At 40.7% G+C, this 144,179-nt stretch overlaps 3 protein-coding genes and 1 pseudogene across 5 annotated transcripts; 2 read left to right on the plus strand and 2 right to left on the minus strand.

Moving 5' to 3' along the window:
* The first annotated feature begins 42,590 nt into the window (after positions 1-42,590).
* PPP3R1 (protein phosphatase 3 regulatory subunit B, alpha) lies at positions 42,591-104,241 on the plus strand. 2 transcript variants are annotated; one of them, XM_020815876.3, is made up of 7 exons: positions 42,782-42,928; positions 68,520-68,591; positions 95,880-95,919; positions 97,462-97,638; positions 99,961-100,020; positions 101,131-101,315; positions 102,132-104,241. In XM_020815876.3, the coding sequence occupies exons 1-7, from the start codon at positions 42,926-42,928 to the stop codon at positions 102,177-102,179; spliced, it is 585 nt and encodes a 194-aa protein (XP_020671535.1). In that variant the 5' UTR covers positions 42,782-42,925; the 3' UTR covers positions 102,180-104,241. The 2 variants fall into 2 exon arrangements, with proteins under 2 accessions (XP_020671537.1, XP_020671535.1); XM_020815878.3 differs by lacking the exon at positions 68,520-68,591 and having other exon boundaries at positions 42,591-42,928.
* LOC140703550 (U1 spliceosomal RNA) lies at positions 49,800-49,954 on the minus strand (annotated as a pseudogene).
* A 2,730-nt stretch (positions 104,242-106,971) lies between the features above and the next one.
* Positions 106,972-115,352, minus strand: PNO1 (partner of NOB1 homolog). The gene is made up of 7 exons (XM_020815874.3): positions 115,021-115,352; positions 112,937-113,086; positions 111,322-111,405; positions 110,413-110,473; positions 108,823-108,940; positions 108,084-108,154; positions 106,972-107,246 (listed from the first exon to the last, which is right to left on the minus strand). The coding sequence occupies exons 1-7, from the start codon at positions 115,228-115,230 to the stop codon at positions 107,179-107,181; spliced, it is 762 nt and encodes a 253-aa protein (XP_020671533.3). The 5' UTR covers positions 115,231-115,352; the 3' UTR covers positions 106,972-107,178.
* A 147-nt stretch (positions 115,353-115,499) lies between these two features.
* DNAAF10 (dynein axonemal assembly factor 10) lies at positions 115,500-131,234 on the plus strand. 2 transcript variants are annotated; one of them, XM_073003575.2, is made up of 8 exons: positions 115,500-115,713; positions 119,659-119,759; positions 121,678-121,808; positions 123,110-123,211; positions 126,512-126,627; positions 128,036-128,170; positions 129,588-129,685; positions 130,522-131,234. In XM_073003575.2, the coding sequence occupies exons 1-8, from the start codon at positions 115,618-115,620 to the stop codon at positions 130,727-130,729; spliced, it is 987 nt and encodes a 328-aa protein (XP_072859676.2). In that variant the 5' UTR covers positions 115,500-115,617; the 3' UTR covers positions 130,730-131,234. The 2 variants fall into 2 exon arrangements, with proteins under 2 accessions (XP_072859676.2, XP_020671532.1); XM_020815873.3 differs by having other exon boundaries at positions 115,649-115,927.
* The last annotated feature ends 12,945 nt before the right edge of the window (positions 131,235-144,179 follow it).

The following is a 144,179-nucleotide window of genomic DNA, read 5'->3' on the forward strand; positions in this document are numbered from 1 at the left end:
TCTAGCACAAATGCTCTACGGGACAGAACTATGGGGAGAGGCAGCCAAGCCCAAATTAGAAATCCTGCAGAACAAATTCATGAGGCTGAGACTGGGGCTTCCCCCAGGAACTCCCTCAGCTCACCTCAGAGCTGAGTTAGGCCTACCCTCAACTGCCGCTAAAATCGATCTGGCTTATCTTAGATATTGGCATAGACTGAACAGTTTGGAGGACTCCTCCCTGACAAAGTGCTGCTGGTTAGAACAACTAAAGTCTGGTGGATGGGCACAACAATGTCACCAAAAATTAAAGGTCCACAACCTTCTAATGGAAAAGTTCCTTAGTTTAAGCTCTCGCGACCTTAGGAATTGGGTCTTTAATCTTGATGCTAGTCAGGATAGGGTGGCTATTCTTGGGTCATCATTTTTCTACCTGGTATCCCCAACTTCAGGTGAATCATGCAAAACCAAAATATTTTGAGTCATTGACTTTTCCCCAGATTCACAGAGCTTTTACAGAACTTAAATTTGGACAGATGGCCTCAGCATACCTCAAAGGGAGATATAAAGGAAACCCAGTTGAGGAACAAAAATGTGTCTTTGGATGCAACCAGATGGAGGATCTAACTCATTATCTACTGTTCTGTCCTCTCTATAAAAATCCTAGAGAAAGATTTTTGTCATCCATCATTCAGATGTATTCTAACTGTACCACCACTGAAACAGTAGTAGGATTGCTTGCTGATACACAGTTGCACATTGCATATGCTGTAGCACAATTTGCACTAGTAGCTAAGAAGCGGAGGCTTCGATTTGTCAGGGATCATAATGCCACATAAATGCTGAATACAGTGGATTGAACTTTTACATTATGACAATATTCTTAGACCGGTTTTATTGGTTTTAATGGTTTTAAGGTAATTACCTGTTTTAATTGGATTTTATATGCTACAGTAGTCAGTACATTGTAAAGGTCTATGGCCAGAAACAATAAAGTTTATATGTATGTAAATATAATTCAGGAGGATAAGTATGACTTGATAGGAGAAGGAGATTGGCTGTCCCATTGAGAGCATCTGGATCAATCTAGTTGGGGCAAAAAACAAAAGGAACATGGTAGTTGGAGTCTACTACTGGCCACTCAAATCAAGGAGAGGAAGTGGACAAAACAATTCAAAACAAATTGCAAAGTTTTGATAGAGACATGATGTAGTAATAATGGGAGATTTCAGTTATCCAGCTTGTGGCTGATAATTTTCTCCTACAAAAAGTGGAGAAAGAAACTAGAGAATGTGTGGCTTCACAAAAAGCTCAAGGAGGACCTAAAAACCAAAAAAGACATGTACAGGAAGTAGAAAGTAGGCCAGGTCATCAAGGAAGAGTATAAACAAGTGGCAAGGAAATGCAAGAATGACATTAGGAGGGCAAAATCTGACAATGAGCTGAAGTTAGCTAGAGACACTAAAAGTAATTAAAAAGCATTCTTCAGGTATGTGAGTAGTAAAAGATAAACAAAAGACATAGTGGCACAGCTCCACAATGGAAATGGAAAAATAATAACAGATGACAAAAAAAAAAGGTTGAGGTGCTCAATTCCTATTTTACTTCAGTTTTTTCCCATAAGACCGACTATGAACTTCCAAACAAATTGGAAGTGCAGGGGGGGCAGGATTGTAGCTTAAGATTGATAAACAAATAGTCAAGGAATACCTTTCCACATTGAACGAGTTCAAATCTCCAGGGCTAGATGAACTGCATCCGAGAGTACTGAAGGGACTGGCTGACGAACTCTCAGAACCACTATCCATTCTTTTCTTGAAATCATGGGAAACGGGTGAGGTGCCAGAGGATTGGAGGGGGGCTAATGTTGTCCCTATCTTCAAAAAGGGCAAAAAAGAGGAACCTCAGAACTACAGGCCAGTCAACCTGACATCAATCCCAGGCAAAATTCTGGAACAGATCAGAAAGCGGTCATTGTGCAAGCACCTAGAAAACAATGCAGTAATAACCAGAAGCCAACATGGATTTGTCAAGAACAAATCCTGCCAAACTAATTTGATCTCATTTTTTTGATCAGGTTACCTTCCTGATAGACAGAGGGAATGCTGTAGATGTAGTATACCTTGACTTCAGCAAAGCTTTTGACAAAGTGCCCCATGATATCCTGATTAGCAAGCTAACTAGGTGTGGGCTGGATAGATTAAGTGTCAGGTGGATACACAATTAGCTACAGAATTGTACTCAGAGGGTGATGATTAATGGGTCCTTCTTTAACTGGGAGGAGGTAACAAGTGGGGTACCTAAGGCTCAGTCCTGGGTCTGGTGCTTTTCAATATTTTTCTTAATGACTTGGAAGAGGGAGTGCAGGAAATGCTTGTCAAATATGTAGAAGATACAAAATTGGACAGAATGGCTAATAACCTAGAAGACAGAAACAACATTCAAAACGACCTTGAAAGGATGGAGCACTGGGCCGAAAACAACAGAATGAAATTCAACAGGGAAAAGTGCAAAGTACTGCACCTTGGAAAAAGAAACCAAGTGTACAGTTACAAGATGGGGGATACTTGGCTCAGCAAAACTACGAGCGAGAAGGATCTTGAAGTTGTCTTACATCACAAAATATAAGCCAACAATGTGATGTATCTACAAAAAAGGCAAATGCTATTTTAGGCTTCATTAATAGAAGTATAGTTTCCAAATCCCGCAAGGTGCTTGCCCCCCTTTATTCAGCACTGTTTAGGCCTCACCTTGAGTTTTGTGTGCAGTTCTGGACAGAACACTTCAAGAAGGATGCTAACAAATTGGAACAAGTTCAGAGGAGGGGAACAAGGATGATCAGGGGGCTGGAAATCAAGCATTATGAGGAAAGACTGAAATAATTGGACATGTTTTGCCTTGAGAAAAGAAGACCGAGGGGTGATAGGAGAGCACTTTTCAAAGATTTGAAAGGCTGTCATACAGAGCAGGGGCAAGATCTGTTCGTCCCAGAGATCAGGACATGCAAGTTAAAGGGCTCAAGTTAAAGGAAGCCAGATTTTGGTTGAATATCAGGAAAAACTTCCTAACTGTTAGAGCAGTATGACAGTGGAACCAATTACCTGAGGAGCTGGCAAGTGCTCCAACACTGGAGGCATTCAAGAAAAACTTAGATCATCATCTGGCATATATACTTTGACTGTATTCCTGCATTGAGCAGGTGGCTGGACGTGATGGCCTTGTAGGCCCCTTCCAACTTCACTTTTCTATGATTCTATAATAAGGAAATCAAACTGCTTCAGTTAACAATTAAGGACCTTTGTAGGCCACTCCTATGTATCTGTCCTATTAACCATGTTATCGCATTGCACAATTAAGACATAGTCCAATGAATAGTTGGCCCTGTGGCCATTAATGAGGCATCAACATGCCAAACTGTATACTGAAGTGTGATCCTCATGGCCGCTTTGGTGACTATGTATGCCCATGCTCAGCCCCGTAGCTGCCACGGCTCCAGCATCAAGTCCAGCTGACATCCTATTTTAAGATGCCTTTTCTGGCCTCACCCCGGATTGCTTGCTGTGTTTCTAGCCACTCACAGCAAACTGCTCTTCAGTTCAGACTGAAACCTTCAGCTTCATTCAATCGCTTGACAGCAGCTGAACAAGACTTGACTGAAAAAGAAAAGGGCCAGTGATGCCATGGCAAGAGTGTCTGGGTGAGGTTAAAAAGGCAAGGAGGAAAGGAGGCCTTCCAGACTACAGTGAGGAGAACGGCTGAAGAGCCAAGTCAGAGGGAGGACAACCAATCATACTGAGCAACAAAGAGGCAAGCCCGATTAGTTTGACCTCCTATAAAGGGTGTCCGTCGCTCACACTGTTCCTTCTCAAAGCCAAAACTGTTTCCACCTTCCTTTAGAAACTAGGACTTTAATCGTCTTAATGTGGGGGTGCAAATGAATGTTGGCTACAATGCCCAGAAAACATAGTTTAAATGGTTAGCAATCTATGTTATTTCTCTGGGCTTATTGGTGTCACGGTCTGAGACCATCAAGGAGTCAAAAGGTTGGGAACCCCCACTCAGTAAAAAGCTAATTACTACCTGTGGCACACCTTGTCGGCAGAGCACTAAGGAGCTTTGCCTCCGGGCATAATAATAAATAATTGTGTGCCATCAAGCCAGTTCTGACTTATGGTAACCCTTTATAGGGCTTGCTGGACAAGGGAGTACTCAGAAGTGGTTTACCATTCCCTTTTACTCAAGGCACCCTGGGGTTGTGCAGCCTGCCCAAGGCCGCACAGCCTGGCTCTGCTGGGAGTTACAAAGCCTCTGGCTTTGCAGTCAGATACCTAACTCACTGCGCTAGGCAGAAACCTCATTAAAAAGTGCTTCAGAGAGCTGCTGGCCTGCCTGATTCTAGCCATTACTGAGGTTCCTATCAATCACATTGTTCTTGTGCTCAGATTAGGTGATTTGCACTGCCTCACCAAAACAACTGCAGCAACAGCAACAACAGCTTTAATTTTGCATGTACTCCAGAAGGCCAGAGAAACACTACAGTCTCCTGGCGCACTAAATAAAATTTTGGGGTATTATAGTCCAGGTGCATTTATAGGGAAAGCTTGGGCCGGCAAATTAGAACCAACTTATAGTAAACCTAATAGTTCTTTCAAGGTAACTAAGATATTTAGGGGGTAGTTTTACCAGGTCAAAACACGCCCAATGAGTTTACATGACTGAGTGGGGATTTGAACCCAGGTTTCCTAAGTCCTAGCCTACCACTCTATCCACTTCACAACATGAGGTACTCCAAGCTTCGTCTATCTAGTAGGAATCTAAATTTTAAAGGGAACGATAAACATTGTGTGGGGAATAAATTGGGTGGACGTATTCCCCTTAATGGTGGGGTATACAGTATACTTAATTTTTTTAATGAATAAAATGTGTTACTCTTACTTCCAAATGTGTTCTTTTAAACATTAGATTTTGGCATTGGTCAAAGAAATAATGTACTTTATGTTAATATGTTTATTTTTACCTGTTGCTTTTCAGCTCTGGAAAATCTAAGACAATAAGATAATATAATGCCCACCTGGGGCATTATAGTGTTTAGATATGGAAGCATCTTGATGATGGTACCCTGCATTTGAAATATTCTTTCCAGGGAGACTGGTCTAGTACTTCACTTTGAGGTCTTCATCTGAAGACTTTATTTTTCCATCACCAATGTTTCTTTCATGAGCAAAGTGGTGGAGAGGATGGTGGCAGATCAGCTTCAGGCACTCCTGGATGAAACAGATGCCCTGGATCCATTCCAGTCGGGCTTCAGGCCGCGTCACGGTACAGAGACGGCATTGGTCGCCCTGTATGATGACCTGCTGAGGGAGGCTGACAGGGGCAAAATGGCTCTGTTGGTCCTTCTTGACATTTCGGCGGCCTTTGATACCATTGACCACGGTATCCTCCTGGGGAGGCTCTCCGAGTTGGGAATCGGTGGCTTGGCATTAGCCTGGCTCCGCTCCTTCTTGGAGGATCGTCCCCAGAGAGTCCAGCTTGGGGAGAGTGTCTCGGCCCCATGGAGCTCCAATTGTGGGGTCCCGCAGGGGTCGATCATCTCTCCAATGCTGTTTAACATCTATATGAGGCTGCTGGGAGGGGTCATCAGGGGGTGTGGAGCAATGTGTCACCAGTATGCTGATGACACCCAGCTCTACATCTCCTTTTTTTCCAACCGCAGGTGATGCCGTCCTGTCCCTTCAGCGCTGCCTGGGGACTGTACTGGAATGGATGCAGGAGAACGGTCTGAGGCTGAACCCGGACAAGACGGAAGTTCTGAGGGTTGGTGGTCCCGTGGTTGGTGGCTTGGGTGGCTCTCTCTCGTTTGGGGGGGGCGGCCCTGGCTCCGTCGAGTGGGGTCTGCAGCTTGGGCATGCACCTGGACCCGGCGCTCACCATGGAAACACAGGTGGCGTTGGTTGTCCACTCCGCCTTTTTCCATCTTTGGCGGATTGCCCGGCTGCGGCCCTACCTCAACACGGGGGCTCTCACTACCCTAGTGGACGCGCTCGTAATCTCAAGATTAGACCACTGCAACGCGCTCTACGTGGGGCTGCCTTTGAGGTTGATACGGCAACTTCAGATGGTGCAGAACACAGCAGCCAGACTCCTTACGGGAGGGAAGAAATACCATCACATTACTCCTACGCTGGCCAGGTTGCATTGGCTGCCCATTCATTTCCGCATCGAATTCAAAGTTTTAATGCTCACTTATAAGGCCCTAAATGGTTTGGGACCTCGATACTTGGCGGAACGCCTTCTCCCACCAAGATCTACCCGGATCACCCGCGTGAGCCAGGAGGTGAGGCTGAGGAGCCTGACGCCGAGGGAGGCCCGGAGGGAAAAGACTCGAAACCGGGCCTTCTCGGCAGTGGCTCCTCGCCTTTGGAACAATCTCCCTCCTGAGATTCACGCGGCCCCTACGCTGGGTACATTCAAAATCCAACTAAAAACATGGCTTTATGTCCAGGCCTTCCCTCCTGCCAGCATTTAATTTAATTTAATCTAATTTATTTTAATTTAATTTTCTCTCTTTCTTATCTATCTATCATTTATTATTTTTGTATGTTTGTCAATAATTGAAGCTTATGGATTTACATTATTTTAATTGTATATGTTCTGTTGTCAGCCGCTCAGAGTGGTATAAATATACCAGATGGGCGGGATATAAATCAAATAAATAAATAAATAAATAAAAATAAATTACTTTCTTGCGCATTTTATTTTACATTTTATTTATTAATGAATGCAGATTTTTATGCAAATAAAATGGAGCTATTTGCTTCATACCCTAAACCTTGTTTTTTGGTCAGCAGTGAAGCAGATTTATGTCTCTAGGCTGAGCAAGGCGAAATGCCCACCATATAGTTATGATATGATAAATATAGTTATGATATGATAAACATTACTCCAGTGTTTGTGGAGCTTCAAGAATGGCTTGTACTGTGAACCTTTCCAGACCATTTAAACCTTGTAGTAATTGTGTATACCCAGAACTACTTGTCTTAAGACAGATGACTGAGACGGTGAAAGAACATTTATACTTCCCTTCTTTGATCCACTGCCATGCTAGTTAATTGCAGTCTGTACTACGTCAGGCATGTAAGTCGAAAGTATTTAGCTGCCATTTCTGCTTTTAAATCTGCCAATAGAAAAGTAAAGGCAATGCTTTATGCAGATTGTTTCAAAATAAAAAAAATTATTCTGCTTTAATTCAGGTGGGACGTGGTGGCATTGCAGATTTAACCGCAGAGCCTCTGGGCTGCAAGATCGAAAGACCGCAGTTCAAATCCACGCAACGGAGTGAGCTCCTGTTGCTTGTCCCAGCTCCTGCCAACCTAGCAGTTGAAAACCATGTAAATGCGAGTGGATAAATAGGTACCACCACAGTGGGAAGGTAACGGTGATCCGTGTCTAGTCACGCTGGCCACGTGACACAGAAGGTCGTCTACAGACAAAACGCTGGCTCTATGGCTTGGAAACGGGGATGAGCACTGCCCACTAGAGTCAGAAATGACTGGACAATTGTCAAGGGGAACCTTTACCTTTACCTTATGCAGGTGGAAGTCATAAAGGGAAAGAAGATTTTCCCTTGAGTCAGAATGCCTTTTTTTAGGCAGATGTGCATTTAAAACACAATAGTGGGACAAGGTCTACAAAAGCATAGTGTCTGATTGCAAGATGGTGTAAGATTTCAACCTAAACTGACTCTCTAAGGACACAAAGGTAATAAAATAAGAATTGATATGGGGAGTTTGAGGAACCTGGAATTGGTTCTAATAACAATCATGAAACAGAGGTTAGGAAGCTGCTAGACAGCAAGGTTGATACCATATGCTTAGGAAAAGGGGCTGGAACATTACTGGGAAAAGACTGGATGACCTCCCATCAAGGACAGTACATGGAAGCAATGGTGGCTGTCCCTTTGATACTTGTGAGCCACTCAGAGTAGTCCTTATGATTAATGGCATTCTCTAAATGCAAAAATTCTTGAACCATCTCATAACTGACCTTCATGACTAAAATTCATGCCCTTCCTTATCTTTTGGAAATTTTTTATCTCTACCAATTTACATCCCTCAAAACAGGTGACCAGGAAAAGAACTTAACTTCCCCTTTGTGTCTTAAGTCTGCAATGCCTCTTCTCCCTTATATGCCTCTGTGACTAATGAGCCCAAGCACCATTGTGTCAGACTCCACTCCTTAGCCTCTTTGCTATCCTTACTGCTGATAAAGGTTTGAGGCTCAGGGGACAGTTGGAAGACTTCATACTTACATGTCCCCAGCCAAAGGCCCAACTGAGTCAGATTTGTTTGGAAGAGTCACCTCAATGCCTTTTTCTTAAAAACATTTAAGTGGGTCTTGCACTTGAATGTCTGGTACTTTCAATGTTATTTCCATCTTGGATGTCTCCTACTTTGCCAGAGTACTTCCAAGACAACATTACTTCTGATATTTTCATAAAGTTAAAACTGGAAGGCTTACAAGCTGTTCAGACATGATGTGCAATAGAAAATTCAACCAAGCAGCTTCTGTCAGCATTTCATCAGCAGGAGCATACTATACCAGCATTCTAGCATATTCACTTCATATAGGACTACCAGATTCATATATTCTGCTTTGATGAATTGCTTAGGTACTACAAAACATTGTGATCATTTCCTTCTTTCATCATCTGGCAACTTCCATTGGTAACTTCTTCTGTTTCATTTTGTATTTCGTTTAGCTATCCAATTACAAAATTTCAAGCAGGACAATTATATGGAAAGGACACCGAGAAGTGGGAAAGGGACATGAATGAGAGGTTTGTCTGCAAAACCTTCCAAGACCTTTCTTCCAGTCAAAACTTCATATAGCCCCTCAATACATATTTCCATCTTCTCTCATGAAGTTTCATCTTGGCAACAGTAACCTTAGCCTGCTTGTTAATTGTCTCCTTGTCTGCCAGAAATTCAGATTATGACATTTGATGTCAGAGGAATGCTGGTTTATATACATCCAATTGTAGTCAAGTGAATGAAAAGGTATCTAACAAGTGCATTAACAATGGGAAGAAGGTAGGGAGAAAATTAGCTTTGTTAATGTGAAAATCTGTAATCATGTTTGGTAGGAAGGGCAATTAACAACTAATCCCAGGGCAATTGACAATTAAAAACAATGGCCTCACAAGTCCAACTTTCCATCTTCTTGGTTTCCAGATGCAGAAGTAGATTTTCTTTTGCCCTTGCATTGTGTTGCTTCAAGTATCATAGAATTCAGGAGAGGATAATGAAAAAAAAGAAGCTTACCCTTTTACTTCTGAAACCTATATACACACTTTTGATGGGTCTCAGTGGTATCATGGAATGTTTGTACCACAGCTGTTCAACTAAAGGAAATAATGGAAGCTATGCAGGCCTGGATGCTGCCTGCAGAATTCTACTAAATACTGAGTCCATAATCAGAAGTGTTTTTTTTTTAAAAAAAGAAACTTTCAGCTGAAATACCTTTGCCATTCTTAAAATCAAGTCTGAGCAGGATTTGGTATCTTCTATTGGCAAGAGTGGAGTAGAGTCTCGCTTCTGCAGGTCTGGGGAATAAGACTTGTGGCATCCGCCCAGGTCTTGAATATTCCAATAGGAGTGCTGGAGGGGTGAAGTCATAAGAGACTCAGCAGGAGAGGGGAGTTTAGACAGAGAGATAGGGAGTTTTGAGAGAGGGTTAAAGAGTTTGGTGTGGGTTTTGGGAATTTGGGCAGGAAAATGGTGGTTGAGAGGGGGTGAATGAGGATGTTTGTTAGGAGTTAACAACATTGCTTGAAGTATCTACATCTGTAATAATAAACAATTTCTATTTGGTTCTGTTTAAATGACATATGGCCTGGACCTCAATTATTAATAATAGTTAATGTTGATGTAATCAACCCGTGGCAGCTGAGGGACATGTAGCATGAGCTCCTAGTTCGGTGAAACAAGCAGGGGCCACGTGGGGATTGTGTTAAAGTGGTGGCACAGCGGTGGGGATATGAAGCAATCCAGTGAAAAGTTGAATGGGCTTGAGTTTAAAGGTATTCCTAGGTATAAGGGGTTAGGATCTGTGGTAAGAAGTGGTTAAGATTTACTTTGGGGCTACCGAACCCAGATCTGGGGAATCCTAAGATAAGGAAGATACCTACTCAACAGAAACCATTTTTACCTTACCTTAGGATTTACAAGACCTAGTGTCTAGCTCTAAATCCAGAGCTCTGAGGTTAAAGAATAGTAGCGGATAGAGTGGAAGCCTAGGTCAGGATAGATCTGAGGGCATAATAAAAACTAAGCAGAAGTTGTTCATATGTCTGGGGACAAGAATCACCCAGACAGAGAAATATTGTGGCAAGGGTTGTGAGCTTGGGAGTAGCTGAGGCCAGTTAGAAAAAGTGCAACCTAGTTATAAGGACAGCCACTGAAAGAGAGAAAAAGGCTTGTACTTTTGGCTTTTGTGAGGGAAAAGAACCAGTCCAGGTTAAGAAGAAATTGTATTATTTATGCCGCCCAAAAGAATTAAAAAGTTACGTTATGGTGGCACAAATTGAGCCCCAGAGTGCTCAGGAAAATGGGAACCCTCAAATTCAAAGGGATGAAGACACTGAGAGACCTGTATTGATTGCCTCAGAGGAAGAAAATATTCAAAGCTCCGAAGATTTTGAAAAATGGAAGTTGAAACAAGAATACAAACTCGGGGAACTAGAAAGTAAAGGAAAAGAAAGGGAAAGGGAATTTTAGCAAGAAAACAGATGAAGGGAATTTAAGCAAAGAAAAAGAAAAATGCAATTCCAAATTGAAATGAGGAAATTGGAATTAGCTGTTCAAAATAATAATAATAATAATTCCAGTGATGGAACTCTCTCAAAAATTGACCTAAAGGAATTTCCCCAATATCGGAAGGGGGATTGTCCTGAATCTTTCCTGATTTCATTTGAGAGAGCTTGTTGGGACTTTGAGGTTAAAGATGATGAGAGGATGATAATTTTAATATCACAAATAAGTGGAGTTTTATCTGAGCTTTATTTGCAGATGCCTCTGGAGCAAGCTAGAGATTTTGAGGCTTATAGAAAGATGTTGTATTCCTGATTTGGGATTAATTCAGAGCACCTCAGAAGGAAATTTAGATCAATTTCAAAGAAACCTGAGGAGTCTTTTGCCCAACCTGGGGTACGTTTGACAGTGTCTCAATAAGTGACTGGAACAAGAACATGTCACCTCCTTACACCAAATGAAAAATGTGTTTGGACTAGAACAATTTTAATTAATTTTGCCAGGGGAATTGCGCTATCTGGCCAAGGACAAGGATCCTAAAAATGTACTACAGGCGTCTGAATATGCTGATTCTATTAGTGAGATCAGAGATCCTTGGTTTTCTGAGGTAAAAATTGACAGAAAAGGATGGGACAACAGCAGAAGAACATCCCAATTCAGTGGAAATTATTTTTGTGATCTAATAAAGCTACCACCCACTCTTGCCTTCAAGTTGTGTAGAAGGACCACATGCCTCATATTTTTGTTGGACTATGGAAAATACCTGAATAGTTGACCAGAGCACCATTCACAAGTAGGACATTCAAGACTGCCTGCAAAATGAAGATAGCAACTTCCTTCAATCATGAGGTAAATTGATTTGGTTGCAGCTCGCTCACCTAGCAGGTAGACTAAATTTTATACCAACTTCTGTTAAATAGGGTTTGCCTCATTTACTGTGCCTAGCAAAAATTGACCTTTGGGGGAAAGCTAATTAATTGACAAAGAGCAGCTTATGTTTCTGATTTTTTCCCCAGTGTCTAATAAAGGTATTGATAACCCTTGCCTTCAGACTGAAAATTAAAGAGAAATGATGTTGCTGGTTTTAACAAAAGGCTTACAAACAGGCTGGTTTTGTTTTGTTGCCCATTAAATTTTCCCATTTTTCTGAAATCCAATGCAAAGAGACCAAAAGTCAGCACCACATATCTTGATGATACATTTTAGTAGCTTTCATAGTAAAATTAATTTGGTACCTTTAGGTACAGTATTGCAGTACACTAGTTTAATTTTCTTGTTCTTCACAATTTCCCCAGAAGATATTCATTTGAAGTTAATTGCTTAATCATTTGTCAGCATTGCTTATTTCTGTTTCAGTAAATTAAATGGCCATGTACTGACATAGGCTGGTTAATGAGTTTTCCCAAGTTCTTATTAAATATTTATACCTAAAATATGATCAGTGCAATTCTGCTACAAGCCTCCGTGGACTAAGTTAGTGATTAGGCAATTCACATGCACTGGCAAACTGGTAGGGATCATTTTCTGTGTTGACCACAAATTATAACTCCCCTTTGCATGAATACATGAATTAAGGTGGGGGTTTTGTGGGTAACTAAATTTGTCCCTTTAAAATAGAACTGCTGGATAGCTCATTGGTTTAGGCATCTGGTTGAGAGTTCAATTCCCCATTGTGGATCTTTGACAGGGGCTGGACTTGATGAACCATAGGATCCCTTCCAGCTCTGTATTTCTAAGATGATGACGATGATGAAGAAATGTTATTTAAGTAGTTTACAGGACCGGTCTGTTTAAGAAAACTGACACATCTAAAACATGTCCTGGCTTTTGAACTACTTGCTGAAAATGTGGAGGAACAAATCATTTTACAGAGTTGTGTGAAAGCAAGCATTCACGTTTTCTCTGGCAAAAAAAGTGTTTAAACTTCCTGTCTATGCCATGTTCCTAGCATTTGAACATACAGTACAGAAGAGGCAGACAGCTGTGATCCATGCTTGCCACTGTTAATATGTTCCTGGAGCTTGCAAGTTAGATGGTGGTTCTCAATCAAATATCTAACCTGTGGCTTTAGTTTCTGTCATGTAGATCAGTGGTTCTTAACCTTTGTTACTCGGATGTTTTTGAACTACAACTCCCAGAAACCCCAGCCAGCACAGTTGGTGGTGAAGGCTTCTGGGAGTTGCAGTCCAAAACTCCTGAGTAACCCAAGGTTAAGAACCAGTGATGTAGATAACTGTGCAGGAAGCACAAGCAAATATGGTTTGGGTATCTCTCTCTCTCTCTCTCTCTCTCTCTCTCTCTCTCTCTCTCTCTCTGTGTGTGTGTGTGTGTGTGTGTGTGTGTGTGTGTGTGTGTGTGTGTGAGAGAGAGAGAGAGAGAGAGAGAGAGAGAGAGACCCAAATCAGCAATCATAGCACCTTGCAAGGCTGGTTCCCACAAAGCTGTGTTGACCTTCTCCATCCCAAGAGACGATGAGCTATTCTGCTGAGCAAAGCAGCTGATGTGGTTCTTGACCTCATTAGGTCAAGACCCTCACTCTTGTCATTCTATTGTCAGACAAAGACCTTCCTCTCCAGCCAGGCCTTTAAGCAGTGAGTCATCTCCGGAAGGCTGGTTTTATTGCTTTAATCTTAATGTATTGTTTTCAAAATGTGATATTTATATTGTTTTTTAAATTTTCTTATTTTATCCCTTGTGAGCTACCTTGAGTCTCCTTTGGGGGGAAAGGTGGCATGGAAATAATTTAAATAAACTAAATGTGGCTTCCATCCATGACAGCAACACTCTCGTCTCTTCTATATGTTATGCTTTAATTTGGAACTGTGTTGCTTGATATTTTCTAACTCAATACTTCGTCAATGAGTTTTGTTTTACTCTCTTATCTTTGTTCATATTCTAAAAATCAGCTCCTAATCTTAAAGCCATGAATCGTGAAGGGGGGTGCGTGATTACTGAAAACAATGTCTGCTTACCTTGAACAACAATCACAACAACTAAAACAACTCTCTGCTAACAACATTACTATTAGTTACAAATTCAGATATTAGCACATCTGACTAGTGTATGAGTCTAGTAGACAGAGACAAAAATCAGGTGTTCTGGAGGACCAAGCAGCTGCCCATGAGACTAAAGCAGTGTACTGCTTTCAGCAACGACTGGTAAAAGTGGCATTGGCTGTCCCCCTGTTCTTCGGCAAGCCTCCTCTTTATCTTGTGCTAGTGCTTGTGCTGCCAGCACCTCACCTGACTGGGGGTGGGCACTGCTGACCTGTCAGCTGTCTCAAGTGCCACAGAGGTGGTGGGGTCTACATCTCTCCTGAGGAGGGGCACATCTCTTCTGCGGCCTATGCCCTTACTTGCTGAGAAGCAGGCAGGGGATCCTGCCATGGGTCATCATCCTTCTCCCAGGCTGACACTTCAAATGCACAGAAGATGGGTTCCATTAAGAAGGAATGTAAAAGCTGATGGGGAGCCAGTCTGCCTGCTTCTAGCAACTTTTTGTCTTTTTTCTTTTCTTCTTCTTCCAATAACTTTGTTTTGTTCCTTTTTTGGACTTGTGGTCAGTTGAAACATAAAATAACACTTCTGGATAACTTACAGATTGTGTTTCTCTTTTTTCTTCTAATCAAACAGTTTAGCAGGAGTGTTGTTTTAACAATATTGCTCAACATCCATCCCTCCTTTTCTCTTGGGTGTACTGTTTTTATTTTATTTGTTTTATTCTAATTTCTTTATTTACAGCTAAGGAAACTGTTGATTGGATATCATACCCCAATTCTTAAAACAAAGGAAGGCCAAACAGGAAGATCTAGGTATAATGCCTGCTCTTCTTTGTTTGAAGAACTGGGGTGTGCTCCTTAGCTGTAACTTTAAAGCCACAACTCCAATGCAACCTGATCTTTCCTGGGTTATCTAGAAGATAAACAATTGGCAAAATCCATTTGCCATGTACTTTTGGGGCTCTACGTTTTTTGCACTAGCAACAAGACACCGGTGCAAGTCTGAGGAAGTGGGCATCTGATCTACGAAAGCTAGCAATTGCATGACTTCTTTGGTCGTCGTTTGTTTGTTTGTTTGTTTGTTTGTTTGTTTGTTTGTTTGTTTGTTTTCATCCTGCCTTTCTCCTTAAAAAGGATCCAAGGCAGCTTACATCATTAAAAGATAGTATTTAAACCTAATAGCAGTGAGTATACAAACAGTAAAAAGGATCAAACAAATACTAAACTAAAAAAAAACATAAGCAACACAAAAAAACATATTCAAACCAGCAAGGTACAACAATCCATTGAAAAATCCCACTCAATCACTCAGGGAAAGTCTGCCCAAAGAGAAAGGTCTTTGCCTGCCTGCAGAAGGGCAGCAAAAATGGAGCCAGCCTAGCCTCCAGATGGAGGGAGTTCCAAAGATCAGCCCTCTCTAGGAATGGGCACAGCTGGCACACTAGTTTTAATTGTGCAAAGGCACTCTTGGTCACCACTGCAACCTGGGCATCCAGGCTCCGAGATGAATCTAGGAGCAGCCCCAAGCTGCACACCTGGGTTTTAAGAGGGAGTGCAACCCTACCCAGCACAGGCTGCATCACTGTTCCCAGATCTGCTTTTTGACTGACCAGGAGCACCTCTGTCTTATCTGAATTAAGATTCAGTTTATTCACCCTCATCCAGTTCATTACTGACACTAGACACTGATCCAGAGCTGAAACAACTTCCTTCGATTTAGATGGCAAAGAGAGATAGAATTGGTGTTACCCACATACTGGTGACACCTAACCAAAAAACCCCAGACAATCTTTCCCAGCAGTTCCATGAAGATATTAAATAACATAGGAGACAAACAGAACCCTGAGGGACCCCACAGGCCAGGGTGAAAAACAGGATTCTCCCATCACCACCTTCTGAGTTCTCTCCAAGTCCCATCCCAGAGAGATGGGCCAGAAGAATACCATGGGTGATAATATCGAAAGCTGCTGAGATGTCCAGCAGAACCAACAGGGAGATACTTCCCTTGTCCAGTTCCTGGTTCGGTCATCCACCAAGGTGACCAGAGAAGCCTAAAGATTAGAGCAACATAAGGGTATAACCAACTCCTGCATTTGTAATAAAGACATCATAACACAGCAAATATTTTTATACGGCGTATGCTCTACATGATCTTTCTAAATAGGTATTTTTCTAGATTTTTTTAATGATTTAATTTTTCATAAGCATACAATTTCATTTACATGGGGGGAAATCACAACACTCAGGGCCAGACTGAAACGTGCTGAGGCCCTAAGCTATGCCCTCCTGAATGAAACCCCACAGCATTCATCCCAAAATACATTTGATTTTAATGAAACTTCAGGTCTTTTAATATTATGAGTTAGAGGCTGTTCAGAATTCGACACTCTTATGTTGTATTTTGCTTAGCTTCTGCATAAAACTCAACACTGCATATGGTGTGCTCCTACAACCTGCTGTTTTTGCATGCCAAGCTTTTCTTCCTGTGCTTGCATGTATCATTTTAAAATGGAAACACAGCAATGCACATGAATCCCAGAGACAAAAGCACACAAATCAAAAAAGCAATTCGTGCAACAGTTTTAGGAGTAAGCTTTCCTTATTCAGTCTGGAATGTTAACTGTCCTCGTCTATGTTAGGCATGAATGTTGAAGATGATGATTTTGCTAGCACTGTCAAACTGGTACTCGTATTCTATTGCATAAAGTAAAGACAGCTCCTTATTTATTTTTAGGAATATTTATATCCCACACTATATCTAAGGCTCTCAGTGAAGGATACAAGCAATAACACATCACTGGATAATTTAAAACAGTATAAACAATATAAAGCAGCAATTTAGCACAGCTTAAAACAGAAATCCCTAACACAATCAAGCTATGATCACCAGGCCACAAAAGGCTTGGCAAAGAGTCAAGTTTTGACTTGGTGCCAAAATGTGGCTAACATTGATGCTAATCCAACATCCAGGAACTTTTCCATCTCATTTTGGACAAGGAAGGGTGGTTGGAAGTGACAACCCAGAGAAAAAAAAGGTGGGAGAAACCAGGGTGGATTACAGGATGAATATGGACAAATGATACTTCAGGCACTTATCTTTCAGTTTGGTGTTTAGAATAATACCTTGCTCCATGGAAAAGGTTACATTAAACTCTGCAGTCTAGCATAAGCTCTACAAACCCAGGATTGTGACATCATGTCTGATGTCACAATTAGGTTAAGTTCCAATTCTTGGCAGACTGTAACACAGTTAACAGGCTAAGGATCTTCATGACAGATGGGAAGATTTATTGTGAGAGGGCTTTATTAACATTTACTATACGAAGAGCCTCGTGGCGCAGTGGTTAAAATGCTGTACTGCAGCTAAAACTGTGCTCACGACCTCGGGTTCAAATCCCAAGTAGCCGGCTCAAGGTTGACTCAGCCTTCCATCCTTCTGAGGTTGGTAAAATGAGTACCCAGCTTGCTGGGGGAGGCAATGTGTAGCCTGTATAATTAAAAATTGTAAACTGCCCGGAGAGTGCTTGTAGCACTATGGGGTGGTATATAAGTCCAATAAATAAATAAAATAAATATACAGGGGGGATTGTAGAGGAGCTTCTCCTTACTATATTCTGCCTCCTCAAGGCAGAAGGTAGACGTCATCTGTGAAGTCATAAGAATATAGTACAGATGAGACTTATGGACTTTTTGGTGAGAACTCGCCATATTTGGGTGAGAACTTCCCAGCCTGAACCTTGGGAATGAAAGCTCTCAAACTGACAAGAGGTAGAGCTGCACTTTCACCTCACTTTCACCCCATGTTCACGCACTATTACTCCAGAGAGCAGGAAGAAGAATGCACCCTGCATGGTGGCATTTGCGAGAATTCCTTGTTACTTGGAAAAGTGGATGGGAGAGCAAGTTCCAATGGAGGCTGCCTCGAAACAATCCATATGGAGACAGCCTCTGTCAGACCTCACCATCCCATCCACCTTTGTGTGTTGCAGGGAGTCCTCATGACTCCCACACTAGAGTAACAAGGAATTCCCTGCAATTGCAGGAGTGAAAGTCCTTAAGTGCCATTCCTGGAATACAATATAGTCCTCCTGGGAAAGAAAGACAGTTGGAAGTGCTTGATATCATGAAAGCACCGGGATCCTCTGGACCAATAAGAAACTAGTCATCAAGGTGACTTTTAGTATGTTATTTACTTCTATCATTTTCTGACTTATGGTGATCCAATCTAACATTTTCTCTAACCTCATAAATCCCAGCTAATTTAGGGGATTCATGAAAGGGCAACAGATTAATTTATTACTTTTGAATGTTGACTCACCAAGAGACACATTTCTAAGGTTTTCTATCTTAGGTGGCATATAACTTGGCTATTATATCATACTTCATAATGTGACTTTAGCAACATTAGAGCTGAGGCTTCCATACCTCATCTGGCAATTTAATTGGCAGTCCTCACCTACATCAGGAAAGGAAAAGGCTATGGAGGCTGAAGTTGTTGAATTATACAGTACTATCAATGCTCATGCTGTTTGTTTTATCAAATCATGTAAGGTAACACATGGTAATATAGACATGATGCCATTGTCCCCAGAAGCTTTGATTTAAATTTGGACAAAGAAGATAGAGGGGACAATACACAGAAGAAAGAGCAGGAGAACCAAAATAAAGAATAAATGTAGGTGTGGCGAACACCCTAAGATATGCATTGTAAGTTATGAATTATTCATGGTATATGTTAATGTGGTTAAGAGGCGGGGCCAAGAGAGATGTTAAAAGGCAGAACCTGAGAGGAGGAGTTAGTCAGTTAAGTTAAGCTGAGTCTGTGTTAGGAATCAGAGAGAGGAGGAGGGGTCTGAGGCTTGATTAGACTGACTGTGAACTGTGGTAATTAATATAGAAGATTAAAATTGATGCTTGATGAAACTTAAGGAATGTGCTTATGAATTGTTCCAGAAACCAACTGTAATCAATAAACCTGTTCTATTAAAAAGTCAGTACTGAATGGACCTTCATCTTTTCTGAGTAAAGTAAGTTGATCAGGAGATCAACTGGTGGCAGCATGTCCAGAGGGGTTTAGGTTGGCCTTTGTGAGCTCAGAGTTTGGGGAGACAAACAGGGGCCATGAGGGTGAACATCACAATTGATGTTCAGTGGTGGGCTATGAAACAATCCAGTAACACCAGAGTTTAAAAGTGAATTTTTTCAGTTGTGGGTACCTTTTAGTTAGAGGTCTCTGATGAAGAAGTACGTGACCTGCTAGAGTTTTTGTAGAAAAGCTTAGTGGCAGGGCTTCTGATCCCAGATCTGGGGAGAACTAAAGATAGGGAATGACTCTGAAGGAAAAAACATCCTTTTATTTACCTCAGAATTTGAGAGACCGGTGGCTAGCATAAGATTCAAGGCTCTGAGAGTTAAGGGAGCACTTGTGGATAAAAGTGGAAGCCAGAGGTCAGAGTAGATGTGAGGGGATAGAAAAATCAAAGCAGGGGCTTGAGATATAGAATTATTCCAGTGACTGGAATTAAAAGCAGAAAGACAGGTCATTTTTAAAATCAGTACAAACAGTCAAGACTAAGTAACTCAGACATAAATATGCCACCCAAATGTAGCCAGAAGGGGAGTCGTGAGGCAGAAAGTTTACCTCAAGAAATGGAGGGAAATGGAGACCCTTTAACTCCAGTGGAACAGGAGGAAATTGATGAGGGTAGCATAAGATCCAAGAGAGACAAAGGGATCTAAGCTCCCAGGATTTTGAGAAATGGAAATTACAACAAGAATTTAAATTGAAAGAACTGGAAATTAGGGGGAAAAAGCCAGGGCTGAGGAAAAAGCTAAGGAGCTAGATATTAAAGCCAGAGCTGAGGAGAAAGCTAAAGAGCTACAGCTCAAGGAATTAGAGATGAGAGAAAAAGCTGAGCAAGAAAAAAGACAAATGGAATTTCAAATAGAAATGAAAAGATTGGAAATCGCTGCTCAAAACAATAATAGTAATACGAATAACAACTCTAGTGAGGGAAATCTCTCAAAAATCAACTTAAAGAAATTTCCCCAATATAGGAAAGGTGATTGCCCTGAGTCTTTCCTCATTTCCTTTGAGAGAGCATGTTGGGACTTTGATATCAAGGATGATGAAAGGATGATAATTCTGAGATCACAAATAAGTGGAGATTTAGCTGAACTTTATTCACAGATGCCTCTAGAGCAAACTAGAGATTTTGAAGCCTATAGAAAAATGGTATATTCAAGATATGGCATAAATGCAGAACACCTGAGGAGAAAATTTTGTTCCCTTACCAAAAAGCCTGAAGAATCTTATTCTCTGTTAGGAGCTAACTTGGTTCAATGTTTAGACAAATAGATGGAACGTGAAAATGTCACTTTTTTAGAACCGATGAAAAATGTGATTGGGTTGGAACAATTTTATTCCATTTTGGCTGGGGAATTGCGTTATGTGGGAATGTATGCTATAGCTAAACATATAAACGTATTTCTTGTCATGTTAATGTCCATGTTGTATGAACCATGTTGATCTCCTCATGTGATGTAATATGGTGTGTTACTGAGCAGAGCGTCCTATTGGCTCATGTAAACCTGACAGTTGATGTTATGTAACCTGTAAGAGAATAAAAGGAGGTGCCAGGCATCATTGAGGGAGCTGTTATCACAGAGAGCTGAGCTGTTCACAGAGAGCTGTTATCACAGAACCATTTGAACAGCAACTTCAGCCGATGATCCTGAGCACGCTTTGAACCAGACAATTCGACTGCAGTCTCCTTATTTCAGAGGTCTCTCCCTCCAGAACCTTTCAGAGATCTCTCCCATCACTACAGATTGTTGGAGCTGGATTCCAACAGTGTTACTTAGTTAAAGACAAAAATCCTAGAAATTTAATAGAAGCAGGTGAAAATGCGGATTCCATAAGTGAAATATGAAACCCCAGGTTCTCTGAGGTAAAATTTAACAGGCAAAACTGGGACAACAATAAGAGACCCTTCAATAAAAATTACCTCAGAAACACATCAAGGAAAGAAGGCCCGAGTAGCACCTCACCTGAGTTGCCAGGGCCTAGTCCACCGAAGCGAATGAACTTTGAGGAAAAGTTTAACAGATCACCTCAGTGTGATCGAAGGACTTATAGACAGTGCTATAACTGCAATGAGTTTGGGTATATTCAATCAAATTGTACGAAAAACAAAAAATGGAAAAGATGATAATCAGACCAAGAAAGTGTACTGTTTAAAACCTGTGGAGGCCACTGAAGGAAGTTGTAACAATGGTGGTTCTGTCTCCATGGCAACTAGCATGACAGAGAATTCTGATCTGCCACTAGCCAGGCTGGTTCAGTGTTTCTTGTAAAGACAGAAAATATTTTAGTACAGAACCCTGGTGAGGAAATTCTTATTAATGAGAAGTCTTTTGTGGGAGTTGTTGATACCTGTTCCGACATAACCCTGTGTCATTCTGATGTGGTTCCTAAAGAACAAATACTTCCAAACCAAACGTTTACAATCAAGGGAATAAATTCTACTCCAGTGATTTTACCTATGGCTAAAGTAAAGATAAACTATAGAGATTGGGTTGGAATTTGGGATGTGGCAATTTCTGATCAAATTCCAGCACCTTGTTTAATTGGGCTAGATCTAACTAAGCATGTGCAGAGTGCTTTTGAGGTAACAGGTGCCCTGGGAGATCAGTTAACAATCCCTGGGGAAAAATTGAATCCCTAATCTCTGAATCAAGCCAGGGATGCCCCAGTTTAGAGGAAAACCCTGAGGTAGCAGAAATGGCTGAGGAGGTCATATTAAAAAATCCTAGTGATACTTCCTGTATTGATGAACAGAAGGAAGAGAGTACTTTAAATGATGGTATTAGAAAACCTAAAGAAAATCCCATTCCACTGACCCCTGAACACCCAGAGAGGTCTATAACTGATAAAGACCTGACATACAAAGCGGGTTTAAAGGGACCTCATAGAGGAGGACCCCACCAACAGCTAATTGTCCCTGGGAAACAGGGAGGAAATACCGGCTGCTTTTCTAATTGGTTGGGACTTGATAGAGCATGTTAAGAGTGCTTTTGTACTAACATGTTCACAAGGGGACCAGAAATCACCCACTTCAGTAGAAATGGATACTGTAGCAGAGGGAAGCCCAGAGGAAGAAAGTTCCTTGGATAGTCAGCTTAATAGCTGTTCAGAAGCTGATCTCATGCTTTTGAAAAACCCAAATAAAAATAGTTTTGCCCAGGAACAGAAGGAGAACACTAGCTTGGTGGGTTGTGTTGAAGTGGCCAGTTCACCTACTTTATTGTCTCCTGAATGCCCTGAGAGATCTTGCCTGGATAAGGATCTTTTATATAGGGAAAAGTCCTTAGACATGGCAGGGCCAAGCTTGGGAAGTACTCCTGGAAAGGAGAAAGGCTTGTATGAGACCCAGGAAAGAGCATCCTGCCCTGAGGACCAAGTAGCGGGACTGAGATCTATAGAGGGGAGTAAATTGCTTTTGGCAGGGTCAGAACCTATAGATGTGTTGCACCAGCACGGGAGGGCTAGCGAGCCTATTAGCTCTGCAGCTGAAAAAGACCATAAAACCTTGCTAAGCAAACCCTACCTAGCACATCAGTGAAGAAAGAAACAGAATCAGTTAACAAGCTCAGTGCATCTAAAACAAACCAATCATTTGAGATTGCACTTAAAAGAAACTCTCCTGAGAATCTTAAAGTGACCCGTGATAGTGGTCCCCCACATAGAGAAAACTTTGCAATGAAAATACCTGTGGGTGAATTTGTGAGTGAGGAGGAAGGCATAAGCCTTGACATCTTAAAGAAGGATGCATCCAGAGATGTTCAGGAGGAGGAGATGGAACTGTCTACTCTTTCCCCAGCTGAGAATGTGGAGCCCCGAGCCAGAAAAAAAGCAGGCTTCACAAAGAAACGGTAAGCTGAGGATGTCCAGTGGACATCAGAGCCCGATGACTGCTAGTCGACTGAAGAGAATGCGGAAGAAGGAGCCAGAGAGCATCAGATGTACCCCTGAGTGCCAGCAGTCGTGTGACCAGCTGAAGGAGGTGATAACAAGTGGACCAGTCTATAGCGCACCTGACTACAACCGGGAATTCATCTTCACTGATACATCAAGCATTGGACTTGGAGAGGTGCTGTGCCAAGGAGATGACAGCGGGAGCGTGCAGGACTTGGACTTTGTATTCCACTGCATCATAGGGACTCAGAGCGTGGATGCTGGTACCTTGCCTCGAAGGTCAAATGACTAATGGGGGAATAGATCTGAATGGACTATGGAGTAACCGTTCAATTATCTATGTCAAATTTTCATGATTATGTTATATTTCTGTAGGATTGTAATATTAAATGTCATAAGTACAGTATGAATCAAAAGGTAAAGTCTGTGATTGAACTGTATTGGAATGTTTAGAGTGATAAGATATGGTGATTATTATAATATTGTTATTGCGTGCAGAATGTTGCCAGAGGGTAAGTAGAGTTTTTATGCAATGATGCATATTTGTTTGGGATGGAAAACGTGTTTCCACTCCTAAACAAACATATTTAAGGGAGGAGGTATGTGGCAAACACCCTAAGATATGCATTGTAAGATATGAATTACTCATGGTATATGTTAATATGGTTAAGAGGCGGGGCCGAGAGAGATGTGAAAAGGTGGAACCTGAGAGGAGGAGTTAGTTAAGTTGAGTCTGTGTTAGGAATCAGAGAAAGAAGGAGGGGTCTGAAGAGTGATTAGTCTTAGTGAGAACTGTGGTAATTAATATAGAAGATTAAAATTGATGCTTGATGAAACTTATGGAATGTGCTTATGAATTGTTCCAGAAACCAACTGTAAGCAATAATCCTGTTCTATTAAAAAGTCAGTGCTGAATGGACCTTCATCTTTTCTGAGTAAAGTAAGTTGATCAGGAGATCAACTGGTGGCAGCGTGTCCAGAGGGGTTTAGGTTGGCCTTTGTGAGCTCAGAGTTTAGGGAGACAAACAGGGGCCACAAGGGGGAACGTCACAGTAGGTATATGAAATTATGCAGCCTATAACTGTGTTTCAGTTGGGCATTTGGACTAACGCTGTTTGTAGAAATCACTAAATTGAATGAATTGCCCAAAATTAGGATGGCTGTTCCTTTGTTTAGGGAGAAGATGTCTGTGCCTTTCCTAACGATCAATCAGCTCTTCTCTGCTTGCTATGTATCAGTGCCTTTTGTTGTTCACAGGAAAATATACCCATTTTGCAGAAATTACAGAGACCTTGATGGATGTAGGTGGTTTTGTTCTCTGATTAGAGGTATAGAATCTCACAAAAATTCCTTATCGAAGTGGCCTATTACATTTAGGCAACCTGTAGTCAATCCTTTTAAAAAATCTGGTTTATAAATATGAGATGCTGCTTCTGTGCCCATGATTCAAAATGCCAGCAAGTGGTCTGATATTTCCTTGCAAATACTGTATTGTGCTTGTGTTGCCAGCAGGAAAATGGATACCAGGCTTTAGAAGCTAAAATCAGACAACCTGAGTATCACAGTCAAAATGGTCTATAGTATCCTCTCTTATGCAGATTCCAAGCAAAGGAAAATCCCAGAACCTGACTCCTTTCTTCATCAGTAAATCATGTATCACCCAAAAGAAAAAAACAACTGTAATGGCTAGGTTTTTTGACAAATTCTCTAGATAGTTATTGCTTGGGGCACAAAGCAATCCAAATCCCTAGGAGAAATGTGGCAATCAAGTATCTGCTTTTTGAGCTTGTAAGTACTTAATTTCTTTCATCCTTAAAGAACAAAATGAATATCAGGTGTTTCCACCCCGTGTAATACTCATGGTATTACATGCTTGGTACTCCAAGGCAGTATCTGGAGAAAAGTTGCACTTAGGGTTCATTCCTATAATAGTGGTGTTGTTATGTGTCATCAGATCACTTCTGTCTCAAGGCAACCTCAATAAGGTAGTTTTCAAACACACACACACACACACACACACACACACACACACACACACACACACACACACACACACACACACACACACACACACACACACACACACACACACACACACGTTTTCAAACCAAATGTTCTTTTGGACACAGCAGTGGAGCACATCTAGATTTAGAGGAAAAGATTAAAGTAAAAATATGGATATTTGTCACAAAACTTCCTGCATTGAAATCACTCTCAGTTATGTACTGTACAGTGTGGATCTGTCTTTACCAATAGATACCTACCTGGACTTTACTTGAACCGTTGTGGCAGTGGGGAGTCAAATAACATGAATCAGGGTGTCTAATTTTACTGATTTCTCTGGTCTCCTCCCCACTCTCTAAAGACACAAAGTCCAGAAACTGAAGTCTGGATTCAGAACCATTCCACTCCATATACATCCGAATCACAATACTGATCACCTAGCTGAATCAGCCATTGTGATTTAGTGACTACAATGTGAAGTTTGATCACACGGACTGGAGATAAGTCAAATGTCCATACCTGAACAGACAACTTCTTCTAGGCAGGCAATAAATACCTAGAAAAATAGCTAAGCTTTGCATTTGGGTGAGAAGCTGGCAACACAGGACAATATGGCAAACAATGTTGGACCATTTCCTGGTACAGTATTTTGAATCATGGACACAGAAGCAGCATGCCATGCTCATAAACCACACGTTCCTGAAGAATGAAATTTCTTGACTTTTTAAGACAGAAGTTTAAAACACCCAATACGCCCAGTTTTACAGTGGAAGAAATCATTGGGGGATATAGTTTATAGTCCCATAAACAACTGGAAATAAGTCTCACTGAATTCAGTAGGGCTGCCTTCCGAGCACACTCACACAAGATTGCAGTGTGAGTGTTTTTGGCAACTATGTAATGTTAACCCAAAAAGAGATTGCGTCTGCATGCTGTCTCTGCAAGTGATCTTGCCTGCCAGTGTACTCACAAGGAAATCCAACTGAGTTCAACAGTCCAACTGTTCTTGTGGTAAGGCTGCAGTCCTAATATGTTTTCATGCTCAGAAGTAAGCCCCATTTGCCTCAAGGAAACATATTGCTGAGTTTGAAGGTACAGAACTGCTGGCTTAGTTGCCACTTGGGAACAAGCCTGGTTAAATTGAGTATGGCCCTCTTAACACTGGCTTGTCTTGTCTAAATATCTGAGACCACAATAAAGAAATTGAGGTAGGCAAAACCATTGTTTCATATTCCCATAGCCACAAAACAAAGTAAATTCTCTCTCTCTCCTGTATTGCTTTTGTTTAGAGCACAAACCTGAAAAATTGTGGTTCATGATGGCTTGTGGCTAGCCATGAACAACGACAAACCCACCAGAAAACCAAACTGGTTTGTGACTGGGTTTTCCGTTTGTGCCCGGTGTGTGTGTGTGTGGGGGGGTGGTACTTCCCTCTGTCGTGCTGCCACCACCTCTGCCCTCCCGGCCACCATCATCGTGTTGCCATTGCCACTGCACAGCCGCCGCCGCTGCCCTGATCATTTGGGAGGCAGGAGCATGCAGAGAAGGCAACAACCAGCTGTCCTGCAAGGAACCCGGATGCTGACTCTACGCATGTGCCTGACCCCCAGCTGATCACCCTGATCATCTGGGGACTGGATGCATGTCCAGAGGCAGCAGGCCCAGCTCCTGGAAGGGAAGTCAGCCCACTGTCTCTGATGATGATGGCAGCAACGGTGGCAGCAGTGGCAGAACCAGGTAGGGAGGCAATGGGGGCAGTGGGAAGGGGATGGGTGGGCATCCATTTTGCTGCAGCAAAATGAAGCACCGAGGGGGGAAAAGTTCAGTGCATTGTTTTGCTTCGGCAAAACATGAAAACTGAACCATAAACTAACCTGATTCATTGGTTTTTCTGGTTGGTAGTTCAGTTCGTGTTCATCTCCACTTCTGTTTTCTTTTCTGTGTGGTCCCTGTCTCTCCTCCCTCTCCCTGACTCCTCCCTTCCTTCTCTCCTCTTTATCTAGCTCCTCCTTCTCTCTCTCCTTCCTCCCCCTCTCTTTTGAACAATAAAACAGAAATAATCTCTTTTTCATAAAGCAGTAGCAGGTATTTGAAAAAGAACATCCAAATTTTCTTTCTATATTATTTTGACCTTTATCTTTGTTAATTTATAATGCTTTTAGAATTTATTGTTGTTGATTTGTAAGCCGCCTAGAGTGGTCGAATAAGACCAGATAGGCGGGATAGAAATAAAATAAATAAATAAATAAATATAAATAAATTTGCTATGAGTGACGACGACAACAACAAAATGTTGCAAAGTGAGGTGGGCAGGAAGGCTTTGAAAATACTTAAAAGTTTGAAAATACTTTTCCAAGCTCCTCCAAACTTGGCATAGAACATACTGTCATCCATTCCTGCTGCCCACAATCACTCTGCCAAATACAGTCCTGACTGAAGAATCCATTTTTGTCCAATCTGCCCTTCTTATCAGTAAAGGCTTATAGAATGCTGATTTGACTGGTCACACCATAGAGGTACCTCTAATGTAGAAAATAACTCTCATAAAATAGTCAATGCATTGTTATATAACATCAACTAAGAACTAATTAATAGTGACACTAACAAGCTAACAAGGTGAGTAAGACACTTAAGAAATGGTTTTACCAGTTCCACCCCCCCCCCCATGACTTTCCATGGCCAAGTGGGGATTTGAACCCAGGTTTCATGAGTCCTAATCCATTACTCTATCCACCACACCAAACTAAGTATCAAAGTGTGAGTGACTCCCGCAACCCCCTCCACTGAGACACCAGAAGTATGAGCAGAAACTGGCTCTTGTACTGCAATAACTAACAGAAACATGGCCAACGTGGCTTAATAAAGAACTCAAATGTCTTAATGGGTGTCAGGGAGTTTAATGCTCTCCCCAACAGTCTTGTTCTCAGGGAAAGGTCCTTCTGAGTTTCGATTGCTGGGAGGAGCGGAGCCCTGCCTCCTCAACCAGCTCAAGCTCACCTCTCAGGGACGCCAAGCACAAGGTGACACAGCAAGGGTGCTGGATCCACGCCCGCAGTTGCCATTGGGGCACCTTCCCTAACTATGGAGTGGTCACTGCTCGCAGCCACAGGACCACACGTGTGGTACTGCTCTCATCCAAAGTCCAGATGGTCCCAGGAGAACTCACTAGGTTGGTGAGGGGTAGGAGGAGGCTGTACAAGGACCAGCCGGGGGCTAGAAGAACTTCCTTCAAAGTAGCCAGGGGGGCCTTCATCCTTGCAGCTTCCTCTACTGGCAATGCACCCTGTGCTGGTTCTCCAAGTGTTGCACCTCGTGCCTTCTTGCCTTGTTCCGACACACTGAGGCAGCTTCCTAAGGTGGGAAAAGGACTCTTCCCAGTGCCCGGTATCAGGATCTTGACAGCGGATCATTTTCCAGTTGGCAGTGGAGTGCTCTGGTGGGGCTGGCACCTGCTGAGCCTCAAGTGTCTCCAAATCCATCAAATCTGCTCACACAAAGGCAGTAAATTAAATAACTTTAAAGAAGGGATTTACAGTTGGGAACAACCAACAGAGGAGTGAGAGATATTCCCTTACATGTATGCCTACATGTACACATATCTGCCATGTATCTATAGATACAGTTTTGGAAAGGAGATATAGATTGCCTGAATGTTTCCATGATGACCTCGAGATATATGAATATCTACAAGAGATCATCTGCGTTTGTTTCAACCAACAAAGATGTAACAACAAACATCGACAGAAACCCAGCTTTTCTCATCAATGAACAACACAATCAATAACCATGTACCTATACTTACATATGATAACTTTTCAAATCAAATTACAGACTTACACATAACATTATACATAAGCCTCATCCACACTTTACTTTTGTCCCCAGTCATTCTGGAGTTGCTCAGCATAATTCTGGTAGTGTCTTGTTGCGGATTTGAACAGATCATCTCAACACTGGCGTCCACGAGGAGGATATTTGTTGTTGGAGGCCCTTGGAGGCATATAGCCATCTACTTAATTCTCTCCTCCTTTCTCTCCTTGTTTTACTCACCCCCTGTACTCAAACCTCCACATTTCAGCCACACAGCTTTCCAATTTTAATTCATTTTCCATTTCTTTTTACTGTTGTTAATTTTTGTGCAAATGTGGGAACATTTAAAAATAAAAGCAGAATGCAGTAACAGTCAGTGTAGTTTCCACCCTACCACCCCAGGAAAACTAAAGAGGAATAGCACTAAGGCATGGAGGGGTAAAGACTGACCAACTTAAACACACCCATTAGGAAACACAACCAAATGGCAAACACATACAAAATTCACGGATTTGTGTGTGTGTGTGTGTGTGTGTGTGTGTGTGTGTGTGTGTGTTTGCCTTGCTCATATTCCGTTAGCACTAGTTTCAGTCTCATGTTGTGTCGGCACTGGTATGTAGTACCAGTGTCATGCACATAGGGAAAGTTGCACAAATGCTCAGTGTGGACAGGTCCATAGGCTGGTGACTGTTTTGAGTGTATAATGTAGATCTCATCCTGGGTATCTTAACTCAATGACATAGATTGGATTACAGGGCCATTTTTGTTTCATGTAGTCATTTCTCTCAGTTACAGTTCTCTTAAAAGTGACCGGGTTCCTAACAAAGACATGGGACAATGTAGCATTGGGATTCAAAGGGTTGTCAGCCAGGATTGTTGACTGAAGATTTGATAGAAGCTCTAACAAGCTGATGGGCTGGAAACTAATAAGCTACCAGAAGAGGCTTGCTGATGGTCTTACAAGACAGGAAGAATTTGTTAATGAAGATTAGCTTTCCCTTCTTCTCCTGTTGCCATTGGAAAATGCAAAGTGGAAATCTGCCACAAACTGAACGTGTTCTTCAGTGTTGTTCATTGTTGTTTGTTGTTAGAAATATACTTACACACTTCTGAAAAAAAATTGTTTCCGGTAATTTCCAGAAGCTTGGCTATTGCACAAATGCTTAAAATGGGGGAAAATTTCATTAATAGCTATCTGTCTGACCTAACAGGATTGAAACTGAACGCTTTCATTTTATTTACTTGCAGTAAAATATGTAAACCATTTCCACTGAAAACATAAAGGTGAAAATAATATAAATGCTCAAAGATACCAGTTAATGTGAGGTGCTTGCTGATGCTGTCTTCAAGTAGCAGAAATCCACACATTCTCCTCTAAATAAAGAGGAAAGGGAAAAAGGAAAGTGCCAAAGAACACAATGGTGTTTGCCATCCTTCTAAAATGGGCTTGTTCCACATGTTACTAAAATATATTCATCCAAGGTTAGTCCCCACTACAGAAGTTGCACTTAAATAAACAGGACATGGCAGAAAAATCCCATTTATTTCAGTGAATCTGTTGTAGTTGGAACTCATACTGGATTTACTCTACTGTCAAATTCCTGAAATACACCTGACTCAATTTCATTTTTTGTTGTTGTTAAGTCGTGCCCGACTCTTTGTGACCCCATGGACCAGAGCATGCCAGGCCCTCCTGTCTTTAACTGCCTCCCAGAGTTTGGTCCGATTCATGTTGGTAGCTTCGATGACATTGTCCAACCATCTCGTCCTCTCTCGTCCCCTTCTCCTCTTGCCTTCACACTTTCCCAACATCAGGGGCTTTTCCAGGAAGTCTTCTCTTCTTATGAGATGGCCAAAGTATTGGAGCCTCAGCTTCAGGATCTGTCCTTCCAGTGAGCACTCAGGGTTGATTTCTTTCATCTTTATCCTAATGCAAATCAATTTATTAAAATGGACTGGTTTACTGAAGTTATGATTCAAACAGTTTATTCCCATGGTTTGTCTGTAAGAAATCAGTCAAAACAGTTTGTTGTAAGAAACAGTCTCCTCAACTGTGCTAAAATTCTCTACAAATTCCTCAATTCAAAGGCTCCCCCTGCCTTTTTTTTCTGTGCTACCTATAATACTTCCATATGCAACTAACCTTCAGATGCTAAGCCCACACATAGCTTCAGGGAGGTGGGGGAGCAAAAAAATTTTTTACAATTGCTCCCTAGTTAATTGCAATAGCTTTGAAGTCACATTAAATCAAATTTAAACCCCAACTAGTAATCGGATGAGGAGAGCAAAGAAAACAGTTTTTTTCTACTGTATGCAAACCACCTTCGCCTCCACAATTTAAGTATTCAGTAACCTGGGCTCCTGCATGCATACTATTCCTGCCTGAAGCAGGAATGAATTTAGCCTGGCTGTCAAGCATCATGCAGAAAAACAGTGCTGGCAGGCATCCCATCACCAGCAAGGGACTAAACCATTCTGGAAAGCCTCTTTCCCCACAGTTCCTCACTGACAACGGAGGCCTGGCAGTGCCCCGTTCTTCTGCATACCCACCTTGTGTGCAACTGACCCACTTACTTTCTGCACCCCAGTGAAAAGTAATACTACTCAGAGAGCATTTTATTCCTTTTCTGCTGTGTTCTACATATACCTTTTTCTTACCTAGAAACATCCAATTTTATTTAAAGAAACTGAGGATATTCCAAAACAGCCTGGACAATACCAGTCTTTATGTAATAGAAAGAGCAGGCAAATAAAACCAGTATTCAGAAAACAATTAAGATTTTTTTCAGCTTCCCCCCCCCCACTTGGCAAGCTGTAATTGTTTGCTAATAATGGAAACAGGCTCATTTGTCTGTTTCCTGAATTCCTAAATGTTTAAAAATATGCTTAGGCATAGTTAACAAAGGAGCTCACATGTCCAAAAGCACTTTTATATCAGGCGGGATTTATTTTGTCTTATTAAGTGCTCCTCTTCCCCTTAAGCTTAGGAAGATGCTGACTTGCCTTTTAAGTAGCAGGCACTATGCAGTAGTAACAAGACAATTTCTCAAAACATTTAAAAGAGACATAGCAACCCTTGCTAAAAATAAATGTGAGTTTATAGAATAGCCATGCAGAATTTTACGTGTGCTGTTTTAAAAAGACGAGACATTTTAGAAAGTAACTGTTGTGACTTCTCAAAGGTTCACCTGCTTTTCTGGGAAAAGCTGCTTATGGCCTTTTAAGGGTCAGAGGAGAAGATTAGTTAATTAGATGGAGTCCTGGGCCTTGAGTTAACTTAGGAATGAATAATATTGTTGAGAGGCAGCTTGTGAGAACTGGGAAGGACATGTGAAGAAATTGTAAAAGAAAAGAAACTAAGAGACAGTACAGAAGAACACCATGGTATGTCAGTCCAATATATTCCGCTTTTGTTTTGCAGGTTGTTCCTGTAGTTAAAATAAAAGGTTCTTTATACATAGAAAGTATGTAAAGAACATTACTTGCAGTTACTGTGTTTGTTTAAACAAAAGGTTACAATTAAAGCAAAACAGCTAAACTGAAGCTATTGTACTTTGGGTACATAATGCTGGGAAAAGCTGAAAGTAGCAGGAAAAAATTATTGACCAAATCAAAGATTTTTAGTTATTATTTATTTATAAAGCTTATAGTTTACCAGACTTAGTGAAGTCAACTAGTTGCGGTAGTTTATGTCAAATAGACATGCCATATAACTAGCAAAAAGAAAAAAGAAAACCCTCACATCCTAATAAATCAAATTAACAGAAAAGTGACTATTAGCTGACACCAACAACAGCAAACAATTTGCAATACATAAAAAAGTAAATAAATATAATCCAATACAACAAATACAGAATGATAATAACTTCAAATGCAAAAATGAAATATCACACAGGATACAAAATATAATAAAGCCTTCCTGAACAGTTCAGCCTTCAATAATTTTCTAAAAGACTGTACGGAGAGGACGTGTCTAAGGAGAGTAAAGAAGGTACCACAGCTGAAAACGGCTGATTTCTAGTGATGACCTTCTTTATTTCCCTCAGGATGGGCATCCTCAATAGTGAGGCCTGAGAGGCTTGGATTGGATGGGTAGTTAGTCTCAGGGAGAGGCATTCCAACAGGTGAATTAACTCAATAGAGGAAACCATGTCTATGAGTCTCCCATAACTGATCAGGACTGCTGATAACAGGACCTTTTGAAGGTCACTAATTCATTGGGTCACTGTAAGTCAGAAGATACTTGATGGCAAATAACAATGACACAACATTCCACAACTTGCATCTCACTATGGCCACATTCAGTATTTCAAAGTATGCTTGCATAAACACAAACTACAATAGACAGTTTAAATAAATTTCTCTCAGAGGGAAGTTTTCTTCCTCAATCCCATTTGTAGTAGTTTGGACCAACACTCTTGAACCATCCAACAACGTCTTCCTCACAGTTTTTTTAAACCTAATCCGTCTAAGGCCACAGTCACATCAGGGAAATATTTCTCGCTTCTACCAATGTTTTCTAATACATTGTGGTTATGTGGTATATATACCTGGATGAGCATCCCAACATGTTTTAACGTTACTGAATAATCATTTTCTTCAATTTGAATTGCTATGGACAGTTACACCATGGTACCAATTTATTTTCTCTCTTGTTTTATGGGGTACTGCAGCCCCTTAATTTTTTTGAACACTACATTTGATACAACAGGTACTGTTTCCTGATGGGTAGATTTTCCTCTGTTGCACCGGCTGCTCTGGAACAATGCATTGCACTCAAGGGACCCAGCACCAGCACCCAGGGCTCTTCCGCTTGTCAGACAGTAGGTGGAGTTGTGTGACACCTACCAATGCATTTAAAGCTGTTGACATATGTTTGCCAACATATTGTCACTTCCGCTGCAGAAATTACCGTGGTGCCTCGCTTAGCGAGTGCACCGTATAGCGATGTTTCCGTATAGCGATCCCTTTTTTGGGATCGCTATATGGAAACATACCCGATCTTCGCAATGGGGAAAACCCGCATTGCGAAGATTGGGTATTGCGGCGGCCATTTTGGAGCCGCCGAACAGCTGTTCGGCGGCTCCAAAATGGCTGCCGAAAGCCCGGAAATGGCTGCCGGCAGCCATTTTCACGCCCTGCCCTCGCTTAGCGAGTGCGCGAAAATGGCTGCCGGCAAGGGGAATCCTCGCTGAACGGGTAAGTAAGCAAGGTATTGGAACGCATTAAACTAAGTTTAATGCGTTTCAATACATTTTCCCTACCCGTTTAGCGACGATTCCGCATAGCGAGGGTTAATCCGGAACGGATTAACCTCGCTATGCGGGGCACCACTGTAGATAGATAGATAGACAGATAGATAGACAGATAGAGAGAGAGAGAGAGAGAGAGAGAGAGAGAGAGAGAGAGAGAGAGAAGGGTAGCCACACGGCAGTATTGGCGGCCATCTTCCCCAGTTAATTTGCTTCGAAAAAGTATTGATAGGATTGTACACACATGCCATACCGCTAAAAGATATATTGAAAAACCAACAGAAGAAAAAAACACACAGAGAAGCCGCCCAACAAGGGGGAATGGAACTGCAGTTCCATTTTACTACCGTTGGCCAGTAAAATGAATTGCAATGGCCGTGCATTGTGTGACCTTAAATTTATGCTACAATATAATTTGGGCATAAGTAGGGAACAATTCCATTGTGTAATCATGGCCTAACGGTTGATAATGCCCTCTTTATTCAAACATATTCTGCAAGTGCATTCAAATGTTGGAAGTAAAGAATGCTGGTCCACTGCATCTAGAGATGGGCATGAACTGCTGGCTTGGCGGTTCGTGCTGGTTTGGATTATGTCCAAGCAGGTGTTCCATAATTCGGTGCCCTGCCCCCTGCAGCGGGTGTACACTCAGAGGCAGCGCCGAGATGAGGTGGGGCAGGGAAGCTGGGCGCTGTTTCTGAGTGGGCAGGGGTTAGGGAGCCAAACTACAGAACACTTGTTCGGCTGTTGTCTGAAACCAGCACGAACTGCTGAACCGGCAGTTTGTGCCCATCTCTAATTGCATTTCATATTAGAATTTAACAAGACATTCTTAATATTTACTAGTACATAGTGTTAGAGCATGATATCCAATTAGTTATCCATGGACACCTTGAAATCTATTTAGGATAGGGACGTGCTACGGTTTAATCATTTGGGGTGGCTGAAGGAGTAGGAGATAGATGTCTCTGTTCTAGACTTACAGTCTAGAACAGACAAGACACAGAAAGACAAACTGATTACAGAAATCCCGTGGCCTTTCTTTATGCCTTTCCTTTGTTCACAAGATAATATCTGTATACTTGCACAGTTCTGCAAACTTGTGCAAGCCACAGATCATAGTCTTTTTCAGGACAGAATCTGAGTTATTCGAGCACAGATATTTTTGCTCACTGATATTTACAGTACTTGTAACAACTTATATATTGTTTTAAAAAATCAAGTTAACTTACTCTCTATTGCAGATGAATTTAACTTCTTCTGAAGGGTTTTCTTTAACTGAAAACTAATTGGTCAAGAGGAAAACATTGTATTCTTGTAAAATGTCAATATAGTGACATTCTACAAACTTCATCAGGATTTTCATCTTTACTGACTATAGATCATAATACTGCCTTATGATGTCCAAGTATTTTAGCAGCTGAACTTAAAAGAATATTCACTTGCTTTACATTCTGTTATGTGTCACACATTGTTATTGGGTGAAATTCTGTTTTTTAGCATAGTAGGTTGCCCTACAGTAGGTCCACTGCACCAGCGGAGACTTGATGAGTCAATTTCTTCATAAATTCCACTGATTAAACTTGTCCTACACTAGCTGCAACTTACTGTTGGAGTTTTTGCAACCTTGCATGCTGTCTTTAGTAGGTTTGGTGGGGAGGTGACTGTCAATCTATCCAGCACTAACCAATTGTTCCTTCCTTGCCTCTCTGCTTGGTGAGGTTGGTAGCTGCCTTTCCTACTCAGAGCTCCCCATTGGAGTGGGGTGTCACTAAGGAGGAGGTGGGAGATACCCTAGAAGCTACAAGTGTAGTCATGATGGGGCTCCTACTTAAGTGAAGGACTGATGGGCCAGCACTGTGGACTGGGAGACATGTAAGACCCAGGAAGTGCGGCCAGCAATACCCCCCAGTCAAGAGATGGCTGGGTGGTGATCTGTTGCTGTGACCTGGCCACAGGTGACTGGGTATACTTTCTAGTACTACCTGAGGAAGCCATCTGGGTGCACCATGACGAGGCTCACCACGGAGAAGCTTGCAGGCTAGAGAACCAGTGCTGCTCCTGCCGCCACCAGAAGAAGCACCAGGGGCAGCTGGCCCCGTCACAGTCTGCCTGTGCTAGTTTCCAGTCTGGCCCCAGAGAAGTCCCTTGCACTGCACCATCCCTTCCTCTAACCCGCCATCCCAAGGAAGCCAGTCAAGTCCATTTGGGCTTCAGAAGAGCCTCTACCAATAACTACTATATCTTCAGGTCAGCTGAAGCTTTCAGAGGGCAAAGAGGTTTCACCGGGGAAGGTGCCATCACTGCTCATTTGCAAGGTTAGATAATGGCCTGTATCCAGCGCCCCTGCTGCGGCACCCCTTGCCTGGCCCAGCTGTGGGGAGTTCTGGACTTGGTGGAGGAGAAGGGGCTCTGTTCTTCCCCATAGAGTATAGCCTCCAGACTGTTCAAAGGGACTGAGCGTAGTTAATGGTGTCTGTTGGTAATTGTTATCTTTCGGCCCTGTTGACCCTTTAAAGTTGTGTTGGCCTCAAATAAAGGGCCTATACAGTGTCAATATGGAGGAGGACTCGGAGGCTGCTCACAGTAGTACAGATTATAAATCCACTAGCGGTTTCCTGTTCATGTTTGGTGATAGTCCCAATTCATGGGCTTGTCACAAACAAGATGTTTTGGCTTTGTCTTCCTCAGAGTCTGAATTCACTGCTGCAGCTGAAGCACGCAGAGAATTGCTATGGCTGGAGAAGCTGCTGAATGTCTTTGAAATCAAGGGATGCTGATGCAGGTGATGGAAGACAACCAGAGCTGCATCAAGCAGTCACAAAATGAAAAGATGAATGAATGTACCAAACACATTGGTATAAGATACCGCTTGGTGCGTGACCTGAGAACAGCATCATCGAGATGACCTGCTGTCTCACCACAAACATGACAGCAGACACCCTGGCCAAACCTCTTCTAAGAGACCGCTTCCATAACTTTTGTAGCAAGCTAGGTAGGTCTTCAAGAGAGGGGCTGTATGTGAGCTCGAGAAGGGGTATTGGGATTTTTGCAGACATGTTTGTTGGTTTGCTGTTGGTCTGTTAAACTGTAAGTAGTGAAACCCTTTCATTCTTTTTTATTCATGTCTCTGAGTGAGTTACTGAGACTTTAAGTGGCAGTTAATGAAAAATAGGTGATCTACTCTGGGGAATTTGAAGCTCTTCTGCTCTGTGGATCTGTATACCTCTGCTGCACAGCTAGTGGAATTTAAATTAAAATTCAAAACTCTGCACATTTACTACACTAAAGTAAATCACAACCAGAGCGGGCCATTTAACTCAATGGAATGTACGGAGAAATTGCCTAACCAAATCACCACTGATTCAGTGAGCCTATGCTAGTGCAACTCACTATGCTAAATAATAGGGCTTCAGACACTGCTGTTTTTAACTCATTCTTTATTTAGTAGTCTAATCTCTTGAAATATGCACTATGTAGCAGCCAAAGACAAAGTCAGTCTGCACTTGTGAAAAATCAAAATTCATATAATTGTGGAAGCTTATAATAGTATTTCATAGCAAAAGGATGTAAGGAGGCATGTGAGAAACTCTTCTGAATGGTAAGAAAAGTTGGACACTAGCATTAGTTTATATCCAATGTGATGTAGGGCAGTGGTCCCCAATCTTTTTGACACTGCGGACCAGTTGGGAGGAATGGGATCTGTGCGTGGGGGGTGAGGCACCCCCATGCTCACATGCATGCACAAAGGGGTGGTGCTCGCTCGTGTGGGCACGCAGGTACTTGCGCACATGCATGAAGTGGTAGGGGCACTTGTATGGCGCATGCACACACACACACACATATGCACAAAGGGGCAGTGTGGGTGGGCATGCGGGCGAGTGCGTGGGGGGGGCAGGAGATCTGTCTCCGCGGCCCAGTTTGGCCAAGCCACAGACCAGTACCAGGCCGTGGACTGAGGGTTGGGGACCCCTGATGTAGGGGAGAGAATGATGGATTAGAACTCAGGAGGCCTAGGTTCAAATCCCTGTTCAGTCATAGAAGCTCGCAGGAGGAGCAGAACTCGCAAAACTACTCTTTACTTTGAAAACCTTATTGGGATTGCTATAAGTTGTTTCCAGCTTGACAACATGTAAAATAACAGTACTATTTTCCTTTGGCCAAGTAAGGTTTAAGACCAAACCATGTACTAATATTTTTGTACATCAATCTCTAAATACTTCTTAATTAGGATAATGCAAAATGAAATATTTTTTAATTGAAAGGATGTGCCAGGAATTAATCAGTTCCATGCTACGTGGATCAACAAGCTATAGTGGACTACAGGTAGATTATAGCTCTTTCCTAAGAATGCTTACTTGGATGTCAGCTCCACTGAACCCATTACTGCTCTCTTATGATTGTTAGGCATCCTTCAGCCTCGAGAGACTATGGTAACGTGCTCTGTACGGAGAACTTAGAATAGCATCTGGTGTGGCTGAGGAGGCCAATTCAAGAGTGGCAATCTCTTCCACACTGAAGACAAATACAACCTGTCCCCTCTCCAGTACCCTGATTTTGCTTTTTTTTTTGTGACTTCCTCTTTGCCTCGGACAAGGGTATCTTCAAATTGGGAGAGGCCATGATGCACCGCATGCTTCCAGGCTGAACGCTCAGATGTCAGGGTTTCCCATCTGTTGAGGTCCATTCCTAAGGCCTTCAGATCCCGCTTGCAGATATCCTTGTATCACAGCTGTGGTCTCCCTCTGGGGCAATTTCCCTGCACTAATACTCCATACAGGAGATATTTTGGAATCCGACTATCAGCCATTCTCACAACATGCCCAAGCCAACGTAGACGTCGCTGTTTCAGTAATGTATACATACTAAAAATTCCAGCACGTTCTAGGACTACTCTATTTGGAACTTTGTCCTGCCAGGTGATACCAAAAATGTGTCGGAGACAACGCATATGGAACGTGTTCAGCTTCCTCTCCTGCCGTGTACAGGGGTCCAGGACTCACTGCACTACAGGAGCATGCTCAGGACACAGGCTCTATAAACCTGGATCTTGGCATATGTCATCAGCTTCTTATTAAGCCATACTCTCTTTGTGAGTCTTGAGAACATGGTAGCTGCTTTGCCAATGCGTTTATCCAGCTCGACATCTAGAGAGAGGGTGTCAGAGATTGTTGAGCCAAGGTAAACAGTCATGAACATCCTCCAATTCTTGTGTGGAGAGGGTAATAGATGGAGGTGAGTCCACGCCCTGGCCCATGACTTGTGTTTTCTTCAGGCTGATTGTTAGTCCAAAGTCTTGGCAAGCCTTACTAAGACGATTCGTGAGTTGTTGGAGGTCTTCAGCAGAGTGGGCAACAACAGCTGCATCATCGGCGAAGAGGAAGTCTCGCATGCATTTCAGTTGGACTTTGGTCTTTGCTCTCAATCTAGAGACATTAAAGAGCTTTCCATCTGATCTAGTCCGGAAATAGACACCTTCTGTTGCAGTTCCAAAGGCATGCTTCAACATGACAGCAAAAAAGATCCCAAACAGGGTTGGCGTGAGGACACAGCTGTGTTTCACTCCGCTTCGGATGTCAAAGGGATCTGATGCTGAGCTATCAAAAACTACGGTGCCCTTGATTCCCTCATGAAAGGACCTGATGATGTTAAAGAGTTGAGGTGGACATCCAATCTTGGGAAGTATTTAAAAAGGCCATCCCTGCTAACCAAATCAAAGGCCTTTGTGAGATCTATGAAGGCCACAAAGAGTGGCTGTTTTTGTTCCCTACATTTCTCCTGCAACTGTCTGAGGGAGAATACCATATCAGTGGTGGATCTATTAGCTCAAAATCCACACTGTGATTCTGGATAGACTCTGTCTGCAAGCACCTGGAGTCTCTTCAGTACAACACGGGCAAGCAGCTTCTGTACAACGCTGGGAAGAGAGATGCCACCGTAGTTATTGCAGTTGCCCCTATCTCCTTTGTTCTTATACAATATGAAGATGTTTGCGTCCTTCATGTCCTGTGGTATTTCACCTTCCCTCCAGCAAAGATGAAAGACTTCATACAGTTCGGTGGTGATGATCTCTTTACAGCACTTCAACACTTCAACAGGGATGTTATCCTTTTCAAGTGCCTTGCCGGAAGCGAGGGAATCCAAGGCCGCTTTTAAATCTGCTAAAGTTGGTTCGCTGTCCAACTCTTCCAAGACAGGCAGGCACTCAATGTTATTTAATGCTTCTTAGGTTACTATATTCTCTCTGGAATATAGCTCAGAGTGGTGCTGCACTACTCTGATTGTATGATTGTAACCAAATGTTATTTTTAAAGTTAATTGTCACAAAAATGAGTTTGGGTTTTATAATACGCTTGCTCAGTGCAGGATTGCAAATTTCCTTAGAGTTTGGTGCAGATAATAATTTGCATAAAAATGAAGCTCATTTTTTTCACTGGTTAAAGCAAAGCAAAGCGTGCTGCTTATATACCGCCCCATAGCGCTTTAAGCACTCTCTGGGCGGTTTACAATTTAATTATGTAGGCTACACATTGCCCCCCCAGTGAGCTGGGTACTCATTTTACCAACCTCGGAAGGATAGAAGGCTGAGTCAACCTTGATTTGAACCCCAGGTCGTGAGCACAGTTTTAGCTGCAGTACAGCGGTTTAACCACTGCGCCACGAGGTTAAGCACTTAAAATCTTGCTAAACCTGCATTCACTAAAAGGCTTGTATCAGGGAAAATTATCACACACTTCTCAGAGATGAATTTCTCTAAAGATAGGGTGATGGTAGCTTTCCTTTCTCCTATTCCTAGCATTCACTTTTCATTTTCAGCTGAAAACATTGACAGTGGAGTTTACATAAGAACAGTTGCTGTCCAGAAGCTTAAAATCTCCCTATACACACAAACATACTGTGTATCTTTGTATTTAGAGGCTCCTTATAACTGGAGGCCCTAGTATCTATAGTTCACGAATCATAAGGAAATTGAGCACTGGTTAAGGGTTGGGAAGGGGCAACTGAAACCAGCTTTACCAATTGCTTTCTGACACGACGATTGTACACTGGGAAAGAGTTATATCTGCCACTCTTTTTTTCCAGTGGTCCTTATCATCTGCCCTTAGCAATTACTCCTGGTGGTGGTAGGGAGATCAAAAAGGGGGGAGGGCATTATTCCAAACTATAAAGTAAAAAGGAATGCTGTCTGAAAATGTGAAAAAACAAGACTTAAATGTTGTTAAATGGTAGAAGGTACACTGATGTTTTTCTATGGAGGATCCATATTGGTACTATATTGTATTTATATATGGTGATTAGCTTTTTTAATGTCAGGCAAAAATGAAATGAAAATAATAATGTTGTGGTACCTTACATTTATGCTCTATTTTAATGTGAGCAGTTAAAATAGAGCAGTTAGTCTTGAAGGTGCCACTATGTTTTTGCATTCTTTTTCATTCGTGTTTTGTTTTTGTCCGACATGCTAGCACAGATTAATGCAGCTACCTCTTCTAAAACTAGCTTTTTAAAAAAAGGCCTTACAACTGTTTGATCTGTTTTTTAGTACTGCAGTTTATTCTAAATAAATCTGGCAACCTGCTGGACAGAAAAAAATTAACAGAGGTTTTGAATAGTATTTTTGTGTATACATTGGCTGAAATAAGAGCAGGAGTTTATACTGGAGTAGGTCCATTGAATCAATGGACTTTACAGAGGAGTTGACTTACCAAATCCCCACTGATTCAATGGGCCTACTCTAATTGTGATGATAAAATTTCAGCCAGTTTTTTAGCTTTTCCAGTTGGCTCTTCACTACTTTTGCAACACCCAGAAATTCAGTAGTGAATCTTTCCCTATCGATTAGTTTACCTAGCATGACAAACTGTACAGTACTTATTTTTTGGGTTACTTTCTCTCGCACGTTACTTGCAGAGGCACAAACTGCAGTAAATACATCTCCCGCGAGCCCTGCTTGTACAAAAACCACATGTGTATGGCTTGCACTCCTAAAATACCATCTTGCCATATTCCTAAACAGCCACCAGGTACTAACTGCCAAATAGTTTGATTTACAGGGCTTGTTTTCCGTCAGGCTGCTGCGAGAAGCATCCTTACTCTTCAGGAGTATTTAATTGCACAGCACCAAATGCCCAGATGTTTACACCTGCATGCTTACTCTAGGGATAGCTCATTTACCTGAGTGGTGGTTTAAGGACTCTTCTGTTCAAAATAAAGGCTTAACCTTTGTCAAAAGGGACATTATTGTATCAAAAAATAGCTAATGCTCAGAGATTTTTGTTGTAGTTTTCAATGAAAGGCTACAGTCTCGTACTTCCGAGATATTAAGGTTTTCATATTTCCTGCGCTTAAAGCACTCTCAAAGGAAATAAGAAAAGCATTTGAAAAAAAAAATCAACACAGCGGATTAGCACGCAATATTTATTCGATCCCTTCCTTCTCCTTTTTTGCTCCATGCACAATTCCCTTTTTAGATAAGCTCAACAACAAACGACAACCTCCTCCATTTTAAAGGAACGCCACCTTTTCTCTCCCCCCTCCCCGCCCTTTTCCTTCCCCCTCCGCCAGGCCGGGGGTGACGTCAGACGCACGATCTCCCTCGGCGTATGCAAATACGATCAGAGCGGCGGCCGACGGAGTTGCCCGGATGTGATAAGCCCCTCCCTTTTGCTGTCGAGCCGTCGGTTGGGCTCCCTCCGCGTCTTTTCTCCTCCTCCCCGCCCCCTCCCCTTTCGCGAGGTTGCGGGTCAGCGCGAGCCACTGCAGTGAAACCGTCAGCAACCGCCTCCAACCGTTCCGAGCCCCCGTAGTAAATAACAGGCGAGCGGGAGCCCCGGGCGCCGCTAGGCTGAGGAGAGGAAGGGGGCAAAAAAACAACAACCCACAAGCTACGAGGAAGCTGACGAGGGAGCCAGGAAGGACGACGAGGGACCGAGTAAGCAGGCAGGCAGGCGGCAGCGCTGCGGCGGCGGCGGCGGCGGCAGGAGAAGGGGGGGAGGAGGAGACGGTGGAGGCGGCGGCAACAGCAGCAGCAGCAGCGGCCGGTACTCGGCGGTAGATTCGGCTGCGAGCAGGCTCTCGACACCCACCCGCCACCATGGTAAGGGACTGCCGTGTTTCCTTCTCCTCCTTCACAACCTGCAGGCCTTGGCGGAAGGTTCCAGACCCCGTTGAAGGGAGAGGAAGGCAAGCGAACCCCAGGTTCACTTCCCCGGAGGAGCCCGGGAGAGAAGGAAACGACGTGTCCGCTCCCTCGCTTCGTGCCAGGCCTTCGTAGAGCGCCGAGACCCTCCGCATAAGGCTTTTCTCCCCTCCGCTCCCCCCGCCCTTCCCATAGTTCCCCACAGGCTTAGTGACGTCCTTTTCACATCCTCCTCTTCGGTCTCTTCTGAGAGCCGACCGCACTCGCGTTTTCCCCACAACACCCCTCTCCGCCCCGCAGAGGGACCGCATGCCGCGTCTCCTCCTTGGACGAACGGCGGCTTCCCCGCTTTTCCGGTCCTTGCCTTCACCCCCCGGTGACCTCTTCCCCGCAGTGCCCCACCCCTGGTATATAATCGTCTTTTCAGTATTCCCCTCCATGCGTGTGAGTTCTTCTAGTGCCACCTACATTTTTGCCCGCACCCTAATTTCTTTTCTGTACTCCTCCTCAGCTCTATGTGAAAAAAAAATCCTGCAAATTCTCCTCATCCCACGCAGCTTCTCTAGCGTATTCATATTGCTTCCTACAGCACCCCCAACCTTTTCTACCTTGTACAGTTCCTTGTCTCCTACTATGAGCTTTCTTTTCTCTTCTCCGCCCCCCCTTCTCACATGTTAATATATAATGCTGTACGCTGCACAGCGAGATCATGCCTTTGTGGGCTGAGACTTAACTGATGAGGAATAACTGGTGGTCCATGACAGCTTATTGTGAATTGTCATAACAGATAATAGACCTCTGTATTTAGCCTTTAAATAAATTTTCTGGTAGGATATTGGGGAGGGAGACTGTTTTGTAACCACTCCAAGTGATAGGAGAGAGGTTGTTCAATGAATAAGTAATACTAGAGGGGTAGCCTTGATAGTCTGTTGCAGCAAAAATAGGCCTTGTTGCACAGTTATTATGGCATAAGTTTTCACGGACCAGAATCCACTTCATCAGACATTTTCCAAAAGATTAGCTTTGTTGTTGTAGCAATAACAACAATATTTTAAAGACTTACCGGTAACAAACTTGTTATAACTTAAACCTGCCTTGACTACATAAAGCTATAGATAACAAAAAGTTACAATTGTTGAATGTGTTCTCAAAGGCTTTCATGACTGGGATCTGATGGTACTTGTGGTTTTTTGGGCTCTTTGGCTGTGTTCAGAAGGGTTGTTCTTCCTAACATTTTGCCAGTCTGTGTGGCCGGCATCTTCAGAGGACAGGAGTCAGAACTCTGTGCTCTTATAATTGTTGGTTTCCGTATCTCAAAATCCTCTTTGGATTTTTTGTTGGACAGGTAGCAAGCTGCATTTCTGCCCATACATCTGTGCTTTTTTACTGCTGTTAAATGCTCTGAGGGTTATTTCAAAATAAACACATGTGGAATTGCCATATGCAGTCATAAGTCTGTGTTGATGAATTCTTTTTATATTCCTGGCAACCTAACCCTAGCATATTTATTTGGTTGCATTGCATTTGGTGGAACTTACTCCCAGTTAAATGTATATAGAATCTTCAATGGGATCCTGTCTTTCTTGGTTGTTGCCTTAACTATTCTACCTATATACACTTCAAGGTGATCCAGTATCCACCAATTTTCTGTTGAACTCCATATGGTAAAACGTCCATATTGGATGTGTGTTTTAATACTGCTATATCAATAATCATTTCTACCCAAAGTGTCTGCTTCTTTTCTTTTTCTTGGTATTTCCTGTTAGATTTCCCCATGTCCTTCCCTGCTTACATACCTGCTACTTTTTCCTGTTGTTTGATCCTTGTTCCATGAGCTAATATCGACAAAGCCATCCTATTCTAATCTAAACCTTGAACCCGGTAAAAAACAAAACAAAATTACTGTATATTCAAAAATAAGAGTCTTGTGGTCCTTTAAGTCTAATACTGTACATTTAATGTGGCATAAGTTTTTATAGACCATAGCTTATTTGCATTTGATGAAGTAAGCTGTAGTTTGTGAAACTTAAGCCAAAAAAATACCCACGTGCCAAAAGATTCTTTGATTATGTTGCAATGGATTAACAGTTATAATCTCATTGACATTGTCATTTCAATATAACAGAAATATCATATTAATCTTTATTCTTTGCTCTTTATTAATTTTGGCTACTGTTTCCCCACAATCGTATCAGAATTCTTCCAACATTGTAACATCCATAATCAACAACACAAATACTTCATGTCACTCTATTGTCAGCAAATCTGAAACATGCAAACATGTGTCTTATTGCCTAAGCATAAATTTTTAGTGGGTGCCAATGATCAGCCATGCTTTCCTTCTTTCATACATGACCCATCTTTTTCTCATCACAGGAATGTACTTAGCTGCACACACTTCTTCCAAAAGCAGTGCCTTAAGTGAGAGATATTTGCTGTTCAGTGTTCCACCTATACCCTGTGCCAAGTCTGCATATGTGTGTGCACACATGCACTTGTTACGTGCTGGTTCTGCAGTCTTAAATGCTTCTTTGCTGATGCATTACACGTTTGTATTTAAAACAAAGTGTTCATAGTTATTAGCAGAAGATATGCCTGTTAGTTTTTGTTTTAGTCTTGTTAACTACAAGGTTTAGAATGTGCAAAATATATTGTAATACTTAAAAAGAGAAAGAAGTAAAGTGTGTTAAGGGAGTTAGCACAGTAAAAAATCATGGCCAGGAAAATTATCCATTTGTTACAAAATTTAATCTGCTAATAAGAATGCTGCAGTATTTCCTGTCAACACTAGGGGTGTCTCATGCTTGCAGCAACTACCAAGAATCAACGCCCTTCCCAGAATCATTTTTGTTTGCCTAATTTATCTGTTGCTTTTTCCTTTTGTAGTAGAACTTTCTTTTTTTGAACTAAGAAACTTTGTATTACCTTATTTTGTATTACTGTTATTTGAAAATCTATGTCTAGGCACTCAAAGCACATCTTCTTTTTAATTTTTGAAATGGCAAATTTAGTTTACAAAACAACATTGCATGGTGGGATTAAATATTAATGCTAATGTGATAATTGTGTGTATTGTATGTTAGAAACTTGTATCAGAGAACATAGTCAAGAATAAAGGCTGATGTCTACCTATTTGATATTTATCATGAAACAGGACATAAAATGACAGGCAGGGACTGAGTAGGCTCAAAACAGTAATAATTGTCAGCATTGTTTACTCCGTTATTATTTAAAATGGGAAGCTGGGTCATCATATTTGGCATTAACTCCACTGCGATCAATTAAATTCATTTCTGAGTAAGATAGGGTTATTTGATTAAACAACAGTCTTGTAAGTGGGGCTTCAAAAAGTGTTTAGATCTCTATTTTGTAGCTGGGGAACTAAGGATAATGTATTGCTATCTTGTGAGTAGAAACATAGTTCTGTGATCAGAAATATTTGTGTTGGAACATAGTTCTTATGAGCAATTGAAAATAAAGTTTTCTGTGGATTTAATTTTCCATGGTCCTAATTCTGTTCAAACACTAGTGGCTCTTATTAAGAAACCCAGGCATAAACTATAGTTGGATCTGTTGGTGTCTACTAGTCTTCCTGAAAAGATATGCTTCTAAATTAGGGTTCATCTATTAGAATGTTTAGATAAGTAGGCCTTAATTCAAGGATTGTCTATGCTATCTGAAATTATTTTGTGTTTTAAAGAAGTAGAGGTGTTTGGCTTTTGATAATCTTCCTTTAGTTCCTGAAATTGCTTTCTGTGTAGTGGGCACAGTTGTTACACAAGCAAACACTGAATAGCCTAGTGCAATCTGATGGTGCTATGGTAGTGTTGGAATTCTCTTACTCACCAGTATATATGAATGAATAGAAGTCTAAAGTAAGCTTTAAAGGGGTTCATTTTATGGGCATGCCCTGGTTTTTGAGAACAGCTGCATTAAATATAAAAAATTCAAAATAAATTGATGTTGTTTTGGCAAATATAATATGTATCTTATTAATTTAGTGGTTTTCTGTATTTGTTCATTTCATGTTTTGTACCACCTCCATTTGGGTGTTGTTTGTATGAAGAATATATGCATGTTCATTGCACAGCCTGCCTTCTTAAAGTTGTTTATGTTAGCATACCATATAACTCAGAGTACTCTTTTTTCATGGTCATGCATTTTTCTTTTATTGTTTGATAGTAGAATATGTTACCTTGAAGTACTCCAGACTCTTCTTTGCTGGAGATTTTTAAACAGAAGGATGGCTATCTGCCAGAATTGCTTTAACTATGGATTTTCCTGTACAGTATTAGCAGATGGTTTGACTAGATATCCTTTGAGTTTCTTTGATTCCATGATACCATGCTTCTAGCTATGATTATTATCTTGCTGACTGGCTGGAATATTGGGTTTGAGATTTAAGTATTAATATTTGTTTATTTATAGTATTTATATATTGACCCTACTTAGTGGAAACTACTACTCTGGGCAGTCATTAGGTAAAGGTAAAGGTTCCCCTTGGCAATTTTTGTCCAGTCGTGTTCGACTCTAGGGGGCGGTGCTCATCCCCGTTTCCAAGCCAGCGTTTGTCCGAAGACAATCTTCCGTGGTCACATGGCCAGTGCGACTTAGACACGGAACACTGTTACCTTCCCACCGAGGTGGTCCCTATTGATCTACTTGCATTTGCATGCTTTCAAACTGCTAGGTTGGCGGAAGCTAGGACAAGCGACAGGTGCTCACTCCATCGCATGGATTCGATCATACGACTGCTGGTCTTCTGACCCTGCAGCACAGGCTTCTGCGGTTTAGCCCGCAGCGCCACCACGTCCTTTGGGCAGTCATTACAGTTAACAAAAAACCCTACCCCCACTCCTCCTAAAAACCAAAAAAAAATGAAGTCAGTCCACAAACCAAAAAAACAATAAGATATAACTGGATAAAGATACAAATGGAAAACCTTAGGTGACACGTGGGTTATAGAGTAAAGATGGTGGATAAACCTTTACTTTCCTGTTTCCTCTGTTTTCCTGCTTAGGAAATCTTTAATTTAAATAGAATTACTTAGAGCTTGTGCTCTTGAAACTTCATCCAGGCATACGATTGTACCAGCAATCCCATCCCAAAATTTAAAAGTTTTGTTCAGTCATTTCTTTGCTTCACCCCTTTACATATAGTCAATTTAAAGATGGGACACAGTAGGATTTTTCACAGCAGGATTCAGTTACTTCCACCAACTTAAAGTCTGTTCTTTCCTTCTTCTCTCATATATGCCTTACAATTGGGCACTGTATATTTGCCATTTAAACAGACCTAAACATAAATACTATTGAATGTACAATGTACAGTTTACAAATATTTTATAAATACCAGAATCAGATACCTGGACACTTACATTAATTATCTAAAAAGTTATCTAAAAATCAAATCAGAGTCCACAAAAGGCCATTATTTACATAATTATGTTACACCAAACAAATAATGGACTATACACAATGATATTTTCCCCTGTGATTTAAAATAGTGCTGACTTTAAATGAAGTTATATTTTGGCAGGATTGCAGTGCTCGCAAGTATATAGAATGAACTAAGGTAAAGTTACTGCAGTATGAGAGTCGTTCTGAGGTTTTATAATCTGAATTATATATAAAAAATGAGGGTGTTAATATATGAATTGTATATTAGGCAACTATGTGTGAATTTGAATCCTTGATGCAATGCATACAAATTTATGGATTAACTTTCATTTAAGAAACTATGTAATTATCTTAAAATGTGGCCTTTATGGGGGAAAGCTTCAATGTTTGAGAAACATATTCCAGTCACATTAGTTAATCTGATTAGTAACAAGGATTCATTGGTCTGAAGCTAGTTCAATGAGAGAGAAAGAATTTCTGATTAGTTTTGTAATAAGTACTTGCTTTATTCATAAATTATATTAACCGAAGTATTTTGTGAGGTATGCAAAACAATGTTATCTAAAAAGTTTAGAGAAAAAAGAATTAGTCCATTAGTTTTGTGTATTCTCTCCTTGTGGCTCTCAATTCTTTATTACAGTTGCATTCTATCTTCCCTTTGCCATTATATTATGAGGGTTTAAAAATGTACATAGTGCTTGATGAAATACAGATTTCCTCTGTAAAGATTTATTTTGCAAGATTGTAATTAGAGAATTCTAAATAACTTATCTACAGAAAGCATTGTGAAGCTATAAACATGGAACAGTGACTGTTTAAAAGAACAGAACTGTTGCTTGTGATGTTAATGGCCTAAATTCAGTTGCTAGTCCCAGCTAGAATAGATTTAAAGAGTAAAAGTGATAAATAGTAAGCCTACACTTACATAAATCCTATTGATTCAGATCTAACACACTTGCAGTTAGAATTGTGCCAATATGTGTATTGGACATATAACATCTTAGTGAACTTAAAAGATAAAGGACATGTATGGATGTTTTCAAACAAAATACCTTTTATTGTTTTGCTCAAAAATGTCCATGCCTGTGGGTACAAGAAATCTATAGAATCTTGTTACCGTATTTTTCGCTCCATAAGACGCACGTTTTCTGTCCAAAAAGGTGGGAGGGAAAGTACATGTGTCTTAGGAAGTGAATGCAATAACCCAGGGTTCAGCCACCACCACCCAAAAGCCTCCCACTGCCATGCCAGGAGGCCTCTGAACCGGCAGCAGAGACTACTTGCTGTTCAGACCTCAGCATTCTGCACTGCTGGCTTTCCACGATCTGCTCCCTGCAGCTCAACTGGAAAACCAGCAAAGCAAACAGGCCTGTGGCAACAAGCAATGCAAACAGCCAAGGACCAAAGGGGAAGGAGTGATTCTAAAAAACCAGGGGAAATCAGAAACACAGTCCCCCATTTAGGCAGTTGATTTTCCCACATTTGGGGAAATCACAGGGGTCAACTCATCTGAAGTGCAATAGATGAGCCTTACCCTGGGAAAACCACTCTTACAAGAATGGTATCTTCCCTGCCAGATCTGAGTTTGAATGGCCCCTAAGCCTCCTGGCCCTTTGTGTGCCCTGCCCTCAAAAGGCATGGTGACCGCCTGGCTGCACCTCCTGATCAGAACAGGGTTGCACAGCCCCAGTGCTGAAAGAGGCCAGGAGAGCTCCTCAGTGTTTTGGGGTGCCCCACAGGACCCCCATCAGGGGCTAGATGTTCCTCCCACAATCCTCCAGTGCACATATATTAGCATACCTAATATGTGGGGAAGGCGGGGAAAGCAGGGGAAATTGAAACTTTCAGTTAGTGAAGAGGCTGCTTGTCTGCTTCCTTGCTAGTCTAAGCAGTTAGAGAGCTGCTTGTTTTTCTTTAAAAGCTTCTTGTTTTGAGTTAAACCCTGTTTGGATTAAAAGGTGCTCCGTTTGAGTTGAAACCTGCTTGCCTGGGAAGCGGCTGATCAGCTGTTAGGTGGGGAAAGGGCAGGAAGGGAGAAGAGCACAAAATGGCTGCTGCCTGCTGGCATTTAGCTGTTTGGGGCTCTTTTTTGGCTGTTCTGGGGTCTACCAAGGCACTGTGAAGAGCCAGGCTCAGTCTACAGTACTTGGTAAGTGAATTTCTTTTAGGTTTTTTAAAGTTTCTGACCTTTTTCAGTGTATTTCTATGGGAAATTTGGATTCAACTGGCAAAGGTTTCAACTAGTTCTGGGCATCTAATAGAGAATGTATTTCCAAAGGGTGTTGCAGCAAGGAAACTAACTGTGCCTCGTGACTTCTAACTGGATTACAGTACCTGCTTCCTGATTTCAGTTACTATAGTTTGTATTCAGTTTTTTTGGCTGGTCAAGAACATTGTTCCTGGCTTTGTGTGTTGTGCCTTGCATGCTATAAACGTTCAATTATGTCAGAAAATGGAGATTTGGTCTTATGCTGAGCATGTGCTACTGCTGGTGAATGGGATCAGGTTAAGCTTTGTGTTGCTGTTCTTTTGCATAACCTAAAGTAAATAAGGAAAACCAGCTGTTAAATAGTTTAAATTCCACTATTTATCCTCCACACAACTAAAAGGGACCTCTCAATGCAGTGCCCAATCAGACAAACCATTTCTAATTTAATATAGGATTGAGCTGTAGATGGGCAGAGCTGCACAACAATCTCATCTGTCATTTCTATAAGCATGGGGAGGAGGTGGATGAAAGGAAATGTAAAATATAGGTAGCGTGGTATAGGTCTTATCACTGGCTGATAATGGTCTATATGTACTTGAATTAAATTTATGGTACATGAGTACACAAAGCTTTAAGTCTCTCCATTTGTTAATGACAGTGGTAATGGTTGTTAATGCCACTGTTGACTGCTGTTCACATTACATGGTTCAAATGTTATTCTGTTATAGTCTTTTTAAATATTTTATTACACTATTTGGTTCAGAATATATTTTCCCTGTTTAACCCCTCTAAAAATTATGTGCGTCTTAAGATCCAGAGCGTCTTATGGAGCAAAAAATACGGTAAATGAAAATGACATAAACTGAGAGGAAATGGTATTTAGTCATAGTGCAAATTTGTATACTTCTCCTTCAAGCTCTGTTGTGATTTGTCTACCACTTATGCTAGTGCTTATTGATAAACATCAAGCTTGGTAGGTGAGCATCTTCACACACTTTGAGAGCCACAAGGAGTGCAGTTGATATTTTATTTTTTTAAAGTTAAAATGCTTATGTATGGGTACATTATGATGGTGAACCTCAGTTGAACTCCTGCATATTTTGTATTTTTCAGAATTGTTTGTTTTTGTACCTTTCTTTGATAAGACTGTAGCATCAGTCTTATCAAACAAGCACACACTTGTTTTAATGTATGCACTGATTTTTAAAGACACATTGGTGCAAGCAGAGCACCAAATCAAATCTTAGTTCCAAGTAGAATAGGTACATGGAACCCATTGTAATAATGATTTTAATCCCTATACATGGTATCTTCTATGTCTGTGAAATATTCTATTGAGTGATACCAAATGCTGGCCAAATAATTTTCAGGAAATAGGAAATATTGCAGTAAATGTGTTCTTAAAACTCTTATTTAAAAATAAGTTTAAATATTTAAATAGTTCAGACTAGCATAGACAGATGGTGATGACAGGGTCTCTATATAGGGCCATGATTGTGTGATCTAGTCAATTAGTGCCCATACAACAATTACTGTATGTTTCCACAGTTACTCAGATACACACACAGTCTGTTAGTATTTCACTCAGGATGGATTTGATTCATGATTTAAAATTTAAAACTTGGATTTTAAATTTGATTTAAATCCACCTGATTTCAGTTAAGCTTTATAAACGAGAGAGCAGTTAGAAAGAAAACTAGAGAATGCAAAAATAAAACTTTCTAATCAGCAACACAAGCCTTTCCTTTTTATCTTAGAAGACTGAGGATAGGATTTCTCGTTTAGTGCCAGCAGCTGAGTCTACTATTTTGATTCCAGTTTCCTCTTTCATGAATTTAAATTGCTGGACAGCTTTTAAACCCCACAAATGCCAAATGGTTTTGCTCTGCCCAAGGAGTGAACAGCATCTTTTTCCCCCTCTGCCTTATATTTGCTCTACTGTCATTCAGTTTGTCTTTATAGGTTAGTCTGAAGACAGTGAAAACCCTTAGTTTGAACACAGATTATTGAGAGATGAAATACACTTGGGATGTTTTGTGATCATTTGTTTAAATAATTGTGTTAACTTTATGGAAGTGTTTTTTAGTTTGAGGATAATGGCAATAAATTATAAATTGTTGGATTTTGTGCTACTTTTTGAACCAGAAACCTAAGTGATTTTGTTTGGATTGGATAATTGAGGCAATGGGATCTCTTTGTATATACTTGTCATTCTGCAAGCTAAGGATATTTTCCTATTAAATGTAGTAAACAGTTTGTCAAATGTAGCAGATTACCACTTGTATGCCTGTGTCTAATACTGGAAATGTTAGTTTTCTGTTGAACATGCTTATCAGCTTCACAGATAACTCTTTAAAGTATAATGGGGCAACATCTGCAGTTGGGAAAATGGACAATTATTTCCTTTTATTTAATTAAACATCTAGTGAAAGATTTGTGATATGGCTTTTTGTTACCTTAAAATTGCCAGACTCTTAAATTAGGCTGTAGCTTATGAAGTAGGATTGACCTCAGTTATGTTACACAAGGTAATTACTAATTACTAACAGGGCAGATTTTATTTAAATTGGAATGATTTTAATGTTATAATTGATTTTTTTGATTATTTAAATAAAATGATTTTTTAAAAAATGATTTAAATCAAATTGATTTTTCAAAACATTAATTTTTATCTACTGTGATTACTAGAGATACAGAGTAACAATAAGCATAGGTATTGGGAGAAGTTCTGTGGACTATCATGGTGATATATTTCCTAATTCTTGTCTTGTGGAATATTTAGAAGAGTAGCTTCATAATGCCTGTGAACATGTTCTGTAATCTCAGGTGAATGGAAAATGTGTTTATCCTCCTCCCAGATGCTGACTGATCTTTTGCTACTGATTCCTCATTTCCCATATACAGTGGTGCCTCGCATAACGTTTTTAATTGGTTCCAAAAAAAACGTTATGTGAAACATTGTTATGTGAAACACCATTTCCCATAGGAATGCATTGGAAACCGGTTAATCCGTTCCAATAGGCACGGATTGCCGTCCTTAAGTGAAAAAACCCATAGGAAACATCGTTAAACGATACAATGTTTCCTCCATTGGAATGTATTGAAGCTGACTCAATGTATTTCAATGGCTTTGCGAAGTCAATTTTTGCAAATTTAAGTGTGTCATAAAAGGGTCAAAAATGGTTTTAAATGCTTGGATTAGCTTCTGCACCCTCTAAAACGGATGCAGAAGTTAATTTGGCTTTGATCTGACTTTTCGTTAATTTATGGTGAATTTTTTTCCCCAACTTTTGACAGCTGTCAAAATCTGACAGCTCCATTGGTTCCTATGGGGGAAGAAAAAATTCACAAAAAATTAACGAAGGCTCAGCAACTGTTCTAAATGTTTGGATTCGTTAGAGGACCCCCTAAGTCGTGTGCAAACCTGATTTGGCTTTGATCTGAACTTTCGTTAATTTTTTGTAAATTGTTTTCTCCCCCATAGGAAAGCATGGAGCTGTCAGATTTTGACAGGTCCATTGGTTCCTATGGGCCAAAAAACAAAAATTCACAAAAAATTAACGAAATGTCAGATCAAAGCCAAATCAGGTTTGCACATGACTTAAGGGGTCCTCTAACGAATCCAAGCATTTAGAACCATTTTGGACCCTTCTAAGACACTTTTTAAATTGAAAACAAAAAAAAGTTAAGCGAAGCAGGGGACCTAAAACTAAAAACGTTAAGCGAAGCATGGTCCCAAAAACGCTATGCGAAAATTGCCCATAGGGAAAAACGTTATACGAAGCACAATCTGCCTCTGAAAAAATAAACGTTAAGCGAAAAAAACGTTAAACGAAGCAAACGTTAAGCGAGGCACCACCGTATATGTAATCAGTATTCTGTGCCGTACTGAGTTACTGTACGTAGGGTACTTACTGCATGTCAAACTTTGTTGATTCTTATGGATTTAAAGTTGCAGATGGGCTGAATGTATGAATCCCTCCCAGGGGTGGGGCCAGCTGAGGTCACACAAAATGTATGGCTGATAGTTTATTGGCCATGTTACCTCTCCTGAGTAAGATGTAAAGTTGTAGAGTGCTAAAAGAAAGAGGGGCTGGTAAATACTTCTAAATATTTTATATCTAGATGAACTTCCAGGTTTACTGGAAGTCAGAATTGACTTGATGGCACATAATTACAGTATTATTATTAGTGGTATTTGGCAGTGTACAAAAACAGTTCAAAATGTCAGCAGTGTAAAGCAAGCTATATAATACCATGATCAAGTGAGTATGCAACAAAAGAAGCAATAAAACCTTATCTCTATTGGTGATTATTAAAAGCAAGTTTTAAAAATATATGTAGGTCGGTGCGTGTGTTTACATATATATTGACAGGTAAACTTGTATCTTGATACATAAGTAGCATCTAGCTTGCCATGTGTCATCTTTCCATCATTTCCTTTCGAACGGGTCTGTGGGTTAATTATTGCATATTCATTGTGTGGGCTGAGTTCAGCCCATCATTATGGATTGGATAATCCAGCCGTAAAATGTCATATTTACTCACTTTACCCAGAAATAGCTAAACTACTGTAGTACTGCTTCCATGAATAGATGCCCTATCCAGTGTTTCAAAATGTTGAGTAAAAAAGGCTGTGAGGGTCCACAACCTGCCTCAGGCAGATCCCTGACACTCATTCTTTGGGTCAAGCACTAAAGACACATTCTTAAGATCTAAACAGTCAACATTTATTTCCAGATAAATCCAAGAAACTAAACTTCCAATGGCATAAACGGTCTCTCTTCTTCATACAACAGCATGAGGGAAGGGTTGTTTTCTTGTTCGATAAATGGGTTAGTCTCACAAAACGCCAATTGTCCAGTCTCTTTCTCAAGAGTAATGTCCATCAATGGCAGGTCTGATGGATTTGACATCATGGACATCCATACCCCTCCATGTGTCTCTGTCCCAGGTACAAGTGATGCCTCGCATAGCGACGTTAATCGGTGCAGCAAAAATCACTGCAAAGCGATTTTGTTGCTACAGTGGACCCTTGACTTACAGACGGCTTGACTTACAGACTTTTTGAGTTACAGACTTCTCTGACAGCAAAATTTAGGTTTGACTTGCAGCCTGACAATTGACTTACAGACCAGAAAAAAACCAAAATGGAACAAAAACGGCCTGTTACAGAATTAATCGGTTTTCAATGCACTGTAGGTCAATGGAGACTTGACCTACAGACTTTTTGACTTGAGAACCGCCTTCCAATACGGATTAAGTTCTCAAGTCAAGACCCCACTGTATGCGATTTTTAAAAGCCCATAGGAATGCATTGAAACCCCTTCAATGCGTTCCTATGGGCTTAAAACTCACCTTTAAGTGAAAATCCTCCATACGGCCGCCATTTTCACTGCCTGGTAAAGGAGGAATCCATGCGAAAACACAGTGGGCAGCCATTTTTTTACCCAGTAGCCATTTTGGAACCACCGATCAGCTGTTAGAAAATTATCGCTTAGCGCTAATCGGTAAGCGAAACAGGGTACCCGATCATCGCAAAATGATTTTTCCCCATTTAAAACATTGCAATGCGTTTGCAAAAAGTTCGTCGGTATGCAATTTCGTCGTTAAATGGGGCGCCCGTTAAGCGAGGCACCACTGTATCTCAGTTCTCGGGTCTGTAAATTTCCATGTTTGGGGTCCTCAGAAGATTTCTGCCATCTCACTCTTTAGTATTTATCTCTATCTTTTCCCATTCTTCCCTAATTCTCCTTCCCCACTCTTGCCTCCTTTTTACCCCAGTTAATAAGAAGGTTTGACAGGCACCATAGCATGCCTTCTCTCCACTTCTTCTCTCCACACCATGAATCTTTCCCATTTGTTCGTCCACAAATTTTCCAATCAAACCTACTCCCAGCCAAGGCGAATGGTCATGGTCATGTTTCTTAGAGTCAGCCTCTACACTGTCTTTCAACCTGCCTTCCCTATGTATCTCCTTCCTCTCCTCTTCCTTCACTTCAGCCTTCTCTAACAGTTCTGTCAATTCCTCAACTGGAAAATTCCTTTCCAGGCTTAAGGTTCCCATGAGAAGGGCTGGTGCTCAAGCAGGGATATTGTAGGGCCTGCCTCTGTCCTCTCAAAGGCATACGTGAACTTTCACTCTTCTTTTAGGCTTTCACCCAGTTCATATTCATCATTAAAAGAAAAGGGAAGGGAATGTTTTTGGTGGGTATGCGCCGTTCTTGCAGCATGCTATGTGTGCGTACTGTGTGTACAAGATCCTTGCTATAATGTTTATAAAATGGTTTCTAGTTGCAGAAGAAAAGGCATATAATGTAATAGAAGGATACACATTGGTTTATAAGCAATATGCTAGGTTTTTTTGGGGGGTGGTGGTCCGAAACACAGGATTCTACACTATACTCATAGAAATATGATACCTTAGAAATGGAACTGAATCTTTCCCTAGTTTTGCCTATCACACTCCTTGAGGAAACTGAAAGGAAATGATCCCAACTAGGGATGGGATCAATGGGGGGGGGGGGGGGCTTGAAAGAGGCTCTCACTCTCATTTTCTTTTGTTAATTTGTGATAAGGCAGTTCTTAAACCCAAATGCTTTGTTTTAATGGAAGAGGAGGATATAGAACTTTGGATTCTTTCATGTTTCCCTCTTTTTTGTTTGTCTTGTCCTTCCAGTTGTCTGTCAGTTTCTCCAAGGAAATCTTTTGTTAGTTGAGGGGCAGTGTCAGCAATCAGTTACATTGTTTGGCAGGGTGCAGAAATTTTGAAGATTGGTTGTTGGAACTAGTGAAAATAATTTAAAGCTTAGATTTCTTCTTGACTCTGTTGCACTTCCACCTCTCTTGGCTAAAATTCTTATAGTATGAAGAATTGAAAACATCATTTGTGTAAATAAATAACCTAAAGGGCTCACGGATCCTAGAGATACCAGAGGAGTGGGGTGAGATTGAGACAGAGGTGATGAAGAAAAATCAAGAGGAAAGAAGGAATGGCCAGTGAAGAGTAGTGACTGTGAGTAGTTCCAGAGCCAGGATGTGAAAGTTGCAAGTAGACATTGTAAGAACTTTTCCAACATCCTTTCCTTATTTCCATTTTCCTCCAAGAAAGCCTTTTTTAGAAAGTGTGCTGTAAACAACCCTGCCTTAAGCCATAGTGCAGCAAAAATTGCTGAGCTACAGGAGGGGGGAATGTGAGGTAATCATGACTCATGACTTAAAAGTTCGCTCTGTGTTTTACTTCTTTGCTGTGTGTGATTTCTATCAGTTGCTTAGGCTACTAATGACATGGGGGTGGAGTGTGTGTGTTTGTGTTTGTGTGTGTTATATGAACTGTTCTGCAGTGCCTCAGGCTTTGAGGCCAGAAGTGTAAACTGACTACTTGCAGGTTGTTGGCCATGTGTTTTGCTCTTTGCACTGTGGGTATTGTAGTAGATCTGTTACCTTGATTCTTTTTTCTTTTATTTTTATGGGACAGTTTTTATGGGTTCTAAAGGCTTTTTTTTGTTGGTGCTGCCATTAAAAAAATGAAACACCATTTGAAGTTTAATGAAAGATGGAAGGATTAATGCATGAAAGACCCCAAAACAAAAAAGGCAACACCCACTGCCAAAAGAACCTAAAAGGAAACAAAATTTAAAGAAAGCTTTCACCATGCATGTCCCTAGTGATAACTATTACCTGAGGTCATTTGAATTTTGGTTTCTTGAGAAGAAGGCAAGAAACAGTTCATCTGTGGAATTACGTTGAGGGAAAAAAGTAGCCTCAGAACTGATATGGAAAGGAAATACATATCCCTGACACGTCTTTTCTCTCTCTGTGTGAGTGAGAATTGTAGAGGATGACTTAAGCAGTTGGTAGGTAAAGAATTTACTGTGCAGATGTTGGATTTAAGAAATTTAACTATCCAAAGCAGAAGTTCCGCTATCCAAGGAAACTGCATTAGTATACAGATGAAAACTGTATTATTTTGGAATTTTCACTGAAAAAACAAGAAGCTTCTTGTTTTTTTAAAAACCTCAACTCAGAATTTGTTTTGGTCAGTCTATGCAGTTGCTTTTGATAGAAATCAGATCTGCAACAAACCTGGGATGCTGTATAATTATTCTAAAAGTTAATGGAGAGTTTCAGTTGCTAAAGCTGGAATACTAGAGAAAATGAGCTTTACTGTATAACAAAACTTTTGTTTGTAATTTGGAGATAACTTACTGGCTTGATAGTTTGTAACCTGACAGTCTCCAGTCACCCTAGAACTTTTTCTTAACCTGGAAGGTGTTAGGAGGGGAGAGGGCAGGCTTGTGCTGTAACTGACAAATCTTCAGTAGAATAACTACAGTGGTGTGTCGCTTAACGAGTGCACCATATAACGATGAATTCGCATAGCGATCCCTTTTTGGGATCGCTAATGCGAAGGCATCCCAACCGCCGCAGTGGGCAAAACTCGCATTGCGAAGATCGGTAAGTGTTTCGCTTACCGATCTTCGCATTGCGAAGCCCGCGGATCAGCTGTTTGGCGGTTCCAAAATGGCCGCTGGAAGCCTGAAATGGCCACGCGCAGCATTTTCGCGCCCTCCCCTTGCTTACCGAGGGTGCAAAAATGGCTGCCGCTATGGAGGAAACTTCGCTGAACAGTTTAATGCGTTCCAATGGGCTTTTACGTTCCGTTTAGCGATGTTTTCACATAGCAAGGGTTAATCCGGAACGAATTAACCTCGCTATGCGGGGCACCACTGTACTGACATTGCCACTAGGATGCAGCTCTTACTAATGGATTCTACTACTTTCATGTCTTATCCTTCTGCCAGTGGAATAGTAATAGAGTGGGAGGCTGTAATGGAAGTTGTAGCTTCTATGCCATTACCATGCCTGTAACCGCAAGTGTACATTTCCTAAAACAATAGGTTTCCCAGGAGCACTTGTAACTCTTCTACTCATTCTGATATTTTTAGGATATTTTCTTAAGGCATAGTTCTGCATCTTCTGACACTACAAGTTTTGTTCTTACTCACATCAGTGAAGTGATTCACCCTTGAAGGTTCCAAGCACAAAATTCTCTGGATTGGTTTTATTTGATAGGCTTCATATCTTCAGAAGAGGCTAGTGTCTCCGAAAATGTCATGTTTCATTTCTGTTACAAGTAAAAGCTATATGCAACATAGTAATTTCCCCCCTGTTATATTAGTGAAAAAATGAGTGACACTTTGTGAAATGAAGCACCCCTACAAATAAAAGAAAGTAACATCCCTGTGAAGCAGCTTTCAGATCAATCAGTAAATACCAAGAGCTTAGAAATTTCCCCTATAAGAAAAAAAATGAAGTTTTAGGGAAATATAAGGATTAGCTGTACACCTTCATGCTACATCTAAACTTAATTTACTGTTTTATTTACTTATTTAGTTATCTATTCATTCATTTTGTGTACTTAATTTTTTTTGAACAGTTTACAGCATGATAAAATAAACAACATGGAACAATAAAATTAAAAATAAGCAATAGGAGAAATTAACAGATGTCACCAAGAGGCATATTAACTCTGTGACAGACAGGACATGAGGCATAAAGTCAGACAGGGTTATTATGGAAGGCCTTTCTTAAAAGGAACATTTTGAGATGCCTTTTAAATGTTAGTGGAGGGCAGGCGCAGCTCCACAAGAAGCTGGTTCCAAAGAGTTGGTAAATGATTTATGGGCCTCCTTTGGAGTGACTACCTTGATCTGATGGAGCGTGCAGATGGCCTTGGGGAAAGACTCTCCAACAAGCAGCATGGTCCTGAACCATAGAGGGCTTTATATGTAAGCATCAAAACCTTGAACCTGATCCAGGACATAACAGGTAACAAGTGGAGGCAAGCCAGAACTGGAGTGATATGATCAAATCAGTCTGGCTGCTGCGTGCTGGACCCACTGTAGTCCCTCGCTGAGCCTTAAGGGAAGCCACATGTAGAGAGCATTTCAGTAGTTGATCCGCGAGATTTCCTGTGAATGGCCAGATTACAGATGTGAATAGTAACATGAATTCTTACTTTGAAAGTTGAGTAAAAAATCTTTTTGAAATAGTGTATTTATTAAATTTTAAAGTTCAAGAGGTACAAAAGCAACATTGTGACTAGTTTTTATTAAAAAGAGCACTGCAAATTGCTGCGTCCTGTGCTATATAAGCAGATGTAGCTACATTTTTTGCCATCTAAGAGGTAGGAAGAAGATGAAAAAGGAAGATACGCATTTTATAATAAACTATCAAACGGGAGTGAAAGCCATCAGAAGAGCAGAAGCAGTAATCCATAAGTGGTGAAAGCTGCGTGTATGGTCCTTTCATGAAGATAGCAGCATTGACTAGGTGCAGAAATGTATCTTGAATAATTAACGATCATCTAAAATTATCCATAGGAATCAGTTTTTTCTAATTCTGTAGGTTATTTTACATATCAATTCTTGTACTGTGCCATTTCTGACATTGTGATTGTGTAAGTGTTGTTTTAGAAATGTTAATTTCACAAATTACAAAAGAGAATATACTTCATTTGAGTTGTGTTTATTTTCGATGTTTTCCAGACTATCGAGTATTTCCAGTGGACTCTACTTGAAGTTAGCTTTCCCAGAGCACTGCTGTATTAGTTGTTCCTCCCTTCTTTAGTATGCTAGCTTGTCAAGTATTCTAGACTATGATGAGGTATCCACTGAGCTAGGAATACCCATACAGATGTTTTCTGCTAGCTTTGTATGAAATTTGACACCCTAGTCCTACCGCTTCTGACATCTTTTCATCACTTCCAAGTGTGCTTTGAGGTGAGAAGTCAGTTCCCCAAATAAAGTGACCCCATATCTTGAAACAGCTTCTTTCTCATTGATAATTCTTGATCTGATCAATATCTTGTGCTTTATATATACTGTACCTTCTTAAAGAGATTGATTGACAGTGGTGATAATTGTCATTTGTAGTATGCTGATGTTGAAAAAAAAACCTGACAAATAATTTTGAAAGCAACAATCTATTGGTATGCACATTTTGGAGGACAGCGCTGAATTCTCCAATTTGGCATAAGTAGGTGAAAGGTTTACTTGCTGTGGCTTAAAGGAAATGGGTTCTCATTAATAAAGGTATAAATGTGCATCATAGAAGTTGTAAGAGACAGTATTTGCTGACAGAGTTTCTGATTTTGTATTAGAGGTGTACTACTTGATGGTGATCTTGTACCAGTGTTATAAGTTTCTATGCTTGCTCCTGCAGTTTCTAGAGGCATGTTTACATCATTAGGTTCATTTTTCACTGACATGTTGTTACCCCAAAGCAGTTATGTATGTAAGTGCATGCCTAGTTGCTGAAAAGAAAATACCACAACAGCTGTTGCTACTTCTCGTGTTTTGACTATGCAAATGCTATACCATGCTGAATTTATATGGAATCCATCAACTTTCTTGCACTTTCAGTTTTCCCAAGAGAAATTACATACCATGTTTCCCAAAAAATAAGACAGAGTCTTATATTAATTTTTTGCTCCAAAAACGCTTTAGGGCTTATTTTCAGGGGCTGTTTTATTTTACAGTCATGTCATCTTCTTCTGGTTGCTGCACAATGGTGGAGGGCAGAGTTTAACTGAACTGGGGCTTATTTTTGGGGTAGGGCTTGTATTACAAGCATCCTGAAAAATCATACTAGGGCTTATTTTCAGATTAGGTCTTATTTTCAGGGAAACAGGGTAACCTATATGTTAATGCTGTATAGTTTTAAAGAAAAATAAATAAATACTATTAAATAAAATAAATAATACTATTCCAAATTGTTTTGTTATGTGGCATAGCAGTAATCAGCAACAAGGTGACCTGAAAAAGGAATAAATTATCTGAGAGTCTTTTGGGAAGTTTCAGAATCTGAACCCCTAGATAAAAGGAATAGATTTGCTTCTGACAATTATGTTCATTTCTGAATTCCAAGCTAAGAATATGCAGGGATTTGTATTGTTTGTTTAGAAAAAGTTTGGACAGACTTAAGATTTGAGGCCTATTTTGGATTTAAGTAAATGAATAGTTGTGTTAGTTTGTTACAGGAGAAAGCATGAAGAGTTCTAGATAGAGATGGGGGTATATTTGTATACAAATATCCCCCCACAAGTGCAGATAATGAGGGCTGCCTCCCCCCCCCGGCCAGACTGACCACAAGGTACAAGAAAGTTCCAGAATTAATTGGAGCAAAACACAGAGATAGTCTAAAAGCACTGGTTCTCAACCTTGGCTTACTCAGAAGTTGTGGACTGCAACTCCCAGAAGCCTTCACCACCAACTGTGCTGGCTGGGGTTTCTGGGAGTTGCAGTTCAAAAACATCCGAGTAACAAAGGTTGGGAACCTAGAGTCTAAAGTATTTATAGAGTTCACACTGGAAAATAACAAAGGCTAAACGTATGTACCTAATACACCTTAGCACAGGGTTAGTGTAGTTCTTTGACACACAGAGAATGTATCCTTTCTGGCATCACAGACAGCAGCTGGACAAAGTCTCTCCTCCTGAGACTGAGCTGTAAGCAAAGTCTCTTCTCCTTAGAGACAGGCCCGGCTAATGTGACTAACCAGTGTTCCGAATCCATTTTACACATTAAATGACTTATTTCAGAACTGCCTTAATCAACATCTTATTCCCCTTTCATGTTTATTAAAACAAAAACACCTTCTTCCCCTCTTCCTTTCACACAGCTGACATCCTTCCTCAATTTGAATGACTTCAGGGAAGGAAGTGGGCTGGCTTTTGATGACAAGATATAAGATAGAAATGTTAGATCCCATTTGGCACATCTCACTGCTTTGATGGCCCTTTTGGCAGGAAATTGAGGGTGTAGAGTGTAAAACAACAGCAACAACAGTTGTAATAGCAACTGAAATGATTAAAAGGCAAGTAAGTGCTGTGAAAAACTAGTGCACCTGGTCCAGATGAGCTGCACAGATATTGGCTAAAGCATTTAACAAGTCTCCATCAACATATAGCAGTGCTATTTAGTCACTTCATTCAAAATTCTACAACTGAAGATTGGATGACAATAGGCTGCACATTTGTAATAATAAAAGTTCATCAAAAGGGCAATGAACCCAGTAATTATTGACCAATTACATTCCTTCCAACAATGTTCAAGCTTCTCACAGGAGTATTGCAAGATCCGTATATAAATATTTAATTGAATACTCACTATACCCAAGTGAACAGAAAGAGAATTTTAAAAAGTCAGGAGGCATGAAAAATCAGCTGCTTATTGATAAAATGATAGTAAGGAATGCAAAGTAGACAAAATAAAAAACAAATATAACATGGTCTGTATAAAGCATTTGACTCATTGCCACACAGCTGGATTAACACCTGCCTAAAAATGTTTGGAATTCGTAAAAATATTCAGAGGTTCTTCAAGAAAAACTGGAAAACTGTCTTATTATGGCCTGTGGTGAAGACATTGGGGAAGTTAGCATCACAAGAGGAATATTTCTTTGTCACCACTGCTTGTTATCTCACTAATGCCAATGTCAATAATTTAAAATAAAACTGGATTGGCCTACCATATTTCAAAACAAACAGGAAAATTCAATCATCTGTTATGTATAAATAACTGAAAATTATATGCAAAAGTTCCAAGGAGATATCTAAACCACAGAGCTATCCATAATGACAGCAAAAGAGCAGAGGTGGAAGGGAGGTGCTCAGTCGACATGGTGCTTTTGGAAGTACAGTGGTATCTTGACTTACGAACCTAATCCATAATGGAATGGTGTCCGTAAGTCAAAACGTTCATAAGTCAATGCAGCATTTCCCATAGGAATGCATTGAAACCCAATTAATCTGTTCCGACTGTTTTTTGTTCTTATGTCAAGGTACAGTTTGTAAGTCAAAGCATTCGTTCCCATAGGAATGAATGCAAAACCGGTTAATCCATCCTCTACAACTAGGGGGAGAATATTTTTTTAACCTAAGATGACTTAGGTTAAAAAAAGAACAGGAAAGGAGGGACACACACACACACACACACACACACACACACACACACACACACACACACACACACACACACACACACACACACACACACACACACACACACACACACAGAGAGAGAGAGAGAGAGAGAGAGAGAGAGAGAGAGAGAGAGAGAGAGAGAGAGAGAGAGAGAGAGAGAGAGAGAGAGAGAGAGAGAGAGAGAAGACAATGGGGAAGGGAAAGAGTTTGGAGTCTAAAATACATGCTAAACCAACACATTTTAAACCAAACCAGCACGGACCCTTGCAAAAACCTTTCTGATTTGCAAGGGAAGCATGCAGGAACCATTGCAAAAGCACAGAAAACAAATGGAGCAGATTAGAAATGCAAAGAGAACGAAGCAAAAAAGCAAGGGAAGCATGCATGAACCATTTCAAAAACAAACGGAGCAGATTAGAAATGCAAGGAGAACAAAGCAAAAAGCATGCAGGACACATCAAAAATGGGGGAAACCCCCCAAAAGCAACAAACTCCCCAAGACCCATTGGAAATGGGAAAAAAACTCCAAAAAGGAACCAAAACCCCCCCATCGGAAATGAAGGGGGGGACAAAAAAACCAAACACCCCCCCAAGACCCATCACAGCATGGAAACATACCCCCCAGCTGAAAATCACGCTGCAAAAATACTCAGAACAGTTTTTAAAAGTATAAAGCAGGACCTTAGCAGGCAGCCTCCTCGGATCGCACACTCTCTAACTGCCGGGGTGAAAGAGCAACAAAGAAGCAGCCTAGTTAGCTATCTGAATTTCCCACCCTTTTCCCATGCTTTTTTTCTGTTCATAAGTCAAAGCTCCATTCGCAAGTCAAAGCAAGATTTTGTGAACTGAGCTGTTTGTAACTCAAAATGTTTGTAGGTCAAGGCGTTCGTACGTCAAGGCACCACTGTAAGTCTTGAGAAGCAAATTTTAGAAGAGTATAAAGCTTTAGGTAGAAGAGATATCTGTGCCTAAAATCTTTACAAATTTGTTCCTTATTTTAAATCCCAATTGATCCAACTGCTTTAGTTTTAAAAGATTGTATTACTTTTGAGTCTTTATACGTTCTTCCTTGGAGCACTGGAATTCTCTCTTTTACTAAAGGAATATTATTTGGGTTCTAAAGTGTCTTTCCAAGCACAAAATTCCTTAAATTGGAGAGATTTTGATCCAGTAGAAGTTTGCACTAAGAGGAGTGGGCATTGGGGATTGATGATTTTCACTAGGGTTCTCTTCTCTGATAATCCCCAAGATGAGGTGCAGTGCTGTTTTAGTTCCCAAATCCCAAAGCATCTTTTGAGGGTAAATACAGCTATGAGGGAAGGAGTGAAAAAGTCTGGACCTCATTCTGGCACCAGATGTACACTTTCCATGAACTGGGATCTTACTATCTAACTAAGCATCACCATCAGTGAAAATATATTTTTGTGTTTAGAAAGCTTGATCAGTTCAAACTACTGTATGTTGTTGATATATTTTGTCTTTGTACTGTTTGAAAAATAATTCAAAGAAGGATGTTCCTTCTAATAGATTATATTGTTAATGAAGACTTGAGCAGTTGTCTTTACTTAATATATGCTTATATTAATAGAATATTCTTGAAGGAGGATGCATTCTTTTCCTTGCTTTTAAATTATGCTTCAAGTGTGTTGGAGCAAGTACCATTAGACACATCATCTCCTGAGAGTTAAAAAAACTTTTTATGATAGTGTCTGCCACTTATATTTTTTAAAAGATCTGCTATTTAAGCAAGGTACCTATAATATATTAAAACTTATAGTATATTGAGTTAATTGCCCAATGTTGTAGCCCTGTGAAGAAGCATCTAAGATTGGTGGTTGTGGATGTGTGTGTGTGCACGCATTAGGTTACTCTCAATAGGGTCTAAGGCAATTTTTCAGTTGCCATTTCGTACTGTGTGCACTTATTTGCATTTTAGGACATGAGGAGGAAATTGTGAATGTGGTATGTGTACTTGAGCATCCCTGGCTGTTCTGTCCTTCTCTATTACTACATGTCTTGTCTTTTGAACATTTCAGAGTAGTAGCGAGCCCCATAGGAAAGGCTAGCAAGTAGAGATGGGGGTATTCGTATATGAATACAAATACCCCGCACAGGTAGACATAACGAGGGTCCAGCCTCCTGGGGCCAGACCATCCACTCATCTTCTGCTATTGCCACGCACTCTGCACTCCCTTCCTGTCCCTCTAGAGCTCATGGTCTGCGAGCCACTCTTTGACCTGGCAATGAGGCTTGTCGTCCCACCTTTTGCCAGTAGTGGCTCGCAGACTGCAAGCTTCAGAGCGATAGGAAGGGAGCAAGGAGCCCACGGCAACAGCAGAAGGTGAGTGAATGGTCTGGTCCCAGGAGGCTGGACCCTAGTTTTGTTCACCTATGTGTAGGTATTCGTATACAGTGGTACCTCGACTTACAAACATCTCCACTTGCGAACTATTCGAGTTACAAACAGCTCTGTTCGCAAAAAATGCTTTGACTTGCGAACGGAACCTCAACTTGAACGAAAAAGGGAAAAAAACCCTTTCCTTCCCTTTTTTTGACCTAAGTTCATCTTAGGTCAAAAGAAGGGAAAAAAATTAAAACATTCACCCCCTAGTGGTAGAGTACAGATTAACTGGCTTTGCATTAGTTCCTATGGGAACTAATGCCTCTACCTACGAACAGCGCCTTGACGTACAAACAAAAACAGTCTGAATGGATTAAATGGTTTTCAGTGCATTCCTATGGAAAAGTTTGCCTCAGCTTACAAACTTTTTGACATACAAACACCGTTCCAATATGGATTAAGTTCGTAAGTCGAGGTACCACTGTACGTATACGAATACCCCCATCTCTGCTAGCAAGCCTATAGATAAGTCTGTCTGCAGCCGCAAGACAGGTTTCCATCTTCATAAGTGTGAAGCACTCTAGAAAGCCCCCACACTAGCCTGTAGTAACAGCCAGCTACAGTTGGCTAATGGGCATGCATGGTTTGTAAAAGAGTTCCTGTTCACATTAATATTGATGAATACCATTTCACTTTAGAAATGAATTTTGATTCAGTATTAACTTTTTTAAAAAATATATGTTGTCCTCTTCAACGTGCTCAGTCAAACTAATCATGGTTCCATTTCTTTTGTGAATAATGAAGACAGCATAGTACAAAACAATTGCATAAGCTAATTAAGGGCAGCTACATAAGTCTGTTTTTTTTTTATCCAATGATGCAGCATTTTGGAGGATCTAGTAAATGGCCATTTTAGTATTTTATTTGAATATATAGCCAAATACATGACATTCTTCACTCCTTATTGGAAAATGTCACTGAAAAATTTGATGAAGTGTTCTTGAAGAAAGCTCATGCCATAGTAAAATATTGGTGAATATATGGCTGAAATCCTGTTGTGCAAGTTACGCCTTGTAAGATTGATGTTATCATCAGGTTTTATTTATTTATTTATTTATTTATTTATTTATTTATTTATTTATTTATTTATTTATTTATTTACATTTCTGCTTTCTCCCCTGAAGGTCCTGAGGCTCCCATGGAAGCCTTTACTTGCCTAAAATTGCCATTGATGGTCAAGTCATCCTGGTGGTGTCAATTTTCAGAAATTAAAGATTTTGCCTCTGCCTTGCAGCCCCCAGTGACTTCCCTACAATGAAAGGGATTCCATGGGAACTTCAGATATTTTGGTAGGGGGGACTGGGATTTTTTCTTCTGAAAAACAGCTGTTGCTGATGGTGTCATCCACCTTATGTGTTATAAGTTGCAACAGTAGATATTACTCATTGTGATGCAAGATGGAGGGATATTTTTAAGACTAATTTTGTAGGGGGAAAAATAAGAATTGAGTTCACAAAAGTTTGGGGAAGAGATTTCTGTATGAAAACATGTGACCTAGCTCATATTTATAAAAAAAGAAAAAGTGTAACATCTTTATTATGTTACATCTGCAGCAGGAACGCCAGGCAGGTCCAACACCAGTACCAGGCAGGTCCGGCAGCAGCAAGCAGCAGCATCATTCTTCAGTGAGTTAAGTGAAATTAGAAGCAGTGTGTTCCTTTCATTTTAGTACATATGTTTGTCTTTCTAATCTGGTGAAGACATAATCTATTTTACAAATGAAGAACTGAGGCTGAGATTTATAAAAGTGAGACTTGGTCCTACACATCCCTCATTAAAGGTCAGATTCCAGTAGTGATATTATGTTCACAAAACTCCCAGTTATGTGAGCAGATTCAGCTTCTTGAAGCTTATAGTCATAATTGTACTCCCTCAAAACTTATGAGAATTTCCTGATTGGCTGGGGAGTGGACAGAAGTTCTTGGCTGGCTTCGTAGATACCAGAAAATCCTACCCGTGTTCTAGGTGCCACTGGAGCCTCCATCTTTCTCCAAGAGCTGGCATAAGTATGTATGCTCAGCCACCATAATAACAGGATCTTGGCCCAGGTCTCTTCACTCCCTCTGGAATTACACTAACATGAATGAAATTGAAATAAAGAATTAACATACTACTTTGAAATTAAAACAATTATACAGTAAGAAGGAGTCATTGTTAGAGAAATAAAAATTTGATATGAATTAAATGTGGCAATTCCAGATATTAAAAATAAACAGCTCCAAGTAGGTACTGCCTTGTTATATAAAATAACCTATATTACTTAATTTTTTGTTGTTGCTTTTGTTCCCTATAAAGGTTCGTTTACTGTTCTCAGTTTGTTTAGCTATGTAAAACTACTCATAAGGAATCATATCAAAATAGGATGAAATTCTTACTGGCAAGGGCAGAACTGAGCTTTGAAGGGAAGCAGGTTCAAAAACTTTGAGACAGCGTGTTTAGTTCAATTCTTCATATGTTTACAATGACTGAGAACTCATAAGTCTAGTGACAGTATTAATATTGTCAGGACTAAAAAGAGGCTAACAACTCACCAGACAAACATGTTTGTGATTCCAGTGTGAGATAAAAATACTACTGATCCTTCTGGGTTAATACAAAAGCATTTAAGAGCTTATAGCCTTATTGTTCCTTTTATAGAACATTATTACATGAGATTCACTCCAGCAGACATTTGAAGTATTTTTTCCTCTTTTTTATTTTTTATTTGTTTTGGCTTTAGGTGCTGAAGGCACTCTCTACTCTGAAGCTAATTTGTGGCCATATTTTAGTATTGCTTTTACCAGCTGTAGTATTGGTGTAATTAAAATTTGTTTTCATAATTTAAATTTCTTCAACTGCATGCATGAGGTGGGGTTATTGAGCTATTCATTGCTCTAAATGCAAGTCAATAAGTGTTACTTAGCTCAAACAATACTGTATGTTGTGTTTATACAGTATTGTACATAGTGGTGCCTCGTATAGCAATTGTTCCGCATAGCGAAGAAATCGCTTTGCGATGCTGTTTTTGCGATTGCAAAAGCGATCCGTTTGCGATGGCCCCTATGGGGAAAACTTGCTTTGCGATGATCGCAGGGAAGCGATCATCCCAAAGCCCCACTTATCAGCTGTGCGGAAATGGGGGCTTTGGGATGATCGCTTCCCTGTGATCATCGCAAAGCCCCCATTTTCGGCCAGCTTATTGGCAGTTTCAGAATGGCCGCCCGCTGTGTTGCTTCGCTTTAGAGGCACGAAAATGGCCACCGCAATGGAGGATTCTCGCTTAAGGGTGGGTTTTGGAGCCCATAGGAACGCATTGAAGGAGTTTCAATGCATTTCTATGGGTTTTTTTAATTGCTTAGCGACGAAATCGCTTAGCAGCGATTTTTGCTGCACGGATTAATGTCGCTAAGCAAGGCACCACTGTACTTGAATTTGTGCAGGTTAGAAACTCACATTAGTTGAAACGTCACACAACCTGATGCTGTCTCTTTGCTCCAGCTCTCCAACTCTTTTTCATTTCACTCTGGACTTTCTCCTTTTTCCCACTCAGGTACTCTTTCAGATTGTATAATTTTTGCCTCTCTTTTACTCTTTTATTTCTTCTTCCACTGTTTTTCCCCCTTCTTTCTTGTCTCTTACAGGCTGCCCCAATTTCACATAGGTTGCAAACACCCTAGCTTTCCACCTCTTGGTACGTTTTTCTCTCTTTTGCTCTGTCTATTCTCCCCTCTTGTATATATATATATGTACAATATATATTGTATATCATGTGGATTATTTGGTTATTCTATGAATAATATGGTGGGTCATGAGTGTGTTTGACCAGCTACCCTGTTTCCCTGAAAATGAGACCTAACCTGAAAATAAGCGCTAGTGTGATTTTTCAGGATGCTCATAATATAAGGCCTACCCCAAAAATAAGGCCCAATTAAGTGAAACCCCACCCTCTATCATTGTGCAACAACCAGACGATGACATGACTGTATTTGAATAAATGTAGATTGTTGTATATGAAAAAAAAAACATCCCCTTAAAATAAGCCCTAATGTGTGTTTTTGGAGCAAAAATTAATATAAGACCCTGTCTTATTTTTGGGGAAAATAGTGTTTCTGCTGTAGTGATTCTGCTTATAGGGAATCCTTTCAAAGTTGCATTAGAAATAGGGAAACCTTAGGATTAATTTTCTCAGATATTTTGCATGTAGGATATATAGCCTGCAGCTCATCATGCACCTACCATTACACCTTTTCTTGTCACAATGCTCTCATGCTACTGAGAACTTTAGGCAGTGGAGATATGCAACAGATAATTTTTGTAGAATTCCACATAGTTTAGCGTACTGTTGGAGACATCAGAATCAATGTGTGGGAAATTTCTAAGGATGTCAGCCAGAAAGAGAAAAAGTGTTACAAACAGACATTTGAAGGGACATACAAAGTATATAAACAAATGAATAATAATTTTCAGAATACAGTGGTGCCTCGCATAACGATTTTAATTGGTTCCAAAAAAAACGTTATGTGAAACATTGTTATGTGAAACACCATTTCCCATAGGAATGCATTGGAAACCGGTTAATCCGTTCCAATAGGCACGGATTGCCGTCCTTAAGTGAAAAAACCCATAGGAAACATCGTTAAACGATACAATGTTTCCTCCATTGGAATGTATTGAAGCTGACTCAATGTATTTCAATGGCTTTGCGAAGTCAATTTTTGCAAATTTAAGTGTGTCATAAAAGGGTCAAAAATGGTTTTAAATGCTTGGATTAGCTTCTGCACCCTCTAAAACGGATGCAGAAGTTAATTTGGCTTTGATCTGACTTTTCGTTAATTTATGGTGAATTTTTTTCCCCAACTTTTGACAGCTGTCAAAATCTGACAGCTCCATTGGTTCCTATGGGGGAAGAAAAAATTCACAAAAAATTAACGAAGGCTCAGCAACTGTTCTAAATGCTTGGATTCGTTAGAGGACCCCCTAAGTCGTGTGCAAACCTGATTTGGCTTTGATCTGAACTTTCGTTAATTTATGGTGAATTGTTTTCTCCCCCATAGGAAAGCATGGAGCTGTCACATTTTGACAGGTCCATTGGTTCCTATGGGCCAAAAAAAAAAAATCACCATAAATTAACAAAAGGTCAGATCAAAGCCAAATCAGGTTTGCACACGACTTAGGGGGTCCTCTAACGAATCCAAGCATTTAGAACCATTTTTGACCCTTCTAAGACAGTTTTTAAATTGAAAAAAGAAACATCGTTAAGTGAAGCAGGGGACCTAAAATCTCATTCGTTATGCGAAGCATGGTCCCAAACTTCGCTAAGCGAAAATCGCCCATAGGAAACATCGTTATACGGTGCATATTATTTTCTTAAAAACACATCGTTATGCGAATTCATCGCTAAACGAGGCACTCGTTAAGCGAGGCACCACTGTAATTAGAAGAGTCAATTGCAGAGTTGAAAAAGCTTTTCGTACCCGAGCAAGTGCCATCACCAGCAACTACGAATATCCCTTTCATAGCAGGAAAAATTATTAGATCCAGGGAGCTGTTTCCCTCTCCACCGAGCAAGCACGTAGATCGTCAAAAAAGAATTACAACTGCATGCCTTATGGCCATTAAATGCGATGTCTAAACTTATCAATTCTGAATATCCCCCTGCTTATGTCTCGTGTCCAAAATGAGAATAATCATACTGACCTGACACAGTGATGGGTTAGAATTGTAATAAAGATTACTGGGGTAATGTAGGAAAGTGTTTTCTGTGGTCAAATATTTTAAAGGCATAGCCAGGGGTGTCGGTTGAGGGGCCTACTGCCGAGAGAGGCCCGGAAAGAAAGAACAAGAAACCGGGCCTTCTCGGCATTGGCCCCTCAACTGTGGAATAGCCTTCCATCAGAGATCCGCCTGGCTCCCTCGCTGGGTGTGTTTAAGAGCCATTTAAAAACTTGGATCTTCAGGCAGGCCTTCCCTCCTGTCAGTTCTTGAATTCTGTCTTTGTTCTTTCATTCCCCATCTTGATCATACTATATTATTGTTTAAATGGTTTTATGACTATGAATGTTGTTTATCTCGATTGTGGTGTTTTATTGTAATTTAATGATATTTTATGATTTTGTAAGCTGCCCTGAGTAGATGCTGTCTAGGGGGGCGGGGTATAAATCGAATGAATAAATAAAGTGCTAATCATTATTATTAGTAATGAACCTATATCTGTCACATGTACTTTGATTTGGGTTCCTACATTCCTTCCCAACCCCATTATTCTATGATTCTGTGACTCTGCAGAATACTTGTTCCTTAAGAACATATCAGGCTTATGTTTTCAGAATTGGACCTGGGCTTCACCTGTCTCTGAACATATGCAGAAGGCTGGCCACCTTTGTCATAACCTTATTTGTTTGCATGTTTATATGTGTGTGTACATATTTGTTTTGCAAGGGCTGAACTTGAGTCACAGCTATGACTTTACTGCCTGGCTAAATATACCAAAAGGCAGTAAGAGGTTAGCAAAAAACTCCTCCACAAACTGTCAGAGTAACAGCATATTTTTCCTGCTATCCTTGCTTATACAAAATCTACAGACTTACTCATTTTATATGAAAGTTGTGAATCCAAGCCGGTTTATTGCTGTGGTACAGCTAGAACTGAAGTAAAACCTAGCCAAGTAGATAATACTGTATATGGAAATGGCACCATCAGCTGACTCCTTATTCTGAATGTTCCTCCACTTCCCTGGCAACAGAGATTCATATTCTTATTCATTTATATTTTCTTTGCAGCACTAAGATAGCTAGCGAGCTGTGCTGGGAGTTAGGAGCCGGCAGCACTCACCAGAAATCTGCCAGCATTTTGACTGATGGGTTTGCAGTTTTTTGAGACAGCTACACTCTTGAGGAGCTCTCTTACTTCAGGGGAAGCTAGTATGTGCCATTTAGTGACTAAAGTAATATTTCAAGCCACAGGCAGGTTTTCATTACAGTTAATTTATTCTTTATTTGTTATTTTTTAATGATGTATACTGCTAAGGCCCCCCTTAAGATCCATACCAGGTTTGTACATCTAGGTTTCAAGCTGCAGCTATGCCAGAGGCACAGAAACATGTGTATAGCTCACTATTGTTGCAAATAGTTTATTCTTGAAAAACTTGCTTCTGAAGGACACTGCTTACTCTTTTGCAAAAATAAGACAAAATGTGCTGGAACTGTTTTGAAACTCCCAAGAGTTTGGAAGCTGTTTAGGTACATCAGCATAATTTTTCAGTACTTCTGTTAACTTTAAATAAATCACTGTGAAACATTTCCATGCAGGGTTTGATGAAAATTTTAAGAAAATCTAGGCACAATAATTAATGAAAGGAACAATGGTTGAGATAGCATTGAAACATTTTCCATGTATGCTTTGAAAATCTGGAAGAGTGTACTACAGTAAAAGGGGCCCCATCTAGAGACCATATGAACTTCCCTCAGAGTAGCATTTTATAAACATGACGCCACAACAGTAGCCTTCTCTACTGTTTTATTTTTCCTTTAAAATTTTTGCCTTAAAATTAACCAGAGTGTTGTTGCCTGGAGAGTAACTTCTGAGGACTATGTAAGTGTTTGATCTGGGGATATGTTGAAGCTGGTGATCCTTCAGGAGTTCATGTCTCTGCATTAACTTTGAAATGCCATCAGAAGGCTAGATGCCAGTTTTCCCTCCATTAACAGGTTTCATTCAGTAGCCTAGCAGCTTGATAGCTCTCAACCTCTTGAAATTTACTGTCTTCAAAATTAGCCCCTTGTAGAGTTCATTGTGGTAGTTTAATCTAATGGTCCCAGTATATCCTTATCTGTGGACAAGCTATTAATTATTTCAGAGGAAACACAGCTGGCTCAGAATTTTTCTCTAGAGTATGACACTTCACTCTTGAGGGCACTTGGAAGCATTTGAAATGATTTAAAAATTTTGAGACCACAAAAGATGGTGGAAACCACCTCCTAAATGTATATATTCCATATTTTATTTAGGAAAAGTTAAATAATCACAGATAATTTATCTGCAAAAAGCTGTAATTCTTGATTATGGAAGGGAAAATGGGTTTCATTTGACATTCTGTGACAAGATTTCTTTTCAAGCAGTGGAACTTCCTCTTCTGTGTCTCCCTAGATCTGCTCTGAAGAATCTTACAAACTTTTGGAGCAGATTGGGTCAATTGCATGTGGGCGACAGCAATATGCTCCAACAGTGATTTCTTATCTTCCCACATACAGACAGTTGGATACAACCCAAGAGCCTTAAACAGTATAAACCAATAATATAGGCTAATAGTATCTTCTCTGATTAGAATAACTTTGCTATTGTTTGCTCCCCCCTCATTTGTTTTTGTGGTTCTGGCCTTATCTGAAATTGCTCAGGCTTGAGATCGTAGCCTCTGTGAATGCACACAAATGGGTTTAGACTGCACCTGCGCAGGACTCCTCAGAATATTCTAGAGATTAAAAATGTGATTAGTAGGACGTTCCCCGTGGCTCACATGCTCTGCCTGCCCGTAATACCTCAATTCCTTTTAGCCGTCGCTGACTTTGGACTCCTTTAGCAACTATTAGAGCTATTCCTATCCTAATCATTCAGCTTTTTTATCACGGACTGTTGTTTTTTCTCGTTTACAATTTTGGATCACGGACTTCATTCCTAAATTACGGCATACGATCTTGGACTGTTTAACGTTTACTGCTTTGGATATTGGACATTTTCCCTGTCAGTTCTTTTATTCACTCCTCCCCATTTCAACTCCCCCCCCCCTTTTTTAAATTGCCTCTTCGGGTCCATTCAAGAGGTGCACGTCATGTGCCAATAAGATATCTTTCACCGACGGTCACGATCACTGTTTATTTTGTCTAGGAGAGAGATATCAGACTCACTCTTGTATGGAGAGTAAAAACATTAACCAGCTTTTAAGCTTCGTTTACAAAGACTTCGGTACCTCAGACCCTGTAATGGAGCCTACCAGTACTCCCGTTCCTCGGTCTGAGCCTTCTGTTCCATCGGCTCCGACAACTCCCTCCCCGAAGATCTTGTCAAAAGCACCAAGACAAAAACTTCCTTCAGCATCGACCTGGGTGTCGAAGGTGCCTTCATTCCCAAAGGACCGCTCGCCTAAGAAGAAGAAATATGGGAGTAAGCAAAAGAAGACTAAATGGGCATCCAAGTCTGCTCAGCCCCGTGAACCTCCAGCTGTTCACATCTCCCTTCCTTCCCCGATCCTGGAAGAGTCATCGAGGGACATCGCAGATCTGGATTCCCTTTCAGAGACTGAAGAATCGGGACCGCCTCCACAGGCTCAAGCTTTGGTGTCAGTACTGAGCTTGTCCCCATCTCAAGGCCATTCTGAGGCTGATGTAGTCTCTAGCCTGGCCTCGGCCCATTCTAGCCCTGTTTTGATTGGGCTGGTAACTGTAATCCAACTGTCCAGTTCAGAGGTATCGGCCCATCAGTCACCTCCAAGGAAGCGATCGGTGAGGTGTTGTCATATCTCTCCAGCTCGACAATATTCCCAGTGTAGAGAGGTGATACTTGTTCCTCATCTATCTCAGTGCCATGCTTCGGCTTACAACCATTTCGAGTTATTTTTGACAGTGGGTGCAAACTCTTCATAGAGCAATTCCAGAAACAACTGTCTTGTCATCAAAACTCTTGCGTTGGCCCTCCACATGACAGGCAGTATGGCCTTGTTAACTTTCTCTGGATGGAATGGGCGAGGAGTCTGGGAGTGGTACATCAGCAGAGGCTTGATCTTCAGATCGCCGGTGGCATTGGCACACAGCAAAAGGGTTAATTAGAGTGGCCTTTTAGGCCAGATGGGCGGGGTATAAATAAATAAATAAATAAATAAATAAATAAATAAATAAATAAATAAATAAATAAATAAATAAATAAATAAATAAATAAATAAATAAATAAATAAATCTGTCCTTCATGGTTTTGTGGCCCAGCATTTTCTGTTCCTCCTGAGTGATGACAGTTCTCCTGGGCATCTTCTTCCAGAACAGCCCTGTCTCATCACAGTTGAAGACTTGCTGGAGGAGGTGGTCTTCTTCCTTGATCCTCCTGAGTGGTAAAGGTTCTCCTGGGCATCTTCTTCCAGAACCGCCCTGTCTCATCACAGCTGAAGACTTGCTGGGGGAAGTAGTCTTCTTCCTTGATGAATCTGGCAAAGTCCAACTTGAAGGCTTCTGCAGCAGCGTTGTCAGAACCTGCAACCTCCCCATGTCTTATCACACTGTGGATGCCACTTCTCTTTTGGAACGTTTGAAACCACCCTCTGCTGGTTTGAATTCTTCTTGGGGTGCACTTCCAGAGGAGTTTTATTTCCATTAAATCACTGTGCAGCTTCTTAGCTTTTTCACAAATCATGGCTTCACTGATGCTTTCCAGTTTCAGCTGTTTCTCATTCATCTACACCAGTCAGAGTTTTTCAGCTCTTCAATCGGGGTGACCTGTTCTTTATTATGATTGTGACCCCTATTGCCACATTAATTTCTTTAAAGAAATCTTCCTTCTTTAATATGGTGGAGATGGTTGACTTTGGCATCTTGTATTCAGAGGCCAGTTCAGTCACATGCATGCCATGTTCATGCTTTTTGATAATGGCCTTCTTGTATTTTTTAATTGTGTGCATTTTAATGCTGTGAACTGCCTTGGGTCCTTTGTTGGAAGAAATGTGGCATACAAATAAAACTAGATAGATAGATAAAACTTTATTGAGGTCAAAGAACAGCCACAAATAAAACATTGAAATACTGTATATAAATATACAGATGTATACAAAAATATTGGAATCAAATGCAAATACTCAGTTCTGTGGTGAACAAACAACAGCATCAAAACATCTCCCCTAAAGCAATTCCAGAATTTCTAGCAAACCATGCTCTAACTACAGAGGCTCATCCACTTTTAGGGTCCTTCTTCTAATGCCCATTGCAGCAGTAAGAAATTTGGCAACCCTATGTGTAAGAATGGGATTGGAGTCAGACAGCAGCACATGCATACATTGTTGCTCTGTACAACTGGGAAATCAGCCAATCAGAAGGGAGACCAGTTCTTAACGTACATCCTTGTAAAATGTGCACCGCAATAGGACGTGCTCAATTGTTTCTGTCTGCTCCATTCTACATGGGCAAAGGCGCTCTGCCCAGGGTATCTTTTTATACCGTCCCTCCTGCACTGCTGAAGGTCGTGCCTTAAGCCAGGCCAGAGTAAACGCCCTTCTATGCCTGGGCTGCTCCAACTGGGCATAGTTGGTGCTGCTGTGACCTTGTATAAATTGTCCTCCCTAAGGTAGAATTCTGGGGCACTGCTTAAATCATTTTGTTTCTCAATGTCCTCAGTATGCTGCTTGATTTTTTTTGCCTGTTCCATTCCCACTGTTAACAGAGTCAACCTAAAGAAACCCAAAGAGGCTATTTTTTTGTTCGATTAATTGAACCCATTTTGACTTTAAGGTGTCTTGCAGGATCAATGGTGCAAGACCAATAGGGAGATAAGACAGTCTGAGCCAGTACATGAGGATTGCAATCCGTATCCTGGCTTTGATTTTAATATGACCAGTTTCCAATCTTAGTTTTATGTTGGCGGCATCTCTGGGGACTCCTAACATTGCCCTCAGGAATTTTGATTGCACATGTTCTAAGGTTACAATATTTGAGAAGGGGCCCAATTGGGAACCATACAGTAGTTGGGCTACTGCTTTTGCATGGAACAATTTAATGGTTGAGGGAATGTAATGCCCCTCTTTGTTCTCATAAATTGTAATGTTGCAGCAGAACTTCACTGGGAATTTTATTTATTTATTTATTTTATTTTATTTATATCCCGCCTATCTAGCCTCATTGAGTCTACTCTAGGCGGCTTACAGCAAGCACAATACAATATATTAAAACAATTTTAAATAGGGGAAAAACTTTAGACAAGATGGGACGAACACTAAGAAAGGGGAAAAAGAGGGAAGATTAGGAGTTGGCTGAGGGGAAGGCCCGCCGAATTTAATGCCACATAATCACCGTGTGCTTTCTTAGAGACGTTAGATTGGAAAACAACACCTAAATATTTAAACTGGTGGATCGGATCAATTCTATGCTGATCTATCATCCATGTTCACATTATTGGCCTTTTGGCAAAATACATGATTTTTGTTTTTTGAAAATTATCAGGTCTTCCTGCTCACAATATATAGACAACCTTCGCAAAGCTCTTCTAAGCCCAATTGGGGTCCTAGAGATGATAGCTGCATCATCGGCATACAGTAATGTTATATGCCTCCCTGTGATTTTAGGGGAATGAAAGTTGGTATTTTTTAACTGGTCCACCATAGAATCATTGTAAAAGTTAAACAGAAGTGGAGCCAGAAGGCAGCCTTGTTTGACTCCTTTTTGGGTTTGAATGGCATTAGTAAGATGGCCGTGTGTGCTACATCTTGCCTTAAGTGAGGTATTTCTATAGAGAGCCTGAATAAGTTGAAGCAGATGCCTGTTAACTGAAAAAAATCCTGATTTGTTAAATGAAATTAATTCAATAATCTACAGGATTTGATTTGTATGTATTATTCTCAGCAAAGGTAGTTTCTTTAATAAGGTAGCAAGGAGAAGCAGAAACACCAGAGAACTACATGTCTTTTTTTCTCTGATGCCTAAAGAGTCCCTAATCTCTCCTCGACTTTTTGCCTGCAGAGAAGAACTGTGCTTGAGGGTACTCCTACGTACAAAGTATGCTTTATCCTGCATAGTTCTAGTATGCTATTGCTCTGTAGTATTTTGTTCTACTCTTCACCTGCCAAGTTTCCTGATGCTAACAAGAGTCTTTAAGTTTAGCTTGCATTTAACTGTCATAAAAAACAGCTGTCAAAAGGTGATACGGAGGCACAGGAAAGAGGTGCTGGGTCCTAAACCTTGTAGCTGTATAGGAAAACATATATTAAAGCTCCAATAACCAAATATCTAAAGTGCTATCAAAACCCCTAGTTATGTTTGGTTTATGTGACTTAATATATTATGGTAATAGTTTAATATCAAAAGTAGGCATATAATATTTTCTAAAAAGTGCTATTATCAGCACAGTTGGTTTGTAGTATGGTTGTAAAATACCACAGTGTCTGAATGCTCTAACAGCTTTAACCTGACCTGATCTTGGCTATAATCCTAAATCCTGCAATCCCCTTTGCCGTGGTTCATTATCTCTGATGTCTACATTTTTAAATGCTCAAGAGGTATTAATCTTCATTTGAATTCCTCTAGTACTGAAGGTCACCTAGAGTGTTATGGTGAAAATGAATACTGCTATGAAAATGTTTAATATTTATACCTTTGCCTAAAAGCTACTAGTTTTCCAGAAACAAATAGACTCAGTTTAGATATTCTTCCAAATCACTGCTACCATGTTCTCCTCTTCACGCAACTCTTCTGTGTCTTCTTTAGTTTTAATTTCCTGCATGTGGCAACTTAGGGATTCATGTATGATCTCCAGCCAGTAGAGACTCTGAAACTAGGTGTGTTTTCATTCTGGTTTGGAGAGCATTGCTTGTTAGTGAATTTTATGTCCCAACAAACTAATATATATTAAACAGGAAACTAAAAAGCCATGGGTTAAAGGACCATGGCACACTTCCCTATAAAGAAAACCAAGCCAAATTTCCATAGTTTGGAGACTTTATGAATAAAATATTTCTATACTTGGAATTTGAAGGAAAGTGAGGAGGGTAATGGAGGGACGTGGCGGCACTGTGGGTTAAACCACAGAAGCCTCTGTGCTACAAGGTCAGAAGACCAGCAGTGGTAAGATCGAATCCTCACAACTGAGTGAGCTCCCGTCACTTGTCCCAGCTCCTACCAGCCTAGCCGTTCAAAAGCATGTAAAAATGCGGGTAAATAAATAGCTACCACCATGGTGGGAAGATAACGGCATTCCGTATCTAGTTGCACTGACCACGTGACCACGGAAATTGTCTACAGAAAAACGCTGGCTCTACGGCTTGGAAACGGGGATGAGCACCGCGCCCTAGAGTCAGACACGACTGGACTAAATATCAAGGGGATCTTTAAGGAGGATAAATTTTAGATTGAATTTGTTGCAAAAAGAATATAGATGTGGTTTAGCTGCAATAGGAGAGGCTGAAAGTAAGCTTGACAGAGGTACCTCTCTCCGAAGACCTGTAGTGGTTTCAAATAAGGAGCATCATGAATTTCACACTTGGCTTAGGGAAACATGACTGTTAGCTTGCTATATCGATTGCCTTAAATAGGTTTACATTTGGATTTGAGCACGGCTTGTTGAGTCCAGTGCTTGGTGAATTTTGGGATTGAGGATTTATTACAACTCAGTGATAAATAATGAAGAGAAATTGAAGGGTGTCTGTACTAAGCTAGTTGTACAGAACATGGCAGAAAATGATTTCTATTTCAGAAGGATAACAGGAACAAATTTTCATTAGCTCATATTTATATTTCCTTGCCTAAAATGTGACTAAAATATGTAGGCTGAAATGATTTATATATTTTGAGTTTTAAGTCTGACATTTTGACTCTGATCAGACCCTCCAAGTGAGTTACAGTAAACTTGGTAAAAATACAGTTAATCAAAGTATGGTGAAACAAAATAATATTAATGTAACATGGGGAAAAATACCATAGCATTCAGATAATAGAAGAATTCCTCTGAGCCAAATGCATTAATGTCAAGAGGTATCTGCATCATAGTCAGAAGTTGAATTGGTGGCATTTTAGAGCCCAAAAGAATTTTGAATATCACTGTAAAATTAAATAGTAATGTAGAGTATAAGTTTAAAGTGCTGTTCTTTGTAATCCTAAATCAGTGCATAGGTAGAAGATGGCCAGGTTTATCATCATATTTGAATAGTAATATACAAATAGGAGGTGGATCAAAGAACAATCAAGATAAACTTTCAGTGACCATTGATACAGGGAAATTTTCAAAGAATTGCTTTATGTTGTTCATTTATCAACAGCACAGAGCACCCTCCATGTTAAATGTTCTAATCTCTTCAGTGGTATATAATTCAGACAGAATGGCAGCTTTCTGCTGCCTTTGTCTGGCAGAACTCCTAGAAAATAGGCAGAAACTGGACAATGGAACCATTTCTTAGTATGGAGTTACAATGGCAAAAAACAGGTCTTGTTGAAGCGCTTCTCGCCATGATGGCATTGTTGCTGAGGGGTTAAATTGGAACTAGATTCAAAGAAACAAATCTAGAAATTACCAGTAGAATAAATCTATACCTTTTTCATTTGGTTCAGTGGCAAGGTGGATTTGATTTAAATTGTGATTTAAATTGATTTGATTTTTAAAAATCATTGTTTTTATTCATCCAGTCTGTTAGTATGTAAAATAGAATCATGTTTTTCTGAAATCAGTACTTGCATAACTTGAACATATTGGGAGAGGCTAAATATTTTCGTTAGTTTGGTCATGATAGAATTGGCTTTTTTCTTGACTTTCTGTACAGCACATTGATAGTTAGATATACAAAGTGGTGCCTCGCAAGATGAAAATAATTCATTCCGTGAGTCATGTCGTCTTGGAAATTTTCCTCTTGTGAGGTATGTTTTCCCATAGGAATGCATTGAAATTTAATTAATGTGTTCCTATGGGCAGAAAAAACTCTGAAAAAGTCACTTACCAGATAGGGAGCTGGGGAAGCACCACTGGAGGACTGGCGGGGGTCCCCCGTAACCACGCTCACTGCTTTCAGAGGTCCCCCTGCAGTGCTATGTTGTTTTTCCTTACATTTTAGTCAGTCTGTTCTTTTCTTTTTATACTTCATATATGAAAGCTAGGAAAATGTTGCCTTGCATCTTTCTGGTTTTGGCTTTTTTGTGCCTTTTTTCTTTGCCAAGTAGTAATTCTTCCAGGAAAGAAAGGAAAGTCCTGCTCAATATGTACAGCTGTAGATTAATGTGTTCCATGGAAATAATCTTTAAATAATTGTCTGAATGTCACAAAGTTATTTCTCAAGTATATGTAAGTCATTACTTTTGTGGCTTTTGCATTTCAGTTTGTAATCAAATTAGGGAATTTACTATCATAAAATAATTATCTATTTCAATAGCTTTAAAACGAGATCAGACAAATTCTTGTAGGATAAAGCTATCAATGGCTACTAATCTTTATGGCTGTATGTTACCGCTGTATTACTGGAAGTATGTCATCTGTTAGGAAACACAAATGGGATTGTGCTGTTGCACTTATAGAATAATGGAGTTGGAAGGGGCCTATAAGGCCATTGAGTCCCAACTCCAGCTCAATGCAGGAATCCAAATTAAATTACACCTGACAGATGACTGTCTAACTTTCTTGAGATTCAATTGAAATTGGCTTCCTTTAACTTGAGACCATTTTTAAGTGCCCTGCACTCTGGAATGACAAGAGAACAGGTCTTGCTTCTCTTCTAAATCAGTGGTTCTTAACATTTTTGAAAGAAATGTCCCCTTGAGCCATTGAGGAAGTTATCAGCAGCGGTGGCAGCGCAGCACCGCCATGGGGAGGGGGGTGATGATAACTTCCTCAATGGTGGTGGCGGTCCGTTAGCTCCATTGCCACCATATTACCCCCTTCTGTTCCTTTGCCCCCGTATCTCCCCTTTTTGTTCCATCACCTCCCTGAAAAACTAAATCGCCCCCTAGGGGGGCAGTATCACCCAGGTTAAGAACCTCTGTTCTAAATGACAGTCTTACAAATATTTGAAGAGTACCATCATATCTCTTCTCAGTCATATTTTCTGAAGGCTAAACATGTTTGGATCTCTCTGTCTTTCCTCATAGGCTTGGTTTCCAGTCCCCTGATCATCCTTTTTGCCCTCTTCTGAACTTGCTCTGGTTGGTCTGCATCTTTTTAAAGTGTTGTGTCCAGAACTGGACTTAGTAATCTAGGTGAAGCATAACCAGTGCCAAATAGAGAGGAACTAGTACTTCACATGATTTGGAGACTATATAGTCGTGCCTCGCTTAATGATTGCCTCGTTTAATGAGGAAATCACTACAGTGGTGCCTCGCACAGTGAGGTTAATCCGTTCCGGATTAACCCTCGCTGTGTGAAAGCATCGTTGAATGGGGCAAGAAAACCAATTGGAACGCATTAAACAGTGTTTAATGCGTTCCAGTTGGGCTGAATACTCACCGTTCAACGATGCTTCCGGGCGGCTGGCAGCCATTTTCGCACCCTCCCCTCGCTGAACGAGGGCGTGAAAATGGCTGTGATCAGCTGTCCGGCGGGTCCAAAATGGCCGCCGGAACAGCCGAAATGGCCGGCCGCAGCATTTTTGCGCCCTTGGTAAGCGAGGGGAGGGCGTGAAAACACTGCGCGTGGCCATTTTGGTGTTGCGCGGCGGCCATTTTGGACCTGCTGATCGGCGGGTCGCAAAGCGAAGGTCTGTAAGTGAACCACTTACCGACCTTCGCTCTGTGAATTGTACCCTGTGTAGGTGCCGTTTTATCGCAAAACCGGCACCATTGCGCGGATTTGTCGCTCTACGGAGCGACCGTTCTGCGAGGCACCACTGTATATGATTAGGTTTTTTGCGATCACTTTTGCAATTGCAAAACTGTGTTTTAAATGGGGTTTTTTTCCATTTAACGATTATCAGTTCCCTGCTTCGGGAACCGATCTTCGCTTTATGATGATCAGCAAACAGCTGATCGTTGGGTTTTAAAATGGCCACCGGCTGAAGAAAATGCCCCCCCCCGCTGTTTTCTAGGACGGATTCCTCGCTTTACATGCACCGAAAATTGCTGCCGTCTGGAGCATCTTCGCTGGACGAGCAGGTATTCAGCCCATTGGAATGCATTGAATGGTTTTCAATGCGTTTCAGTGGTTTTTTTCCGTTACGTTTGACAATGTTTTCACTCTATAGCGATTTCGCTGGAACGAATTAACATCGTCAAGCGAGGCACCACCGTAATTCTGTTTATGCAGAATAGCATAAACCTTTTTTGCAGCTACATCACACTGTTCTCATATTCAGCTTGTGGTCTACAGCAATTCCAAGATGCTTCTCGCATGCAGTATTGCTGAGCCAAGTATCCCCCACTACATTTGGTTTCTGTTTTCTAGGTGTAGAACTTCGTACATATCCCAGTTAAATTTCATTCTGTTGTTTTTAACCCATGCTGGAGCCTATCAAGATTTTTTTGAATGTTGTTTCTGTCTTCCAGAATATTAGCTAATCCACCCAATTTCATGTCATCTGGAAGTCCCATAAGCATTCCCTGCACCCATTCATCCAAATCTCAATAAAATGTTGAAGAACACTGAGCCCAGGAGTGAGCCTTACGGTACCCCACTCATTACCTCCTTCCAGATTGAGAAGAAGCCATTGATAATCAGTGATCACTCTCATGATTGCATAACCAACTGTGTATCCACCTGATATTTGTTTGAGCCAGTTCCTGCCTAGTTAGCTTGCACTTTGTCAGCTTTGCTGAAGTCAAGATATATCTATACAGTATCTCGACTTACGAACTTAATCCGTATAGGAAGGCAGTTAAGTCGAAAAGTTCTTAGGTTGAATCTGCATTTCCCATAGAAATGCATTGAAAACCATTAATCTGTATCTGCTCTTTTCCGTCCATAGAAACTAATGGGAAGCTGCTATTATGCCTTCTGCCACTAGAGGGGGATATTTTTTTCTTTTTTTCCCTTAGGTTCAGGAAACAGAGGAAGGCAGGAAACAGTTTGCAAAGCACTTTATAAATCTTTTTTTCAATGAAGCCAATTTTAAATCATGTTTTAAAGCATGTTGTGCTGATTTTTTCAGCACAAAGACACACAGGCAGGCTTTTTAGGTGCTGAGCAAGCCTCCAAAAGCCTCTTCAGAGCCAGCCGATCAGCTGATAGGTGGGGAGAGCACAAAATGGCTGCCAGGCTCCCTTCTGGTTGTCGGCTTTTAGCTGTTTCCTGCTCTTTTTCCTGCTGTTTGGGGGCTACCAAGGCCGGGTAAGTGGCTTTTAAAATTTATTTTTAAGTTTCTGACCCTTTCCCCCCCTCCAGAAGCCTCTAAGGGGAGGGAGGGGGACTTTTTTTCTGTTCGTAACTCAAGGGAAGTTCGTATGTCAAGTCCTTATTTCCCCTTTCGGGTGGTGTGAAGGAGTAGGACCAAGTGTGCCGTCCTCAGAAGAAGAGAGCCCGAAAGAAGAGAGTGGCTGTGCAGAAGGGATTTTGGTAGAGATAGAATGTGAGGAGGAGCCACAAAGGAGACCTACTGAAGTGTGCCTGGTTGATGAGGGAGGAGCCGAAATGGACCTGATCATGTGGGAGGAGGTGAAAGGGGAAGGATCAAATGAGCGGGAATTCAGTTGGCTGGGGGAAGGCGAGCTGGGCAGAGGCACTAATAGAGGGGTGCAGACTGACTGGCTAACAGACGCGAGGAGCCAGGCGGACTTGGCTCAAGGCTTTCCAAGTCTAAAGAAAGAAGGAGGACTGTTGCCGGAGCCTTCTTTACCTAGCGGACGCGGTAGGGCATATGAGCCCTTAGAATGGAGGGTCTCGGTTTTCCCGGTGGGCTATCATGGTGGGGGCCGGAGAGTTATCCGCCCGGGCCCCGAATTCCAACAGAAGCCTCCAGAGGGGGATTGGGCCCGCCATCCCTGTTGTGGGACCATATGTGCCGTGCGGAGTGCGCCCCTAAGACCGTTGACGGACCGCGAACGATTCGGCCCGGCCCCTTGGTAGGGGAAGAGATAAACCCACCAGTTGTTAGACCAAAAAGATATACCTTGTTAACAGATGAAGTGTTGAAGGATCCGTTTGATCCGGTGGAATTGAGTGTGCACGCAAATAAAGTTGTTGTTTCACAAGAATCGGATTTGCCTCCGCGCCTTTTTCCCGCCTTTACTACGCAACACCCCCCCCGGCCAAAGACGAACCTTGTCACAGGTGGGTTCGTAAGTTGAATTGTTCGTAAGTAGGGTCGTTCGTAAGTCGAGACCCCACTGTAGCATGCTCACTGTCTGCCGATCAGATTCTCAGATTTGATTCTCACCGATCAAAAAAAAAAAAAAAAAAAAAGATTGATTAGCCCGGCAGGATATGTTCTTGACAAATCCATGTTGGCCTCTAGTTATTACTGCATTGTTTTCAAGTTGCATGCCGAGTACTGCACAATCTGCTCTAGAATTTTCCTTGGGATTGATGTTAGGCTGTCAGGTCTGTAGTTCTGCCCTTTTTGAAGAGAGACATTAGCATTCCTCCGGGCTTTGCGCAAGTGTCTGCTTGGTCACTGGGAGCAGAATGCTGAACTAAGTAGACCTTTGGTTTGATGCGATAGACCTATTCTTACAAATGTGCAGGGCTTGAAAATTTTTAGAATGTCTCACCAGTCAGTCAAAAATTTCACCAGTCAGTATGACCAAACTATAGCCTTGCAATTTATTGGGATTGTGAATCACTGATTTATACCCTCAGACTTGGGTTGCTTTATTACCTGTGTGCCTGTGGGGTCATGAAGCTTGTATTTTGAATGCCTTTCTTTTGAATGTTTTCAGCAAAAATAAAACTGAAAGCAAAAGCATCCGGCTTCTTAAGGAGGCACGGTTCTCTCCCATCCCAGGATGTGTCCTCATTCAGTTGAAATAGGGAGCAAGGAATCTTCATATTCTCCAGCATGGGACTACTCTAGATTCCCCTGCAGAGCTATATCTCTGTGTACCGCTCAAACTCTCTTCTCATGAGAAGAGGGCAGTTTTCCTTTTGCAATAGGAGGGGGAGGGGAGGACTGCAGGATTAGAGAGAGAGATTGAGAGAGAGAGAGAGAGAGAGAGACAGGTGGAGGGGAAGGAGGCAGGGAGGGAGGGTGCTTTGCCTTGTCGAGCAGCATTTTTCACTCGTCGTGGACGAGTGCATTTTTCAAGCCCTGCAAATGTGGGTGGTACTAGATTCCCCCCAATGCTTAATTTGCAGTTTCTGTTAACAAATAAATGTTTTTTTCAGAATGTTTGAATTAAAACTAAAATTGTTTTGAAGATGGAACACATAGAAGTAATAGCTACAAGCTATACTTTGTTGTGTGGATACTTGTAAGTTAGGCAGAGCTTTCTTTTGCAATCTTCCTGTGTTTCGTTTGACCAACATGCCTTCCTTATGTTCTGCCACATTTGCATCCAGAAGACAAAAATACGTTTTTACTACAGTACTTTTTTTGGTGGCATCCATCCGGTTTAAGCAATCAAGCAATCCATCTAATACACAGTCAGTTGCTTCTGTTCTCCAAGCTGTAACTTGAGCAGTTAGACTATCTCTTCTTAATTTTGATGAAATAGTAAAAATTAAAATTCTATATATAATACAATCACTTTTTCAAAACTGCTTGTCTCCATTCATGAAGCTTCCCACCTGTGCCTCATTCTTCTCTTTAGTTCGTTGGTTTTCATCATAATAGCATAATGTTGATCTCTGGTAAGTATTTATCATCTTCTTTTCTATTGTGTCTTCCATATATTTCCTTCATTTCATTCTTATCTATAATTTTGTCAGCTAAGTAAACAAATCTAGATTATAAAAAACATTGATGTTACAGACGTGGGAGAAATCCTGTCAAAATATTGAGATAGTTTCTGGATGTTCTTTGCAAACTAGTTAGGTTAATTTATGCCTATTGCAAATGATTGCTGCATTACACTGAGGTGAATAAGGGTTAGTATTCTCTTTGACAGGATGAAAGCCAGCAGTATTAGAGAAGAATTGTAATATACATCTGTAGTATTAGGAGAACTGAAGCCTAAATGTGGAGCACAATGCTTACAGCTTACTAATTGGACTCTTTCCATGCTCAAGGTTGTGCCTGCTTTCCAGCAGATAATTTACTACATGCAGAATTCATCATTTGGTTGAGAGTATGAATGCAACCCCTTTGCTGTTGAATCCCAGATTAAGAATAGTATCAAATGCATAGAAAACCATCAGTAGGATAGTTGATGGATGGTTGAGAGATAATTCCTTTCCTTTTGAAGATTGAAGAGTATAACTGTTTCATAGAGGGCTACTTGATCATAGAGCTTCATGCCACTATCTAGCTTGTTGATGGCTGCACATATCAACTATATATCACAGATTGATTGGTCTCATTAGCTTGTGAGCAGTTAGTGGTTAATTGAAAAGTAGGTTTAGTGTTTATTCAGACCTTACTTGTTGCTGAGCAGAAAATTGATTTTGACAGCACCTGTCTAGCATGAATATCCATTTCCTGTTACACTAGGACCCACCTATCCATGGGAACAGTATCAATGAATTCACTTATCCACTGCCAGAAAATATTAAATAATTTTTAAAAAGCAGAAATACATATATATCTTTCCATTGTGTTTTTACCAGTACCAGCCACTAGAGGGAGCCAGAGACCATGCTAATATAGTATTTGTTATTTCTTAGTTTTTCAGCATCTGCAATGGGGGCTTGGAGCATCCATGGATACCTTGATCCTACTGTATTTCTAGATTTGGCATGGGAACCTAGCAGGACTGCTGCATTGTTTTCAAACTCTTTTAAGATGTTAAGGTTATTAATTTCTCCTCCTTTGATTGCTCCATAAAATGACACTAGATCTTCAATGTTTTAAATGTGCAAAGGCTATAAAGTAGCAGTTGGATTTATTGAACAAGCACATGTCTGCACAAATGATACAGCTCTGGGTATTGGGTAGTCCACTAACCTCAGGATTCCCACATGTGGCCTAGTGATTTGTAAGTATTAGGTTGTGTGAAGTGTGGCAAAATAGTCCAGAAAACATGTAAAGTCTTTGTCTTTGCTGAAAAGAAATATGTAACTATAGCGTGCATCTTTTTAAACCGTACATATGATTTAAACCGTTGTCTCCATTCCTGAGGCCTACTGCTGGGTTAGATAGCAGCCACATCTTAAGTTGATTCCTCTGTGGCTATAAATAGTTGGTGAGTCATAGACAACTGCTCCCCAGGTTAAGTGTCTGTCAGCTGTAGACCTTTCTTTCTGTCATCTAGTTTTCAGTAATCTTAATACCAAGCTTTCAATATCATGGTAAAAAAAAAAAAAAACTACACACATCACTATCTTTAAAACCCAATTAAAAACATGGTTGTTCGTCCAGGCCTTCCCTCCAGCCAATTCTTGATTTTTTTTCTTCTTACTTTTCCCTATTCTTTATTTTATTATTATGTATTATTATGTATTTGTCTGTGTTTTTATTGTCTGATTTTATATTGGAAGCCGCCTAGAATGGTCCGGTGGTCCAGATAGGCGGGGTGTGAATCAAATAAATAAATAGATAAATAAAATAAATATCTGAGTGCTCTTTTTGTTATTGTTCATCTTACCGCCAAAGTCTAAGATCCTCTGTCATTACTACAGATGTATATCTGGCACATACTATTCGTTTTCTTTGCTTTGTAACCCAAACTGATAAAATGTCATCTCTCTCTCTCTCTCTCTCTCTCTCTCTCATCTCATCTCATCTCATCTCATCTCATAAAGATCAGGCTTTTCCAAAAATGACAGCTTATAGATATTAATAAAACCACTCAGCTAGAAACCTAGCAGTGTTTTTAAGATATTCAGCTTTAAAAACCTTAATCTCTTAAAGTAAGCAATTACAACCAGAGGTGGTATTAATTATATGATTTGACATTTAATATATTGAAAACAATTTTGAGAAATTGAAACTACGAAAATGTACTATAAATTCTCCAAAGTTTTCACACGTTGTTTGAATAATAAAAAAATCTTCTCTTAGAATTGAATATTAACACGGTCTGATAAAGAATGATAAATTGAGCCTTTATTTGAAATCTGGATTTTCTTATTTGTCTCTCAAAATGCAGAACTTATTTTAATCCATTCTCTTGAGCAAGCAAGTGACTTAGGATGAGGATCAGTAATAAAGAAATATGAATTAAAGGGTACAAGCCAAGATATTAAAAGCCAATCCGCAAATATAAAGTTAATGTGTTTCATGATTTGGTAGACACCAACAAAAGCTGATTTGTAGGAAGGTCTACAATTATGTAAAACACTTTTATTTTGGGATTTTTCCAAATGTATTATGGACTATTCAAATAGGAATTTTGTGAGTTTTAGTGTCTTTTATAATTATGGGCAATTGCAAAGCAAATGAGAAAGGAAACCATACAAACTGTATGGGATGTGCATAAGGATGTACAGTGGTGCCCCACATAGCGACGTTAATCCTTTCCAGGATTAACATCGCTATCCGGAATGTAAACCCCCATAGGAACGCATTAAACTCCATTTAATGCTTTCCTATGGGGGGAAAACTCACCGGTAAGCGAAGATTCCCCATCCGGCCCCCATTTTCGCCGCCTTGGTAAGCGAGGGCAGGGCGCGAAAATGCTGCGGGCGGACATTTTCTTGATGTGGCGGACATTTTGGAACTGCCGATCAGCTGTTTCCAAAACATCGCAATGTGATTGTAAAAACGATCGAAAAATCCGCATCGCTATGCGGATTCATCGTTAAACAGTGTGCTCGTTAAGCGAGGCACCACTGTAATTGTTTAGGTGATAAGGAGATAACTCAGAGATAACACTAGATTTTAGTGAGAATATACAAGGGGGTGCTGATGTATTGAGCCTTTCCCAGAAAAAAATGAGCTAGGAAGCTATAAATTGCAGGGCGTATTGGCTAATTTGTTTGTATTCAGTGGTGCAAAAATCGACTACCTATGATTTTAACTTTGATGTTCAGGTCCAAAGTGATGAAATGTACAAACTATGGGTGACAATGGCTGTTCATATGGAACAGTTAAACGTTGGGTTGTCAATTTTAAAACTGGTCATTTCGGTGTTGAATGTGAGAAACCCAGTGGAAGGCCTGTTTCTGTTTCTGTGCCTGCAAATGTGAAAGCCATCCATGACATGATCATGGAGGACTGCCGAATATCAGCCAAAAGTATTGCTATATATCTGAGAATATCACATGAGAGAGTTGGAAATGAGAAAGCTGGCAGCAAAGTAGATCCCCAAACTGAACAAAAGAGAAAATATGTGGAGTCATTGGTGGCTGACTTGGAACATTTTGCAAGAAATCAGTCAGATTTCTTGGGCAAACTGGTAACTGGTGATGAGACATGGATCTACTGTTAAGATCCTGAGACAAAGGAACAGTCTAAGGAATGGAGGCACTGTGGTTCCCCCAGGCCAAAGAAGTTCAGAGTGCAGAGGTCGGCGCAGAAGCAAATGGCAACAGTTTTTTGGGATAAGAAGGGAGTTCTGCTGGTGGACTGCCTCCAACAGGGTTCAACCATCAATGCAAAATATTACTGTGCTTTATCGATGAAGCTGAGGCAAAACATCAAGGAAAGCTATCCAAAGGTGTCATCCTGTTGCATGACAACGCCTGATTACACACTGCAGGTGAAACAGTGGCAAAACTGACGTCCTTAGGCTTTCAAGTGATGTGCTATCCACCCTATTCTCCCAACCTGGCTCCTTCTGACTATTATGTGCTCCCCAAACTCAAAAAACACCTAAAGGGACAATGATTTGGGAGTGTCCTGGAGGCAACTAATGCTGCAAATGAGTGGTTACACCAGCAGTTGGAAGAATTTTATTCTCGTATCTTTTGTGTGACATAGAATAGTAACTAGGAATTTTATTTTGTTTTACTTAGCATCTCTTAGTTCAGTGTTTCCCATCCTGGGAGTTGTGATCCTCAAGGAAGCTCTTGAAGTGTTTTCTGAGGGGTTGTGTTGCAGCCAGTGTTCCCTCTGATTGTCATCCCTGCTGCGTGGTGCATAGGGGGCAGGGTTTCATCTGAAACCTGGAAGTAAACATTGACCCTCCTGACTGCTGCTGCATGGCACCAGTGGAGGTCTGCACGGCCGCATGCATTTTAGAGGAAACATTGGTTGTAGCCCTTGTTAAATAATTTCTTCCTTGACCTTTTGAAGCAGAGTGGTAAACTTAGTGTGTATGTAAGAGAAACAGACCATTGAGGAGGGAAAGAAGGCTCAGGTTTCTCAGAATTGATGACTTTACCCCATTAAAAATACCTTTTCATGCAAATATGGTAGGGAAGTCTCAGGTTTCCTGGCTATTTTAAAAGGAGGTAACACCTGGAAAAAAGTTAGGAACCACTACTTTAGTTTGAGTAGAGTTTTTATGCATGATGTTTGTGTGTAATAGCTCTGATTTTTTACTTCCAATTTTATTATTGGTATATGTTTAAATAAGAAAAGACACAGCTGAAGCTGCAACACTGACATTTCAGTTTTTAGTAGCTGTGAAGCAGAACTCCAGGGAATATGGCACCAGTGCCTCTGTCTTGAAGACCGGTTTGCTTGGGAAAAGGTAATGAGGATAGAAAAGGAAAAGGTGCAAAGGAAGCCACATTTATTTGTTTTACAGTTAGTTTAAGGTTGTAGGAATTACCGATAAGGTGGATCTCAGTTTCTTGTTAATAAGCAGAGTTTCGTAGTTAAAGCCAGCCTTATTAGAAACAGTGTGTTTAAGTTGCCACTTCATGGATCTGTGATTTTAAAAATGAATAAAACATTTGCTGCTTTCTCTGAGTTTGTGGATATTTAATGATATAGTTAAGCACAGCTCAGTGTCTTTCTGGAAAGTAAGGTACGTAAAGATAAAGATTCCCCTTGACAATTTGTCCAGTCGTATCCGACTCTAGGGGGCGGTACTCATCTCCGTTTCCAACCCATAGAGCTAACGTTTGTCCGAAGAAAATCTTCTGTGGTCATGTGGCCAGCACAACTAGACACGGAACGCTGTTACCTTCCCACCGGGGTGGTACCTATTTATCTACTCGTATATTTTTGCATTTTCCATGCTTTCGAAACGCTAGGTTGGCAGGAGCTGGGACAAGCGATGCGGGCTCACTCCGTTGCATGGATTTGATCTTATGACTGCAGGTCTTCTGACCTTGCAGCACAGAGGCTTCTGCGGTTTAACCCACAGCCCCACCACGTCCTTTTTTGTGAAAATTAGGACGTGGTAAACATTATCAATAGTAAGCAAAAATGCACATTTACCATTTATAAAATTACTTTTCGCTCCATAAGACGCACCTTTCCATAAGACGCACCAATTTTTTAGGAGAAGAAAACAGGAAAATATAATCTGTTTTCTTCGCTCCGTAAGACGCACAGACTTCCCACCCCCCTGTTTTGTGGGAAAAAAGTGTGTCTTATGGTGTGAAAAATACGGTAACATAGGTGTCAGATGTTAAAATCACAGAAAAAATGGAGTTGGAAAGGGCTTATAAGGCCTTCAAGTCCAACCCCAACCTGTATCAGGTTGGGGAAACTGGCCTTGCAGATGTTGGACTAAAGTGCTTGTCAGCCCATGGGCAGTGGTAAAGGCTAGTGAAAGCTGGAGTCCATGAACATTTGGAAGACCATTATTCCTGAACCTTATAGTATGCATCCTAGATACCTTTGCAGAATTTTCATTGTTTTTTAAAATTATGGTAATGCTTTGCCTAGGTGAAATGTCAAGTGATTAGACAAATCTCAAGAGTTTGTTTGTTTGTTTGTTTATTATTTATTTATTTGATTTATACCCCACCCATCTAGCCTAAAAGGCCACTGTAGGCGGTTTATAAAAACAGTTGATCATTTTTAGACATAGATTGCTATTCAAAATATAATTTTCTTTTCTAATATTAAATATGAAGTCATTAATTAATACTGTGTAATGAATAGAAGGTTTGCATTGTGACAAAGGGTCCTTGGATTATGACTATGGGGAGGAGATGTAAAGGTAGTGAACAAATGAAGGTGGACTTCATTTAAAGGTATATTGCATTTGGAAAGAAGGAATCATGCTAGCAGAAGCCCATGTTGCTCCTAAGAAAAGGAGTTGTATCTGCCTTAACAGAATAGAGACCAGAAGAAGCCACAGTCAGTAGACTAAACTAACCTCTTCACAAATACAGGAGATTCAGTTCCTCAAAATGTAAAAGTTCTGACTAAGAGCCTTTCTTCTCAAGATAAATGAAGCTAGTCTGGCAGGTTTCTTCTTTGACTATAAAAGTTTAGATTAATTACATCTCCTAGTGTTGATCCCAGCTACTCAGCAGTTCTTAAGTAATCTGAACCTTTGCAAGCCATCAACACCGTTGCCTTTGAAAAATAGCTCATGTTTGGAAGGCATCTGACAATCGGAGTACAGTACATGGAATAATTCTGTATGTGTGTATGGTTTTTTTTAACCAGCTAAGGTATTTGTCTCTTCTCTGTGATAACTTTTACCATTTGAATCTATGTATACTGCTCCAATTCCACTGGAAACAATGTGCTGTCCAAATAGAATAAATTTTATATAGACCAAAAATATGGGTTATTGTGATAAATATGGGAATTTTACTAAACTTTCATGAATATTAAAAATAATATTAAGTATACTGTGTTTCTGTCTGTTGTCCATATATCTATGAGAAATTTTCATATATAGTTACACTTGCACTTTGACTTGCCTTTCATTTACAGGTTTTGGCTAGATCCAGTGGGGCACATTCACTGATGCAATTGGTTCTGTCTATAGAATCCGGGGGGGGGGCGGGGAGTAGTCCCTTCCCACTGCAGCTGCCTGAGTACCCAAAACATGCTCTGAAAGCTGGGAAAGTGCTCTAGAGGTGTTTTTCCAGTGCCATCAATGGCTGTTGTGGAAAGGAGAGGAGAAATAACATTACCAGAGAAATGGTACATCTAGGTTTTTGTATTTAATGTCATTTCTTATCATGAATTAAATTCTTAGTTGCAAGTAATTTCCTGGGGAAATTCGCTGTATGACTAATGCCTGTTAATAGTTTACTAATAACTAAAGATCTTTGTGAACATAGAGTGCTTAAAACCTGGGAAAATATAGTCGAAAGAATACCTCTGAATTGTTAGAGGCTCTCTGAATCATCTGTAAGGATGCACTTTTTAAATTTTTACTTTCTTTCCCCAGGGAAATGAGGCAAGCTATCCACTGGAAATGTGCTCGCACTGTAAGTTCACAGTTCAGTTATATTAATATATGTTTGAATGCATTATAAAGATCAGTGAAACATCTTTAAAAGGCTGTATTTATTATTTCATATTTGCAAAGGATATAATCATACATGTATGTATTCCTACACAAAAACATGCTTAAATTGTCACATGTCTCTTAAGTAAATACACAGAATATTTACAGCAAAGACTATCTAATTCATTAAAAGTATCTGCACTGCTTTTTTCTGCTGAAAGCTACATCTCCTTAATACGCCATGTGTCATACTGGCCATTTAGAATTTAAAATGAACATGAATAGGCTGGGTAAGACATTTCTATACTTATTTGCTAACAAATGAGCAGGAATTGAGATTAAGCAACACCAAATGAAATCCAGTAATGTTAAATTATTGCTGATTCAGCACACAAGTATGGAACAGACCCTAAGCTCCAGCTGTCAGTACTGTTTTGGAAAAAAGTACTGTATTTCTTTTGGAAAAAAGTTGAAGAAAACATGTACAGTTTCTTTAAAGCCCCTGAAAGCTTAAAATCATTCTGGATCGGACTAAAAGATTCTGTTCCTAAAAAGATTCTGCTCCGAAAAGATTCTGTTCCAGCATTCTTTTCCTATATTGTCCAGATCCACACTACTACCTACAGTTGCTGAAGTGATTAGAAGCACCCCTCTGAGTTTCATGAAGATGGCAGGATACAAATGTGGCTCAATAAGAGAATACCTTGCTTCCCCCAACCCCACTCCCAGTCTTTGTTAACAGGGCCCCAACCCCTTTAATTATCCTCCACCAGGATTAATTTTCACAATATTCTGCTTGAAAATGTATAAACAATTATGTATTTTCAGTTTGTCAGTTTTTACCAAATGGCTGAAATAATGTTGGTTTAATGTGTAAGCCTTGCAACACTGATGACATTGACTGAGTCTTGTTTTGTTTTTTTAATTAAAGCATTGCCACTGCCCCCCACCCCACACAAGGTGTGGAGGCTCACATGAAAGCTGTTGGGGGCCTTGGGATAAGATTGTGGGGAAGAGTGTTTCTGAAAATTGCTGCTGGTGGAATGATTTTATTGGTGTCAGCAATGCTTTTTAATTTTCTTTTTAAAATGGTATTAAACAAATCATACAAACAAAAACATCTAATGAAACACAACAACAAAAATTAGACAATTCCTGCTCCTCTCCACTGGGACAATTGTATTAGCATAGAATGGTTATAGTGACCTATAATAATGTAAGCCATCTTATGCCCTTTTTAAGGAGAAAGGCAGGGTAAAATATTTTAAATAAATAAAGCGAGAGATTCTATGCTTGTTATCTCTTGTATCATGTCCTGTGGAAAAAGTAAGTAATTTGATTAGTTGTGTTTAAAGCTTTTTGCATGTAAAATACTATATACTCTTAAGCAGCATGTAATTTGTATCTGTCAGACAAACTATAGTGATATACGTATCTCTTGCAAAATAAAATTGTTGTATACAAAATGTTTCTGAGAATGTTTTTTAATTATCTCTCTTCTCTATCTGTTCCTTTTCTTTAGTTGATGCGGATGAGATTAAGCGATTGGGAAAGAGGTTTAAAAAGCTTGATTTAGATAACTCTGGTTCGTTGAGTGTGGAAGAATTTATGTCTCTGCCTGAGTTACAACAGAATCCATTGGTACAACGAGTAATAGATATATTTGATACAGATGGAAATGGAGAGGTAGACTTCAAAGGTAAGGAATTTTCTCTGGAGGACATCTCTTAGTATGTGTAAGCAGTGTATTCTTACCTGGCTTTCTTAACTAGTACAATAGAAATTAGCTTTTTCTTCTTTAGCTATAATCTTAAGCAGTGACTATAATGAATAGATATATATATATTCATTTTCCATTTGGGGGTCTTGACTTAAGAACGGCTTGAGTTAAGAACATTTTGACTTAAGAACCACTCTCATAGGAAAATATTGACTTGACTTACATACTTAGATTTGAGTTAAGAACTAAAAAAAACCCACGTGGGAGGCAGGGAAAGTGCAAAATTTGAACTTTCAGTTAACTGTTGGCCAGTGAAAAGGGTGCCTGTCTGCTTCCTCACTCCTCCCAGTGTTTAGAGAGTGGATTGGGAGTCTTCAGACTGCCTGGTACTGCCTGGACTGTATTTTCCCTGCCTTCCCTGAACCTTTCTTGACCTAAGAAAAAAAGAAACAAAATATCCCCCTCTAGTGGTCGAAGGCGGAATAGCAGCTTCCCATTAGTTTCTATGGACGGAAAAGAGCAGATACAGATCAAATGGTTTTCAATGCATTCCTATGGGAAATGCAGATTTGACCTGAGAACTTTTTGACTTGAGAACCGCCTTCCAATATGGATTAAGTTCTCAAGTCAAGACCCCACTGTATGATTTACACAGAGCTAAAAAGGAGGTAGAATGCTTAGTAAATCAGTTTACTATATTACTAAAATCTTTTTTTAATGAAATATATAAGAATGATGGGCTAATTTCACTTTTGTAGATACACCTTATCAGATATTTGAACATCAGTCAACTATAATCCCCCAAGGTCTTCCTGAAAGACATCATTTTTCAGCTGTACACACTGGTTATAGTAGATGATTTGTCATCTGATAGTATAGGGAATTAAGTAAAGTAATTGTTATGTGAGATTATTTCATTGGAGATCTAGCATGCCACTACAGCTGCAGTCCTGTAAATTATCCAAGAAATGAATCCTATTGACTTTATTTTTTACTAGATGTACAGTGGTGCCTCGCTTAATGAGTGCATCGTTTAAGGATGAATTCGCATAGCGATCCGTTTTTTTGGGAGCGCTAATGTGATCGCATTGCAATGTTTAGAATAGGAAAACATCGCATTGCGACTATCGGTAAGCGAAACGCTTACGATTTTCGCATTGCGATTTTCGCATTGCGATGTTTATTCCAACAGCTGATCGGCTGTTCCAAAATGGTCGCACACAGCGTTTTCGCACCCTGCCCTCGCTTATCGATGGCGTGAAAATGGTGGCGCTATGGAGGAACTTTGCCGAACGGTGAGTTTTGGCCCCATTGGAAGGCATTAAACAAAATTTAATGCGTTCCAATGGGTTTTTCCATTCCATTTAGCGATGTTTCCTCATAGCGACGGTTAATCCAGAACGGGGCATCACTGTACATAGAATTTGTTTGTCAAAAAGTGGACTTGGAGTGAGGTTGTTTAACTGTAATCAAGGCATTTGAAAAATAAATTTTGGCTTGCAATACTTCAGGCTTATTAAAAAAGAGTATGATTGATTTTTTTTCTTCAGTTATTTTCCAGTCCTAATGGTCACTTTTCCTTTAAATGGATATCACTTATAGATACCATATCTTAATTTATTAAATTAAAGATGTTTTCGCTGAAGATGGAGAAAAGTCTGTCTTGGTAGGCAAAATTGGTAATTTGGATCCACATCCTTAAGGAACTGACATGTGGCTATATAGTAATCTCTGCTGGGCACTGTTCGTCACTGCAGGATTGGGAGCATAAAGTTCAAAATATAATTATTGAATTAAGGCACTAAATTTTTATATTAAATTTAATGTAGTATGAATACCTGACTTTAACTAATTTAGCTTCAGAAATATAAATTAGCAGGCAGGGATGTTCTCTTCAGTGGGACAGATTTCACATCTACCCAATTTCTGAAAAACTTCCCTGTTCTATTTGCCCACCTAACACAGCAGAGTTCCCAGACTATTTGGACGCATTTTGTGGGGCTTTGAGGATTGGCAAGGATGGGAATCAGCTGCCTTACACTGACATATACTAGAATCCAACTCATTTTCTTTTTTCTTATATGAAAGCTTTTATTTTCCAGAGTCTTGTGAAGCTCTGAGGACCTTGCTAGAATGTTTCACAGGACGGGAGACACAGTGGTACATTGTGTAATCAAGATGGACCAGGATCCACATTAAGATTTCCTTCTGTAGAACACTAGCTCTACTTGATTGAAGAGCAAAGTGAGAAATGTTGGGAAATGTTCAGTAATACATGATTTTCTTACCTCTGTTTTGTAGAATTTATAGAAGGAGTCTCCCAATTCAGTGTCAAAGGCGACAAGGAACAGAAGTTGAGGTGTAAGTACTTAGTATTCTCATACCTTATAAATGTTTACAAATAGAAAGTTTTCTTTTTGTTTTCTATGAAACCATTAGCAATTTGTTTTGTATAATTATTATCTGAAAGTCTGTTCTAGAGTTACATTGGAAGAGCAATGACATAATTGACAACAGCAGATAACTGCTAATTAGCTACTCACTCCTTGGACTCCTTCTCATATGTCAGTTCCAGCCAATTGGTGTCTGATCAGGTAGCAGCTTATTAATTACTGGCAATTTACACTATTGCCCTTCAACAAGTGTAACCATGTAATACGGTTTTGGCCAATATTTTGACATGTCTTAAACCCAGACATTATACTTAATTATGTGAGGACTTCAAAATGTATATGCGCAGTTTAATGGAGTCTGCAGTGAAGTCTGTATTGGTTGTTGTGGCTCAGCGTGCTACTCCTCTCCTCTGAAGATGCTGGCCACAGAGACTGGTGAAATGTTAGGAAGAACAACCTTCACAACACGGCCAAAGAACCCGAAAAACCCACAACAACCATTAGATCCCGGCCATGAAAGCCTTTGCGGATACATTGAAGTCTGTATTCTTTGCCATACTTGCTCTCCTAGATTGAAAATAGTTTAGGGATATTTTCAGTTTGAAAGCACATCAGTAAGGAGTAGTTTTCCTCTCCTGGCCTGCTTTTATGTGATGAAATACTGTTCCCTTGGGTTAAGGGAAGGTGTGAATCACTCAAGCACACAAATGTTTCTCTCCATAATACTTTTAGGGTGGTTTTAATATTGACTGGACTTGTGGAAAATATTTTTTCTTTATTAACAATGCATTCTGGTTGTGCAAATCATAACATGCTTCATTAGAAATATAGCCTAAGTTCTTCTCATTCCTTTATCTTTCCTTTCCAAGGAAAATATAACAAAATAAAATCAGTCCTCAGAATTTTACTAAATGAGTGTAAGTCATTCCTTCAAATAATGGAAAAAGTTTCCCTATGTGTTGGCTCAATTCCTGCCTGGCAAAATATGGAATGGGCCTGGAAACATTACACAGAAAACTCATATTTGAAGAAATTGTTCTGGCTACTGAATTCTTCCTTACATTTTTTTTTCTTGCAGTTGCTTTCCGTATCTATGACATGGACAAAGACGGCTATATCTCCAACGGGGAGCTTTTCCAGGTTCTGAAGATGATGGTTGGGAACAATCTCAAAGATACTCAGCTGCAGCAAATTGTAGACAAAACCATAATAAATGCAGATAAAGATGGTGATGGAAGAATATCCTTTGAGGAGTTCTGTGCTGTAAGTATTTGTTTCAGGTGAAGTCTTGTCTTTTCTTTTGTTCATTCATTCATATTCACCTATTAAATGTTTTACCCCTGCAGTCAGGGTTGTTACTTCCCTTAAATTATCCTACTTAGCTCATTTTACTACAGTATTTATTTTTCCCCTCTTCAACATTTTTGGGTAGTTACCCAAACTCTTTACAGCTGTGTAGGAACCTGTGAAGCTCTGGATATTGTTGAACTTCAGTTCCTTTGAGCCTGAACCAACAAGGGCAGCGGTAGAAGCAAAGTGTTGGCTGTCCAGTAACTTCTGAAGGGAACCACCGATCCCCAGCTCATTTTACAGATTAACATTGCTTTTTTCCTGTTCCTTTTCTAAACTACTTTCTCCACTGCTCTCTGCCAATACTCCTCACCAACATATGAGCATTCTATGTATTTGTTTGTAACATAGCTTAGAAAGTATTCTGCTGTGACTGTTTCACAGAGATCTTGGGATTAAAACTGTTACCAAAAAAAAGCTATAAGTATAGTTGAACACCCAGTTTGAAGTAAAGTAAATTGCTCAAAGGAACAGGAGAAATAGCAAAGCTGTAATTGTATTTTCCATATTGTATTAACTGGATTGTAGGCTAATTTTGGCTACTTCTTTCAATTTGTTACCTGTCTTGTATGGAGTTTGCTCCCCATGGAAGAGACAATGTACAGTATCACATAGTTCTTCTGACAGAAAAACAATATATCAGTTTATCTAGCTGATAATAAGTTATGAACCAATGTTTTACTGTCATCCTAATACTCACAAAATAATATTCTTGCCTCAAAATTTCAGGTTGTAGGAGGCCTAGATATCCACAAAAAGATGGTGGTAGATGTGTGACTCTTTAGGACATCACCCAACACTTTTGCTTTCTTCTCCATCTCTGAAGATCTGCTCAAGACGTCCAGCAACGCTCTCTGTGTATTTAAATGGAAGTATTTTTCTCTGTGAAGCCACATTTTCCAACATGAGCCTCATGAAGCCAACTAAGTGTTATTGAACTTTTATTCTCTCAATAACTTAGGTGTAGCACTTTAAAGTCTGAAGGACAGCAAGATGGAAAGAGCATATCAGTGTGGTGGAGAAAGGGAAGGGAGTTGGCTTTTTAATTTATTTTTCTCATCTTTTATAACAAGAAAATATCTATCTATATATATGTGTGTATTTATATATAGATATATATGTAGCTTTCTATATGTAGTAGTTAGATGGGCTTTAATTTAATATACTTGATTCAGAAACAAACTAGAGTACAAAGTGCCAAGCAGAACATTAACAGTTTGATATATGGATATACATCTTTACTTTTATGTCACACAGTTTTATATATATATAGTAGAAGAATGTAAAGTTTTAAATGGTTGTTAGGTCAACTCTTTCCTTTTTCCTGTGACTTATTTCAGATATTTATATATTGACTGGCTGAGAGCATTGCTTCCTGTTAATGTACCTTAATTACATTTTTGTAAGGCAGGAAACTGAGTTTGTTTATATACCTGTTGATATATTACCAGAGACTGCATCTTTGCTTGATAGCTTTGAATACAATTCTACTTAATAGTATGACAAAATGTAATTTAATGTTAATGCCAATACCAGTCCTTGTGTGCGAATAGGTTTTGCTTATAGCCATTTAATGATTACACTTACTAAATGGATGCATTTGCACATAATATACTCTTACTAAACATCAGTTGTGTTCCATTAAGTAGAAATAAAACAGTTGAAAGCTTTTGTGTTTCTCAGCACTTCACTTAATTGACATTTTAGGGTTAACAAGATGACTGTGTAGGATTCCTATTGCACAGTGAGATAAAACCTCTCTTGCCATTAAGTTATGTTCCAACCATATAGATTCATATACGCATTTAATGTAGTAGTACAAGTTGCATAGAAAAACTGGTAATATTTTATATATGTGTATATAGGATTATTATGGGAAAAACATTAGCCTATGCCATATGGAAGGAGGAAAGCTTCATTATATTATCTAAATTTATACCTCTTATTCTTCTCCAGTGCTTCACTTGGAGATTTTTTTTTTCTAGATTTGTCCATATCATGACTTACAATGGATAGTAACTTGATGTGTGTGATATAAAAGTAGCGAGCCATGTTATACAACTTGATATCATCCCTTTCCTTTTCTGCAATGGTACTATTGGCTAGAAGAAAAAAAATAGATTTTTAGGATAGAATACCCTTTCCTGTATAACAGTTTTTCTATTTAAAATGCTTTTATAATTGGCAATGGAAAAGGCAGGTTGTATGAACTTAAATCAGTTGCCTGCCTGGCTGCCATAGCTGTTCCTTCAACTGAGTGCTGCACATCATGGGCTCTGTCTGTGAGAGAGAAATCCAGGTGCTTGGTGTCCTTGCATGACATGAAGTTTTGCATGTAGATCGATTTGAAATGTTCCTCTTGTTTACATGATTTGCATAATTTTAAAAAGATAATGTTGCCAAACTTTGGTAAATGTTAAAAACAGAGAAATCTCCACTACATGTAACTTTCTTCCTCTGGATCAGTACGTGGCTTATAATCCCAGCCAGTGGTTGTATCTGTTCCAGTGTCAACTGCCATGTGCTCTGCTTCAAGGGGGAACTAGTCTTTTGTGAATTTTTTGTACATAAGTATTTGTTATAAACATTTTAGCAAATGCTTTCTGTTTCTTAATTGCCTGTGCATATCCTGGCTGGCGTTATAGAAAATAGTGCTAACATTTACTTTCTTATGGGGGGGTGAGCTTTTTTTTAGGTTTTTTTTTTTTTTTTTAGTTTTTGTGTGGAAAATGGGTTATGTTGAATGTCTAGATCTTCCCCTGCATGCTACATCATACAATGTTGGAACTATAGGAACCTTCATAATGTATGAATAAAAAAATAAAATATTTGAACTTTACAGTAGTACTGTGATTAATTGCCTATTCACTGGAAATTTTATGTTGTAACTAGAACATTGCATATGAAAATGTACATATTTTAAAAAGTATTAGATGGTTAAAATGTTGGGTAGTGTACTTATAACTGACTACATGTGAAACTAAAACAATCCAGACGCAACCATTCTGATTGAAATAATATTTTTATCTCTACATAAAAGGTAAAGGTTCCCCTTGACAATTTTTGTCCAGTCATGTTAGACTCTAGGGGGTGGTGCTCATCCTCGTTTCCAAGCCACAGAGCCAGCATTTTGTCCGAAGACAATCTTCCGTGGTCACATGGCCAGTGCAAATTAGACATGGAACGCTGTTACCTTCCCACTGAGGTGGTCCCTATTAATCTACTCGCATTTGAATGCTTTCGAACCGCTAGGTTGATGGGAGCTGGGACAAGTGACGGGCGCTCACTCCGTCATGTGGATTCGATCTTACAACTGCTTGGTCTTCTGACCCTGCAGCAAAGGCTTCTGCGGTTTAGCCCACAGCGCCACCGTGTCCCATCTCTACATAATACTGCCTTAAATTTAAAGAACCTATAAACTGAAAGCATTTCTACCAGGATGTCAAATGGGGGGGGGGAGGAATTTATTTACTGTTTTGAATTACTAGCTTCAGATTTCCCACTCTTGACAACATCTTGGGGAATATATTAAGAGCTGGTGTTTGCATAGCAGTAATATGTGAAGATGGTATTAGAAGCCTGACCTCTTCCCTTATCCTATTAGTAATTCTTACATATGGTTTGCTTAAACAAGATACTTAGGAATTAATACAATATTAGCTTAACTATTACATCAAAGTGTGCTATTACTATTGATATTTACTACACTGTTGTATAGAATCCAGTGTCATGGAGGCAAATGTAAGTCTGTTTACAGGGCCTTCAGAAATATTTTTTTAAAGGGTGGGAGGTTTTATTCTTCCTGTTGGACAGTACACTATATGAAAACAGAAGTGTCAAATAAAAAGTGTATATATAAAAGGTATACATGTACAGTATATTCCATGCACCTAAATGTAAAAGAGCTGTTTATTATGTTGAAACATTCTTGTAAGATTTTTGTAGTAGGAAGAAGTCAGTCAGTCTAAACATCACTTCAAAGAATCCATTTATGCTGTCTTACAGCAGTTTACATTTTCTCTACACTTACCAGTAGAAAGGTAGATATAATGGCCAAAATCCATGCAGTTATTCTATCTCAAAATTATGACAGCTTCTTTTAATGGGAGCTATGTACAAAAGCATGTAAAAATGTGAGTAGATAGGTACCACCATGGTGGGAAGGTAACGATGTTCCACGTCTAGTTGTGCTGGCCACGTGACCACAGAAACTGTGTACAGACAAACACTGGATCTATAGCTTGGAAACGGGTATGAGCACCGTGCCCTAGAGTCAGACATGACTGGACTAAATGTCAAGGGGAATCTTTACCTATGTACCTTCTGTTTAAATATACACTTCTAATTTGAAAGCAGCTTTCCCCCCTCCTCCCCTGGCTTTGATCAGTGTTAGTGTGTTCAAGTGTTGAGAGAATTTTAAAAGTTAACTGTTAAGTGCTGTCTAGTCGGAAATGACTTACAGTGACCCTAAAAGGTTTTTTAAGGTGAAATATTTAAGGAGTGGTTTTACCAGTACATTCCCTCAATCAGTTTCCATGGCCAAGCGGGACTTCAAACTAGTCTGTAACTCTTATCTACTATACCACAGTGGGAACCAGAAGTTAACTATTCTGTGCCATTTTCATTGATCTTACTGAAGATTTTTCCCCTCTAATGGATAAACAAGCTAGCTGGATAGCTGAGTGAGTTAGGTATCTAGCAGCAGAGCCAGAGGTTGGGAGTTCAGTTCCCTTCACAGCCAGGCTGTGTGGCCTTGGGCAAGGTGCAGTTCCAGAATGCCAGGGTACGCTAAACCACTTGAGTACTCTGTACCCAGTGTGAAGGAGAAATAGAAAAGAGATGTGTGTGTGCCGTCCCCCCAAATAAGTTGCAAGAAGAGGGATTGAGAAAGGAGACAGAAGGATTGATTGTAAAGAGGAATGAGTAGAAAGAAGTAAAGGAAAAAGAATCGAAAGTGGAAGTTTGTTTGATAGGAAAGGGAAAGGAAGGTGAAGAGTTAACATTACTGGTATGGGAGGAGGATAAAAAGGAGGAGGAAGGGAGTATTCTTTGTACCGTGGAAAGGGATGAAAGAGGAAGGGGAATCTACTTATGGAAAGGTTTGTGAGTTATTGAAAGATTTCCCCAACCTGAAAGTAGGGGGATTACTACCTGATCCTGACCTGAAAAAGAAAGCAAAGATAACAGAAACGCAGGAATGGACAGCGATGGTTTTCCACAGAGGGCAAGGTCACTGGAGGAGGGTGATCAGACCCAATGCATCATTCAATCAACCCCCATGCAAGGGGGATTGGCCTTGACATCCCTGCTGCAGCACAATATGTGCCATGAGGAGCGCTCCGTTGAGGAAGCCAATGGACAAAGAATGATTCGGGCCAGCCCCACGATACTCTCCGAAGTTACCTTTTGAGTGAAACGGATGACAACTTTTTACCCACATCTGCTACCAAGAACGCACGTGGAGAAGTTAGCCCAGAAATCACACACTGCACAGCTTTAGAAACCCTGCTGTACAAGGTAATCACAATTTGTCTTCAATTTGACAAATGGAATCATTAGGCAAGTAAGCTAAAGCAAACTAGTGCCATTTTTATTGTACATATCAGTTTATATTCGGAGAGTATGCTTGGGTGAGGATAATTCTGCAGATGGTTTTCTTTAGATAACAGTCATACTAGCATGGAGGATTGCCATCAGTTTATTATTATGACTTCTGCATACCAGTCCTTTTTCTTGTGCAAAAAAACAATACAGCATCAAATCTGAATCCTTGGTCTTAGAACCTTTCTGCTGCTCTGCTGGCCACTGCTCTAATATTCCCATAAACCTTTGATGGAGGACTTCCTGTAGAAGAAAGCAAGAGCTTAGTACTATTAATAGCAAAATTCACTTCTAAATGACTCTCTGATCATTACTGTTCTCTTTTTAAATTTACAGTACAAAGTCTTCTAAGGTAAGAGGTGCTTTGCACCAGTAGCTATAGGAGTAACAAGTTTAGCCTTTTCTGGTCTATAGCAAAGTAACACATCCCGAATTCTTTGAATATACAGCATCAACAGCACAGCACATTTGTAGTCAACTGAAGCTATTCAATATGGTTGCCATGCCATAGCATCTCCTAAAAACTTATCTCAGGCGTTTGCTTATGTAGCAGATACAAATTATTGAAGAAATACTTAACCTCATATGGAACAAAGCTTTTATAGCAAGAATAGTGTTTTAAGATAATTGCACCACAATTTATGATGTGTTACATAATCTGAATATAAGAGTAGTGCTGGTCCGGTGCAGTATGCCATTTCTAAACTGGCCAACCAGATTTTTACAGAGTTCACAAACGCAACCTAAGCACAAAAACACTCCTCTGCTTGTGTTTCCTTTCAGCTGATCTTCAGAAGCATACTGACTCATGTGCTGGAATTTAATACATAACCATCATGGCCAGTAGCCAACGATGGCCTTCTCTTCCTCTAGAGGTATAGAAGTGTGACATCTCAGATACTGAGTTCAACTACGGTTTACACTCAAATAAACTAGAAAGCATTCACAGATGCATCTTTTTATAGCATAGTGTTCCAGCCATGAGCTTATTGCCCTTATTGTACAAGTAATAATATAAACACAGAGAAAGACACAGAAGTATTCTGGTTTGTTTTGGATGGTTTGAAAAAAAAATCTTACCTAGAATGAGATTGCAAATTGCTGTTCTTGCCATTTTGATATTCTGGAAAGACCCTAAAATATGAACTTTTCTGTAATAAAAAAATCACATAGGAAGATTATGATATTTAGGTATTTAACAACATATGAAAGCATTCTCCTATTAGGGACCCAGCAACCCTCTTTAGTACTTTTCATTATGGTTGAACCAGCACCTGATCGTTATCTTCATAAAGAGATATTTCATTAACTAATTATATGCTTGCACCCACTCTACAAATTCTAAACATTAAAAGTAGCCATGACATCCTATAATTCCCATCTACTTCATTTCAGATCCACTTTGCTCATCTGTATGGTAATCTTTCCACCATCTGTTACAGCACATTCAAGAATCCATCTTAATTGGGGCTAATCCATTCTTCACTTACCTCTTCATGTACTACTGTACAACACAACAATATTCCACAACTAACTTACACAGCATTTCCCTTTATCAATGTCCCCATTGTAAACAATAGTGAGTCATTCCCACACAACATGTTTGTAATCATCAAGTTCCAACAAATTTAGGCCCTATTCAGATCACTCAAAGTACACTGCAGGCCCTACATGATTTTGTGTGGATTTCCAGCAATCACTTTTAAAGGGTCCACTTCAAACCGAGATGCTGCGGTGAAAGCAGGTATTCTACTAAATTAATACCAAATTATGTTGAAAATTCACATAAAATGAAATATGTGAATTGTAATATACTTACGAATCTGCAAGAACTATTCGCGTTCTTGTTACATTTTCAATGGTGAATTTTGTTTTTCCACCTTTTCCAGCAATTCTTCCTATTGCTCTAGAAAGATGATCTCCTTTTAGAGGTTTCACTAAAGAGATAAAAATAATTTAACTATGTCACTACTTTTATCCTAGCCATATTTATTCTAGATCTTAATCTAGGGTACCTGACATTGTCTAGTTGCTAACAACGAATAGGTTTGAATCTCTCAGATGAGAGATAAACAGCAGCCAAGTAAGAATATGGCAATATTTAAAAATATTTCTCACAAATCAAATCTTGTTAAACAAGACTTACTGGAAATTGAGAATACTTAAGGACTGGTATCTCAGAACAGATTTCAGTGTTCATGTAAAAAGCACATGGTACAGTTTTTTGGAGACCTACTCCTATGCAGAAAACTATGACACTATCTAGGCTCTCCCCTCAGCTTTTCACAGCAAGAGATGATGCAGGAGTAGATTTCAAACACCAATTCCTCCTATATGCATTATGAAGTGGTCCAACCCTATGTGGACTACACTGTGCAACATATTTTTTCTGAACATGTTAGTTGGTTCAGTCAAACCGAAGGAACAGAGCTGCACTGTATGAAATTATGAATGCATGCTGGTTGTAGGAAGTGCATTTTCAGAAAATAATTATTAGCAGTAACAACAACCATGTGCCCTCAAGTCAATTCTGACTTATGGTGAGTCTTTTTCAGGGCTTTCCATGTAAAGAGTTCTCAGAAGTGGTTGACCATTCTCTTCTGGGGGTGCCCAAGAACTGGGCAGCTTGCCCAAGGCCAAACAAGGCTGGCATTCCTCACAGAAGGCACAGTGGAGAATCAAACTGCCAGCTCCACAGGCAGATACCCAAAACACTGAGCTATCTAGCCAGCAATTTGTCAAAAATAACATTATGAAAAAAAACCTGCTATAAATAAAATTTTGGTAAAGGATTTATATGAAAGACAATACTAATATTAATCCACTTACAAAGTTTTTTAAAAATTGTAATGAAAAGGGACCATCCAAGATCACTAAATCATAATCACTCTTTACAATATTTTTAAAAACATTTTACAACTTGGCAGCATATAAAAAGGTTCAACCCTTCTGGGCTTGCTTTAAAGACTGTCAGAGTAGTGCAATAAAAAAGTAAAACTTGCCAGTGCTGGAATGCAGTACGATTTTACAACTACAGCGCATACAGTTAGATGGAAATGATCATTCTAGGAAATTTAATTTTAATCAGTTAAATGATTTTAGTGAACAACGTTATGAAACTCAAGGAAATATATAAATATTTAAAATCAGTTTGGCAGCTTTAAACGACAAGACAATAAAATAAGGTTTTAGCTGACAAATAAAGTGGAATCAATTTTAATTTAAACCAGCAAAAGTCTGAAAGTTAAAGAGGCACAGTTGAACTAATTTTGTGCAAAAAAAGAGGAAAAATATTATACACATTTCTCCCTTTTAATAAGCAGATTTTATTTATTAATCATAAGTTCTTTTATGTCCCTTGGTATTAGAAAACATTGACAATACAATACCGTAAAGATGAGACACTCACCATCCGTTACTTCAAAGGATTCTAGAAAAAGGTCATCTAATCTTATTAGAGCAAGAGCATCCTAGGAAAAAAAGTAATTGAACTTACAACTTTGTACAGATACTACATGTTAATTAATGTAAATCTTTCCTATTTGTCAAACATTACTTCTAGAGGTTGTTGTAGGTTTTTCGGGCTCTTTGGCCGTGTTCTGAAGGTTGTTTGTTCTTCCTAATGTTTCGCCAGTCTCTGTGGCCAGCATCTTCAGAGGACAGCACTCTGAACTCTGCAGCTTCCCTTGTCCCACCCTCCTCCAGCTGGTGCCCACTCAAAGGTAGGGCACAGATTCCCAGCCCTGCTTCCTCCAGGTGCTGCCTCTGAGTGAGCGCCCACTGGAGGAGGTGGAGCAAGTGAAGCTGGGACATTCAAAAAACAGCTGTGCAGCCAAACCACTGAACCGCACCAAACCAAGGTCCATGACCATTTCGAGTGTTTATCTCTGCTATGCAACTATGCTAAGCAACAGCTAAGCAACTGCTATGCTAAGCAACAAGATTTTGATCATTAGAAAATAAATGCATATTCCCTCGCTTATTGCCATACAGTTCAAAGAAATAGCAGGAAATTTACTACTATTAACATGATTATCCACTGTCTGTTTGACAAATCAAAAATATTTTAAAACAAAGGCTGTTTTTTTACAAACTTCAACATAGAAATTCTATATGAGAATTAACCATGAAGATCTCTGTGCATGCATGGCTATAACACATAGTACGGCAGCAGTTATTCTTTTCAATTGAATGGCCAACTATTAAAGTACACAATGAATTACTGAAAAAACAAGCAAAGTGGACTTCTTAGCACAGCTAAGACATAATACCATTCCACATAATAAAGTGATCTGTTCAAAGCCAAATGAAAACTCACCTCTACTTGAAATCCAAGTATAAAAGCTTTCACAAAATCAGCTGCTTTTGTCAAAGCGCTTATGTCTTTAGTTTCTTTACATGTCTAGAAAACAAAATGGTGTTTCAAGATTTATCTCGTGAAGCATCAGATTTACCCCAAAATACTAACCGCTTACGCTACTAGTACACATCCTTCCTCTGCTGTATTCAAAACACTAATCTCTCTATTTGTATTAACTCCGCTTGTAATGCTGCTGTCTTTTCTCTCTTTGCAAAAACATATTCAATTACCGTACTACCAAAGATGAAATCAATCCTATTCCTTCTTTCCAAATTTGAACCTAAGTTTTATCTGTTTTTGAATCTGCAAGATGCTTACCTTTCTGCATACACATTGTCCAGAATTAACTGGCAAGGTATTCAATCCTTTTATTCAGTTTTGTAAGTTTACCTTTCAAAAGGACACAACGGACCTAAACTGCTCCCACAACAGTCTTATCTGGCCATTGTTAAAGGTGCTTCTCTCTACATTCTGCCTGCTGACATCTTCCACACTATATCACTTCTCCAAACTTTCATAAATATTCACAAACATAAGGCTGGGGCTACACAGCACAGTTACTTAAAGAGGCAAGCATTTTCAATAATGTCCCAGACTTCTATGTTACTAATAAGTTAGTCAAAGTTTAAAATAAGCTTACTGAGACCAACAAGTTTCCAGAACATAGAGGGAAGGGGAACCTGGTCCTCCAAATGTAGGCTAATATCCTGTTCTCAGCATAAGCCAAAGCATACTTGGAATCTGCTCCTTCATAGTAAACAAACTGCCACTGTCATGGTTCCTGGAGGCATACACGCACCAAGCCAGTTTGTGTATGTGCGCGCAAGCTGAGAACCACAGCAGTGATTCGTTTACCAGGAGCAAACAGATAGAAAGTTACACTTTGTCTTATACCGCAAACAGGATTTCAGCCATACATTGACTGCTTCAACCTTAGCCAGTACAGCCAACACTGAAATTCTCTACTGAATTCAGAATGGCTACTCTGCCATACTCTTGCCATTTCAAACTCTGAAACAGCTTCCTGACTTTCTTTCTACTGTGAAAGATTTAACTGGAAATTTGGATGACAACTTGAAAGTAGAATTAAATTCATTCCAGCTCCAGATTTAGACCCCAAATGGGATGATGATTCTGGGGAAAGGTATATATGTGATTTGGAGAAATGTGGGGAATAGTTTTGTATTTAATATTTGCAATATAGTCGATTGTCTTTTCATTCTTTAGAAATAAATAAATTTAAAAATCAAATAAATAAATAGTCTAACTGCTCACTGGGAGGCTTTCCCAAGAACTGAGTTGCCCCCATATATCTCCTTCCTGCAACTGATTTCAAAAGCAATAAAATACTTTAAACCTGAAAAAAAATGGGATGATGATTCATCATTTAACAGCAGCAAGAACTGGACAGAGTGCCTTCAGCAGTGCTAGCCCAAGATCACTGTTCAGTTATATCATCTAGTGACAATCTCTGTATACTGACATAATTAAATCTGTAAACGATTCTCATCCACTTCAAATAAAGAAACCAGCTTTACAGATCTTCCACATAAAACAATGATACATAACTCACCTTTATCTCCACATTTCTGCTTTTTAAATTAAACCTAATCTGAAGTTGCAAATGTTCTACAATAGGTGTAAATATTTTCATCCAGTTCTCCTTCAAAGGTGTATATCTGTTCGCTGGTACAGGAATTTTTCTCATTTCACTTTTCCCATTCTAAATAAAACATAATTCCTTTAAATTAACTTTGGACTGTTTGATGGATAAAGTTGCTCTATATTCCATAAAATGATACATCTGACACATTTACACACAACAAAATCAGGAAATTCAGACAGCAGTAAATTCATGTTTCTCTCATAGGATAGAACAAGGAAAACCTTACTAGTTAAGACTGTGGCATGCCTGTACAGAACTTGTACCCAGGTTTCAGCAGTGGCTGGGAGTGCATTTGCACAATTAAAACTAGTGCTCCAGGTGTGCCCATTCCCAGAGAGGTCTGATCTAGCCATGGTGATACATTCCTTAGTTACAATCTTAACTGAATTATTGTGATGTGTGCTATATGGGGCTGCTTCTGGAAAGTGTCAAGAAAATTAAGCGGGTCCAAAACTCTGCAGCCAGATTGCTGACTGGGGATGGTCACAAGGATCACATAAACCCAGTGGCTGCTGATCCAATTCTGGGCAGAGTTCAAAGTGCTGGTTCTAACCTATAAAGTCCTAAATGGCTTGGGTCCAAGCTATCTCAAAGACAGTGTCTCCTCCCCTTATGAGACTGCCTGGGTGTTCAGATAATCAGGAGGCACCTTTCTCTCAGTCCACCACCTTCACATGTGCACTTGGTGGGGACACAGGAAAGGACTTTCTCTGTTGTTGCCCCTAGACTCTGGAACTCGATCCCACAGGAGACCAGGCTGGGCCCATCTTTGCTCTCCTTCTGCAAGGAGGCAAATACCTTTCTCTTCCATGACTTGCAGTCTGAGTAGAGTTTTTCAATGGATATTGTGTCTACTGCTCTGCATGTGTGTGTGTTTTGTGCTGCTTTTGTTTACTGTTTTTTAGTATATTTATTTGGTCCCTTTTAGCATGTACACACTGTTTTTAGCTTTAAGTATTGTCTTTTAACGATGTAAGTCGCTTTACTAATAAAAGCTGCCTTGGGTCCTTTTGGGGAGAAAGGTGGCACAGAAATATTTTAAATAAATGAATAAATGTGGTCGCTTTTAAGGAGAAAGATGGGCTAAAATGTTTTAAATAAATACTCATAGAGACTTAACGTCTGCAGCCTTTGCACATACTGATATATAGTTCACTCCAGAACCACTAGCCCACTTAAATCTGAATTACAGTGGGGTCTTGACTTGAGAACTTAATCCGTATTGGAAGGCAGTTCTCAAGTCAAAAAGTTCTCAAGTCAAATCTGCATTTCCCATAGGAATGCATTGAAAACCATTTGATCTGTATCTGCTCTTTTCCGTCCATAGAAACTAATGGGAAGCTGCTATTCCACCTTCGACCACTAGAGGGGGATATTTTGTTTCTTTTTTTCTCAGGTCAAGAAAGGTTCAGGGAAGGCAGGGAAAATACAGCCCAGGCAGTACCAGGCAGTCTGAAGACTGTCTCCCAATCCACTCTCTAAATGCTGGGAGGAGTGAGGAAGCAGACAGGCACCCTTTTCACTGGCCAACAGTTAACTGAAAGTTCACATTTTGCACTTTCCCTGCCTCCCACGTGGTTTTTTTTCAGTTCTTAACTCAAATCTAAGTATGTAAGTCAAATCGATATTTTCCTATGAGAGCGGTTCTTAAGTCAAAATGTTCTTAACTCAAGCCGTTCTTAAGTCAAGACCCCACTGTACTCGAAAAGGCACTTGCAACCAGGAACCATACCTGCTCCTGGAGATAAGGGAGAAAGCAAAACGAAGGGAACTTGCCCTTAACGCTGAAAGTTGTCCTTGGAAGCCACGGAGCAAGCTAGACAGGCTCCATACAGCCAAAAAAAAAAAAAAAAAAAAAACCGACACAGGAGTATAGAATTGAAACCCTTCGGAAGCCCCCCCCTACCTTACCAGTATCCCAGTATGCTACAACACACCCCACACTATCCCCACCACCGCCACCCCTGACAGGAACCACCGGGAGGGCTTACTCCAAGGGCGTCCCCACGAAGAGGGGGGAAATCCGGCCGCTTCCTGGGCAACGGGCACCCGCTCGTTTCCATGGCCCCCTCCCGGCGCCTCTTCCGCTTGCAGACGCTGGTGAAGTCTCCCTCGCCGGGAGCCCCCGCACCCTCGCCGGGCGCCTGCGTGTCCATCGCAACGGGAGCCGTCGGCAGCCTCGCCTCGCCCGCGCCTTCCATCGCCAGCCCCCCTCCGCACGAGCACTCTCTGCTCCAGGCACGCGCTGACAGGAAGAGGCGGGACCCGGCGGCTCCTCGCCTCAAGACGTCACTTCAGACCCGGACGTCTCTCCCAGGGACGCACGTCTCTATGGTCCTCTCTCTCTCTCTCCGTCCCGCCTTCTAGAGGCCGAAGCCGCTCCCTCCCCCTCCTCCTCCCGGCAAAGTAATGGCGGTGCTGCGGAATGCGCGGCCTTTCCAGGTTCCCAATCCCCATCGCTTTTTGGCCCTGGCTGTGCTCGGTAGAAAAGACCCTGGGGGGGGGGTCGACCACCTCCGTAGAACCGCAATTGTGACGCCGGTGCGGCCGCGCAGCCCGGCGCCTTGGCAAGGCTCGTTCGCTTCTCTATGATTTTCCTCCTCTCCGGATGTTTGGTCTGCGCTTGCGCGGAGCGGCCTGTCGGCGTCGTCAAGGAGCTCGACGGGGCGCCAGCGAGAGCGGGGGTAAGAGGCGCGGCGCGGCGTCATGTCGGCGGGAGGCTTGCTGGAGAAGCCGCAGATCATCGCCCACGCGCAGCAGAGCTTATCGTACACGGTCTTCGGCTGCCTCTGGGTCCCGTGCAGCGCCCGCCTCCTCTGCCTGGGCACCTTCCCGCGGGGGACGGGCGTCCTCCAGCTCTACGAGTTGCAGGGCGGCCGCCTCTGCCTCCTCCGCGAAGTGAGTCCCAGGGAAGGGGGGAGGCGGCTCTCCTCGCTGGGTCTTCCCCCGGCTGCTCCACGTGGGGGAGGAGGAAGAAGAAGAACCGCCGCCCCCCCCAGGCCCTTTAAATTAAACACGGACTCAGTGCAAGCCGTCCTATGCATATCCGCTCAGAAGTCCCTTTGAGTTCAGTGAGACTTACTCCCGGGTAATCGTGTATAGGCTTGTAGCCATCAGTCTGGTAGTGGCTGGTATTGAACTCATTTAAAATATTTTTACCCCGCCTTTCTCCTTAAAAAGGACCCAAGGGTCAGAATAGGTAACACTGCATAAGGATTTTATAATCCTGCATGATTTCAGGCGGCAGATTGCGTTAGTCTACCTAAACTTGTCATCTACAGAGTGCACAATTTTGGTGGGGTGCCTGCTTGTTATGAACGACTCAACTGCAGTCACACATAGGAGTTGGAGAGGGGAATCCCCGCTTCATCCGTCTGGTATAGAAAACAGATCGCATCTCCCACCATTTTACAGGGAGGTGTTTCTGATTCAGTTTCTGAGACCCCCACATTGCCCTACTTAATGAGTGGGGAGTTCCTTTTGGGTGGAGGCAAATGGTTAGACACATCTGCATGCTAGATGACAGGCAGTTGCAAAGACTGTCTATGGCTGTATTTCACTGAAGTTTACTTTAAAAGTATGTCTTGACGGCCCTTACTAGAGATGGGCACGGACCTGAAAAATGGTGGTTCACAGATGGCCACAAACCAACTAGAAAACCCAACCTGCTCTTGTTGTGCCACCGCTGCCTATCAGCTGGGCAGCAGGCCTGGCTTCTGGCAGGAATCTCCATCTGAGGATGAAGGCAGCAGGAGGGGGGGGGAAGGGGCAGGCATCCCTTTTTGCCAAAGCAAAATGAAGGATTGAGGAGGGAAAAGTTCAGTGCTTCAGCAAAACAGGATCCCTAAACCAGGTCATGAACCAAACTGCAAACCGGCCTGGTTTGTCATTTTTTCCTGGTTCATTTTTTGTTTCAGGCCCATCTATTGTCCTTACAATTACGGAACTTGCTAATGCAAGTTAAGTGACCACTAGCCATTTCAAAAACCTCTATTGACTAAATTTCTGAAAGTACAAGGAAACTGTTGCAGCCTTGATTTTTCATTCCGTCTAGTTTTTTTAAAATTTATATGATGTCGTTCTTCATAATTGCTGCTGTGTCCATTGTGCCTCCTTCTCTAAAACTACAAAATCTGACTAAAATGTGGTGGGTTTCAGGATTCATAAGAAGTTCATCTAGTTTACAAATCTGAGGTTTAGCGTTCTGCCTTGGGAGACTCCTGTTCTAGCTCATTTTGAAAGCATGGCGAACTGTAGTAAATTAATGTATGAACACAGCCTGTTTGGGGATGATTATTCTTTGCCAGGGATGGTGAATGTGTGGCCTTTCAAATGTTTTCATCTGAGCCATCATAGCCAGTGTTGGGGGCTAACAATGTATGGAGACCTACACATTCCTAACCTATGGTATTTACAATTTAAAATAAACCTTGATCTTCTACCTTGTTCTGTTAAGATGATACACAGCATTTTACATTCATCAGATGTGAATGTGTGATAAAATGATCCATACCTCTTCACAAAAAATTGAGCTTGCACCAACGGACACCCTTTGATTTTCCATTCTATATAGAGGGATATTGTTTTTTATGGGCTAAAGAGGTTGGTCATACAATATGTCAAGCAGTTGTTTCCCAGTGTTGAGGAAAAGATAAAGATTCTCTTACCCAAAGGGAAAAAATGTATACCTTTTACTAGGCAAATCTAAAGTGTGTGCACACACACACACAAATACAAATAAAATAGAAACAGAAGTATCTTCTAGTCTAAGTGTGTACACTTAGGGAAGTCCCTTGATTTCATTGGGGCTGACTCCCAAGTAAAGATTGTGTTGCGTTGTAGCATTAAGTAAACTAACTGTTGTAGGCCAGAAAGAACTCTTGATGGGCTTGCCAAATGGAAAGGTGCTCCGGGCTGCTGTGCCATGTGGTTTGAATCACACGAATGTTCTCTGAAATGTAACATTTAAACAGTTTGAGACCACTGCAGGATCCAAATGTACACACAGTTGTACCTATTAAAACAGTTTAAAGATGGTGACTAATTTCCATTTTGACCTTTTTGGAGTTAGAAGATTGATTTCTGTTAAACAGGGAACAGAGAAGCATAGGTCAGAACGGAATCAAACATGACGAGAAGTGCATCTGTTTTGGCAGGAATGCATTCTAGCCTATAACGTTCTGCCCAGAGTTTGGCAAGCAATGTTCAGGAGTTGAGTCGTGTTTAGAAATTAATAATGATGAGGAATGTTGTGTTGGTCACTATGGTGATAGCATTAAGTTTGCTTGTATATACAGCACTTCGCTTCCCACAGAGCACTGGTTGTCATAGCTATAGCAATGCAAGAGTACAACACATTGACCTTATAAAGTGTTAAGAAGCTGAGGCTTTCCCTGCGAAGCAGATTGGCTGGTTGCTTATGTGAATCATGCAGTCGTATTAACAAACTATTTTCCATTTTCTTTTACTGAAGTGAGGAAAAGCATTCTGTTTTATTGTTTAGCATTGCTTTCCAGGCACAAAAGGCCTATTTGTGCCATAAATGTAAGCATGATTTTCTGTTGTCCAATTTTAGTTACAGAGTCTGATTCCTACCTTTATTAGTACATAAAAAGAATTGGTTCTGCTATTATTAAAAATATGAAGTTGATGGCAAAGAGGCAAGAACAAAGGAAAAACTGGTTAGTGTGTGACTTTTTTGATCAGGAGTTGTTTACTTGTTTGCATCTCAGTTCATCTCTTAGGCTAAAACCTAGGTTAAAAATAGAACATTGCAGCTATGCTAGCTGTTGGCATACACCAATTTATCTCAATTGACTTTCTGTTTATTATCCTGTTGAATACAGTGTTTAATTTCTTAGTTTTGCTTGGTCTATTCAAGCTGAATGCCAGACTTGTGACAACCTTGCACATCAGTCATCTTTAATTAGGTGGTATCCTTCTTAGATGTGTAGATTTACATAGACTGGTTGACAAGATATAAATAAACATGCTTACTTGGAAATAAGTCCCACTGAACTCTTCTGAGTAATATGTTTAGGCCTAAGTCCTTAACATTGAAAGAGAAAGATTGAACAGAAAAAGAAAATATTGCTGAATTATGCTGTTTAAAATTTTAGGGTAGAGTTTGTGGTTTGCAAGAGAGTAATGCATGAACTTTACAGGTTTAACCAGATAATAAAGGTTGAAATTTCTGTAGTTTCATTTTTTTCTTTTTTCCAGCTGGTAGACCTTGTAACTCTCTTCTGGCATTGTAAACCATCAAGAGATGGCTAGTTCTTCTAAGAAAACTGGAGAGGAGAAAAGAAAATATGAGCACAATCTCAGCACATTTATTATTTATTTTATTTTGCTATTTTCATTTGTATGTTGTTTCTTTCTCCAAAGAGACACAGAACAACGCACACTTCCAAAACACTACCTATAACAATACAATACTCTATAAATGATAAATTGCTATATCTACTCAGAAGTAAGAGCTACTGAATTTACTTGGACTTAATGTCAGGGAAGTGTGTATAGTTTTGCCGCAATAACTTGAAATTCACACCACGTTCACTTGCAGACAAATGAAATAGCGAATTGTATATTACAGTAAAATATGGCGCATCTGCTTTCCAACTTTTCAGATTGAAAAGCCAAGGCCTATTAAATGTGGAACCTTTGGTGCTTCTTCTCTGCAACAGAGGTACCTTGCTACAGGAGACTTCGGTGGAAACTTAAATATATGGTAAATAATTCAAGACATGCTTGCTGATGTTGTTTAAAGCTCTGTTTCATGTGCTCTTAATCCTCCTTTCTCACCTAATTCAAAATTACATATAATCACACTTCCTGATTCATTTAAATATTCTTAGATGAGGTGCATTTAGATTTGGGCAATATTTTTTATACTCTGATGCAATGGTTATGTTTAGTAGGTTGAGGTACTTGTGCTTTGGCTGAAATCTGTTACACAGTGTGTTCCACAACTACATGCATTACCCTCAGACAGCATTTCCTCTTTTCCCTTCCTCCAGGAGAAAAATTGGTGACTTTTCAGAGCCGTCTGTCTAAGGCATGGCAGGCCGCTTTTCTCAAAGGGCAGCCAGGGTTGAGATTGGAGACAGCAAAAGTGGTTCCTTTGGCACATGCTGTTCGTTTAGAAAGTTTGTATTCCGAAACTCAGGCAGAAGCTTTTTCTGAAATCCTCCCTTCACTGCTGTCATCTAACCAGAGAATTGCACTAGGCTTCCTCCTCCCCCTCTTTTAAGGAAACAACTTTGCATGTTTCTTTCTCTTGAGAGTTTTTATTTTCTTTTGACCTCCTAGTGATATTCTTGCCACAGGAAAACCTGTGAATCTGCTAACCTAGTAGAAACATGTTTTCAGTGTAGGCTCCCCTAATGTGTGAAATCATATCCATTCCCCAATATACTATATACATTATTTTTGCAGCTTTTCCCTTTTCCCAGTGATCAGTAGAAGGACTGGCATCTCCATTCTAGGGATGCGGTGCCATTGCCAAGCAAGAAAAAAAATACAGATGGGGAGTACTCAGAAAATCAGCCCTCACACCCCAATAATGCAATCTCTTGGTTCTTTATAGACTATCTCCAGTGACCTAAAATTTGTCCTAAGAGAACAATTTTGGGGTTTTGTTTTTCTGTGTGAAAAGCCTAAAAATAAATGCTTTTGGTCAGGTTTTGAATAGTGTTTCAGCTAATGTTGTTCTCAGGTCAGCAGTACAAGTTGAACAGAACCCTCAAACTTTCGTAGATCTCAGTAACTACTCTTCAGAGAAGTATATTCTAAAAGTAATAAGAAATGCTATCCAACTTCTCTACTCTGTACGTAGGCTGTTTAAAAAGTTGAGTTATTCGTGAATCTGATTTACCCTTCCAGAAGCTGAAGTTGTAATCTTATATCTTTTCATTTGACATTGTGAATGTGGTAACCTGAACTTCTGTATGTGTCACTTTTTGAAGCAAAATAGAAGAATATTTTAAAGTTCTTATTGAAAAGAAATGGGATGTAATCATTGGTGAGCAAAATTCTGTGCTCTTTATAGTGTCAGTAATTTTAGATATTGGTTAACTTAAGTAATCATTCTCTCCAAAACCTCTACCTGGCCATGTGTGGCAAAGATTGCCATCATTCAGAGTCTACTTGATGGCACATACAGTGGTGCCTCGCATAACGGGCGCCCCGTTTAACGACGAAGCCGCATACCGACAATGTTTTTGTGATCACTTTTGTGATTGCATAATGATGTTTCCTATGGGGGAAATCGCTTTGTGATGATCGGTAAGCTGTTTCGCTTACCGATTTTCACATAGCAATGTTTTTCCCCAGCTGATCGGCGGTTCCAAAATGTCCGCCGGGTAAAACAGGGACGGATTCCTTGCTTACTGGGCAGCTAAAATGGCTGCCGTATGGAGGATTTTCGCTTAAAAGGTAAGTTTTAAGCCCATAGGAACGCATTGAAGGGGTTTCAATGCATTCCTATGGGCTTTTTAATTTTGCATAGCGACGAATCCGTATAGTGACAATTTTTGCTGCATGGATTATCGTCGCTATGCGGGGCACCACTGTAATTAGTAATTATTACTCATTTTTAGTTTTATGAATGAACACTAAGTGATTTTTGTTTTCTGCTTTCCTTTTAGGAATTTGGAAACACCAGAAATCCCAGTGTACTCTGTGAAGGGACATGAAGAAATCATAAACAGTATTGATGGTGTTGGTGGTTTGGGAATTGGGGAAGGAGCACCAGAAATCGTGACAGGAAGCCGTGATGGTGAGTTAGTCCTGTTGCAATGCCGTTGCTTGGAACAAAAGGAAAGATAGATGGGGCTAGATGAATCCAGGTAATAGCCTCTGATGACACCAGTGTCTTTGGGCTGACTGGTTTAGATACTCTTATTTGTTTATTTCATTTCATCCCTATTCTGTCTTTCATCCATGTGAGGGACTTGAGGCACCTACAAAATGGTAGGAAAACAGATATGTAAATTAAAATATAAAATGTTACAAAACATATAATGCTATTAAATGGCAATTGCAGTGGTACCTCGACTTACGAAATTAATCAGTTTTGGAAAGACGTTCGTACATTAAAAAGTTAGTAAGTCGAAGTACCATTTCCCATTGAAATGCATGAGAACGGAATTAATCTGTTCCAGCATTTCAAAAGGCAAAAAGGCAGGGAGAAAGAGCTGGAAATTTGAATTCCCAGCCCTTTCTCTCTTTTTTTGCAGGGAGCCATTTACAAATGGCTCCATTTGAAAAAAAATGGCATTGACTTGCGAACGGAGCCTTGACGGAGTCGATGCCAATTTTTGCCAATGGAGCCGTTCGTAAATCGAAAAGTTCACATATAGGGATGTTCGTAAGTCGAGGGTTGACTGTAAATTTAAAACACATTGTGTCTTCTTTAAAATCCAGTAGAATATTTTAAAAAGAAAAGGTGAAAGAGGACAATCTTGAATTCTGTTCCAAAGACTAAAGCAACTGGTCAAGCCAGTATATCAGTGCCACTTTGGAGATCTTTGTTTGCTAGTATATAGTTGGTGACAGCCGTTCTGGCCAGCCATTTTCCATTCTCGGTTTCCCAGCTGCCATATGATATGGTTACAGAGATACTGCAATCAGATCTACTGATGCTGTATATTCTATTTTGAGTCCCAACATAGAACAGAGCTTTCACAGACGTTGTTAGAGGGTCTGTAGCAAACTGATAACGTTTAAGAATGTGAAAAGGAAATATAATGAAAAACAGTTCAAATATCTCTGTGTAGTGTATAAATGTACCTGTTGATAATTCTGTCTTCTGAATGAATGAAAATTAAAACTTCCATGTACTAGATTATAGCATTTTCACTGAGTTACACATTATTTAGTTTATCCGCTAGCTGTACTGTTACTTGGATAACAATGAAAACAAGCTGTTTTGTTTTTTCAGTATTTTAATTATAAGTAGTTGTAGAAGAATGTAGTGACATTTTCTTAGGAGTAAGTTGAAGTTGCTGAAGCTAGAAAGTAAGAATAACCATCACAGGGTATTTCGTTCATAACAGTGTTTAAAATCATTGATTGCAGGGACTGTGAAGGTGTGGGACCCAAGACAAAAAGACATTCCTGTTGCCAATATGGAACCTGCACAAGGAGAGAGCAAAAGAGACTGCTGGACAGTGGCGTTTGGTAAGTTCTATGAACATAAATCTTAATGGTGCATGAAAAAATCTTAAATCTGTCCTTGAATTAATTTTGTTTCCATTGCTTTTGTCTTTGACTACAATAATGTTGAGTTCTCCATGTTCTCCGTGAAATCATACACATGGGTAGGTTCTGTGCCTTGGAATCTTCTAGGGCAATGGTAATCCAGGTAACCTTGGGTAACCCAGGTTTTCTTGGACTCCCAGAAACCCCTGCCAGCACAGCTAGTGGTGAAGGCTTCTGGGAGTTGCAGTCTGAGAACACCTGGGCCACCAAAGGTTGGGAACCACTGTTCTAGAGCCGCAAGAAGTATTACGACACACCTTCTTCACCACACTTGCTTCCCCACGCTCAGGGCAGTCCTCGTTTATCCTTTTGCCACTGCTAAGAGAACTCCTCAGGAGATTTTCTCAAAACTGACCATAATTTTCTTCAAAACCATTTGTATATAGTTGAGCTTTTCTTCTTTCATTTCTGTATTCCCCTGTTCATCATTAAAAAAGAATCTCAGTTAATTTTTAGTGGTTGCCTCACAGTTAACAGCATTTTCACGTTTTTATAGCCCGAATAGGCCCATTCAAACTACTTGTTATCTGCTACAAAAAAAAATCCCCCTCATGGACATTCAGAGTGCTTGTTCATATTGGCTTGGTGAAGGGCACCAACTGCAGCACTATCAGTTCTACAAAAACTTCATGAACGTACCCATCAGAAATTGTCAAATCCCGCTTGAAGTTTTATTTGTGGGAAAAGTTTCTGCGCTGTTGCTAAACCTCTCCTCAGTTTCTGCAGTCTTGGTTTGTAAAACTCCTTCAAAAAAGCCATTCATGGTGACTCTTAAAACCAAATCCCCCTCTGTTAAGACTACCAAGGAGCAGACTACTCAGATAGATTCCTAACCTTGAATCCAAGGAAAAAACTTCCACTTCTGAGTCATCAAAACTGACACTATTGATGCAGAAAAGGAAGAAGAAATTCTCTAATTTTAGCCCTCAGCCAAAAAAGGCAAAGGCCAAGAAACACAAGGGCCAAACACCTCTAGCCAAAGCACCATCGGCTCTCACACCACATTGAGGATCCAGGCAAATGTGATGAGGAGCTTGAAGACCTGGTGTGCCTCAGCTCCGCATCAGAGGCAGAGATGTCCCAGAATTGAGCATCATCTCCAGCCTTTAGTCAAGTGGAGCCAATTTGCCCAGCAAGCCCTGGGCAAGCTTTCTTCACCCTGTTACAGTCCAGTGGCTGCTCCAGCAGAGGAGTCACTCCCTTTTGGGGAGTAATTACCAGCATATTCCTCGGCATCAGGCTCAACTCTCAAGAGAAAAAGGTCTGCAACAGGAAAGAGCCTGGCCAAATATTGCCAATGTCCAAAGGAGGGGTTGAGATACCTTGCTGAATTTTACCCTGACCCTCTATTGCCCTTTCCTTTTCTGCCACCTTATTACCAGGACCAAATGATGACAGATGACAAGACTGCTGGCCTGTTTCAGGGCTTGCCCATGTTTTCACTGCTACCAGCTATGTATTCATGTCAGTCTTGAGAACCTTTCCATTCAGCCTCCCAGAATTGAAATGCTTATGAAAAACCACTATCTCCAGATCACTTCAACCCAGACACTTTAAAGCTGCCTTAGATCCAAAGATGTTGAAACTGACAAAAATCACACATGTTTGCCTTCTAAATCTCTGAGGAAAAAGTGCCATGCCAATAACTCACCATTAGTGTCGAGATGGCCTCCCAAGTAGGGAACCTTATCATTCTCACTGTCAGTCATTCCAGTTTGATTTTGACAGAAGACCTAATGCAGGCATCCCATCACTCTGACCGTCCTTCATCCTGGTCAGCATCCGGGTCATCAGTTCCAAAGACCATAACCCTACCTCTCAGTGTTCAATGAAATCTAGATGGACGTCAGTTTTGATCCTTCTAGTTTTGACAGCTCTAGGGCAGTGATGCAACTCTGCTGCTATATCAGAATCAAGATTCCCAACACTGACCAAGATCTCTCCTTCTTACCTAAGGTTGTCTCCAAGTTTCACCTTAATCAGCCCCTGGTACTGCCTACGTTTTTCCCATCTCCTACCTCAGAGCTGGAAAACCCATTCCACACTTTGGATATCCAAAGGGCATTAGCCTTTTCCACCTCAATAACTAAATACTTTTGAAAGTCCAATAGGCTTTCACTGGTACCAGTTACCAGGGGCCAAAGAAGGGTTGCCATATCACACATCAGACTCTCCAAATAATTAGTCTGCACAATTAGTCACCTTATGCTACCAGCTGCTAGCTAATAAGCCACTGCTCAGTTTCTTGATGGTGATTGCTGTGCCAATGGCATTTCTCAGAGGCGTTTGTCTGAGGGATGTTGGCAAAGCAGCAACCTGGTCACAGCCTTTGACCTCCATCAAACATTTACAAACTGGATGTCTGAGCTAAGCTTGATGCTGCATTCAGCAGAACAGCGATACCCTCTGTTTTGGTGTGAGATCCCACCAGCCGGTAAGTGAGCTTGCCAGTCACCCGTAAGTTTGATTTCACAGAGACCACAAAGGAGGACAGGTTGCTGTAACTAGTTCTTTGAGTGACTCATTTGTGAATTCACACAACCCACCCGTCCTCCCCCCAGTCTGCCCTGTAACCACTGTTGTCTCTGTATTAGCGCCGGACAGGGGGAACTGAGGACTGCCCTCAGAGTCGGGATCGTGTGTGATGGAGATGGCGTGTCATAACACTTCTTTAGGGTCTGGGAGATTCTGAGGACATTCCCATAGGCACAGAACTAACCCATCTGTGTGATTTCACAGATGCAAACTCAGAGAACTGCAGTTTTAAGTAAGCAACCTGTCCTTTCCAAGCGTACCCTGTTTCTTTCCCACTGAAATAAGTGATTATCAGGGAAACCACATCACGCAAGGTGGTTTAAAAATTCTCGCTGAAACACAGTCAATAATGTCTAGAAAAGCAGCTCCGAAACTAGCTCTGCTCGGTGTACCTCTGCAGTGTTGAGCTACCAATTACAGCACCATTGTTCCAGATACTTTTTTGGCTGTGGAGAGAATGTGGGGTTAACAATTCAAATAAAACTGTAGAAGGACTGGGAAGAACAATCAGTCTGCCAAGGGTTGACTTGTTCTGTTGCTAAATGACTTCAGGCCTTCTGGGCTCTGAGGGATGATAACCTGTCCACGCACCTCCTTTCTGCCATTATTTTTCACCACAAGTGGTGTTAGAAAGTGCAACTAAATGGCGGTTCGTTATCTAAGAAGAGCCTTTTTCCTCACCAGGCAATGCATATAATCAGGAAGAGCGTGTGGTGTGCGCTGGTTATGACAATGGGGACATCAAGTTGTTTGACCTTAAGAACATGTCCTTGCGATGGGAGACCAACATCAAGAATGGGGTAATACTTCTCAAAGACACGATAGAATGCCAGTCTTTTCTCTGTAAGACAAAAGTTGAAGATGTATCCAGCAGAATTATACTCAGTGAGATTTCAACATGCTGTTCATTTTATTTTTTGCCACTGGTCTTAATTAGAGCAGGTGGTTAAGTAATGGTTTCTATGAATAATGGCCACACTCTTTCTTTTTCCCACATGAAGAAATTTTGCAGAAAGTGGGCATAATTTCATGTACTTCTTTTTCTTCCACACAAATAATATAATATTTGTGTGTGTGTGTGATGTGTGATGTGTCACTAAGTCACATCTGACTTAGGGTGTCCCTAGTAGGGGTAATTTGAGATATTTAAGGATTGGTTTTAACATTGCCATTCTTGGCAGAGCAGGGATTTGATCCCATATCTCCTGATTCCTAGTCTGTCATTCTGACGGCTATGCTGTGCTGACTCTTAGTGTACATTTACCCAGAGGGAATGAGGGATGTGTCTTCCTCCCCTGCAAACAAAGGGTGCTATTCTGTGCAGAGTTTAATGTGGTTTAGCCACTTAGATGAAATCTGAGAAAAGTGCCACTGGTTATGCCTTCTGTTTCTCAAAGCTAAGTTCTAGCCTCGTTATTGGAAGCATAAAAAGAAAAGAGACAGAATTCTCATAGTTTCTCTCTCTGCTTGTACAGCTACAGGCCCCTTTGGGTAGCCAAAATACCCCCTGCCCCAGCATCATTTCTGCAAATGCCTTGAACACATGAGTCATTCCAGGGGTTTCTGTGGAATTATGCTGCAGTTCATGAACGTTCCCTCTTCCCCTATTCAAAACATGACATGAAGGAAGGTGGGGAGAGGTGGCACCCTAGAATGCAGTGTAGTCTTGGGAACACAGTGAGGTCAGGGGCAAATTTTGGAAGGGATAGGAACATAGTAGCCATAAAGTTTTGGTTGTGTAAGGCCAGCTAAAGTTTACAGCCCTCTGAAGGTCCTAGAGTAGCAACAGAGCAGATATGGCACTGCAGATAGATATGGCACTGCACATTTGCTGAACAGCAACTCCTTTGAGCACCTATTATGTACTGCCACTAGGGAAGGATGATGGGCATTGCAATCAAACAAGTAGTGGGCCACATTTCTCAACTCCATCCTAAAGTACCTCTTCAGTTACAGCATCCGTTTCTGTGAGCCTAAATCTGTGCGTTCAGTTCTAAGACCACCTTGTTAGTAGGTCCTGCTTCTGAATAAACACTGTTAGGATCAAAGATGGGAGAAGCTTTTTGATCTAAAGCAAATTTGGCTGAAAAATTCTGGGTGTTGTGGGCTAGAAAAGCTTTCCCCATCTTTGGTTAAATTGCACTGCACTGATAAGGTGTTTAGGGTTCAGCTGAAGTCTAATGCTGTGTTTGTGCTTTGTACTTTTAGGTTTGCAGTGTTGAATTCGATAGGAAAGATATAAGTATGAACAAACTGGTAGCTACTTCACTTGAAGGAAAGTTTCATGTTTTTGACATGAGAACTCAGCATCCAACTAAAGGTTTTGCTTCCGTATCGGAGAAGGTAAAATATAAAATGCAGGCTGTTCATTGTTATGATTGAAGAGGCATCTTGACAAATATTTTTGGAATAGCACTTCATCCCGGGCTTGGGTCCAGAGCCCTACATCCCAGCTGTACTAGCAAGGTGGCTTCTTAGCTCATTTTCTTCCCTGCAGCCTTCTCTGTCAGCTGAAAGTCTGTGTGAGACTGTGGGCAAGACGTTTCACTGTTCTCCCAGCTGCGCAAGCAGGAGCAGTTATGTCAGCAAAATAACCCATTTGGACCCCTTCCCAAAGTCACTGGAAGGGTTATGTTTCTTTCCAATGTCATATCAGAAACTAGAAGATTGAGCCATTTACCAGATTTAAATGGTGAACTAATTGGTTAATAGATAGGTTGTGGCAATTGCTCCTTCGCTGCACAGTTTCTGGAAGTAGAACGCTTCCTCTTGTGTATATGTAAAGTGGCATTTTGTATCATAGGATGGGTCTGACTGAATTTAGTGCAACCTTTTGTGTGGTGAGCAGCCCCCAACCACATGTATGCACGGCTGAACTTGTCTTCTCTTGTCTTCACTAAGGTCATGTGTGCGTAGCATTTCTCTTCACAAGGCATTAAGGGTGAGGAACGCTTGACGCCTTGTGAAGGGAGGTGCCGTGTACACATGAACTGCTCAAAGCAAGGCTCATGAAGCCTTGGCGTGCTGCTGCCAGTCCCTGGTGCAAGAGGCAGTGCCCCTTTTGAGGTGGTGAGGGGAGCACTCCCTTTAGCACTTGACTTTTGTGCAAAGTGAACACTGAGAAGGGCAACAGAGAATACAGGCATTGCAGTGAGGAAAAATTCCCTCCTTGCCCAACGTAGTTCTGGGTGAAACTTCATTTGGATTTGGTCGCTCTCTTGCAGAGGCATCTTGAATAAGAGAGAACGTGGCTCCTGGAATTGGTGCAGCTTGTTTGTGCAGCCATGTATCCATCTGCCATTCTAGTACAGACCTTGCATTAGATAGGCTTCACATAGGGGTCTTTGTCTCATTTTGTGCCCTCAGAATCTGTAGGCTTGTTATCCCCCCAGTATTTGTGGATGTCCTACCCCTGAGGTCTCTTGCTTGTGAGCAGGAATTGGAAAAGGGTTTGTCTTTTGCATCAGCCAAGGCTTTGGAGACCCTTGGTAGTAGTGGACTTGCTGCTTCTGAGATACCAGAAAGCTTGCCATGGTGAGGAATTTGCCCATCCTTTCCCTGTTGCACCCTCAACTCATTGCACATGTCAGGGATTTGAGGAGTCTGTCCTTCCTACACAGCATGAATTGAGACCCCATTCACTTCTGTCTTCTCTGAAGATGCCTTACCTCATGCTGGTCAGTCATAAACATGTGCAAAACAAAACAAAACCTTCTGATTTTGACTGGCTACTTACCAATGACCTAATTTTTGCTATTAGGCTCACAAATCCACCATGTGGCAAGTTCGGCATCTTCCACAGAACAGAGATATCTTTGTGACTAGCGGGGGAGCTGGAAATCTTCATCTATGGAAATAGTAAGTATTACAGTACTCTTCACAACAAGGTAATAGCAGAGTGAGTTGCAATTATTAACTCGTCAGTAGGCATTGCTGTTCAAAACAGAATTATTTCCTAGTAGAACTGGCTTGACATCTCTTCCACAATCATACATTTATTTGACCGTGGATATTTATTTAAACTTCTTGCAACACTTCTTATATCACTATATAGTATGTTAAGCATGCTATTCAGATTCTCCTTCCTGGCCCGCTTTACATTAGTGGATAGATCTTTAGTGCATAGTACTTTCCTTGCGCTGCTGCAGTCTAATTCATCTCCCAAGCAAACAGGTCCCTGAAATAATACTTACCAAGTGCCTACTCATTTTTGGGAAGAGATCCATTAGGTCTATTGGCCATATTGGTAAAGGCTTTGTTCTGGGAAGTGCTCTACCTGAGTGCTTGATTCTCTTGTTCATAAAAAGATATAGACCTCACCAGTTTCTGTTGGTCATTGTTAAGCTAGAAAGATACAGCCCTGCTTTCTAGCTTTCTTCTTAATGTTAGTTTGTCTAAGTCACTGTTGCTAAAAGTTATGAATTCCCCTTCTTTATTTTTAAGGGATTCCCACACACACACACACACACATTCCTCATTTTCCTGCATTGAGCCGGAAGTTGAATCTCAATGGACTTAATAGGCCCCTTCCAACTCCATCATTCTGTGATTCTGGTGGGTCAAATGAGACGCCTCTCGTAGGCTACCCGGAGCTCTTAGGAGAGGAAATCCTATATAGCGAATGGAATTTGTTTGTTACTGTGTCGTGTTTATCAAATGGACTTCCTTTTTTTCCTTCCCTCCCCACCCCACAGTGAATATCCGGGACAGCGCTCCAAGAAGGATTCAGAAGGACATGAGATGGGAGTCGCTGGTTCAGTGAGCCTTCTGCAAAATGTGACATTGTCGACCCAGCCTATCTCGAGCCTGGATTGGAGCCCTGACAAAAGGGGCCTCTGCGTCTGTAGCTCGTTCGACCAGACTGTAAGAGTACTTATCGTCACTAAACTGAACAAGATTTGATGGGAGAATAGCTGACAAAGAAAAACATCCAGAGACATTCCTAAGAGAGCCTTTTGGAAGTTCAGTCAAGCATCACTGTATGCCTCAGACCTTACAAGAAGCAGAAAAGCTCGTGTGGAGTGCTTTCTAACTTCTTAGAGCTGAAGATTGCATTTGCCTAAAATGTGCCTTCAGTTTTAGCACAATGAAACCTGTTCGTGTGCTTGATAGTCTTCAGTGCAGAATGCCTTTATGTTCATGGCATCTCTTGCACAGGGTAACAGCTTGTTGCCAGTTGTTTAAATTATTCTTAAAATATATGTGTTTCCATCGGCTCACAAGAATAGACTGTGATATATGGATATCCTGGAAAGCAACATTCAGAGTCAGCCAATGTTCGTTCGCTGAAGTATTAAACTTGTTGGTATGTTTTTTCTACATTCCTTGGATTGCACTTATTTTGTCCATTTAAAAATTGAATAGCTGTGTTTTAATTAAATAAAGATTAAATGTTTGCTATGCTGTATTTCTGTTATTAGCTGCTTGGTTAAAATAATGTAAGTATGTATGAATGGAATAATACTGTGATTTTATCATAGTTCTTTATAGTTCTGTCACATGATGGAGTTTCCACAACTCTAGTCAAACATTTTTAAAAGTTAGTTCTTATTAGTAATAACATTATTTATATGTTGTTTATTTCATTTCTGTCTTGCCTTTCCACTTGGATAAATAGTGCTTGGGGCATCATTAAAGCAGATGCAATGATAAAACTATTAAGATCACAATAATAAAAGCAATGTATCAAATTACCCTTGAACTACAGGGGTAATTTGATATAGATCTCCCATTCCCCATGCACACACGGATGCCCCCCGCATGCTGGCCCCCTAGTACTCCAGCACGCATACACACATGCACAGACACACACACCTGCCCCCCGCACGCATGCTAAACCAGTCTGCAGTGGTCAGAAAGATTGGGGGCCACTGGTGTAGAGGATAGAATGACAGACTGGGACTTAGGAGACCTGGTTTTGAATCTCCTTGGCCATAGAAATTCATTAAGGAGTCAAGATAGAGGCTCCCCTTGACATTTAGTCCAGTCATGTCCAACTCTAGGGCATGGTGCTCATCCCCGTTTCCAAGCTGTAGAGCCAGCGTTTGTCCGAAGACAGTTTGCGTAGTCACGTTGCCAGTGCGACTAGACACGGAACGCCGTTACCTTCCCACCGAGGTGGTACCTATTTATCTACTCTCATTTTTACACGCTTTCGTACTGCTAGGTTGGCAAGAGCTGGGACAAGCGACGGGAGCTCACTCTGTCATGTGGATTCGATCTTACGACTGCTGGTCTTCTGACCCTGCAGTATGGAGTCTTCTGCAGTTTAACCCACAGCGCCACCACATCAAACCTCTCTTTATATATCTCACTTAATTTGAAAGCCCTAATAGGGCTACAAATCACTTAGATGTGACTTGGCAGCACATAACCAACATTTTGAAAGGTTTTCTTTAATGTAGACTTAGTACCTTCTGTAAAATCCTGTAGAATGCCATATGAGGCCTATAAGCAGTACAAACATTACAACATAATTTAGAAGATAGCAGGAGAAAATACTATAAAATGGCAAGCAACTTTTAAGTCCCTATGAATATCAGAACTCTAGCTTCTTTCATTGAAGGAATGCTCATTCTTTTCCATGTTGACACAGACGGTACCTAGAATCCCGATACTGAAATTCATTCTGCACAAGTCTAAATTTTCCCTAAAGGACAGTTTTCTATCTGATAATGATACATATTTAGTGGGATGGTGTGACTGGGAATGTGTTTAAATGTGACAATAAAAACACGCATTTTGTTACCCATTATAGTGCAGGCATGGAAAAGATCCATGAACTAATTTCAGTGTTACAGTCTTACTGTCAAAAATGAATTTTGGATAAATACTTGAAGGATACTGCAGAAACTACAGATAACAATTGAAGAAAAATGTGTAAATCCTGACCTGTATGATTTGCAAAGCTTTTCATGTTCCCAGACAAAGAAGATTGACACCCAGGCTTCACCTATTCTGGCTTTGGCACAAAGATTGATTTTGTTTTGTTTACCTAGGCAATGTGCAAACATATGGCCAACGTACAGGATCTGTGTGAAACATGCTGCCTAGTCTTGGTAAGCGAAATGGGGTTTCCAATTAAACATGCAGAAGACGTTAGCCTTGACAGTACAGAGTTCCATGAAATGCATCAAGAACCAGCACTTTCACTTTGCTAAATCAAACTTCTTCAACTTGACACCCTCAGTCAGAAGATTTGGATTGTGCTTCATGATCAGCCCTAACTAGCAGAATGGAGGAGATGAACAGTGTCATACGTATATTGGAAGGGAGGTGCAATGCTTGAAACATACGTTATTCCGAAGGAGAGAAGTTCCGTTCATCCTTTCTTCCCTAGAAAAGCCTAGGAAAATATTGTCGCCCTGACCTCTAGTGGCTAAGAGTGTGCATTGCAAGAGAATGAAGCCAGTATGCACCAGGGTCTGGAAAAGGAATTGTGTTAGAACAAACAGTTCCCATTTAGTAATACAGTACAGTGGTGCCCGGCATAGCAACGTTAATCCGTTCCGGATTAATGTCGCTATCCGGAAACATCGCTATACAGATAGGAAAACCCCATAGGAACGCATTAAACTCCGTTTAATGCGTTCCTATGGGGCGAAAACTCACCGTCGAACGAAGATCCTCCATAGCGCTGCCATTTTCGCCGCCTTGGTAAGCGAGGGCAGCGTGCGAAAATGCTTGCGGTGGCCATTTTGGAACCGCCAATCAGCTGTTCCAAAAACATAACAATGAGAAGATCGGTAAGCAAAACGCTTACCAATCATCGCAATGTGATGTTTTCCCTATCTAAACATCTCAATGTGATCGCATTAGCGATCGCAAAAAATAGATCACTATGCAGATTCATCGTTAAACGGTGCGCTCGTTATGCAAGGCACCACTGTAGTACCTTGGTTTATGTGCGCCTCGGTTTACATAATTTCGGTTTATGAACCAAAATCCGTAAGAAATAATGCCTTGGTTTACGGTTTTTAACCGGGGGTGGGGGTTCGCTGTAGGTTTGCCTGGAGGTTTCTAGCATCAACCCCATTGCTATGGCAATCCACGTTCCGGTTTACATAATTTCCGCATTATGTAACATCCTGGATGACGGATTAATTTCATAAACCGAGGTACTATTGTAATAGCCTTAGAACTGCAGAACTGGAAGGGACCCTGTGGATCATTGAATGCAGTCTGTCAAGGAGGCCCAGTGGGGAATAGAACTCACAACCTCTGACTCCCCAGTCAGATGCTTAAACTGTATAACTATCCAGCAGTTCAGTTCAGTTAATGGGCAATGCATAAACGTTTTGTGCCATCAAGTTGGAACTAACTTATAGTGACCATAAAAGGGCTTTCAAAGTAATTGAGACATTTGAGGAGCGGTTTTAACAGTTCCACACTCCTAGTGAGTTTCCATAGCTGAGTGGGGATTTGAACCCTGTTCTCCAGAGACCTAGTCTGTCATTCTGTCTACTACACACACCCCGTCTGCGGCCCGGTACCGGGCCGTGGCCTTGGCAGAACTGGGTTGTGGAGATAGATCTGCCCCCATGCACATATGCCCCCCACAAATGCATGCACATACGCATGGGGGCCCCATTCATGCAGGGGGGCCCTGCCCACCCACAAGTGCATGCACGGGTACCCCACCCACCTGCGCAGGCACACCCAGGTGCCCCGGACACACATGGACATGCCCCCCCACCAGTCTGCAGTTCCAAAAAGGTTGGAGACCACTGCGCTACACCACACTGGTATTTACCAGCCCCAAAGGTGTTATGACTGCCAAGGTTGCTTAAGAGCCTGAGATCTTATCAAGAAGATATCATATTCCACAGTTTTACAGAATGGGGCTGATGGTTGTAATAAAAATTCCATTGTTCTAATGAGGGAAGGCAGAACTCGGCACCTTCAAAGATTTCGGTGCCTTCACTTTGTACAAATACCAGCATGCTTACCAATATATTTCCATACATTTATATTCAACTTCACTGTTTTTTCTGCAAGTTACAGCAGTGAAAACTGTTTCCTCGGAAGTCGGTGTTTCTGATCCCAGCAGGCACGAGATGGTGGGGGTGGAGAAATTTCCAGGGAACAACAATGCTCAGCTTATGAACACACATATTTAACAAATACGCATGCCAAGGCTTGGGTTAGTGGATGCCTGCCAATAGAACACCCGACCTTATCCACACGGGCAACTCAATCTCTTACATCCTCGACCTCCTTTGCCAAGGTGGAAGCCTGGGAAAAACTGTTTCCTTATTACGCAGGCACATGCAGCTGTAGGGTGCCAAGCTGCAGAAGTTGCTGGATAGCTGAATAGTGGTTTAGGTCTCTGGCTGTAGAGCCAGAAGTTGGGAGTTTGATTCTCCCACTGTGCCTCCTTGACAGGGGCTGGACTTCATGATCTATAAAGTCCCTTCCAGCAGTGCAGGTCTTAGATTATTATCCCCCAGATGGCTTTTGTCTGGGGGTGGTGGGCACCCCTTCATTTTGTTGCCCAAGTCAACCCAGTCCTGTTCTGGATTTCACTGAACAGCAGCAATGCACTCATAGCCTAGATTGGTTCCTCTTCAAGCGCAGCACTCCATTTTAATATAATTGTCCATATGGAATTTAAAATACAGTCAGGAGGAAGCATGTTGGCTCTTTAAAGTTTAATCCATGTGCATGAAAGACAGAAGTGTTCTAAAATGTAGCTAGTATTGCATGTAGGTACAGTATTTGGACCTGTTTGGCGGGATCAGAAAGCCACAGCACCTTTCCTTCTTGTTTATTACACCTACAAAATGCAGGTGTGGCTTCATTTGACTGGGGTTCATTCACTCAAAATCAATCAATCAATCAATCAATCAATCAATCAATCAATCTCTACACAGAGAAAACTAGATGTCAGGGAGAAAAGCTCTACCATAGACTCTTTCACCTGCAGATTTCAGGGATGGGGGCAATAAATGGATGTGTATGTGCAAAGGAGCAGCAATTTTTCCTTGGGGCATTTTAACCATTTCTGCAGCTAGGATGTGCCACTAAAATACAGAGTGTGTCTGTGTGCAATAGATAAATTAGGAGTCTAGGGGAAACAATCACTACCTGATATAAACCACAGCTTTATTTAGGAGGAAGTCTAGCTCGTGTGGCTGGTGGATGAGTGTGATTTATGGCAGAACAGCCATTGTTTCATGTAGTTAGTTTTCATTTTAATAAAGGTATTCAATAGAAAGAAGTGCTTATTGACAAGCTGTCAGGGTGCACCCAGTCTTAATCATGTACCTGGAATTATTCTCCCTGCAGTCCTTGAATCTGGATTACAATTCTTTATCCTTCAAAGGGAGCAGTATCCACCAAAAACACAGGTCTTAGGCATTCTTTAGATTCAAGAAGATTCCGTTCCTAATCTAGACTGCCAAATGAAACTAATGTTTCAGATCACTGAAATGAAATGCATCATTTTTTTGGATGCATTCCCAAATGGTTGATCTAAATTCTGGCCTGTAGACAGAGTGCTTCTGACATAGACCAATTCAGCACCTCTCCATTCCAGGGCAAAGTTCACCTGCTAAATATTTGGGGTTTTAAAGCATTTTAAACTTTCAGTGGTTTGTTTCCCTGACATTTAATAGTACACAGTGATACTCCCCATCTATAGGACTGTTCCACCTTTGCAAGAATCACCAGTCATCCCCAGTACGCTTTCCAATATTGCGCTTTGCAGCCCAGGGAGTTCTAAAGGTATGTTTGTTGGCTAGGCCTTTCCTTTCCCCTCATGTAGCTTACCCGATACCCCAGCATGAGCTGAGAAACAGCTTCAGAGTACTTCTTGTTAGAATACCTGACAAAAACTCAAGTCAATAATGAAGACATATTTTCCCGACTCTGTTACATTCATGCATAAGGATTGCAAATTGTACAACAATGACAGTGTGGGGTGGGGGTGGGAAACATCAGCCGCACTGAATCCATTGAAAGGCCTGCACATTTGTGAGGAAGAGAAGCTGAAGGTGGTAGGAAACAAGAGTGAGCTGTCCCCTCCATTGTCCATGACCGAGGGAGACAAGACCGTCCATACTGTATCGACAGCGATATCAGAACTTCAATTATAGAGAGAGGGAGGAACAATTCTGGGACAAGGAGGAAAGTACAGGGAAGAAATAGCAGGAAGCCTCCCTTGCTTTCTGGGATGGCAAAGAGGGAACCCACTCACAACACCCCTAGAGTCTTACCTATATAAGATATTATAACATTGCAGTGCAACACAGTTTCCTGGGAGCTGGCAAAAGATAGAGGCAAAGACTGAGACATTGAAGACTAACATATTTATTTCTCTGTGTGTTAATAGGAAAAAAACCTCATTTTGTACACAGTAAAGTAAGCAAATACTAGGCTGCTATGCTTACACATTTCCATGCGGGGATGTGGTCACATTAAGATTTCCATGCGGGTGATGTGCTGTGCTGATCAAGTCCACCCCATAAACCTTTGTTTCGGGGGTGAGACAGAGAGGTGATAGAAGAGAAAGGAGCTGCGAAAGTGGGGAACAAGAAAGAGGTTTGACTCAAAACTCTTCATCCTGGGCCAATCATTGGGGGAACGACCTGTCAAACCCCCTGTTTCTGTGAGGGGGAGGAGGGATAGTTCCCCCTTCCAAACCATCGGGCATAAATATAAACCATTCCTGTTTCAACATCCCTTGCTTACCATATCTCAAACAGTCCATCCAGGTAATGGAGGAACAGGGGATGGTTCAACAAGGATAAGGAGTGAGTGAGTAAGTAAGTAAGGAGACCAGTAAAGAAACTGTGTTTGGCTCCAGTTTAGAAGAAAGGTTTGATTTACCCATTAATATTCCTGTATAAAAGTAAACTGAAGTTTCATAAATACTGGTGTTGATAAGCATACTCTGCCTCCAGTGGTGGATTCAGATATGAAACACAGAGACATGGGAGTTCTGGAAGTGGCCAGGGGCATGCACAGTGGCACCCAATGTGGGGCTTCTCCCCTTAACCTGGGTGTGGCTGAACAGTGGTTAATGTGGGCCATGGAAAGGCAGGCATATCTAGCCAGACAGATGGTGAAACAACAACAATGTCTTGAAACACCAGAGACCTTGCAGCAAGTGACAGGAAACCCCACTATCCAGACCCATTCGCCATGGACCCAAGAGCCCCCACCTATAAGAGTGCAAAAGATGGCTGGTGATGATGATCCTGAAGCCTTCCTCAACACTTCTGAATGGGGAGCAGTGCCAACTGGATGGCCACGTGACAAATGGACACTAATATTAACCCCTTGTTTGATGGGGCTAGGTCAAGAATTAGTCAATGCCCTGGATCTGGGTGACACCACAGACTACGATAAAGGGAAGCAGCTGGTTTATAGTACTGTACCGTTAATCTATTAGAAGAGGGTTATAGAAGGCAGTTTTGTGAGTTGAGACTGAAGACTGGAATGCAGCCTCGCATGGTAGCTCAGAAGATGAAAGACAATGCGGTGAGGTGGTTAAACTCACAGTTCGCACCACCGATAAAGTGATAGAGCTTGCTGTATTGAAACAGCTATCCAGAGGCACCCGTGACTGAAGCTGACCTTGTTTTCACTGTCTCTGCCAATCCCAACTAGTAATCTATGGTCTGAAGTTCTTACAGTACAATTTAACACACATCTGCTGAGAAATTTGTCTCACAAGAACAGTGGGACTTCTCTCCAGGTAAATAGCAGCAAGACTGTAAACTTAACAGTGCTGCCTTAAACAGAAGATCCACCAACTGGAAATTATTAGGGTAACACTAACCATACTGGTTGGTGTTTTTTTTTTACATTTATAGCCCCCACAAAAAGTAACTCCCCCATGCTCCACTTTTTTTGAAGGCCCATGGACTTTGGTGCTGTTGGCTTGTAATTTGCTACTGCTGCTTGTTCTTGCAGTGACTTCACCAAAAGTACAAATCAGGTTACAGGGTTCTTCATGTCACAAAGGCATTCCAACTGTACATATAAATTTGTATCATTCAGGATCAGGCCTTGTAAATTCAAGGCCATGGAGCCGGCTTCATCCTCAGGAAGACAGTAGAGCACACTCATTATGCTCTCTGTAACAGCCACCCTCAAAACTAAAAGAGTGGTTGCTACTTCACTTCAAAACCCTCTGCTGCCACCAACTTATCCTTAAAGAATCATAAAAGGATAAGTGTAACTTTGAAAACAAAAACTGGTTTATTGATTACAGAAAATAAAAATAGTAAATCACTGGTAAAGAATCAATTAGTCAATCACTGTTAATAAACACTGGCTCACACAGACTATTTCTCCACTGACAGGCTCACTCACTCACTCTAACAACTAATCACTTTAAACTCTCAGCTCAGACTCTCATCTCCAATCTCCTCTCACACACTCTTCACCCCCCTTTTATACTAGCTCCTCCCCTTAAGTTCCACCCTCCGTCACACCATAGGCTGATGACTCACTGCCCAGCTGTGATGGACATGTGATGTTATGTCTGCCCGTTACAATACCTCCCCCCTTAATAAGTTGTTTTGTGGGGGAAAGCTAAAGTGCTTTTCTCCAAAAACAACGAGGAGCAATATACAAAAATTACATTACCCCAACATTACACGCACACTTACCCAAAATGTTTAACAGTTCAATAGCAGAAAAAGTCATACAATATAACACTTTTCCTTCTTATTACTTTAAAACACTTTAAACAATTAATATTCCTTATACTCTAAGCATTTTTATTAATTCCAACAATATACTTTACCTTATCACTTTATATTTTATAATTAATTTTCATTAACTTTATTAACTTTACAGTAATCACCATTATGAAACTTATAGACACTTTAAACCATTCTTAGAGCCCAAATTTTTATTTTCCATCTTCAGTCGTCGGGTCGTCTAGAGAGGGCATCTGCAGCACAGTTCTGAGTCCCTTTGACCACTCTAACCTCAAAGTCGAAGTCCTGCAAGATCAAAGCCCACCTCATCAGTTTACTGTTGTTGGCCTTCATAGTCCTTAGCCACAACAGTGGGGAGTGGTCAGTACAGAGGATGAAATGTCTTCCCCAAATATATGGTTTCAGTTTCTGGACCGCGAACAAAATGGCAAGACACTCCTTCTCGATGGTGGACAGGTGTTTCTCCCCTTTCTGTAGCTTCTTGCTCAGGTAGGCAACCAGATGAAGGTCTCCGCAGTCGTCACTCTGGCACAGCACAGCTCCTAACCCGGAGTTGGACGCATCTGTGAAGACGGTAAACTCACGATCGAAGTCTGGAGCTCGCAACACGAGGTTGGTGATTAACGCCTCCTTCAGCTTCCCAAACGCATCCTCGCAGCTACTGGACCACTGGATGTTGTCAGCACTCTTCTTGCGCATCAGTTCCGTCAGTGGTGCTGCTCTCTCGCTGAACCTAGGGATAAATCTCCTATAGTAGCCTACCAGCCCAAGAAAAGATCTAACTTTCTTCTTGGTGGTGGGTCTAGGCCAACTACTTATAGCATTTACTTTTGCTTCAAGGGGTTTGATTACACCTTCCCCTACCACATGACCTAAGTATTTCATTTCAGGGCTACCCAGCTGGCATTTGCCTGCTTTCACTGTTAGCCCTACTGCCTTTAATTTTTGCCGCACTTTGCCAACATATGTCCCAGTGACTCTATATGGAATCACTGCTTGTGGGGGTGCATATCCTGTATCTAACCTGTGCACCACTCCCTTGACTAACCCAAGCTTGTTCGGGAAAACATGTTGGCACATCTTTTAATTCATTTAGCTGCTCTTGGGTTACACCAATTTTAGTTGGGGCTCTCACAAGCACTAGATCAGCTCCAGCAACACTCTCCAGCTGCGTAACCATGGAAACATCTCTCTGCAGGCTTTTTGCTGATACTGTAACAATTTCAGCCGCAGAGGGTGATTCCTGGCCTCCTGGTGGAAGTGGAAGTGTGAAAGCACTCTGAACATGCTCTATTGACTGCACTCCATCTCCATATATCAGATCTCGGTCAGTCCCAGATTTCTCAGGGTAATCAGAGGTTAGTGTTGTACCATCTGTCAAGGTACTTGCTTCCCTCTGGTCCCAATTATTAAGGTCTTCAGCAGAATAGGCCCTAATCATGCGCATCAGGGTACCATTAAATTTTTCTGTTAACCCATTAGATTGTGGATGATATGGGGAAATACTTAAATATTTGATACCCCATATTTGCCATAGTCTCTGCATGAGTTTTGAGGTGAAAGATATTCCTAGATCAATCACTAACTCTGAAGCCACACCCATTTGACTCATGTAACTCAGCAGGGCATCAGCCATGGTATGAGTCTCATTATTACTAAGAGGAATATCCTCTAGGTATTGTGTGGCATGGTCCACAATAGTCAGGATAAATCTGTTTCCGCTTTTTGTGACCCTAGGCAACGGCCCTATAATATCCACGCCAATACATTGAAATGGGGTAGAGATTACAGATAATGGACACAACTTTGCCTTTGTTTTGTCCCGGTTATTACCCTATCTCTGGCAAATATCGCAACTCTGGCAGAAACTTTTGATTTGCTTTCCTACCTCTGGCCAATAGAAGTTTTGCGTTATTCTTTGTTTGGTTTTATTGATCCCTAGATGTGCAGCAAATATGTCAGAATGTCCCCTTTCTAATATCATCTGGCGGTATTTTACAGGCACTACCAACTGCTTTCTAATATCTTCTCCCCCTTTTAAGGGGTTTACCAGTGTTTCTCTGTACAGTAATCCCTGCTTAATGTGGAATCTTTCAGGTGTTTCAGGGGTTAACTGTATTCCAGACACTTTCTCAAAGCAGCTTTTTAATGTGGGGTCTGCTTGTTGTTCTTGGGAAAAAGTATTGTATTGTGACATATCAAGTGTAAATATCTCAGTGGTGTTTTTATTGTCAGTCATTTCTACCCCCTGACTGTCACTTTTTCCTTTATCGGTCTCTGTCTGCTCATGTTGTGAAGGTGTTATAATCAGAACTCTCTTAACATGCTAAGTGAGGTCTGTACCAATTAAAACAGCCGATGGCAACTGTGAGGAAATTCCTACACGCCAATTTTCCTGCCATCCCCGGTAATGAATTGGCACTTCAGCCACAGGCAAGATAATAGTTTCTTGTCCTATTCCTTTCACTGCCATGTGTTCTTCTGGTAATATGTATTTGTGTGGCACAATGTCTGGATGACATAAGGTCACCTGTGAGCAGGAATCTTTCAGCGCCATGTAGTTATCTAAAATACCAATATTGTCCCCAGCCGTTTCAAATAATTTGTGATCCGTTCTAATCAAAAAGCAGTGCCTGATCTCAGCCAAAGGAATACTAGATTCACTCTCCTCGTCTGGAGAAGATAGCTCTGCTGGCGTTGCCATGGCTACTGACTGCTCACCTATTGTATCAACTTGTCCCTGCTGGACACAGAAAACAGCTTTAGGCTTACTTAAATTTACTTTCTGTGGTAAAAATTCTTTATTTTCTCTGCCTTTACCACATTGGGACGCAATGTGACCTTTCTCATTACATTTGAAACAAGTCCGAGAACTCCATTGTTCATTTCCAGCCCTCTTTACTACTTTTTCCTCCAAATTTTGCCCTCTGGCTTGGCTCTGTTCTGAGGCTTTTCCCACAAAATGGCCGCCAACCCTCTGCTGGTCTTTAAACTGTCCTCTAGGAGATTTATTAGAATCCTCACAAGTTTTCCTCATACTTTGCCCCCCAGAAAAGCTGCTTTTTCTTATCTGGGAGATGAAATCAGCAACCTCTCCTGCTTCTTTCAAATTTTTGGGTCTCTTGTCCTTGACCAAATATTTTAGTTCACCGTGTAAGAGGGAATAAAACTGTTCTAATCCCATAATATCCTTCAGCTGCTGAATTGTCTGAACCCCCTCTTGCGACAGCCATTTTTCCAAACATCTGAACAAGTTTGCCCCCAATTGTGAGTAGGATTCATCAGGTTTCTTAGTTAGTGATCTGAACTTTTGCCTCAGATGTTCTGCGTTTATACCATACCTGGCAAACACTAACTTTTTGAATTTAGTGTAATCTTTGATTAATTCAATTGGCATCTCCACGTATATTTCAGCGAGGCCTCCACTAATTTGGGATCTCAATATAATCATCTTTTCAGATTCCCTCACTTGGAAATCTTCACACGCTCTTTCAAACATCACAAGGAATGTTTCTGGATCATCTCCTTTTCTAAAAGTGGGGAATTTCTTTAGGTCTGCTTTGGATAACTGACCCCCCCTCAGAGTTGTCTTCTCTATTGTTGTTATTGTTTTAACAATTCTAGCCTCCTAAGTTCAAAAGACATACATTCTTTCTCTAGAGCAATCTTCTCTTCCATTTCAGCCTCCCTGTCCATTCTCTCTTTCTCTATTTGTAAGGCCAGTTTTTCTTTCTCTATATCCAGCTGTTTCAGTCTGTATTCATGTGCTTGGGCCAATTCCAACCTTCGGAATTCTGATATGTTTTCTCTTGAGGCCTCTCCCTCCTGAGCTGAGGTAAATCCTTCCTCCACGTCCCCATTCTCACTGTCTGACCCAGCTGCCATCTCATAAGGCCTCTGTTCAGCTTTCGTTCCCCTGGTCAAGGGCATTTTCCTTTTCTCAGGCTTCTGTTCCCATTTACAAGCCTTGATTTTAAAAAGTACACTTTTTTTCTGTCAGTGAGTCTGTTATAAAGTTGCTGCTCCACCAGCACTGGCAAACTAGCTACTGTTACCAGGCTTCAGCCTCCAGCTAGGCCTCCCGCCAAAACAGAATTTTCCTTTCTGTCTCAGACACCAAGTCTTAACCAAACACACAGCTTCCCCTTGTCTCAGGTTCAGCCGCTTTTGAGTTCCCTCAGCCTCACTGCCTTTGGCTCCGCTTTGTCCTCTCCAAGTTTTCCCTAAACTCAGGACAAGCCAGCCAATCTGCCACAGCTTTGGCTTTGGGCAACTCTCCACAGAAAATGGTCACCACAGAGCGTCCCTGTCTTAGTCCCCCAATCTGAGTTTGCACGCCCTTCTACTAGACTCTCTCCCTGTGAGACAAGTCCTAGAAGGTTACCCACGCGCTCCCTCAGACGTCCCTGACTAAAGACCCCTGCTCTGGGCACCTTTCCAGTCAAGGCTTCACTGGATCTTCGAATCCCACACGCTGGACACCAATTTATTGTAACAGCCACCCTCAAAACTAAAAGAGTGGTTGCTACTTCACTTCAAAACCCTCTGCTGCCACCAACTTATCCTTAAAGAATCATAAAAGGATAAGTGTAACTTTGAAAACAAAAACTGGTTTATTGATTACAGAAAATAAAAATAGTAAATCACTGGTAAAGAATCAATTAGTCAATCACTGTTAA

The sequence above is a fragment of the Pogona vitticeps genome, chromosome 1, assembly GCF_051106095.1.
Source record: "Pogona vitticeps strain Pit_001003342236 chromosome 1, PviZW2.1, whole genome shotgun sequence".
In the NCBI taxonomy this organism is placed as follows: domain Eukaryota; kingdom Metazoa; phylum Chordata; class Lepidosauria; order Squamata; family Agamidae; genus Pogona; species Pogona vitticeps.

What these genes read in the sequence shown, in the direction of transcription:
- PPP3R1 (XM_020815876.3), top strand. An exon ending in AGCAGCAGCATCATTCTTCA is followed by an intron (nt 68,592 to 95,879) that starts GTGAGTTAAGTG and finishes TTCTTTCCCCAG; the next exon opens with GGAAATGAGGCAAGCTATCC. An exon ending in CAAGGAACAGAAGTTGAGGT is followed by an intron (nt 100,021 to 101,130) that starts GTAAGTACTTAG and finishes TTTTTCTTGCAG; the next exon opens with TTGCTTTCCGTATCTATGAC.
- PNO1 (XM_020815874.3), bottom strand. Translation starts at nt 115,230, where the DNA reads ATGGAAGGCGCGGGCGAGGCGAGGCTGCCGACGGCTCCCGTTGCGATG. An exon ending in CGAATAGTTCTTGCAGATTC is followed by an intron (nt 108,155 to 108,822) that starts GTAAGTATATTA and finishes TTTTTATTACAG; the next exon opens with AAAAGTTCATATTTTAGGGT. An exon ending in AATTTGCAATCTCATTCTAG is followed by an intron (nt 107,247 to 108,083) that starts GTAAGATTTTTT and finishes TTTCTTCTACAG; the next exon opens with GAAGTCCTCCATCAAAGGTT.
- DNAAF10 (XM_020815873.3), top strand. Translation starts at nt 115,736, where the DNA reads ATGTCGGCGGGAGGCTTGCTGGAGAAGCCGCAGATCATCGCCCACGCG. An exon ending in GCCTCTGCCTCCTCCGCGAA is followed by an intron (nt 115,928 to 119,658) that starts GTGAGTCCCAGG and finishes CCAACTTTTCAG; the next exon opens with ATTGAAAAGCCAAGGCCTAT. An exon ending in CGTGACAGGAAGCCGTGATG is followed by an intron (nt 121,809 to 123,109) that starts GTGAGTTAGTCC and finishes CATTGATTGCAG; the next exon opens with GGACTGTGAAGGTGTGGGAC.